General features: G+C 49.8%; 3 protein-coding genes and 2 long non-coding RNA genes across 6 annotated transcripts; 2 read left to right on the top strand and 3 right to left on the bottom strand.

The window, feature by feature from the left end:
* The first annotated feature begins 17,797 nt into the window (after window positions 1-17,797).
* NKX2-4 (NK2 homeobox 4) lies at window positions 17,798-18,906 on the top strand. The gene is made up of 3 exons (XM_057433159.1): window positions 17,798-18,170; window positions 18,278-18,741; window positions 18,775-18,906. Exons 1-3 carry the CDS (start codon window positions 17,798-17,800, stop codon window positions 18,904-18,906), a joined length of 969 nt encoding a protein of 322 aa, XP_057289142.1.
* A 3,007-nt stretch (window positions 18,907-21,913) lies between these two features.
* Window positions 21,914-71,736, bottom strand: XRN2 (5'-3' exoribonuclease 2). The gene is made up of 30 exons (XM_057433158.1): window positions 71,557-71,736; window positions 64,617-64,744; window positions 64,424-64,535; window positions 64,024-64,135; window positions 62,824-62,882; window positions 62,655-62,744; window positions 61,590-61,662; window positions 61,434-61,484; window positions 60,931-61,088; window positions 60,556-60,630; window positions 60,324-60,457; window positions 60,178-60,235; window positions 59,982-60,089; window positions 58,907-58,951; window positions 57,676-57,807; window positions 56,283-56,401; window positions 53,050-53,185; window positions 49,345-49,452; window positions 49,176-49,265; window positions 48,652-48,724; window positions 45,884-45,967; window positions 44,861-44,958; window positions 44,690-44,769; window positions 42,147-42,203; window positions 40,023-40,091; window positions 39,790-39,924; window positions 38,024-38,151; window positions 31,814-31,874; window positions 26,447-26,588; window positions 21,914-22,051 (listed from the first exon to the last, which is right to left on the bottom strand). The coding sequence occupies exons 1-30, from the start codon at window positions 71,734-71,736 to the stop codon at window positions 21,989-21,991; spliced, it is 2,958 nt and encodes a 985-aa protein (XP_057289141.1). The 3' UTR covers window positions 21,914-21,988.
* A 2,517-nt stretch (window positions 71,737-74,253) lies between these two features.
* On the top strand, window positions 74,254-79,339 carry LOC130611899 (uncharacterized). Of its 2 annotated transcripts, none has more exons than XR_008975345.1 (2): window positions 74,254-74,378; window positions 78,907-79,339. It is a non-coding gene; the product is annotated as an uncharacterized LOC130611899 (long non-coding RNA). The 2 variants fall into 2 exon arrangements; XR_008975346.1 differs by lacking the exon at window positions 74,254-74,378 and adding an exon at window positions 78,008-78,160.
* Window positions 76,713-116,946, bottom strand: KIZ (kizuna centrosomal protein). Its single transcript, XM_057433128.1, has 13 exons — window positions 116,862-116,946; window positions 115,531-115,687; window positions 112,179-112,271; window positions 107,654-107,963; window positions 105,037-105,280; window positions 100,797-100,919; window positions 99,742-99,885; window positions 98,355-98,490; window positions 95,963-96,125; window positions 94,974-95,039; window positions 86,349-86,445; window positions 78,704-78,747; window positions 76,713-76,952 (listed from the first exon to the last, which is right to left on the bottom strand). Exons 1-13 carry the CDS (start codon window positions 116,909-116,911, stop codon window positions 76,849-76,851), a joined length of 1,731 nt encoding a protein of 576 aa, XP_057289111.1. The 5' UTR covers window positions 116,912-116,946; the 3' UTR covers window positions 76,713-76,848.
* Window positions 116,947-130,067: 13,121 nt separating this feature from the next.
* On the bottom strand, window positions 130,068-130,839 carry LOC130611898 (uncharacterized). The gene is made up of 3 exons (XR_008975344.1): window positions 130,638-130,839; window positions 130,457-130,531; window positions 130,068-130,337 (listed from the first exon to the last, which is right to left on the bottom strand). It is a non-coding gene; the product is annotated as an uncharacterized LOC130611898 (long non-coding RNA).
* Window positions 130,840-142,647: the final 11,808 nt, after the last annotated feature.

Here is a 142,647-nt window from a genome sequence, read left to right on the forward strand (position 1 = left end):
GGTAACAACCCATTAACACAGCAGAGAGTGGGAATTCCATGTATGTTCCTCTAATGGTCACCACCAGGGACAGTGTCAGGCTGCGGGGACCTCCTCGCGTGACCCATGCAAACAGTAATGATGTTCCTAAATATTCAGCTCCCACTTTCTTCAGCTGGATTTTCAAGGCAAACATCAGCTTTCCCAGTTCCCATCTATAATTCATGGGCCATGAATTCAGGTAGCCATCCACCATATCACCAAATCAAATTAACCACGTCTTGAGGTTTGGAACCCAAGATTTCCTGCTCCAGCCCGCAGGATGCCTGCTTCTGTTTGGGTTGCCACTTAATCATTGCATAATATTTGTTTTGGCTTGGATGTGTGTAAGAAGAGATTTATACCATTCCATCTGGCTGCAGCATGTTAGTCATCAGAGGATAAAAGCCACCCTCAACTCCTCCATTGGCTGTGTTAGTGCAGCTCTGTCCTCCTTTATGAAGCTTTGGAAGCAAACAGGAGTGGAGCACCTACAAATACACACAACTAGATGGTTTTCCATGCTGTTTATCCACCTTACCAGACTTAAGCAAATAACACATACCACTTGAGTCTTCTCCTACCTCCTAAACTGCCTACACAGCTCTCAAAGAGGTAACTTGAAGTTATTTCAAACCTAGTTTTGTCTAGGCCCCTCCAAAAACAAGAGAGAAGATGTGGTGTGATAAGAGGGTTTCATCTGAATCTATTTGACTTCACCATCATTGTGAACTTCATTGAGGACTTCACCATCATTGTTAATATTGCTCTTAGGGGCGCCAGGATGAATAAGGGCCCCATCATCGTAGGTGTAGGACACTCAAAGCCAATTCAAAGACAGTGCCTGCCATCTCAGTCTAAAGAAGGGCTTGACTTGACATCCACTGGAATCAATGGAAAGACTCACATTGATTTCAGGAGACACTGAATCAGGTTCTCAAAGGAAGACGAGCCTCAAGAAGTGACTGATGGATTTAGGCTTCACATTTATTGGCATCTGGAGATGCAATAAGGAGTTCTGACAAGTCACAGACGCATAAAAAGTATCAACAATAAAACTCTACAAGATCATTTATAATCAAGTGTAAAGTAAGTGGAAACAGCAGCAGTTGCAGCATAAAGTACTTCCAGTGGCACTTGTTGCAGATCTGCTATTAACACATAGGGGTTGCAGAGGATAAGAGCAGAGACACACACACAACAGAGCTGGGTTTGCAAGGATCCAGTCACAGCAACAGCAACCCTGCGAGGGGAACAACAACCAGGGCACAGGGAATGTGCCTCCCTGGCAATTCCACGTGCTGCTCCTGACCGATGCCCTGCAGCCAGCTCCCAGAGTGACCTGCTACCAACGTCAGGATGCCAACTGGCACTTGTGTGGCAAGTCAGAGGCTCTTCCATAACCATCCTCACAGGTCCCTTCACTCAGTGTGACCTGGGGACAAGGGGCACATGCCCCTGCTTTTAGCAAAGGTGGTTTTCCCATGTACCCATCATTAGTGGATCTCAACCGTGGCTGTGACATGAGAGGGGACAGACACCCAAAGGCTGTTTGAAGGGACACCAACCGGCTCTCTTCTGACTGTGGCAGCACTTCCCAGCACTTGGAGGATGCTTTCCTTCACCACCACCATAGCATACCCACGACCGTGACGGACCTACCTGTAGGAGCCCTTTGGTACCCCTTGAAGGCACCACGTCATCCTCTCCTGTGGCCACAGAATCATGGGGTTTGCCATCAGGTCTGGAGCAGTGCCATTTTATCTTCTCCCCAGCACCTGCCAAGGTGGGTTTGCGGGCAGGCTCCTCCTGTGGGTATCTGCTGGCACCTCAGTTTTGGAGTGCTTTTGGATAGCATCTTCCTCCAGGCATGGGCTCTGCCTTCCACCAGAGATGCTCCTCAAATGGGGGGTTGAGCATAGGATGTGACTGCAGCCACCCAAGGGGCCAGGGTCCCTCCTTGTAGGTCACCAGCAGTCTCCTGCAAGACACGCACGTTAGCTCTCTATGAAGCAAGTCAACCTCCTCGCATGCCAGAGCGGCCCCAGCCTTTCCAAAACCACCCTGGGAGACACTGCACGTCTCCATGAGGCACAGACAGGCTCCCCTTCCTTTACTGTGTGATCTGGGGGGATTTATGGATTCGAGAGCCCAATGGATTCAAGGATTGCTGGGCTCCAGTGGTGGGCAATAATGACCACGCTCCTTTACCTCTACTCCTGGCAACACCATATGGATGGGGACTTGGCTTCTTCACCCACACCACTGGCTTGCACAATTGCATTGGCCGTTGCATGGCATGGATGCACCCCCAGTAAAGGGGGGGAAGTCTACTATCTGTGAGGTGAAGTAGAGAACCAACCAACCTCTAAACCGTAAGTGCAAAGAAGGAGTGGGGCAGGCACCCAGTACATTCTCCTGTGGGGCCAACCAACACCTTCCTCAGGGGCTTTGCACATCAGCTTTGGGGCAGGCATTGCACCTATGTGCAGATAGGAAAGCTCCTTGGGGAAAACCCCATTACCCTTGGTCTGCTCGCACAGGTCCCTCCAACCAGCACTTCATTTCCTGAGGGAGGAAAAAGAGTCCGTTTTAAATGTTATTTGAAAGCAGATACCATCAGAAGCCAACGCGCCGAGTAAGAGCGGAGCAGGAGACGCTGTTTTACTCACTGAGTGGCATTTTACACACAATGGTTTACATTTTAGATAATTCAGTGCAACAAAAGTCAGTCAATGACACCGTTTGCAGCCTTTGAGCAGAATGGATCTTAATTGCCAAAGAGACATTTTTCCTTCCTATCTCGGGATCTGTACTTCAGGATTTTTGTACTTTGAGCCTCGGGAAATTGCAGCTCTCTCCCGATTAAGTGCTTAATTGTGGTCAGCGCTTTCCAAAGGGTTTGCAGCCATTGGCTTCAGTTCCACTTCAGGCACGCACCGTTATCAACTTCTTTATCAACCTGCACAATTCCCCTGCATCAAATGCGTTCTGAAGCATCCTTGGTGGGCCTTGATGGCATCCTTGTTCAACAGGAACTCCTGTTCAACTCAGGAGCTCCTGAGAGCTGGGCAGCACTCACTAGCTTGGGCTCCAGCAGTTTCCTACCTTCCTTCGAGGCCCTTTCTCATCTGAAGGGGCAGAGCTGCCCTTCACCCTGGAACCACGGGCAGAATTGGCAGCCTGGAACGCTGCCTGCCCAGCAGCCACCACTGACCCCTTGCCTGCCCTCTGCACACAGAGCAGCAGCATCTGAATTGTAGAATGGCTTGGACTGGAAAGGACCTCGAGATCATCCAGTTCCAACCCCCTGCCACGGGCAGGGATATCCCAACTCTTTAACTGGATTTGCCAGGAAACCAAAGGAATTTAACCATGATTTCAAGCCAGGCTAACGCGTGATGTGCTGGACAGCAGCTGAAGCTCTAAGACCTTGCTCTGACTTGGGAACCGTGAGGGTTTAACCCATTTTACCCTCAATCTGAAGCAGGAGGCCAGTTGATAGCCAATTCTTCACTGTGTGGGAGCCTTTGCAGATTCCCAGACTCCAGCTGCCTGCTCCAAAAGGTCTGCATGGGCTCGGAGCACCCTTTGGACGGGGTGACCCTCACCTGAGACCCCATCCCAAGGCAAGCCATCACATTTTGTCAGGGATTTCAGTCCCAGACTCATGGAAGAAGTCAGCGCAGGGGGCACTGAGCTCAGTACAGAAATGTACCTGCCCCTTTGGCCAGGGTGCTGCTCCTAGGCCCCTGCAGTACACATGGTCCTGCTGTCACCAGCTTCACTGCAGCCAAGGATGACCCAGAGCTGCCCAAAGAGCAAAGCCTGGTTAGCACCCACCTTTCAGGCTGATACCCAAAACACCCTGCTGGACAATGACAGACTGGATTGCATCAATATCACCCCTACATTTTGGCACTGTGGGCGTCCACCTCCACGGAGGACAAACCACAGCCACTTACCAACCGGCACCCAAGGAAAACACCTGCTGGATGCTCAGCCAGCACTGCCACAGCGTCCCATTGAATAGAGCAGATCCTCTCACCAATGTGCACCAGCAGCTGCCAACAAGGACTCACGGCTTTATCCCCACCTCTTACAAGACCATGGGAAGGTGATGGTGAAGGGTCTGAATTTCCAGCTTCACAACACTCAGAAATGAAACATGATGAAGCCTCTTCTGGAAACCTGGCAATAGGTCTCCAGGGATCACCGTCACACTTCGAAACTCATGTATTGCACTTCAGTGGCCTACCAAGTGTAGATTGCTGTTGGGATGCAAACCTTGCAGGATTTCCATAGTGATGTGGTGAGTATCATACTGTCTGAAACATGCTGGACCTTAACAACAGAGAATCTCTCAGCACAGGTTAGAAATACTTCTGTTTGGGCACATGTGTTACAAATCATCCTGGAGTCTTACCTCCGGATCTTGGAGTAATCCCCTTGCAACCAAGAAATGGGAACGCTCCTCATCTCCCCCCAGGAACTCACAGGAGTTGGCAAGGAAATTGTTCAGGGTATTTACCCAGGAAAGCCAGTGGCTGCATCTGTTTCAAACACAGCAGGAAGCCTGAGAGCTTTTCGCTTCCAAGCATCGGGAAAGCCATCAACGAACAGGAGTGACACGATCAAGGGTCGCACGGCCAGAACTGAAACCCTCGTTTAGCCTCGGCCTCCAGTTTACACAAGCAATGGCTGCGAGTGTCAAAGCAAACCAAATACCACTGACACCTTCTGCTTGTTCAGAAGGGCTCCTCTAAGCCTCTGCAGCGTGCAGCTCACGCTGCAGCAATGCCCGAGGCAGCACCATGCAGGCAGGCACGCAGCGGTCGGGCACGCTCCATTGCGTGTGCATTTGCAAGAAGCTCTTGAAAGGTTTAAAGGCTTCTCTGCACTCTGGTTTTAAGGCAATGAGGCAAGCAGCAGCCTCAGCCAGGATCAGGTCTCATCCGGGCACCCTGTGGTGTCCTGAGGGGCTCAGACAGCTCCGAGAGGCTCCCCATAAATTAGGCATCAGGAGTGGTGTTAATGGGACCTCAGCTCCATGTTCGGCCATGGGGTCTTAAAGAGCCTCATCACTTCGTGAACACTTCATCATACTCGAGTTAATCATCACCTGCAAGGAAGACATGCCCCTCTTGATGGTTTAGTGTGAGGATGGTGCCTCTTGAGGGTTTAGTGTGCCTCTATGGTTTAGTGTGAGGTGTCCCTGCCCGTGGCAGAGGGGGTGGAACTGGATGATCTTAAGGCCTTTCCAACCCTAACTATTCTAGGACTCTATGATGCCGTGGCATAGGAATCACCCACAGCTCCCAAGGACTTCCCAGCAGGAGGAAAACCACAGCCTCCAGAAGGAGATGACATTGCGAGTGGTGCCACTGGCTGACGTTCAGACAATAGAGCTGCTACTGGTTAATACAGTAATATTCCCATTTCATTGTACATGAGAAAAGATAATTACTTCCAGGGTTTAAGAACTGAATGTGTTGATCCAAATGTAATCTCTGTATTTTAGCATTTATTACATTAGAAATACAAGTGTCAATGGGCTGTAGTAACCAAAGTTATCAGAAGGAAAAAAGAGGAGATGTGACGCTGAAATTGCAGCAGAGGGAAGAGCAGAAGCCAACAGGGGACCTGCAACTTCGGTTAATTACAAAGACATTACATCTGAAAAGTACTGTGGGACCCGAGAGCTTTTGTGGCTCCTAAGTGATGCTTTTGCTACACCCAGAACAAGTGGAGGCTGGGGCCATGCGACCAGACAGGAGACCTGAGGATCACATCCATTTCCTGATCACCCAAATCACAGATACAAAGACCTCCACTGCTCATCTCCCACAGCGAGCAAGGCCCATGTTTTACAGCCATTTAGTGACAGTGCAGCTGTACCCACCTACTCCCTTGTCATGAGTTGATACGGGAATCACAAACCATGCTCCTAGAGATGGAGGTCTGAGCAATGCTTCATTGACACGTCTCATGGGCTCAGAGACTGGAGATGCTTTTGTGTTCCCATTCCATATCTTTTCCTTCCAGTTGGCATCTTCTTCCATCTCTGCAAGCCCAGATGGGCTTGTTTGTCCCTCTTATCCCAAACCTCCTCTAATGAATTTGGCACACACGGAGTTTTCTTTACACCCCAGCCCAATTCAACGCCAAAGCGACACAGTCTGACCGCAGCCCCAGCAGAGCAAAGCCCACCTATAGTGAGCTCAGAAACAAAGCTTTGTCCTCCAAAGAGATCTCTCTTCTGAACTTGCTGCTAAAAGCATCGAGCACAAACTGGAAGCCTCCGTGTAAGCAGTAACAAGAGCGCGCTGCCAAGGATTGATTCAAATGGTTATGATTTGCTGTTGAACGAGCTATTGCCTTGATTTCCCAGCAAAGTTCAAGTTTGCAGCACTGATTAGTCCCGTGAACATGCCTGAAGCACCTACTGTTGTATGAATTTTTATTACCTTGCCAGCATCAGCGGCTGTTCAAAGTTGGGGCCTTCTTGCAATTGATGACAGCAAAATCAGGGAATAAAGAGAGGGGAGGGAGGGGACCTGTTTGTTAAGGTTTTTTCCGTTTCCTTTTCAATAAAATGTCAACTCCATTATATAGGTGTCAACTCCATTACTGTAATGCTCCTCCTGTAACCCCAGCAGGTAACTAGCTGCTAATAACACAAGTTCCTCCAAGGCAGCGCCGAGGGCACGCGTACCCGCTGTAGGCTTCCATCTGTTTAAGAAAACGCCCGTTTCTCCCTGGAGGCACAAATACCATTTTCATTATTTTGTTCTCATTGTCACCCAAGAAGAAAACCCTGCTCCTTATCCAAGGAGCCTGCGGCGGTCACGGACCAGCGCTTGTTATAGGGGAAGCCAGGAAATAAGAAAGCAACGCCTGGCACACCAATGGGGCCATGGAACACCCGCTTTAGAGAGCACCAATGATGGGAGAAACAGAGGAGGAGCTGCCCCAGGGCCCTGCTCCAGGTAGGAGATACCCCAATGCGCTGCCAAACCCTCTGAGGGCTGGTCTGGGGGGGCAAATGCCCCCCAAAACCAGCAAAATCTGAAAGCTTGGGCAACCCTAGAGGCAGGATGCAACATGGCCATCACCCCATCATCACAGTCACCAAGCCCCTTGAGAGGCTCGAGCAGGTCTGTGTGCTCCTGAGGTCAGGATGCGTTTGGGAAGAGAAGACGGGTGCGTGACAGCGGGGCCGGTGTGTGAGCACCGTTCCCCACAGCTCCCGTTATAAGAATTCCCATTTTAAGTAAGCAGGACCACGACGAGGAAGCTCCTCGCCCTCTCCCAGGCAGGAGCTGCCAGAAGCCTGGAGGAGCACGGCTCGCCTCCCACAATCCCAGCTCTGTTGGCTGCACACATCAATGCGGAGACAAAGATGAGCACACATTTAGAACAGAATAAAGAAACCCATTGCAGAGCAGGAGTTGTTTAGATAATTGATTTCCCTTGGACTTACAAGCACTAAATAACACCCAGCGCCCAGATAACCTTTTCCTTCAAATCTCTCTTCCAAAGGACTGGCCTTTGACAGAGGCGCCTCTCAGAGTGCAAATCCAGGCAGCTCGAAGGCAGCTCATAGGTAAGACCTTTCTGAAAGAACGCCGGGCTGATTCCTCAAGCAATTATTTTGCCTTGGTATCCTTTGCATAGAGAGAGCTCATTAACTGCTGCCAGGTTTTGCGGCTCCACGCTGGAAAATGAACTAGCACAAATGTCATAATTAATTAGCAGTTTAATGCTGGAATGAACATAGCAAAGGGGCTATAAATATTCAAGCTACGGGGAGCTCCGTGCCGGGAGGCGCTGACCGTGCAGGGATGCTACTGGGGATTTCCTATGGCAGGGACCACACAACGGGCCCCACATCCCCACCCCTTAGGGTAAGCTCAGCTGGAATCACAGAGGGATGGGGAATAAACTCTCATCTCCCATCTTTATGCTGTTGGATGTCTTCCTTCAAGGAGCCGGGCAGTGATTCCCACTGCTGGGACCACAGGCCCGGCCCTGGTGGGTCCCAGGGCTCAGGCTGGTTTGCACAGCCCCAAATCCCTGCTGCTTTCCAGAGAGGTCAAGGCTGGTCCTACCTTCCCCTCGATCCATCAGGACATTGTTCCTGTGTTTTCAGTGAGCACCATTGTGACAGTGGACATCCAACAGCTTCCCAGCCCCTCTCACAACAGAGCTCCCCCCTTGCATGGGGTAGATATGAAGACATAGCCCTGAAGCCTTCCCAAACCTCACCTGGGTACAATCCCACTCCACAGGGAGGAAAGGAGCTCCTCAGCACGTAGAGTTACTCACTTCCCCATGAACCAACGTGGGAGGCTTCAGACCCCAGTGAAACCCAGTCCCTTACACCAGATGTGCAAAGAGAACTAAAAACCATCCAGGGTGGCTCCTGGCAAGAGCCAAACCCAAGAATCGCCCTGAGAAGACACTCAGCCCCTTGAGCAGAGCCCTTGCAGGCACTGGGAGTGTACTCACCTACACCTGGAGCCCAGCAGCTCTGCATGGGACACCCCACACCCTGCTGTGGGCTCTGGACCAGCCCTCCTAAGCCCACGAGGTGCGATGGAGCAGCCCAGGCATGGTTCCTACCCTGGGACTCAGGCATGTTTTCCACCCCAAACAGTGCCAGGGCTCTGGAGCAGAGAAGGAAAAATGAGGAGGAGGAATCCTAGAGGTATCCATGGCTTCTTTAACACTCCCACAGCTCCGCTCCCCTCCCATCCACCTCCAGGAGGTCTTTGGGTAAAAAATACAGGTAAATGCAGCCACTGTGCCAGGCACCCATCTCCTGAGCACCCCAGGCAGTGATGCCACCGCTGCCTATGGAAGGCAATGCTCCTTTCAGCCTCATCTTTAATGCCACTATCACTTTACAGGCACTAACTCCATGGTGACAACCAGCACCCGTGACACTCACGGGTCAGAGCTGGTGCAGCACATACGGCAGCAAGGGAGGAAAACAAAGAGCTGGAGCAGTAACCCCAGGTACAGAGGGGAGGACGGCCTTGAGGAGGAGAAAGCACACAGCAGAGGCGAGGAGCCCTTCAGTGAGGTTTCCTCTTCTTTTAACCTAATGAAGTCTTTTATTAACACGATCTGGAAGAGGCCAGCGCTCCTTCAGTGTCTGCTGGGATGCTTTGTTCCAGTAGCCAGCTCCTCTTTCCTTCGCCTTTGCTGGTTTAACATGCCTGGCCTGTCAATGGCATCTTCCAGCACCCCAAAAACGTGACATCCCCAGGTTTGTTACCCCCAAAGTGCTGCCTCCTGCAGGGGAGAGCAGTGGAATAACAACCCTTACCTTCATCAGCCATTGGGGTAGCACACACTATGGAGCTCGGACAGTGAATGCTGCTCCTTGGGATGCGGCAGCCTATTCCAGAAGCTGGGAAGGCATCAGCAGAGCACTCACCCCACCTACAACCTTCCAGACCCCAAAGGTAATTTCCCTGTGCAACACCTTTGGATCCAGGCAAAAGTGGCTGCAGCAATGGGGATCTCTATGGAGGGCATTTGGGAGATGCCTTTCACCAGCACTTGCCCATCTGAGAGCAGAACCAGGCTCCTCCAGGTTCACATCACCCATAAAACCACTTCAACCACCTCCTCCTGACTCAGTCTTGAACCGGGCTCTTATTTCCAGCTATTGCTGCTCACTGTGTTGCTCTGCTCTTAGGATTTGGATCACCTCCACACAGGGATCCTCCTTTGGATCACCTCCACACCAGGCTGTCCCATAAACTTTCATATTCATCGAGAGCCACACGACACTAAACTACAGACTCACTGGATACATACATCAGATTTAAGGGCTCTCTGTGTGCCCTTTTCCAGCGCAGTGTGGTGCTGTAACAGAGATGCTGAGCCAGGCAGGGCAGCACAGCAGGGAACGTGGCTGCCCAGTGCTCAAACCAGAGCTGGATTTACCCCAGGGGGGTTATAAAGCTATTTCAGTGCCTGAAGATGCTGACGGGCACCCAACGAGATGAGCTGGTACCCAACTGCAGGGCGCAGGGATGCTCTGGGCGCATCAGAGAGGCCCGGCACCACAAAACAGCAGCCTGAAGCGCCCAAAGCCCTTGCAGAAACTCCCTCTGGCTTTCCCCTTGGGTTTATGGTCCTTCCTGAGGTCTGGAGCACCCTGCTCACATCATGAGCTGTCACACAGCCTGCACACCCCCGAGCAGGCACCGTGTGGCCTAAAGGCAACCCTCCCTCTGCACAAAGGGGCAGGGAAATGAAGGGATGAGGACACAGAGACCCCCTCTCCCAGCCAGAAGCCACCTTGCACCCCAGCACCAGCCACCCCTTCGCCTGCCAGCCCAGCTTTGCTCAGTCCCTGTGGCAGCATTTGGACCCAGGCTCAGCTCAGTGCCTCCTGGTTCCCAATAGCGGATGCTGTAAAGTCATCTTCCATGCGCTGGCTGCCCTCAGTGTAGTTCAATCAAAAGGAAAAGCTCAGCCACCATTTCTCCTTTAAAAAGCTGCTTTCTGGAGGCTCCCTTGTGCCCAGCTCGTTTCTTGGGAATATCTGGCCTTTTATTCTGCATCCTCCCATCCTAATCTCCGAGGTGGGATGAGCAAGAGGTGCTCCTCAGCTCCCCTAATTCAGACCAGATGAGGGAAGCCCACCAGGCAATGGGGAGGGAGATAAGCATCCTTAAAGCCCAGCTTCACAGCTGAGTACCATTTAACACCAGCACCCACACCTTTGATGAACGAAGATCCATGGACCAGCTTCCCTTGCTCCACATCACCGGGAAACAAAGCAGTTCCCCTCCATATCACAGGGAAACGAACCAATTCCCATCCACATCACTGGGAAATGGACCAATTCCTCCTCCCCAGCCTGTGCTGGGTCTTGGACCCACACCACCCATCAGACACGCTCCTACTCCACAGGGCTTGCACAGGAACTCTTCCTCCAGAAGGAAGGGCTCTGCTCAGGGCCCTGAGTAACTATGGTTACTTCTAATTGTGCAAGGAATATTGTTCTGACTTCCAGGATAATGGAGAGGATCCTTCAGGAAGTCTTTCTACCTTGCAATTTCCTCACTATATCTAAATCTAACCCAAAGAGTCACCTTGACCAGGCGCTGACACACGGCTGCCAACAAAAGAAATCAGGAGATGTCATCAAATGAATACGGAGGGCTTTCATCTTTTCCTTTAATTATTCTTTCCAAAGGAAACCCCATGTGTTGCTAAACACCCACCTGGGGTTTTGTATAGAGCCAACTCTGCATCTGGAGACTGCCCAGCTTGCTATCCAGGCTGGATGCAGGCAGCCTTTGACTCTTCCAGCCTCCTATACACTGAATACCGTGCACTGCTTGCAGCACGGGCTCCTGAACGTGCACAGGGACCGGTGCCAGAGGAGTTTGGGTGGAAGGGAAAGAGGCTCAAGCCATGAAGGCCTTGGGCAGAGGAGGACTCAGCAGCTCCAGCGAACACTGGTATGAGCTGGGGGTCAGTTCTGCAACACAGCCGTGATGGTAGAGCTGACAGAGGGCTCAGCTCAGCCCTGACCTGGGCACAGGAGACAATGGGTACAGGGAGGCAAAGTAACAATGTTCAGTGAGTGAAATACTCAGGTAATGGGTTTGGGGAGTCACCTCTAACAGAAGGAAGAAGCCCCGTGGGTTTGGGTAACCCCACATCAGCAGGAAGAGCCCTCCTGGATCCATCCCCATGGCACAGGAGCCTAACAGAGCCCTGGCATCCTGGGCGTGCATCTCATCAAGGAGCATGAAGACACTGGATGACCCTTTTGCCAGCGCCAAGCACAGCCCAGGTACAGCACGAAGAGGCAGGTCCCGTGTGAAAGGGCTCCTCTTCCCAAGCCAGAAGCAGTTATGAGCAATGTGAAATCCAAGAGGGACAGGGAACAACCCGAGCGGTACCTCAGGGGCCCAGAGCTCCCTGGTAGGGAAGTCCCTGAGCCCCACACCCCGCAGGGATGAGGAAACCCAGCCTCGTTATTCAGCCCTGCTAATTAAAGGGGGAGGGAAGCCGACATGGACCAAGAGGGCAGTGCATCAACAGAGCGAAGGGGGAAGCCGGCTGTGAGCTATGGAGCAGCACAAAGAAGGCAGCGGCAGCGCAGGAGAGGCTGGGATGCCAAATAAACATGGGCAGCCTGGTACCCGAGGGAAAGCTGGGGGAGGAGCCACTGGCACCTCAGTGGGCGACAGCTCACTGACCCACAGCACTGGAGCGTGCCCTATTGCACCAGGGATCAGGAAACGTTCAAACCAGCTCTTGGGTATTTCACTTGAGCAGGAGGACCAATGGTCCCCACAGCGGAGAGCCTGCAGGAGATGCTCTGCTCACACCACCACACTCCTCAGCACAACCTGAGGATGCAAAACACTTAACCTGCTCCAGTGGGAGATGTCCCTGCCCAGGGCAGGAGGGCAGAACAAGGGGAGCTTTAAGGGTCCTTCCAACCCAAACCAGTCTGTGGCTTACCTGGGACATCCATAGCTGGAAACATCCCCTTCCACAAGCAGGAGGAAAACTGGGTTGTGCTGCCACGGCTGCACCACCCAAACCCTGCAGCAGGCGGAGCAGGAATGGGGCAGACCCCGCAGCAGCCCGTGGTTAACACCTCACCCTCCCATGGGCCTTAATAAACTCTGCAGGTAGGAGTCAATCACAGCTCCCCATAAGAGCCCACATCTGTGGCTGCTCCTGGCAGGCCACCACCAATGGCAGGAAGCACAAGAACCGGGAGCTGGCAGCCGAGTTAGGGCCTGTTTGGGAGCAAAATGCACCAGGGAGAGCATTTTGTCATTGTTTCAATGAGAGAAAACCAGGAATGACTGCAGGTATCTCCTAACCCAGGCCCAAGGGACTGGGTTTGGTGATATCAGCACATTGATTCCATCCAGCACCAGAATTAATGGTGAAATCAATGTAACCTTCATTAAGGGGGCTGGCAACTGATCCCTGGCAGTGGCTGCACCCACTGCCAGCCTCCAGGGTGTTTCCAGAGGGGTCAGCATCTTCCACAGCGGCTGGGCAGAAAACCTGGGAGAGCTGTTAGGATTTTCAGCCACCCCCCCCATCAAATTAACAGCACGGTAAATGAGACAGGAAGGGTGCTCCTAAAAGGTGGTGGGAGCCACCCAGCACCCAGCTGCGGCTTAATGCACCCAAATACAGCATCCATGTGCCTGGGCATCAAGGGCAGAGGAGGGATGAAGCTGCGCGGACACAGCCAGGAATGGGACAGGCAGTGCCCCCAGCTGTCAGTGAGGATGAGGAGGCACAGACACCAGATGAGTGTGTCCTTGCCCTGCCAGGCTGCGCTATCCCGGGGGTGGGATTGGATGGGGTGGGTAGTTGATGGCTCAGGAGGTGATTTCAGCCCAGCGCACAGCATCAGTGGGGCAGAGCAGACACTGCCCACTGCGGGCACCAGGAAAAGGGTGAGAAAGGCTCCTTGGAAACAAAGCCCCAAGGGAAAAAATCCACCTGGCGAGCAGAGAAGGATCTGACGAGTCCAATATGTTTATAGCGGTCTTCTCCCAAAGAGTAGCGTAAGGAAAACCTGCAGTCACAAGGGAAAATACTGTGAATGTTTCTGCCTGATGGAAATCATAGTCAGGTAAAGAGAGGGAGATGAAGGGAACCTTAAAGGGGGTCGGTGTCAGGTACAGCAAGAATAACACACATATACCTCCCATAAGCCTGCCATTGAGTTTAGCATAAGGTACCCAGGCACAGGCACGAGCCCAGCACCCGCAGCAGGAACAGAGCTCGCTTTCACCGCATCAGTATCTTCCTTTTGCTGCGAACAGCCCATTTAGTGACACTTAAATCTGCTAAACTGGGGGTTATGTGGAAGTGATTTTAGAGAGCACTGGAAACCCCAGGTTCCTTTTTCCATCTAACAACGTCTTTAGAAAGCAATTCTTCAAGCCTCCGTTTCCAAGGCCCTTCTAATGTCTGCAAATTATTGGTAAGAGTGGAACGGAGGCAGGCTGCCATCAGCTGTGATCACAACGCCGTGCCCGGGCAACGAGCGGCCACCGCTGATGGTGCAGTAGAAACCATCGCTTTTAGGCAAGCTGCCACGGAAAGAAATTAGCATTTATACGATTATTGAGAACCACCGCAACCCCCAGGAATCAGCCTCTGCCTGGGTGTCAATTGTGTCCTGCCAAGGTCAGTATCTGCGCTGTAATAGGCACGGCCTCCAATAGCGGGAACGGCTTAGTGTGGAAATGAGCGCCGCACGGCCAAAGTGTGTCATTATTATCAGGAAGACAACGTGCTCTCTGAAATCACATCTGCACCGGGGCGGGGGGGCACCGAGCAGCTCGGGAAACAATGCCACAGGAGGAGAACCTCATAGTTTGGGAGGTGTTTTCCCGTCACCATCCACCCCATCGCTCCTGCGATGCCGCCCCTGGAAACCGGCTTTGGAAGCTGCTTTGCTTGCAGCTGTGGCTTGATATTCTCCGGGAACAGAGGGACGCGGTCCTTGTGTGGCACTTCCACTGCTTAAGTTGGAAGAGCCTACATGAGGGACGTGTTTCGGGGGGTACATTTCCTGTTCCAACAGGATTTTCCCTACCAGCAGCCCAGTCTAACGAAATGAAACATCTTCCCATGAGAAAAAACAGTCCCTGGAGCAGGGCTGGGACAAAGGGGAGCGATGGGCTTCTGCCAGGGGGAAACAGCAAAGGGAAGAACACTCCAACGGGACCAAACGTTCCATACTGACCCTGCCGAAAGCCTGCGTTTAGGGGGAGTTTCCGGCTTCGGAAACGGGGAAACCCTTCCCTGCGGTGCTGCGCTCCTGGTAACAGCCCCGCGGGGTTGATGTGGGCAGGATCCGGGGGGGCTCAGCGCAAACACCGAGGAATTTCGTTGGCTCCGTTTCCCTCGGCTCCCCCCCGCCCAGGCTGCGCTTCCCCTTCGGCTCTGCAAGGGGGTGCAGGGAGCAGCGGCCTCTGGCCCTGGGAGCCGGGCAGGGGGTGACCCGGGACGTCCGGAGCAGGCAGGGACCCACCATGGACCCCGAGAGCCCGTCCCAGCCCCATCATGGGTGAAACCTCCCTCGTCACCCCTCATCCCGCTCCTCCAGCGGCAGTTTGACCGCGGCTCTAGCGCTCGGGGTCATTTTCCTACCGGTGCACCCATCCTGGGCTGCTCTCCCACTGGTTACCCATCGCATTTCATTCCTCCTGCACAGCTCCCAAGTTAAATGTCCTGTGTGTAAGCGGAGTCCATCGCAGGAATCCTTATGGACCACCTCGGTGGTGCCAGATCCCAAACCCCAGGTCACCCCTGCCAGGCTCACGGGGCCAGTCCCGCTCATCCCTTCACCGTATCTCTGCCTGGCTTGTTACCAGAGCAGCACCGAGGCCCCACTGAGGTCCCAGTCTCCTCCCTGCCCCAGCGGCGTGCAGAGAATCATCCCCGGGGTACCGGGAGCAGCCTCTTCCCTCCGGACGGGAGCGGGACACGGCGCTCTGCCTCTCCCGGCCCAGCTCCATCCATCCACCTCCGGGGTCCCTGGTTTGCCAAGCTGCCGGTTAACCCTAGGGCTCCTTCCCTGCAGGGCTGACTCGGGTCCCCATCCCTCCTCCTGCCTGCCCGGGGGAGCTCCGACCTGATCCCCATCCACTGGAGTGATGCCACTGGCCCTGAACACGAAAAGGAGCCTTTAAGTCCGGCGAGGATGGAGCTTTCAGCAGCTCCTGACTCCTAGAAAGGAGGGGACACATGCCCAAGGGATGGGGAAAGGAAAAGGGAGGGAAAAAATCAAATCAAATCAAATGAAATGAAATAAAATCCAATGCAACCGTCAGCCTTTTGAGGAAGACACTGGAGCTGCGCTCAGATGATGCTCAGCAGCACACAGCACAGCACGGGTGTACCAACAGTGCCTGGAAACACCCGGGCAATGGGAACAGGCACCGGGGTCTCTGTTTGCAGCCCCTGTACCCCCGGCTGAGCAGACAGGGCTGTGTGTGAACCCCCGGGGGTCTCACTGATGGGTCACCTCCAGCCGCAGCGGCAGAGCACAGCCAGAGGGGCGGCAGGAGGCCCTCCCGATGACGGGCAGCCACGGAGGAAGGGGTTAAAATGCTCCTTTGAAGCAGGGAGGGAGAAACCAGGACAAAATCAGCTCAGGAATTCTGTGGGGAAACTGCAACTGGATAAAGGGCTGCAGGAAAACTGCCCGGGCGCTTCGGGCCGGAGCTGTAGTGCACGCTGAGGTCTGAACTTGTTCAAGTCACCCCGCACCGCGGACTTAGGGCTTAGGGAGGGGGAAACAAACTTTGAGAAACGGAATTGCTCCTTCTCGGGGCTTTTATCTCTCGTTTGAATTCCGTGGTCACCAAGAGCTCCAGGCGCTCTGCTCGGCGGCTCTGCCCGAAGGAACCGGGGAACGGACTGGGTTTGGAGACAGGACAAGAAGGGTCCGCTCCGGAGGTGCGGGACGTGACTGGCGCCCCACAGTGCGGCTCATCCCTTCCCGGAGCGGGGCCAGTCCCTCCCCGGGGTGCAGGGCAGCTCCGCTGGTCCCCATTCGTATGGATGGGTGCGGGTGGGCTGGCACCCACGGGGGGCACCTCGGGCCGACCCCGCGGCTCCCGCAGTGTGTGCGGGGTCGGCTCCGTGCTGCCGGTGCCGCACACACACGGCGCTGTGCATCCCGAGCGTGTCCTCCCGCGCACGGATGCGGGGAGCTCTGGCTGCCGCCCGCCCCGTCGGATCGCCCCAAGGGGGAACGGGCAGGAGCCGCTGGCAGCACCTATGCCCCCAGGGGCGGGTACCCCCATACCCCTTCCTCTCGGATTGCAAACGGCCGTCAAAGAGCCCCTGGGAGCGGCGGGGATGGGCAGGACCCGGCCCCGGCCACTGCCCCCCGACGGGCGCCGGGCCCTGCCGCGGGGGGGCTCCAGCGCCACAGCCCGGGGCACGGGGAGCGCAGGGGGAGCCCCGGCCGGGCGCGCGGGCAGCCCCGAGGGCGCGATTCGTTATCGCAAAACCAGCGAACAAACGAACAACGACCAAAGGAAAAGCCCAAACCCCAACCCCAAACCCCAACGGAAAACGAAGCACCAGCCCTAGACGGACCCCGGCGCTGCGCGGGTCCCCGCCCGGGCCCGCACCCCGGCGGGAGCGGCTTCGCGGGCGGCGGCGGCCCGGGGGCTCCGTCCCGCAGCCCGAGGGCCCGGGGCAATCGCGCTGCCTGCCCCGCAGCGGGGAACCGCCAGCGCTGTCCCCGGCTCCTGCCACCCGTCCGCGCCGTCGGGTCCGACTCCGCGCTGCAGCCGTCGCGCGGCTCCGGGGCTGGAGGCGCTGGATTCTGGGGGACACCCCCACGCCCCGGGGCTCTGTCTTGTCCCCGCCCGCTCCGCGCCCCACGGGGCCCCGCAGGTACTTACGGGCTCGGCCGCTGGGCCGCTCGCAGCCGCTCCGGCGCGGCCCGGGGGCGTCCGGGCTTAAGAGGCGTCCGGCGGGCGCAGGACAATGGCCGGGAGGAGGGGGCCGGGGCCGGGGCGGGCGGCGGGAGGCGGGGAGGGGACGGGGCCGCCGCCGCCGCTCTCCCCCGCCGGGCGCGCTCGCTCCGCCCCCCCGCGTCTGGCGTAAACCCGGCGCCGGGCTAAAAGAAACGGCGAGCTACCGGCGCCCGGGGCTGGTGGCCGCCGCGCCTCGCCCGTGCCGGCGGCAGCGCCCGGCCCGGCCCGGCCCATCCCGTCCAGTCCCGTCCCGCCCCGCCATGTCGCTGAGCCCCAAGCACACGACGCCCTTCTCGGTCACCGACATCCTCAGCCCGATGGAGGAGAGCTACAAGAAGTTCGGCGGCATGGACGGGGCGGGCGGGCTGGGCGCGCCCCTCGGGCCCTACCGCCAGCCGCCGGTACCCGCCGCCGCCGCTGTGCCGCAGCACGTCGTGACGGGCCCCACCGGGGCGGCCGCTTACCACATGCCTCACGGCGTCTCCCAGTTCCCGCACGGCGCCGTCGGGGGCTACTGCAACGGCGGGCTGGGCAACATGGGCGAGCTGCCCGCCTACCCCGAGGGGATGCGGAGCGGCGCGGCGGCGGGCGGCGGCTGGTACGGGGCCGGCGGCGACCCCCGGTACTCCAGCAGTAAGTGCGGGCGTGGGGCGGCGGAGCGGGGAGCGGGCGGGCGGGAGGGGGGGAGCCGCTGCCCTCGACGGGGCGGCCGCCGGCGCTGAGCCGCCCGTCCCGCTCAGTCTCCAGGTTCATGGGCCCGTCGGCGGGGATGAACGTGGCCGGGATGGGCGGCCTGAGCGGCATCGCCGAGGGCGCCAAGGCCATCGTGCCGCTGCACGCGGCCCCGCGGAGGAAGAGGAGGGTGCTCTTCTCGCAGGCGCAGGTCTACGAGCTGGAGCGGCGCTTCAAGCAGCAGAAGTACCTGTCCGCGCCCGAGCGGGAGCACTTGGCCAGCCTGATCCACCTCACCCCGACGCAGGTGAAGATCTGGTTCCAGAACCATCGCTACAAGATGAAGCGCCAGGCCAAGGACAAGGCGGCGGCCGCGCAGCAGCTGCACCCCGACGGCGGCCTCTGCCAGCAGCACTCCCCGCGCCGCGTCGCCGTGCCCGTGCTGGTGAAGGACGGCAAACCCTGCCCGCCGCCGGGCAGCGGCACCCCGGCCCCCGGGCAGCCCGCGCCCGCCCCCCCCGCCTCCGCGCCCGCCGCTCACCCGCACCCCGGCTCGCTGGGGCAGGCGGCAGACCTGGAGGAGCTGTCCCCCAGCCCGCCGGCGCTGCACGGCCCCCTGGCCCCTCTGGACTCGGCCGGCGTCGACTACAACGGCGGCATGGTCAGCCCCAACCTGCTCTACGGCAGGACGTGGTAATCCCTGGGTGTTCGTCCCTCCGCATCCCCCCGCCACCGCCCGCCGGGACCGGGCCCTCCCGGCGCTGCGGGGAGCCCCGACGGCGGCCCCGGGCCCGTCCCGCTCCTTCCCCGGCCTCGCTGCGCTGGTTTTTTTTTAAGACTCTCTGGGTTTTGGAGACCAGGGCCCGCAGAAGGGGGGGGGGGGGGGGAGCCCACGCGTGGGTCCGGTGCTGCGGGCGCGGGGCTGCGCCGTTACTTGCGGTGTGCGGGTGCGGACGCGTGTTTGTGCCTCCGTGTCCGGCCCGGTGTGCGCGGCCCGGGAGACCGGCCCCGACGGGGCGGCCGCTCGGCGGGGGAGGCCGGGGAGGAACCTGGGGATGGCGGGATCCCGCTCCCGGGGCAGCGGCAGCCCGAAGCGGGGCGCCCCCGGTGCGCGCACACCTGGACGGGGCCCGCGGACGCGAACAATAAATCCTGTGAAGCGCAGCGATCTCGGCAGAGCTCATTTGTGAGGGTGCCCCCCCCCCAACCCCCCCGCAGCGCGATTCCAATGGGATGCGAATGAAAGGGAACTGAGCGGTACCGGCGGGCAGGGAATTAACCCAAACCCGGGCGGGGCAGCGGCGGAGGGCGCCCGGCGGAGGACGGGGTTGGACGGGGTTTAACGGGGCACAGCGCTTTCACCGTTGTGGTACCGGTCATTGCTCGGCGAGGGAGCGCCCGGCAGGGACGGGGCCGCCGCGGCCGCGGCGCTTCGTGAGCTTCCGACGAGCTGCAGAGACTCCCAGACCCCGTTATTCCCTGGGCCGGGTCCCCCGGGCCGGAGGAGGAAAGGCGGGGAGCGTTGGGACGGCGCGGGCGGCGGGGTCGGTCCCCGCGCCCCTTCCCCCGGGAATGCGGGAGCGGCGCTCGGAAGTTTCCGGCTTTTTGGGGTTTATTTTTTCCTTTTATTTTATCTTTTCCCCCTTCTCCCCCCCCAGTCCCAATAAAAGGAAATCCCGCTCTCTCGAGCCGCTCTTTCCTGCCCGGCGCACGCACGGACGCGGTTTGGCCGCCCCGGACATCCCCAAACCCCGTTCTCCCTCCCCTCTCTCAGCCGTCAAAGGGGTTCTGTTCCTGGGGGCACCCGCTGACCCCCCGGCCTCGCATGGGCTCCCCAGGGGCGGCCGCGCTGCTCCCGGGACGCTTCTGGGGCAGAAAAAGGGGATTTCAGCCTCTGTGAGCCCACGGAGCCGCTCCCGGCCCCCGGGAGGGGAAGGGGAGATCCCCGCCGGTGCCCACCCGGGGCCGCTCCCTCGGGGGCCCCCCGCGATTCATCCCCTTCCCCGGCCGTGCTTGCCTGGAGCGTTTCTCCCTGCTGGTTCCCACGTAGGCGGCTTGAGGGGTGCATGTGGGAAGGGGATGGGTCTGGGGCCGGGCCAGGGGGTGAGTGAGGCCCCCTTCAACCCTCCTAAAACAAAGGGGATGGCCCAGGCTCGGCTCCAGCGTGGAAAACGTACGGATGTGCAGGCAGAGCAGGTTGAGGATGCCACCGGGATCCTGGCCACAAGGGCCAGCTCCAGTACCACACAGAGGCAGCCAGAGCAGGGATAGTGATGCTCCCCAGTCAGGGCCTGCATCCCACCCCCGTGCCACGGAGCAGAGGAACCACAGCATTGCTCCGAGCCTTGGGGTGGGCTCCACATCTTGCAGGGCTGAGGAGCCAGCTCGGAGGCTTGAAGCAGCCAAGGGGTGAAGAACTGTGTAAGGGACAACCCCTTCCCATAGCAACCCCCTAGACCCTTTATCCAGCTCCGTTTCCATACCCCCAAACCCAGGGAACAAGAGACACCCCCCCCCAGCCCCCAGGTCCTTCCTCCTCCCTCCAGTCCCATGCTCAACCATCATAGTTACATGAAAATCCGCATCTGCTGCTGGTTTTGTCTTGCTCAAAAAATAAAAATGACTTTTTTGAGTCCCAAACACCCTCCTGGCCAAGGGAGGCCATGGCCCAGGGCTGACGCTCCCAGGTCCGGGCAGGATGGAACTCTGCATTATAATGAAGAATTCTGCTCCACCCTCGGTCACTTGAAAATAAAGAACCCGGTTTCATCCTTTCTTCCTCCCAAGGTTACATAGATCCCATCTTTTTCCTCGTTGCTGGTGATTAACATCAGGAACCTCGAAGGACAGGGCTGGAAAACCACTCCAGAGCTGGGGAGCTGAGCGATTTCCATGGGACAAGTCCCAGCGTGGCACATGGGAAAGGTGGTACAGTGGCATTAATGCTGCTCAGCTAATCCCAGAGTTTGGGTTTGGGTTAGGGTTAATCAAAAGGTTTTAAATGCTGTTGGAATTATTTCCCAAGAAATGACTACAAAGACACTCAGGCAGGTCCAGAGCACAGATCCGCAGCCACGGTGGAGGGGTTGGAAATGAACCACTCGCTCCTGCTCCCCGTTTCTAAAGCCACTTTATAAAGCAAATAAAAATAAGCACTGATTTGGTACAGCCACACGGAACCCCTACAAAGAGGGCTAAAACCAAAGGGGAACGCGGGCCTGCGCAGCTCCTTTACCTCGCACCCCAACCCAGCCCAGTCCGCACGCCCTGCTGGGACAGAACAAAGTCAGAACCAGGCACCAGGTGTAAAAGTTGAAATGTTTTACTTCAAAGTCTCCCCACAAAAAAATCTCCTCTCTCTGTGAGACACTGGAGGAAGCATCCGAGGAGGAACAGCGGTGCCCAGGTGCCTGACCCCATCCCCTCTCTAGGTGCCCCGCACGACCCCGGGGCTGATTCCAGGCTCCCGTGTGTGCAGCCAAGGATGGCTGGAGCTGAGGGCAGCACAGCGGGATGGGGATAAGGAATTCCCACCTCCTCCAGCATCTCACAAGCAGAGCAAGTTCAGGGCGCTCGCACTCCGCAACCTGCTATTCCCAAGCGACACAGCTCCCACAAAGGAAAAATCATCATCAGTTGGGTACGAAATGTGCACATTTAAACAAGTTTAAAAACTACAGGGATGGTTTCATTGGGATTCTCTCCCCCCCCCCCCAAATAATAAAAGAACAGAACAAAAAGCCTGGACACTTTGTGATTAAAAAGGAAGTCGCCAGGAGCTAATTCCAGCCGTATCTTCCCGAGGGAGGCGGCAGCGGGTAGGGCCTCCCGGGGCCATAGGCCTGCAAGCAAACAAACAAAAGCAAGCATTTATTTTTTGGATTAACACGGTGGTAAACAAGGTCCATGGAGCATGGCCCACACAAGGGACACAATAAACCCTGCACGGGAAGGTGCCCAACGCTCCCGACGGCAGCGCTTCCCTGGGAAGACAAGCTTGGACTTCCCCGAGCACAGAAACCAGTACATTAAAGCCACATCTATGCACACACACATATATACAGACATATATATACACAGACATGTATCACCATGCATGCCCCTGGAAGGGCAGATCTGAAACGAAATTTTCCAATTAGGACAGAAAACGTGGCTTTGCTCCACGCACTCTTTATGCTTTACAGAGAGCAAGGACGCAAATGTCACGTTGCGAGTTACAGCATCGCTGAGATTCATGATTCCCACCATGAATACTTCGTCGAGGAAAAATGCCCCTCAAGTGCCACCTTCCTGTTCTAATGGTGAGCAGTGTGATGCTAAAGCAGAGCGGGTATTTTTACAAGTAAGTATTTTTAGGAAAAATAGAATTAAAACAGCTGTATTTGTTACAGAAGCAGCATTTTCCAGAACTCACTCATTCGAAACAATAGGTGAAAGATGCCGAAATCCCACCTTGGAAATCACTCCAGCATATCTGTGTATTTAAATTGAGGTGAGGCATTCTGTACACTGAATCCAGTGAAAAATTGCATCGAGTTCCTTTGAAACATTTATAATGGTTGCAAAACCTGATGCATTGCAGGAAGGGCATTCAATGGATACACTAACGGCAGCGATGGGGCTTTGTGTCCTCCCAGGAGTTTTTTGGTGTTTGGGGAAGAGGGGCTTCCTTTCATTCGTTCTAAAGGGAAATCCATCCTTACTCTCTCCAACGGGGGCTCGGGGATAAGCAGGGAAACTGGAGTGGTTTGCTTCAGCCTGCTCCGGACAGAAACCCATGTGGTGCACCCAAAAGCACTGTGTGGAATACGCTGCTTCTGCCATCAGGAAGGTTTTATCTTTGTTTTCAGGTCTAACTGTGAGCACTTTCAATAGGAAACAAGCTCCAAGCCCTTCCAGTTCCACACAACCCCAGCGCAGCAGTGCAATCCAGCCACACAAGGCCTTTATCTGGCCCTTCAGTTGCTGCTGCAGCCTAAAATCAAGATGTCAAACACCTGCATAACGCCATCAAGTTTATCTTTAGGTTCTGTGGAGGAGCTGGAGGCCTCCAGCAAACCCCCCCTTCACCACAGAGCAACCCATATCCATGGCAGTTGCATTAATTTCGTAAGCACTTTGTAGCAGCGCGTTTATTAACCTCTTCAGACCATGTTCTGTATGCTGTAAAAAAAGAATTCAGAGGTGAAAGGGACCAAAGATAATTATTTATGCTGCTACGTGTCACCACTTCCACTTGAATCCCTTTTCAAGGCTTTAAAGCTTTGAAACCTACAGGCAGCAATGCTAGATTCAATTATTGGGTTTGCACCCAAAACCCTTTAAGGGAGCTTCTAATTCTGCTGCAGCGCTGCCGGCCCGCGGGAAATAATGACATCTGACAGTTCATTTAAAACCAACATGGAAAAGGAGAGAAAAAAGGCAACAAAAAAATAAAGGAAATAAAAACCAGGTGGAAAACAGCAGAAATGCAAAGGGGAATTTAAGGAAGCGAATTTACTTGAGCCGAGAGATTTGTCCTTAACATTCATATTCACACACATGATGGTTCAAGCTGTGGTCCCTACCCAGATTCAAACTTCATTTCATGATCCAGCAGACGTGTCCCGTGCTCGTGACAAGTGAATTAGGCTTTGGACACGACTGCAGTATGTCCAAAAGGCTCCTATTTAATCATTCAGGTTGCAAATAGCCAGAAAACAGCAAGGGCTGAGGTTTTCCATCACTGGCAGGCTGCAGACATCCACAGTGCTCCGAGACCCTGTGGTTAGGAGGCTGCTTTCCCCTTTCCTAAGAGAGATGCCCTCCCCAAGCCCCTGCTGCAAACATCCTTGGGAGACAATTCCTGTTCTCCTTTGTGATTCCAGCTGTAGCTGTTAACACAAAGATTTAAGGTCGGGAATGAACTAGTTTGAGCACTGATTCCCTTTGCAAATATATCTACCTACGCTACCAGGATAAAGGGTAGAGCAGAGAACAGTGCAGCACACAGACTTTTTCAAGTGTCTATTTTCCAACCCTAATTAAATACCACCCAGGCTCCACCAGCATCAAAATCCTCTGCTGATTTTCCTCCATCATTACAGCAGCCCCTGTTATGGGTTAGTGCAATTATGCATTTTATTCCTCGAGTGTTTTGGGTAAACCAGTGTAGCACAAAATGAAAGGGTTTTGAATCATAGAATAGTTTGGGTTGAAAAGGACTTTCAAAGGTCATTGAAAACTGATCCCATCAATATGCCTCATCCAAATTAGAAATATACCTTAAAAAACCCCTCTGGGGACTAGCTGGGCAGCACAAAAAGGATTCAGTGTTTCCCCATTAAGCCTAATGTGATCGTAAGCCACACTGCCTAGTTTTGCTTATAACCAAAACCACCTCTGGAAGGATTTATGCTGCTAATGCCTCCCTGCTATCCCTGGAGCAAGCATGCACAGTGGTATACTGGCCTCTTTCCCCCCTGTTTCTTGCTGCAGCACCAACCTGACAACTGAAGGAGCCCTAGACAATCTGTACTCCAGCCTTAACGGCCTTTGCACTAAAAGCGCTCCAGGGTAGGAGCTGGGGGTAGAAGGGACCTCGCTGCTGCTGAAAGGGCTCAGCTGAACAGGAGGTTCTGAGCTGGGAGCGCTGGGCAGGCTGCTGGCTGCTGCAGAGCCTTTCAGCAGCCCCGAGTAATCCTGCACCCACAGACAATGCTGAGCCTCTGGGCTGCTGCTGCTGGGCTTGGGGCCTGACGAGCTCAACCACAGAGAGAAGGGCTCTGCAAAAACCTTCCCCAGCAAAGGCCAAAGGCTCTTCCCTCCCAGACTTGGTTTGACAGCGCTTGTTTTCACTGCAATAGCTGCCTTAAACCCCGCACACCGTAACAACGTCGCTGTGCAGAGGCGGCTGCGATACAGTGCTGAGACCCACAGCCAGAACAGAAAAGACCTACAGCAGACAAAGCAGCAGAGAAGTGGTAAAAACACAACAAGACTTCCACATGTGCCATATGACATCGGTATTTAAAGGAACTGCACCTGCAGGCTTTGCTGCCTAAGCAAAGGACACTGGGATCTTACCCAATGCACATACAGCAGCACAGAATTTATACCCACACGAATGTGACTGTAATGCTGCCACTGGCATGGAGAAACACCCCAGAAATCAAGCACCACGTTTGAGTGCGTGGTGCTGCACTTTGTAACACACATTTCTGTGTAGAAGGGAGATGGGCAGACTGGGAAGAAGAAAAACTGGGAGTGCAGACAAAAAAGTGACCTGGCTTGAGCTAAGATGGGAACCAGGTCCCATCAGAAGGCAAATTTCAAACAGTTTGTGCCTCAGTTTCCATTAAAAGGATTAGGAAACAGCGTTACCAAGCAGCTGAGTGCTCTTCCTCCTCTTTCCACATTACTGGCCAGTAACCTTCCCACCACCAAGTGGTAATTCTGACTTACACAAAGAGCAGCAGAACTTAACGTTTACTATAGATACCCGAGATTTATTTTAAACTAGCACACAGCACTGTAAATACTCACATTTCTAATACAAGAGTATATGCAGATTATGCTTTTACTGGGAACACACACAATCACACAGGCAGAATCATCTGCTGCTTTCAAGGAGCGTTTTCATTCTACGGCACTTTCATAAGCTGATGGCAAAGTCACCTGGAATTCTGGATGAGGTTCTCCTACCACGTTCCCTTGCTTTCATTTAACCAAAGCTATTTTCACATGTACTTTCACAGACATGCTTATTTCTCTGGCTACTAGTACCTAACATTTGCTTTTAAGTAGTTTTTCAGCTAAGAGAAAACCAATAAGCATTTGAGGAGGGAAATTAATGAAGTCAGAAGAATCTATATTTTAAACATACTGTGGAGAAACTTGGAGAATCCCCAGAATACTGTAGTGGATAGACTTCCTTACAGAAGAGGAAGACTCTGATTGAAATACTTGCCTTCCCATCATATTTTCTCAGGCTGTAAGAGGTATGTGACTTGCTTGGGTGTTTGTTCTACTTGCAATGAAAAGCACTGGTGCCCAGTGATGACATGAGCCTCTTGCAGGGATACATGTGGAAGCGCTGGACACAGCTGGGACGTTACCTGTGAGCTTTCACTGGCTCCTGGGCTAAAACCAGCTCGGGAATGGCCACCTCCACCCCAGTCACTCTCCGCAGCCACACACAATGGAAGCCTTACTCAGGAGGAGAACACCACATACAGAATGGGACAAAGCTTTCCTACCTGTCTGCCCCTGTCCATGCGATCTTCGGGTCTCTGTGGGTAGCCCATGGGTCCGCCCAGCCCCTGGTACTGGCTCGGCTGGAACTGGTTTTGGGATTGCAGCATGCGGTTCCAGGGGAGGAGAGGAGCAGCCCCAGCAGATCTGTGCAGAGAGGAAACACACCGTGTGAGCTGGGCTCCGGGAGAGTTCCGCACCGCAGACCCGGATTTCTACGGTCTCATACACTAAATGATTTGTCTCCGAGCTCAGCACTGTCACACCCAGCTATGCCTGCAGCGGTACTGCAGACAGCCAAGCTGCTGGGGATAGATCAGGGAGGGGGCACCTCTTCCAGGATTCTCCTACTGAAAGGCTACTCTTGCGCACTGCTTCCTCCATCCCAGTTTAAAAGCCACAGCCCCAGGTACCACCGCACGCAGCAAGTGCAACGTTACAGATTCCTTGGGAGGATTCAGTCCACCTTTTTATTTGCTGAGGGGCAAATTCAGCAGTTCACCCGCACCGCTCCCGAGCGGGGATTAAACCCCAGAGCTCCCCACGTTGGCTGACCGCAACACGCCATCCAGAGAGCAAACATGTGCGATCCAGGAGAATGAGGCTTTCTTTTCTAAACGTCCAGACTCCTTCTGGGAGTCCATTCTTTCTAGTTAATTGCAGGTTGCAAATGAATTCTTACTGCGAGTATTCTGAATCTAGGGTAGGGGCCTTGGCTGCTTTTTCCCATCCATTATTCTGCTCAATATGTCAGAAGGTCTGATCGGGAAGAAACCTTTTCAAGTTCTATTGATGCCGTTTTCAATTGACCACGGTGACCTAGCAACATAAGCACTAATTGGCATGGACTGACTGACATTTGGTGTACAGTTTATATGGGAACGCAAATTCAACATCCATTATAAGCTAGTTTGCCACCCTAGATTACTGACAGCAAGAAATGTTTTAATTGCCTTCAAGTACCTATTCTAACATTACAATTATGAAGCAACAGGTATAATACAGCAAATCATTGTTTGCTATAAAATATTTGGAAAAATGATATAGGCATGATATAGTCTTTAAAGCTGAGCGCGGGTAAGGGTACAACTCTTGTCAGAATTCATCTTTTGCAGCACAATCTGTTGTTGTAAAGGGAAAAAACACTGGATAGTGGAGCCAGTTAATCTCTCCTGACCCCTGCTTAAGAGGGAGTCATCTGAGCAGTGTGTGACCGGCGTGCCGGGAGGCAGGAATAGCAGAGAGCATGAGCACTGTGGTTTGTACCTACCTGCTGCTCCGCTGAACTGAGTTATTTCTCTGTGTGTCTGCAAAGAGCCTCTGCCTACATTTACTGCATTAAACAGGCAGGACTTCCACCCTGGAGGAGTCACCCCTACCCAGAGGCTGATCTGTTCTTTCATGCACACATGAGGTTGAGGGAGGAGGTTTGACTTTCCTGCCCAAGGGAGGGTTCACAGCTCCACAAACAGAACTCTGAGCAGCGGAGGAAGCGATGCTGGGAGAGGAAGGACTTGCAAACACACGTTTCATCAGCAGGAACAGAGGCAAAGTTGGAATCACAAGGCAGGTACAGATTAAACCGAATGAAAACAGGCATTTGGACCTGAAGCTTTCCGATTTTGGATGCAAATTGCTTTTGGTTTCATACTCAGCTGCTCCATTGGGTCCCATTAAGACCTGCCTGAACTTAAAGAAGGCAAAGGAAACTCCTACCATCTCGAGAAACAAAACAGCTCAATTCCTGCTTATAAAGTATGAGTCTTACCTGATAAACATGCAGCTGGTAAATGTGATGTGCAATACAAGCACTAAAACCCAACAGGCACAAAAGCCAAGTGGCAACACTGAACTGTGAGGTTTTATTTTTAGCTTCAGAGGCATGTCCAGAAACGCACGCTGAATCATTCATTAGGAGGGGCAGCACTGCGTCTGAAGTTAACAGCACATTAAACCTGCAGGGGCTAAACACTCGAACCCAGTGTTTTAACAATAATACGCTTTTTGAGTGAGCATTTTGAGCACTCGCTTCTTTTCCTCCCATTATTCCTAGAAAACAGCACACCTGAGGATGAGTACACTGCTCAGCCGCAAGGAAAACTACAGGGAATCACCCCTGTGGCTCCAGCTCTAGGACTCTTCCGTCTCTACAACGCTGCTAACGCGCTTGTGACAAACACCCTCAGCGGCTGATGGTCACAGGCCAACACATGCTACATGCCTGGCACGAGGCAGCTTGACACAGATTTCATTTGACATCAATACGTATTTGGCACAGAGTTTAACTTTCTATTAAAGCGCTGCTTAGTAAAAAATCGGGGTATTTAACAAGTGAAACACTTAAACACTAGTATCATTTTTATGTAGGGGCATTTTTTGCTTTGAGACCATGTGAGAGAGTGAAACTAGAGATTTTCAGTTAGAACCAGCAAATATTCCCTTCATCAGGGCCTGCAGGGACAGGCCAAGGGGAATGGCTTGAACCTGCCAGAACAGGGGAGACTGAGATGAGCTCTGAGGCAGAAGCTCTTCCCTGTGAGGGTGCTGAGGCACTGGCACAGGGTGCCCAGAGAAGCTGTGGCTGCCCCATCCCTGGCAGTGTTCAAGGCCAGGTTGGACACAGGGGCTTGGAGCAAGCTGCTCCAGTGGAAGGGGTCCATGCCCGTGGCAGGGGTTGGAACTGGGTGAGCTTAAAGGTCCCTTCCAGCCTAACCCAGGCTGGGGTTCAGTGATTCTAGTTCAGTGTGCAGCAGGTAAAATAAAATTGGTACTTCACCACTCTCACAGGGAAGAACTTCCTTGTATCTAACCTAAACCTCCCTGTTTCAGTTTGAACACATCACCCCTGGTCCTATCACTCCAGTCCCTGATGAAGAGTCCCTCTCCAGCATCCTTGTAGCCCCCTTCAGACACTGGAAGCTGTTCCGAGGTCTCCATGCAGCTCCTCTTCTCCCAGCTGAACAGACCCACCTTTCTCAGCCCATAATTGCACCGCTAAGTTTAAAAGTAAGAAAACTTATGCAGCAGATAAATCATCTGCATTGTGAAGAAGCAGCTTTACACTCCTGGGTTTCTTCTACCTGTGAAGCAATGGCTAGTTTGGCCCCAGCTGCAATGCTCCACCCCTGAAACAGCACAGAGGCTCAAAGCTCTCCTGGTAAAGACAGGGCTCCCTGCTTATCCCTTGCTTGATGTCACAAATCCGGCAGCCTCCTGCCAACCCACGTCACCTGAAAGGCTGGAGCAGGGGCTGGCCTCTCCCTCGGTTACCTTCTCCCCTGGAGCAGAACTGGTGGAGAACTGAAGTTCCTCGCTGCTCCTGGGCACCTGCAGCTGCAGCAGCAAGTGGGGACAGCCTTGAGGGTAGCCCTATGGGAAACCAGCAGCTCCCAGGGAATTAACTTGGAAGCTGAAAACCTCTCAGGGGCTTGGTTCAACAGGTTCAGCCGTTTCCCCTGCACCAAGACTGTCTGTCTTTAAACATATGCTTAAGTCTCTGTGCTTGTCTCTGTACGGCAACTAACTCAACATCAGCCCTAAGCATGTTTGATTTGAAGCTCAAATCAAATAGATGCTTAGGGCTGATGCTGAGTGAGTTAGGCTTGCTTCCGAAATCAAACATGTTTCCAAGAATGTGGCAAAATTACCCATCCCCAGCACCAAAACTGGCAACTTTGTGGTTCTCATAAACTACCGCGGGTGTAACAAAGCACAAACAGGGAGTTCTGCTGCTGTCACCGAAAGCTAGCACAGCTTTCTCCAAGCTTCTCCAAGGCATGCTTTCTGGGTGATGATGACACATCTTCAGTTTAAAGTCACCTCAGGGGACACCAGTTTCCTCCTCAGGTTTGGGAGCTGAACATCAAGGTCAGTACCACAGCACTACAAGGAGGCAAACACTGTCTGCAAAACTGCTCCAAAGGACTTGGGCGGTGCGTGGTCACCTCTGAAAGTATCCCCACAAGCCAAGCACAGTAACTTTATGATAGGATTCAGATGACAGGGACAGTCAATTACTGCAATTGTAATAAAAACGTGTGTTTTGAGTGAGAAACACACAATTTCTGGCAGCCATAAGTTCTTTATATGTGAATTGAGAACCTCTTCCACCCTGCAAAACCAAACAGCCTGTTACATGACAGCAGCACAGCCCTGTTAAAGTAATGGCAAGTTACAGACCTGCAGCAGTACTTCACATCACAATACTCTGCAAATTGGATTTAATTAAGGTGTGGGAATAGCAATTCCCATGGACAAAGTAACATTAAAGTTTGTAATGCGCGAGTCATTTATAATGCAATAGTCCACATTGATGTGGCACAGGGGAAGGGAGCCAGACGTGTTTCAATAGGGATCAAAATGGTTGCCATGGAAAGTGTGATTGTGGAGAGCTCAATAAATTCTCCCAAAGCTCATATTTTCTATGGTTAATACTTGCAAATAAACCCATGGAAAAAAAAAGAGTTGTGAAACTTCAAAGATTTCACATTCCCTCTCATTCCGCCACAAACATAAATAAATATCATTATTCATAGCTTCCACAGGTACTCTGGAGTTTATAAAGTCCATCTGACTTAAGGACATACAACCTATCAATGAAGGAACGCATGTAAAACATCCCTTATTATCAAACCATGTCACATTCCTTCTATTCGATGGCACTTATTGGGCTGCAGATTCCATAATCCTTCCCTGAGTCCCTTCTGCATTTAATTCAGTTCAGTCTTAAGTAGTTAAAGAAACTGTTTTCAGTGGCAACTAATAACTACTGACCTACAGTGACACTGCCCTACAATAGGCTTGTCAGGCCTGAAAAACTTGTACCAAAGAAGCTGATTAGGACTTCAAGAGGTTTGTAGCAAGAATCAATGGCTCGTCTGTACTAATGCTGCGGCTGCGGCACAGAAATGATAAAAGTGGAACACCATTAGTTATGCCTCATTAAGCTCCACAGCCCTCCTAAAAAGAAATTTGTTTAGCCTGTCCAAAATCTAATGCAGTTTTAAGCTCTCTGTGTTCAATTTCATAGTATCTCAAAAGCTTCAATAAGATAAAGGCCAAAGAACCAAGAACGGTACCAAAGCACCAACAGTAAAGTTAATTTTGAAGTCTGAGTTTTAATGGAAAGTGTTTCTGCCTTCTTTTTTTGCCATACAAAGTACTCGAGCCTTTTAAAGGATGAACAGCACACAGTGCAGTCACAAAACAGAAATAAACCATGGACATTCATTAACTAAAATAAAACCTGCTGTACAGCAGCATTGCAACAAATTAAACAACAAAGTTCAAAACAAAGATGGGAAAAAACCCTGGTGGAACCATGGACATTCTCCTGGCTGCATTTTACACAGCATCCATCCCTCCTGCCTTACCTTTGTGGTGTCTGCTGGAACAGGGGCGTAGGACCTCGCCAAGCCTCCTGGGGTCTAAGATCTAGAGGGTAAAACAAGGTGTTGAAAGAAACCAGAGTGAGTACACTTAAAGAACAGCGTTCCGCTTGCTCTTACATGTGGCTGAGAACTTGTGTCCTTGTGTGCACAAGTGGCAAGCTTTGTATTTATTAATAAAAGGCAACTTATTCTTTGGGTACGGCCAGTAAGCTTAATGCTAATAGAGGAATGAATTTTAACTGCTAGAACTGGCATTGGCTAATGCTTGTTCCTCCCACAGGTACCTTCTCTTGAAGGCTGACAATGAAAACCCATCCCTGTTACTATAACAAGTGAAGACTTCACTTGATACTTACATTTTTTATCGGTACAGTCATCACTCCACTATATGAGAAAATACAGCCCCATAGACACACATCATCACAGCACACCGTGCTTGTGAGCAACAAATACGTAATACTCAATATATGATTAGGCTAAGCTTTGCTATAAAGCAAAGTACCAGAGTATGTAAAAATGAACAGTTCCACTTTATCCACATTTAAATACATACACAGATTTAGGATGTATTTAAAGATAGTAACAAATGCTTACAAGTTAAGCAGGACAATGATAATGTCATAATAAAAATCTGTTACTGATCCCTTGGAGAATGTAATCAGACCGAAATAAACCCTTGGGGGTAAAATCTTGGCCAGAGACCTAACCCTGCAGTTGGAAGAAACTGCAGAGAAAAAGACCACCCACTTCTCAATTGTTTCTTGTGCCCAAAGTGACTCTTCACAAAGACACGGCCATAACAACACTGCTGTAACAGGACACGCAATTAAACACTTGTTGTTCCTCTAAACAAACTGCTCCGTAAACAGGATAAAAGACACAGCCCATCAATAGCTCCCGCTCAGCCCCAGCACTCAGAGCAGCTGTCAATCAAAAGCCTCCGTTTCAGTGACACCTTTGATTGTTTTCAATGGTGTTTAAGCGTGACCTAATTTCAACAGCTGGCTCCAGAAGCTGGCTAATGGACACGCTGCGGTGGGACAGTAACGCCCTGTTCAGCTGCCAATACCCCAGTCACTAAAGCTCTGCAGTGATTTGGGAGAAAAGGGGGAATAAAAGCCCCAGAGGGAAAAGCTGTGCCTCTCTCCTGACTCCGGCTGGATTGTCTGCAGGCTGCAATGGCCTGACCTGGGCAGAAACCTCTCACAGCAGCACTTGAGCAGAGCTAATCCAGCCCAGCAATGGATTGAGTCCAGAGGGATTTTACCTGTTTATTAAACATTAGATGTATATACACACAGCAACCAACAGATACACCTCTCTCAGCATATACCTCTTTGTGTGTATATATATATATGTGCATATACACATATAGTTACCAACTGATGCTTGTAATCAGGTATAATCAGTTATTTCCTACACATTACAACCAAACCAGTCTAACGCACTGCAAGGACTACAGATGGGTGTGTGGCACTTCTATACTGATCAGCCTGTGAGCTGTGAGGACTTTTACATGCATGAACAAGCTGTACTGACACGATGCTTTAGGGATGCTGTTTGCTTTTGAATACAAGAGGAGTGCAACAGGAGAAAGCCCCCGGCCCCTAACACTGTACTGAACCGCTCTGGGGGGGGAAAAAGTAATTCAGACACAAGATTAAACTAAAGCTTAAAATAAAGTATAAAGAATAAATATTAAAATAATTAATTAAAACATTTGGTTAAGCCCAAGCGTGTCACTTTTTTCAATCAGAAAATATCCTTAGATTACTTTATTTCTAGTAATTTTTAAGTCTCAGACACCAGCACTGCAGAAATACATGTAATACAGAAGAACTGAGTCCTACTAAGAATGTCTTCAGATGCACCCCCTCCATCTGCTGCATGGATAAATGCACCTGCATTTATTTATCTATTACCTGCACAGATATCCTGTGCTTTATTACTACTCCTACCACCTGCAATTCTTCACCTGTACCCTCAGGATGGGGGCTTGGGTTTGGCTCCATCACCACAACCAGACCTGCAGCTCTTCTGGGCCTGGCTCAGCTCTCCTTTTTCTTGCTGGAGACACAAACTGCCAGACAACAACCCTGTATTCCAGGGTAAGTAACAGCCACATCTCCCCCATCCTCCCACTCCTGAGCCAGAAAAAGCCCCCAGGCATCAGGGCAATCACAGACTAATACAGTTGCTCCCCCCCAGCCTTCCCTGGTCAAATCTCCACATTTTAATTGAGATTATTAATACGTTTTCTGTTCCACTTCCAGGGTCAAATGGTGCTCTAGTGAAACCCAGTGAGATGATGCTGGGCTTGCCCTGGTATAGGATTTCCCGTTCATACAGACCCTACTTAAGGGCTGGTTAAAACCGTGTGTCTTATTTAACCACTTTATTTCCACTGGAACGAGCAAGGCCTCAGCTCTCCTGCTGTAACCACGCATTTGGCAGCTCCAGGGAACAGTTTAACAAAGAGTTTAATAAAGTCATCATAAAAACATTTAAAGCCACCTCAATGCTATTATCTGTACGTCTCTGATGGAGAGCAATCTCTGAGGGAAAAAGCTTGGAGCAGGAATTGCACTTCAAAAGGGTACAAAATGGGAGCAGAAATGACAATGAATCTTTTCTCTTGTCCTCACGACCGAGGCATTTCCTAGAGCTATAAGGCCAAACAAACTGCCTTCTCCAGCAGCTCCTCAAGGAACAATTTATCTCATCAGCGTGGCAATCAAAGAGGAGATTCTGTGTTTACTGATTGCACTAATCAAAATCACTTTTCAAATGCTGCTAATTGACAAGTTTACTAACTGAGATGAAAGTCAGAAATCAGATATCCCGTGCTGCAGGGACGAAATCTGCCATTCACAGGGACTGCCACACTGCACTTGACTGCCCAACTTATCAGCACAGACAATTATTCATCAGCTGAAAATTGGCACATCCAAGTCAAATCAGAGCACACCAGTAAGGAACACCCACAGCAGGCTCTTGAGGAAGAGATGGCACTACGCCTGACCGCATTGCCCTTCAAGAGGCTAATTTTACTTCAGCATATGTATAAAAACATAACACAGAAAAAGCTGCTCTGTATCAAGGCTGCAAAATGCGAGAATTTTGACCACATCAGCTCTAGTTTGGAGGAATGTGGAGGTTCCAGGTGCTTCCCAATTCAGTCATGCCACAACAATATAGCTCTTCTCTCACAGTTATATGCTCCATCCCTGGAAGTGTTCAAGGCCAGGTTGGCCTTGGGTGACATGGTTTAGTGTGAGGAGTTCCTGCCCATGGCAGGGGGGTTGGAACTGGATGATCTTTAGGTCCTTTCCAACCCAAACCATTCTCTCTGATGAGTGTGACTGACACTAGAGATAACCTGCCCCATGAAGAAAACTCAGTATATGCCTTCCCAATCCTACTTTGATTTTCCAGTTGAAGGTATCTGTGCTTTGACAGAGACATTTCTGCTTGAACTGAAGGGGTGACTGCAAAAGGCAAGAGAGCTGTGCTGTCAGATCTAGGAAAGCCTTTTGGTACTCCTAGACAGAACACTGGGTGAAACTGGGCCATGTGCTCAACTCTGACCACACATTTCCATTGGAGCTAGCACTGTCCATGCAGACCGTTCTGTTCAACTCCTGCCTCCTTCTGCAGTGAGGTTCAGAGAGCTGCTGGCACTTTCTCATCTCCACAGGTTTGCTTGACTCTCAACCCACACAATCCATAATGTGTTATGGTGTTGGGGGTATGGTCCCATTAAAAAGCACCCTTCAGTGAACATCTGAAAGACTGGTTTCAGGAGAAATTTTGAGCTACAACCCTTGGAGGTATTCTTCTATTAAGGGCTTAAACAAGTCTGACTCTATACTGTAGAAGAGGAGTTAAGACACCTGTGGTTCACTTGGCACTGGTAGTCCTGGGTGGCTTGGGCTGGGTCCCGACCCACTGCCCAGGCAGCAGGATGCATTTCTGGAGCTCTTTCTAGGGAGCAAGCACACCCCTCACACCCTTTAACCTGCACCCATCCCACTGACTGGGACATCAACTGTCCTCATGCCTCTGTTAAACAATGAGGCACTGAAAGATGGTCTCCAAATACCAAGTCAGCTGTTGCTGTAATTACTTGTACAGACTTCATGGTGAAGTCAGTTTAAATCAGAAATTCATTAGAGCTTAAGACCAGCCTGCTGGGACAGCCTGGTTGGCAGAAGAGGAGGAGAAACAACAAAATTAACTGACAAAGAATTACATTTCCAGCATGCTGCACTGTGGTCCCCCATGCAAATACAGAGTGCCAGGAACCAGCTTCCAACTCTGGGATGAAGGGCCCTGGAGAGCAATGGCAGGAACACAACCCCTGCTTTGTGGAAAGCCTTTGCAGGATGACTGTGGCTGGAGGGACCAGCAGGTTGACTTGGCACCTCCTTTTACTGCAGGAGCAGAAAGGCACAAGATCAACATCTGCCTCCTGGGAAAAGCAGCATTAAGGAAAACAGCACAAGGAGGAGAGGGGAAGCCTTGCTTTCAGGTTTGCCAGGCACAACTGCAGAACAGCAACGGCAGAAGCCTGAGGCAGTTTGAGGGTGAGAAAGGGTAGGAGATAAAGGGAGGAAGGAGGAAGGGACGTGTTACAAAGTCACCAGGCACTTTTTCTGAGAGCAACAGATGCATTGGGCTTTCACCTCCAGCAGCAGATTTGAGCCTCCTCAGTTTGACAGAATGATGGCATTGGGACATATCTGCATGTGAAGTGCTTCCTACACAACACAAGCTGCTCATGTGTCATGAGGATGAGAGCTTTGTAAGTACCTAATAGGCAAGATTAGGCACATAAAGCAGAGACAACTGCTCTGAAATAAGCAGACTTCATAATAAGACTGGAGCTTCAGAAGACATGAACAGCAGTACAGGGACTGAAGGGCTCATGAATGCTTCCCCTCTCTTCCAAACCACACAGGCTCTCTCTTTTTGGAGATCAATACAGAACTGCGATGCCTGTCTGGTAGTTCTGCCTCCCCGTTCCCCACACTTTTCTCTTTAGAACACATTTCTTGTTTAACTTGTTTTCCTTTAGCGCAAGTTAATAGCTCCAGGGTCTCATATCCAATCCGTGCCTCCACTTAAACCAACCTGATTCCTCACACAAGAAAGCTTCTGCGCCCACTACTCAACTACCCTTTATCTACCTTGGGACTGAACAATACATTTAATTCAGAGTGGCCACTGATATTATTTATTCACTGTTTCATATGCAGCAAAAATCTAAGTATAAAAAGGCTGAGAGATTCACTATGCAGGAATCTGGTCTTCTATATGTGACAACACATTGGCGTTCAAACCTTACCTGTGTCTGCTGTTTAAACTTCAAACACATGCATAATTTAATATTGCAAGAATCCAGATGAACAGTGAGAAGGTCTTACTTTAAAGCGCTTTTTAGGCAGTTTAGCCAAGTCTCCTCCTGTTTCAAGCCACCACTACAGAAACACAGCTCCTGATCACAAGGAGATGGGACCCTTAACTAGTGCCCTTTGCACAAGCAATTCTTTCTTCACATTAGGTTATGATTAGGTAGGATTTATCTTACCACTTCCAGTGAGCCATTTGCTCATCAAGTCAGGAGCAGTGGCACCCCAGGTAAGACTGCCTCCTATCACCTCTTTGCCAGGAGCTGCAACACCTACCACAGGCAGGAGAAGCCAGTACAGGACTATGAATTAGCTATTCCGGCTGTTTGGCATCTCAGCACCAACCACAGCTCCTGTCAGTCCTACAATCTCTTCTCATCTGCCACTATGCCTTGGCCTTTTCTATTATTTTCTATGGCCAGCATCCTCCTCTTATTCTCTTCAGAAACAAAGACCAAGCTTTTACTAAGCTGATGGTCGTGATACTGAGATTCAGCCACATACAGAATACATTCAGATAACTGGGAACCCTTGGCAGACAATGGGCTATTTTTCCTATTGCATTTGAATACTGGGCCCAGTATTCAAAATGAGATCCCATTTCCAGGCACATAATTACATTTTAGTCCATCTCACCACAGCAATTCCATAAAGGAAGAGCAACACATGGCTGGTGAAGACAGACGCTTGACTCCACTTTTTATTTGTAATAGTGCAACAGACCAAAATGAAGGTGCAGTGTTTTCCAACCTGTGAGCTGTAGGAAGCAGAACCCACTTACTTGACAACAGCTTCGGAATCTGCTGCTGCCCGCTCAAAAGCGGTCTGGCGTAGGGGCTCCCATAAGCTCCAAGAGGTACCGCGTTGGCATACATTCCTGGCATCACTCTCTCCCTTGGCATCGTATGGCTATTACGGGTAAGAAACAGAGAGGAAAAAGAACAGGATGATTTATGAATGCCGTGCTCCAGCACAGCTGCTCCCCAGCCCATGGAACCCCCCAGCTCTCTCCAGTGTGCCAGTGGAGATGTGCACAAGCACGGCGCAGTGACTCGCGTACACACGAGGGTCCCAGGCACACCACAAAGGAAGCACATGCTCTGTGCTGGAGTTTCTACAGCCAGCCCCAGAGAGCAGAAATACACATATTTCCTGCAAACTGTGTGAGAGATCAGCAAAACAACTGCTGCCACATATCCTGAGAAGTGAGGGTTGGGAGATGTGGGACCTGCAAATGCTGGTGTGTCCATGTCTGCCAGGCCTCTGCTGTTCTTCCTGTGCAGAACTACATTCACGTGTAGACTTTGATGCTTGTGGTGTCTGTCACCTGGATAGCAATTCAATGGGACGTCACATGTGACCAGCTACACAGTTATAACATAGTTATTTCTGTAACTATGACATGGAAGAACAGAAGAAAAGAAACCTGGAGAGGGGCTTGGGACAAGGGCCTGTAGGGACAGGCCAAGGGGAATGGCTTGAACCTGCCAGAACAGGGGAGACTGAGATGAGCTCTTAGGCAGAAGCTCTTCCCTGTGAGGGTGCCGAGGCGCTGGCACAGGGTGCCCAGAGAAGCTGTGGCTGCCCCATCCCTGGCAGTGTTCAAGGCCAGGTTGGACACAGGGGCTTGGAGCAAGCTGCTCTAGTGGAAGGGGTCCCTGCCCGTGGCAGGGGTTGGAGCTGGAGGAGCTTTAACGTCCCTTCAACCCAAAACATTCCATGATTCTATGAAGATGGTTCACGAGTGCAGCACTGGAACAATTACACTTTCCAGTACACAGATGGAGAAAAGGGTGCTGCTTTTTCTTCTTCAAGCTCCTCTGAAGCCCTAAGATGAAGACAGTATTTTCTCTTCCTAAAGAGACACTCATATTCAGTTACTCACAGATTAATTTCATTTGCTTGTATAATATTCTCCTTTAAAACACTCTGTTTTCTGGCTGTATAAACATGTCTCTTTGCACTGCCCAGTAAGGAAAACAATTTTATGTGTAATACATAACCCCAGCTCGCTCTCTCATCCTGCACTCAGAAGCACTCTCATACCACACTGCAGCACTGGAGAAAGTTACTTGGATTTTTTGAGAACTAGTAAGAACTGACTGTGGAAATGCTTTGAGAAGTGGATTGTGTGGTGCAATGTGTGCTTGGAACAAGAGTTTTTAAAACTTCATTTTTAAAAGCATAAAAGACATTCCTGTCTTCATAACAGTCTTAATCATCACTTGTGAGCAATATTCTCATTGTACCTTCTGTACTTCAAGCCAGTATCCAGAAAACAAATTTGAAAGAGCCCCTAGGAAAGCTAGGGGAAAAAACCCTCAAACCCCAAACCAAGAAGAATGCAAGGCATTAGCACATCACTGTGATACACGGGTTTCATCAATATTGAATTATCACATGCCAAAGTTTCCAACATGGCACACCAGCAGCTAACCTTCAACAGTCCATCCCCACCCCCTTTGCTTCTCTTCTGCTCATTTAAAAAGCAGCCGAGGGGCACAGCCACCCCAGCAAGGCAGCCCATAGCCATGCCATCACCCTTACCCTAAAGCCCTGAACGCCGACGGGTCCAGATGCACTGGTTTTCTGTCTCGGTTGAAGCCCAGCTGCGGTCTCCAGGGCCTGCCATCGTTGTTGGTTTTTTCCCAGTCTCCTGGCTTCAGAACTGGAGCTGGTTTCCTTAAGAGGAAGAACAGATCCATAAATACTTCCCGGAGCAAACACTCGGACTACGAGATGGAAATGGGACTACGTGCAAACCGACAGCTGACACTTACTTTGCGCCCGGTAACACTGTAGCCTTGAAAACAAAGTTTTCATCAAACTGTGGATCTTTGAAGGAGATGCTGGAAGAAAATAACTGAGGATTAGGTTTACCTGACAACGAATCAAGATGGAAAAGTAACTGCTGCTTAGTTAACAGTGATGCACACAACAGAAGATTCAAGAACCCACAACTTAAATGGCAAAATTGCACGTGGATGTACCAACTATATTGGACTTGGATTACTTTGGACTCTCAATTCTTTTCCCCAGGGTGCCTTTTTCCTCCCCTGACTCAACAGCCAGTCCAAAAGGAAGTTTCAGGTCCAGAAAACAGTCCTATGCATGGTAATGAAATTATCTTCTGTGGACACTGAGCACGGATCCTCTAGTCGAAGCACTGATTGTACCTGAAGTTCAAAGGCTGCCACGGGACACAGAGGAAAGGTATCAGCTTCCATGCAGCCTAGTGAAGTGTACAAAACTGAGGAGAGGGATTTCCTGGGATGGGAAGGTTTTCTCCTGAAAGGCAGCTTTGCAGTTGCATGCATTTCCCATGGAGGGATATACACCTATTTTCAGTGACCCTCACAGGATATACACCTATTTTCAGTGATACCTCGCAGACCCTGCATTTTAAGCTATCTAGTATTAGACAAACTGAACAGTAATAGAGCAAAAAGGCACCAAAAGCCTGATTTCTGTTGGTACAATGCATTATACAGCAGCTTGGGTTTGCTCTAGGAAAATTCATCCACGCTCCTAGCAATTCCAATCTCCAATATCAAAGTCTCAGGTAGCTCCCACCAGGGACATGTGTGATGCACACAGCACCAACCTGCTCCCTGCTCTCTTACTATCTACCATTTGACGTAGAAGGATGCTTGGAATGCCAAAGAAGATAAAAGCAAAGAGCCAAGCAGAATAACTTTCCTCTTCCAGCTGGGTTTCAGCATAGAGAATGAATGATACTTGAAGGAAAGAGAATAATGGTCCCTTGGAAAACTCACCCAAATTTGCAAGATCTGAAGAGCAGAACCATGACTGCTCATACTATCTCTAAAGACAAGAAGAAAAATCCTTGCAATAGAGAAACAGACAGAAGCATAAACTAATCCAAGCATCCTGACAGCAGCAGATGGAAAGCCAAAACCCACCTTTAACTCATCATTCAAGGTAACTAAATCCCCATTTCGGGACATCCTTTCTACAACACCCTGACAAGCCACAACTTACCATTTCCTACTGCTTGTAGAAAGTTGTTTTAGTTGAATCAAGTTATGCCTCCGTGAAGGAAAAACTTGCACCGAGGGATCACAAGTGATTTTCAGTGTCTCAAGTACCTAACATGGCTCAAGAAGTGAGAGCTTCTAGGCTCAAGCCTCCCATCCCTGTCACACTGTGCCAAATGGAGTGAGAAGGACACATAGCACACTAAATCCACAGAAGTTTGCTGTCAAGTGCAAGAGTAATTAAAATCTTCTCTGACCACAAGAGATTTACCCTTGGAAAGTCTGCCTTGTTTTTATTCAGCATGAAGTTTCTTATTACCCTCCCAAACATCACACTCTGTCAAAGTTAGGGTTACTCCTTTACTTCTTAAAGGCATGAAGCATGTATTCTCAAGGATCCTCTGGGAATTACTATGAATAAAAGCGGATACAAAACCCAAGAGGCAAAACTCAAGAGCTGGAGGGCTTTTGATCAATACCAATCCTGTGTGAGGCTTGCTCGCATGAACGGTTGGGTTTTCTCATTTAAAAGGCTGGATACAGCCCATCAAGATCCGTAGGTGCTGCTCTTTGCTTGCCAAAGAGCCAGAAGTCCCAACAGAGAGTGAGCAGAAAAGCACCAGGAGGAGAGATGAGGTATTTCTGAAGGGATGAAGCATACGGGTTTGATGCACTGGGAAACAGCAGTACTGGACATCCCTGCAGGGCACACACTGTGCACTCTGCTCACCCACACAGTACCTTGGCCTCAATCCCCACAGAAAACCAGAAATCGTTAAAAGTAAAAGCCTCAGTTTTATGAAGAGACAGGCTCTGATGCACATTCAGCACCACAAAACACTGAATGAAATGAGTTTGATTGCTGTATTTTGCACATCCCTGCATTAAACCCCCGAGTTTCCTCACCTGACTGCAGAATTCAGGGTAAGATCACGCAGCATTGGAACAGGAGACTCAACTGTCCTGGGGAAGAGAAAAAACCTCTGTCAAACACCACGTAACATATTCCTTACCATTTGCTTCACATTCTCTGTTGCTACCACTCCTGTTCCTCTGCCAACTAAGACTGTGACACATCAAAGGGGTTTCAAAATTAACTTGCCTTTCTGCTGAATACTTCTATAGAACCATAGAATAGTTAGGATTGGAAAGGACCTTAAGATCATCCAGTTCCAACCCCCCTGCCATGGGCAGGGACACCTCACACTAAACCATCTCACCCAAGGCTTCGCCCAACCTGGCCTTGAACACTGCCAGAGATGGAGCATTCACAACCTCCCCGGGCAACCCATTCCAGTGCCTCAGCACCCTCACAGGAAAGAATTTCCTCCTTAGATCCAATCCAAACTTCCCCTGTTTAAGTTTTAACCCGTTACCCCTTGTCCTGTCACTACAGTCCCTAATGAAGAGTCCCTCCCCAGCATCCCTATAGGCCCCCTTCAGATACTGGAAGCTGCTCTGAGGTCTCCACGCAGCTTCTCTTCTCCAGGCTGAACAGCCCCAACTTCCTCAGCCTGTCTTCATACAGGAGGTGCTCCAGCCCCTGATCATCCTCGTGGCCTCCTCTGGACTTGTTCCAACAGTTCCATGTCCTTTTTATGTTGAGGACACCAGAACTGCACACAGTGCTCCAGGTGAGGTCTCACCAGAGCAGAGCAGAGGGGCAGGATCACCTCCTTCGCCCTGCTGGTCACGCTCCTTTGGATGCAGCCCAGGATACGGTTGCTTTCTGGGCTGCAAGCGCACACTGAAGCCGGCTCATGTTCATTTTCTCATCAACCAACACCCCCAAGTCCTTCTCCTTGGGCTGCTCTGAATCTCTTCTCTGCCCAACCTGTAGCTGTGCCTGGGATTGCTCCGACCCAGGTGTAGGACCTTGCACTTGGCATGGTTAAACTCCATGAGGTTGGCATCAGCCCACCTCGAAGGAGTGTCGAGGTCCCTCTGGATGGCATTCCTTCCCTCCAGCGTATCAACTGAACAAGCAGTGGAATTGCTAAATCCTTATTTCTTAATGCCATTACTTTTGCAGCTGATCTGTGTGGATTCTCTACTGTGTAATGCTGGGTTCACACCGTTCCCAGGGCCCAGCAGCCTGTTTACAAGCCTCAGTCCTACTCTGAACCTTGGAAACCTCCCTGTGCTGGTAGGGTCTGATTGTGACAAGTCAAGAGGTTCTATGAGGGCAGGAGAAGACCAGAGAGACAGACACATGCAGACAGCAGGAAGACACAAACCTGCTTTACCAGGAAGAAAAAGGCTTTGAAATAAGAATTTCATATATACAGATATATAAATAATTTTAGCAGCTGTTTTTCCACAGCACTTAAAGTCTTCTTTCTAACTGAGATTTCATAGGCTGACATACAGCTGCATAGAATCCCAGCCAGGTTTGTTGGAAGGGACCTTAAAGCTCCTCCAGCTCCAACCCCTGCCACGGGCAGGGACACCTACTACAGCAGCTTGCTCCAAGCCACATCCAACCTGGCTTGAACACTGCCGGGGATGGAGCATTCGTAACTTCCTTTTCTTCTGCATGCATAGCTATTTCTTCCAAGCCCAGCTCTGACTTGCTCATATTCCTTGCCAGCCATGCCCGGAACAGAGAAATGAGTATTAGTGTGACCTAGGATCCATTTGCTGTCCAACAGAATCAGAGTGTTTGTGCATTTAATGCAAATGAGTTACTGAACACCTGCCTGTGCCTCTAGGCGAGGTTAGATAAATGAATGCGTATCCTGCAGGGCAGAGATGACACTGATAACTTCCCAAACTAAATGCATTATCTAGAAAACAAAAAGTATTAGCATTTTTTGTATGTGTAGCTGCAGCAGTTCTGAATTTAGTGCTATGGCCTAAATGGAAACCAGAAAAGTATATCTAACACCTCTATCTGGATTTTTCTCTAATACAATTAAGATTAGCATATAAAAAGCAGAATTGTTGGGTTTTTTTAAACAGCATGCACTATTGGAAATTACATCAGACTGCATTAAATTAACACTCATACAAAGCAGAGAGGCCAAAACACCATGACCTTACCGAACGAGACCACTGATCACTGCTACTTGTATTATACAGGCCCTGTTCACCTATTAAAACATTACTAAATACATAGAAATCAGATGACAAACAAAGCAGATTCATCAGCAATTAAACATACACATCGGAACACTTTAAAGATTTCTGATGCTGCTTTCAAAGCCCAGCTCTGTGAACAGGATCACAGAATGAAGCTTTACTTGCTTGGGGTTTTATACATGCTGCTGATGAGACACACTACTATGAAACCTGGTGGGAAAAGAGTGTTTCCCCTCAGAATTAAACATGTTGCCTTGTCAGGAGTTTTGGGTTTCTTGCTGCGGGCACAAAGATATTTATTAAGTGCAGAGATAACTGAAGGTGATGTCCTTTAGCATCAAACTGCCCGTTCCAAAAGCCATACTCACTGGTCTGGAAGAACAGCATTTTCATTCAGTGTAAGCTTGCCCTGGATCCCATGGCACAGCTCTGGGGGAATGTCCACTGGCTATGGAAGAAATAATTCCTCAGCTGAAGCACTTTGGTAGCCTTCCAACCCTCACCACTTCCACAATCCCTTCAGGACAAGCACAGCCTACCTCTGTGTTTTTGGTCTTGTACTGTTCCACAATGAAGTCACAAAGCGGATGGTGTTTTCCAACAAAGAGAACATCACCACCAAGGCTGTTTCTTCTGTCTAGAGAGGATGAAGAGAAAGGGTAAGAGTTCTGAGCAAAGAGGGAGGGAAGGGGCACAGCAGACCAGCGCACCTACTGACATCTGCACTAAGGGAAAGCTTCACTGCGATTTAGGAGAAAGCTTTGAGCATTCATTCCTTCAGTGTGTCTCTGTCCACAACAGGATGCCTCCGGTCACAAGAGTAGTTGTCAGACAGTAGAACAATAGGAATCTTGTGCTCAATGGCAGGAATGCTGAACTTAGGATAATGTTGAAGATACAGAGAGGCTGGGTACAATAAGACCAAACACCCCAAAGACCCCCAAACAGTTTACAGGAACCCGCTATTATTTTTGTACAGTGGAGAAAGTAACACATAGTATTTGCCTACAGAAGCTGAACACAAAGCTTCCCATCCCATAACTGGACAGAGCCAGCCTGCTGGTCAGAACAGCCAGCACACCTACCAAGTGGTACCATCAACCCTAACCATGGAAACAGACTTTATGCTTTTGATTGCAACGTGTTCATCCAACAAGTACTGTGACCATGTACACTGATAGAAGCTTCCCATACAATTAAGCTTCCATCTAATTTTCAGCCTAAATCTTATGCAGATCTACTTGAGTAAAAAGAAAAATAAAAGTCACAAACCCAAACCCATCCAGGATCGTTCTAACTGATCCATGAAGAAGAGGCTCCACCCTGCTGCAATTCAATCCATCCAAACTTCTGCTATAGCTTGCTCATAGAAACATGGAATAGTTTAGGTTGGAAAGGGCCTTAAAGCTGATCAAGTTCCAACCCCCCTGCCACGGGCAGGGATACCTTCCACTAGAGCAGCTTGCTCCAAGCCCCGTCCTTGAACACTTCCAAATTCACACTTCATTCAGGGTGAAACCCAGCAGTCCTAATGAGCTGTAACAGAATGTCCCAGTTCTCACTTTCTTCAGGGGTGAGGTCAGGGTACACCTCTTCCAGGGCAGCTCTGAGGCGTCGCTCATCGACGAACGGCAATAACGCAACACCTGAAAACCAAAGCAGGGTTTTCTCACAGTTCTTGAGCAAAAAATAAGAGAGATCAGCAAGACCAGCATGGAAAGCTCCAATAGCATCTTCCCCTAAGGAAGAACAGCTGCATCAGCCACAGGAAAGAAACCCTACATTTACAGAGCTTGTTAAGAGAAAAACAGTTCAGTGGTAGTGGAGGCTGGAAAGGGAAGTTTGTCTCCAAGCACCCCTCGATCCTCCTCCTCCCTTCCTGAGTAGGCACTAGGAAGCAGCCACCTCTAGCCACACATGCCTCGTTCAGGAGCAAGAGGAGCTCAGCAGGACAGTCCCATGTGCTACAGATACTCCCCTCCCAGAGCTCAATGCTGCTTTATTCTAATTCATTAAGAGACTGCAATGGAATAAATCACTCCAAGTTCAGCAGTGAGGTGATGCAGATACCATCCATCAGGGACTATTCGTTTTACTCTGAGATAACATGAAGGCTCCCTTCAGGATACAAATCCCTCACTACACAGCACATCTCAGAGCCAACTCAATCACACTGGATGAGGCTGGAGAATTGCCTTCCCTGGTATGCTCCAGGATATGTTTTCTTCCGTAACAAAATCCAAGAAAGCACCAAGAAACTTAGTATGAAAATTCCTCAAAAATTCACTTCTGTCACCCTTATTATTGGATGGAATCTGAAGTAATTATTTTAGGTTTTATTTTATTTCCCTTACCATGAACACCTGGAACTTTTCCTGACCAGGATGACAAGCAAAGGCTTTCTACTCAACTGATAAGCATGAATGATAGCTTCATATCTGGGCACGTATCAAGCAGGCAGATCTCATGCTCCTGTCATCACTCTAAGGTGCAACACTCAGGCTTAAGATCCCCAACCTAAAACTTAGTCTGCCCGAAACACTTTTGCTTCAGAAGTTAGATCTTGACGTGGCTTTATTAAAGCAAATACTCTTTCCCTAGAGCTGAAGGAAAGGGAGCAACTTAAACTGTCAAAGTGTAATTACCCCAATTGCAAGTAACCCTCTCCTTGCAAAACCAGTTTGGAACAAACTATAAATAATATGTTAAATACATCAGAACTTTAAGTGAATCAGAATTATATTTAGCCCCCTGTAACCCAGTGAGAAGCAGAGCTTTCAGGCTGCTGCCGCCAGCCTCACCAACCCCTGCTTGTAAAGTATGAGGATAACCTTCACACAGGCTGACTACTGCTTTATCTCAGACAGCACCAGACCCCAGCTGGAACATAACTACTTGTGAAGGGAAACAGTGATAAACCTCTCCTGGAAAACAATTTATTTTCACCTTCACACCACGCTTGTTGTGGAATGACACCAAACCAGGAAGTGTTCATAACCCAGGAGACTGCAAAAGGATCAATGCTGAGCTTTCAGAAGCATGACCACATCTCTAAAATGAAGTTCTTCAAACATTTCATTAAGAGCATAAGGTGCTTTTAAACTGAGAGAGTCTGTTCTTCCAGCTTGGAAAATATCTGTTTCACAACTGCCTCTTAACCATGAGAATTCCAGATGTTAATCCAGACAAAGTTTATAATGCTATTCAGCATCCAGTGAATTAAAAGTAATGCCACAGGCTGCTGAAAGCATGTGGGAGCTACTTAAAGCATTACTGCTTTAGACTATAGGTTTGATAACTGGACAAAAGGACCAAGGAAAGCTGCCAGAATTACTGCAGGGGTAAGAAAGAGCTTCAAGTTACAGAGGGAAAACCTGCTATGCCACACATCTAGTAATGCCTGGGTATATTCTCTCTGATTACAGAACACTGTCCCAAGCCAGATACTGTGTGCCTGACTGTGGTCATCTCAAAACACAGGTGAGCTGCCATGGGGGTTCACAGAACCACTGGTGTCAGCAGGAACCTGTGGAGATCACCTAGTCCAACCCCTCTGCTCCAGCATGGCCATGAGCTGCTCAGGCTGCCAGAACTGGAGTATCTCCAAGGACAGAGACTCCACAACCTCTCTGGGAAACATGTTCCAGGGCCTCACCACCCTCAGGGTAAAAATGTGCTTTCTTATGCTCAGATGCCCAAATAATGATTTATACCTACAACTGAGCTGTTACACTCTTGGCTGAATAGTGTAACCACATATATTTCTGTATAATAATAATATAATACATAACAGTGTAACCAGCCACAAATATCTGTCAGACCTTTAAAATCAACATTCTCTAAAGAAAGCAGAAGCTGCATTAAAGCACTGCAACTGCTTTTTCATTCTTTGGATGCACCCAAATATTTCTATATTCCCCAAAGCATTTTGCACAAGGTAGTAATGAGGCACTGATTGAACAGGACAAGATCCATTCATTAAATGCAAAGGAGACAAAAGACAATTACACAGTAAGGCTGATAAAAATAGAAACACGATTAATCTAGCTCAGGACACACTGAGGAATCTGGAATGACTGCTGAATTACTAATAATCACTGCAATCCTAAATCACTTACTGAACCAGTATTTCTTCTTTTATACTAATTTCTCTTCCAAAATACACCTGCTGCAAAGTGCTTCTCCCCCACACCAAAGAACCCAAGTTCTCTCTGTGACTTGGTGCATCACTGTCTCACCAAGACAATTCTCCATCTTCTTCCTATTTTTGCATAGATTGAGACTAAGGTCAGTACAGTATAGCCCAAGACATAAAAAGTTGGAAATTCACCTTGCCAAGCGTATTTCTTCCCATTTAAATCAATAGCAAAGTCTTCAGGGTAGAAATCAATTATGCTTGATTCCTGTATTTGAGAAAATAAATGAGAAAATCATTACAGTCAATTATGGGATTGATTCAGAATGCTACGAGTGCTGCACTTCACACAGGGCGGGCAACCCACAGCTGAGGGGGATGCAAAGAGCCTTGACTAACAGAAGCATCTTTTATTAAAGGCCACTGAAACACAAAGTGTGATGGGACACTTCCACTACTCAAAGACTATCAAAACAAGAAATGGAACAGGATGGAATAATTGCAGATAGCTGGGTCAAGGTGTTAATCCTCACTAATTTTTCTCACTGAAACATCTGAATTCAGAGAATTCCTTTTAAGGATCTTTGAAGAACCTCTGCAATGTACCAAACCCTGCCTCCTGGTCTCCATTAGTTTTCTGCCTGAAGAAGCAGCAGCAAATCATGCTCACACGCTGCAAGACAATATAACGTACAGAGAGATACAACGAGGATTCTCACCGGATCTGTCATGAGCTTCCTCCACGTTGGTGGCAGAAAATTCCCACTCGCGGCTGGAAACACTCCCATAAGTTGTTCAAGGGGCTTGAACTGTTGGAACGAAATGAGCAGATGTAGGACACTTGTAATGAGCTGCTAAGTCATGAAGAAAGGAAGGAGGGTGTCCTACCGGCTTGGAGCCTTTCTCAAAATCCGAAGGCATGTCTGCAATACCCTCGAAGTCAGAAGCAAAGGGAGCATAGTGGAAAGGGTAATACCAGTTCCAAGAGGCACAGCCCTAGGACAGAGAAACACAACCAGGCAAATCAGAGAAGCACCAGATAAATCAATCAATCACAAAGCCCAGTAACTAAAGCTGACAACGTTTGCCCAGCATCAACCAGGAGAAAGAGGAGTCCCCAGGGTTAGAAAAGAAAGAGCTCTTGCCTTTAAGGGTACTCTGGACTTCAGGATGGGACTTAACTGTTCATAGCCAGGCTAGAGTGAGTGAGTTCACGGGACAGGGAGTGGAAACCTCGGGCACTTCCTCAGCAGCACAGAGCAGCAGATAGACTTCTATGCCAGAGTACTCTTGCTATGTGCTAGGTCTGAGTCACTAAGGGAGACAGCCAAAGAGACAGGACCTGGCACCAGAACGACACAGAAGACCTTACAGCAGCATCCTGACCTCAGCTTCAGGACACTGATGTACCTCATGCCTTTTTCCTCCCCCTCGAGATAAATCACACAAGCACATGCACAAAGTCCAGTACAACAAAGCATAAAAGTTCCTGCAAACAGTAGGAAATCATGGTTTGTCCACACAGGTACCCAGCCCCGGGGCTACACTCAGGAGTCTGTGACAACTGGTCATGATTTCAACTTGTGTTGAGTTGCCACCACGTCTGGAACAGGGAAATGATAGAGAAGGAATTTCCAGGTTCTCTGTAACTGTGTAAGCAGCAGGATCATGCCAGGCAGAGCCATTACAGCTCTCAACAGGAGCACACAAGCATTTATCTGGCAGCACATCGTCTGCAGTACTGTTTCCCAATGCAAAATTCCACTGCTAACTTGGGAATATGGGGACTGAGAGCCCTGCATGGTGCGCTCCACAAGGTGTGCAGATGTGAACAAGCTTTGCTGCAGGTTGAAAAGTACTCCGGCTTTGACTGTTACTCTTCTACTCAGTACCAGCACTAATATACACTCGGAGTAACATTTTGGTTTTCCCTTCTTATTCGTGTGTCTTGAGTACTGGGAACTCTAAAGTGCATCACTTCAAAGAGGCAAAATAATCCTCAAAAAGGAGAAAATAAACTCGCCACACACCAGAACACAATGCACTCTGGAAAAGAAACGTGGCTCTAGAAGGTTGAAGTCAAGTTTTCACCTCCTCAGCTATTTTTCTTAGCAGCACCACTTGAAACAAAAGCTACTATTTTGACTTCCAATTCTGAATAAGTAAATGTCAATGAGGCTCTTCCAGCGATTTTGGGTATAAAATTACAGAGCCTGTAATTATTAGATGCAATGCTTCAGATGGCTGCAGCGTGTTTCAACAGCCAGGTGGGTGCTTCCTTCCTTTCTTAATCTATTTTTTCATCTCCAAACAGGTGTCCCCACTGGTGAAACATGTTCTGCATTATTAGCTTTGATAAGATTAGAAGCAGCAATCATACAGATTCTGTCACAAATCTTATGGACGATGAGCAGAAGTTATTCGAAGCAATTCTTATTATAGTAAAAAGAAAAAACTCAAACCCTCAAGCAAACCTATTCTGACATTCCCCAACAGAAGTCCAACAGCTTCCTAACCTGACTTCCATATGGGCAGAAAGAGGTTTGACTGCTGCTCCATTCCAATACCACGAACAGCACGTCACACAGCTCTGTCACACAAGCACAAGCAGCAGCACCTGCAAGTACTTCATTGCTGCACTGGTTTAAGTCTGCAGTGTCATTTTGTAAGGCCTAGAGAAAGACTTCTGGAGTAATCTGAGCATGAAGCACACCAGCAAAAACAAAGCCCCAAACATCTGTGTGCTGTTACCGAGGTTTCCTTTGGGACACTTCTAAACCAGAAGATACTTTCTGTACAGCCACTCTTCCTTGAGGTCTTAGTGGTGCCCCTCAATTTCCCTGAGAGCACCGTGGTCCTGCCTGAAGCCCTTGGCAACCTCACCAGTTCATTTTCTCTGCAGCTGCTATCACCCACCCCTCCTACAAGCACCAGCCATGGCAGCCACAACAGCTACAGACTGAGATGGACCAGGAGTCACCTACATACACCTCAACACTAAACTGGTTTTAGAAGCTTAGCAAGTGAGTGCTGCCCAGGGACGTTCTCATATTGTTTTCAGTTTGGTGTAGGTCTGCCTATGCATTTAAAGCCACAGATCTCAGCAGTGCACGTGCAAATGCAGTTCTGGCTTGACAGCTGTTAAGAGCACACAATGATGTCTGCATAAGGCCATGGCTGCTGAGTGCAAAGCAATGAACACCCCTCCCCATGCACACTTCTCTGAACAGAACAAACTTTACATATTCAAGTAACTATAAATGTTTTGGTCACCTTCTAAATATTATCACACACTTCTCTGAATAAAACAAACTTAACTTTGTAATCTTCAAATGAGTATAAATACTTTGGTCACTTGTAAATGTTCCCTTGGTTTTGCCATATACCACATTCCTCCAAGCCCTTCAGTTTCCCTATAATCCAGACTGCCCTTTGCAGTGGGCTTGTCCATGACTGACACTTCTCCAGCAGACACTTACAGCTAAGCTGAAGATTGATTTCCACACTTTGGAGATATATAAGCACATATGGAGTTGTAGGAGTATATCCTGCCATGGCTTGCAGGAACACGGTTTGCTCTCAGCAGCCCTTGACTGTGAAGGATCATGGGAATTTCCACCTATAAAGGTGTCCAGGTGACATTTGTCCTTGGCAAAAGGAGCTGCTCAAGGATGTGGGGAGCTGAGCTCTCCACAGAGCAACTGCAACAGACCTGCAAACCTTAAACTCCATGATTTTCATCCACCATAACATGCAAGTCAGAGCCAAACTCAAGTAATAAATACAGTGGAAGCGAAGGGAACACACTCCCTTTGTGTTCCAAGGGGGAAAGGGAATTAAAAAACAAACACAAAAAACCCAGGAGTATGCATTAAAACAAACCAACTTTATGACTGCATAGTCTTTCAGCATGGCATGGCGATGTTAGCCTTGCTCCAAGTTGGACAAGCACAAGCTCCCTATAGAAAGGATGTGGTTTTATCAACAGGGCACTGCGTTCAAGCCACAAAGCCCTGCCCAGGCAGATGAACTCCCCCAGTTTGAGCACATTCTGTTCGCAGGTCACACACCGATATAACTTGCTCTGTCTTCAGGGCACGAAGCTGGTTATTAACCACTGATGCCACAACCCCAATATGTGTGTGTAATCTCCCACCAATCTGACATCTCAATTATCGAAAGATTTAAATCTGACAGAGATTACTTCAATCACAATGCACTTCATGGAACATCATTATAACCCAGGGAGGAGGCTGACAACTCTGGTCCTTTCAAATTCTTCCTGGCGTTTCACAGGCTTTGTCCTTTGTTCACTCATTCAATCATCTGCAATTTCACTATGCACGGCTATGTATGGCAAAGGAAAAATGTGCATCAGGCCTTAATAAACCAACAAGCAGCGGTACTGTATGTGAGAAACAAAAACTGCATTCACATCTGGAGTGCCAGATGGAACGGGCACCCACTTCTCTTACAGCCTCAAAAAGAGCGCTGCTTTTCAGACATGAGCAAGGGGCAGTGATTGTTTCCTGAAAAGAACAGGGAGCAGACACAAGAGCAACGTGAACTTTCTGAGAAGCAGTCTGCAGGTACCTGATAGTAGTATCTGAGGACCCAGCACAGCCCCTCCACGTAGGACTGTACAACCTTGCGCCGAAACTTCTCATCGGATGCATCAACATCGAATTTGTTCTTATAGTAGCGCTGCTTCCAACCAGTTTCCCACAACCTGCACAACACACACACAGATGTCAGTACCTGTCAGTATATGCACATTCACGTACCTGAATTGAAACAGAAGCCAAAGTCACTTGCACCTTCAATTCCCATCTTTAGACAATTTAAATGAAAGCACAAAACCTGATGCTCAACAGCAAGAGAATGAAATTCGATGGCTGGCATCACAGAAAATCCAGATGAAATTCCAAAGGTAGCATCCTGATAAACACGTCTTCAAAGTCCTTCTAAAGAGCAGGGATGATTTTCAAACCTGTGCCTGGTGCTGCTGGGATTCTTCACAACAGCATTGTTCCTACTCAGTAATTTCACCTTTCCCATCAGGAACACACTGCCAAACCTGCCATCTGAACTTGGTTCTTTAAACCACTACAAAGAGAACAAACTCTTACCCTTCTTTGTTTGGTTTAATCTACCCTAGGCCAAAATCTTTCTCTTACTGGAGTATCTTCTCACATCAAGCTCATTCCTCTATTCATAATGCTCCTCTCAAGCAGACAAGTGATAGCTTCCCTGCTACTCAAAGTTAAAAAGCAAGCAAATAAATAATAAGCAGCAGCTTGATTTCTATCCTCTACTGCTGTTCGGATGAGCTGTGAGTACCAGAGGAGTTACCTGCAACTCAGGAATCCCACCCTTGCTGACTCACATCACACAAGGTCCCTTTTACACACGGATTTTCAGTCTTTCTTGCCAGAGATGGATACTGGAGTTCAAGGAGCAATTTCGGGCACTACTGATCCATCCTTCCCACAGCTCCTTACTTCCCACAGCTCCCCCTTATGTCTGTCTACAGACAGGGGAATCGCTGCCTACAGCCTCAGAGCTTTGCTTTCTTGGACATTTTATCTGCTCACTGTATCTGCTGTGTTCCTGTAAATCAGCAGGAGACATGACACTTTTGAGAGAACAATTGTGCCCCAAGCAAGACACATCAATATGCACATAAACCTGCAAGCTGTTAGTCCAAACAGGCACGACTTAATCTTCCAGTTCAGCTCAGAGACTGCCATCTAAAAAGGCAGGTTAAGAAATGTAAAGATAAAGCTCTACTTTGGTTCACTCACGATACCATGCTTCAGAGCTGATCTCTCACAAAACTGTTTGGGGTGGTTTTGGGGATTTTTTGGTTTGTTTTACTTTGATGATGATAATAATAGCAATAATAATAATAATAATATTTAAACCTACTATTCACCATAGTGTATGCATTTTACACATCTCAAAGTTCACATGAATTCTGGTATTCAAGTGAACTAAAGCAAATTACAAATCTGATTTAGATACTGGCTACATCAGATAATCCCTTAATAATGATTTTTAATCAAATTTTATTCTCAACTATTCAAAACTTGGCATTATCACATCTGAAAGCCATTAAGCAAGATCCCTTTCCACAAAGGCTGTGACCACCTGAAATTACACATAGGACCTGAAGGACACAGGTAACCTGTGAGGTCACTTCAAACTTAGACTTCTCAGAATCTCAGCACTAAATAGAGCGAATGAAGCCTTTAAGACAGAGCAAAGATAGGTCTATGCTTTTTTAACACGATGCAGACCCTTTGGGGTTTGCAAAATGGATCTTCCCTTGTTTCTGATTCACATTAGCTGCCCAGTGCAGGGATACTTCTTAAAATCTGACCTGAGCTAATCAGAGACAATTCGAACTGGTGAGGAGGTGGAAAAACAACAAGATGTTCTCCAGATCATAGAAAGCAGGTGAGCAAGGACAGGGGACTTGGCTAAAGTACTGAAGGACAGAGTCAGGAACATCTGCAGTCTATGAGCATCTGCCCCAGGAGCTCTCTGGTAGTGAGGCACTTGTATAAATGCCAAACCCAATCTGGTCGTTGACTGTAACTATCTGATCTAGTTTTAAAGTCATTCTAGATACAAAATATATTTTAGCAAACAACTTCTTTGCCATCCAATATATTTATGCGGTTGCATTTGCTTGCTAAGAAGCATAAAATCATTTTTGACTCAGAAAAGCATCCGAATAAGTATTCTGAGCTACAAAAGTGCTTAAATAATCACAGACGAATGTAGCCCATACCCTCTTGCTTGACAACACCAAACCTGTCAAAACTACTGCTACTTGTAAATCACCACAGTTCATTCAACTAGTTGTTGTAAAACTGTTAAAGCTTTTTTCAGAAGTTCAGCTAAAATTCCAATGAAAAGCAACACTGAAATTTATCCTGGTTTTATGTACAAATTCTGCTTGCTTGATTAAAAAAACCAGAACTCAATTCATTCAGATCACCATGTACAGGAAAGGAAATAAGACTGAGAGCTTGAATACCTGCTGTTGGAAGATCTGATGGGCTAGATGTATCAAACATGTCACAACAACAGCGCCTGATACTCATGATCAGTACTTCACAATGAAGTAACACTTATTGTTTTCCCATGTCCACCTCCATCCCCTGCCTCTACAGAAAACACAGACCTACCGGTTACACTTAGCCTTTAACAAAAAATAAGGACTTTCACCCTTGACTTAATGGGTGATGGCTTGATTTAAACCTTTGATAAATGCAGCCTCACTGGTACCTCACTGTCAGTTAATTCTCATAAAATTCCTACCCTGTAATCATCTAGGGATCAGCTGTCCTAAGCCATTTAATGAACTCATCACAGACAAAACATCTCTGCTACAAATCAAAGATGGAGGAAAACATATTTTAACAGTCAAGCTAAATAATGCCGCACACGTGAATGTAACTGAATTTTATGGGTTAAATAGCTCAAAAATTCAACTGCGAAACAGTGGCATTCAGCTCACATAATCACAGCTGAGCAGTGCATGTCTAGTCAATCTAGCGCTTGGTCTCAAAGGGAGTAGTGGCTTGGAGGATGAAAACCCGCACGCATACTAATCTGGATACTTAGATTTAACAGCTAGAGCTTACCCATCTCCCTGGAATTCAGCGAATATTCTAACCCTCCACATTAATTACCTCTGGATAAAAAGATCATAGGAAAGCATCTGAAGGCACTGCTGCTCTGAGCTAAATGGCATTAATTACACTGCATCTATTTCAGCAATTTGCTAACAAAGTGCTACACAAAAATGGCTTCACCTGATATTATCCTCTGGCTCAGGTTCACTGTCACTATCTTCAGCTTTCCGCTTAATTCCTCCTGCCAGGGATGGGCTACTGTCAGGAGTCAGGCTGGTGTTTGGAGATGATGAAGTTGTCTAGGGTCAGAATTGTTACAGATAAATGGGGGGGGGGTAAGAGAGAGAGAAGGATTTATTGGGCATTTTAAAGTCAAGTTAAAATTAACAGCTTTGTGATAATCACACGCACCGTTTTAGCTCCCCAAAAACCCAAGGCAAAAGCTACACAGCCCTTAAGCTATTAAGCAGCAAAAGAACAGAACATATATTTGTATTTAAAGGCAGACATTGATATATATATACAGGCCAAAAAAAAAAAAATAAAAAAATCACTGTATGTGAGAAAGAAGATGCAATAAATTGCTAAAACAACTTCATTTTACAGCAACAGTGAAAAATTCATACTCAGACTACTGTAAAAATCTTGCTTGTGAGTCAAGAAAGGCAGAAATACCCTAAGTTTATTCTGCTCTGTTAAATAACTGATCTTTTAAACTCCTTTTAGATTTATCTATTTTAATATTACAGAGAAGAAACATCTCCCATGCCATAAAGGAACTGATTTGCTTAACACATGTGCCAAAGTTTCAAGATTTAAAGGGAAGAATAGCAGAAATTATACTTTGAAAAAGCATTTTTTATTTTTTGGATGTAAGAGACAGGACCCACATCTTTATGATGAAAAGGACCTTGAATTTGGTCACTGTTTGAAGATTTATGCCCAGAAAGAAAATATTTGTCATATTTATTATTTAAAATTAACAACCCAGACGTCTAACAGAGAATTCAACTTATTTCTGGCTTCCCCTCACTTTCTAATACCTTTTCAAAAACTTCATCCAATTTTTAGCTCTTCCCAGCAAAAAACCACACTTGGGCAAGTAAAAGAAGCTAACAAACACACCCTTATGCAAACCACAAGTTCAAGATACAGGTATCTATGTCTTTTTGTCCATACAAGTACCAAACCAGCATTAACATACCTCCAGCTCAGGTATTCAGCTTGTGTCTCTCTCAAACCTACTGAGAGAGTTCCTAAACCTCACTCCAAACAAGTGCCAAACAAGTCTGGGGAGAGGAGTTAGTGTATTTGACTCAGATGCCTTCACCTCACACTTGCTCTCCCGGAACTATGCAACAAGCAATATCATACCAAACGTTCAAATAAGGAACACAGCTTTATTCAAGCAGTCTCACAAAACTTGCTTATTAAAAGCCACTTTCTTGGAAAATACATTTTCTGGTGCCTGCTTTTCAAGAAGGCTCAATGGGTTAGGGGGAAGTGTGTCCAGAGCAGCACAGGATGTGATTACTGCCCCTCTGTGTGTAAATACCTTGGAACACGTACTTACAGAATTCTGTCTGTCATGCATCCTCATCTCAAAGGCAGCTTGTCTGGGGTTACTGATTGCCTGAGGACTGGATCGATTTCCCAGGGCTTGAGGGGAAAACTGTCCACCAGGAATAAAAGAAGGCTGATCCCTCTGAAAGATAAATACAGAGAGTATAGTGGAAAAGCTGTGTAATCTCCACAGTAGTGCCATGATACGCTCTCTCGGTTTTCAGATTAACATGTTACGTAAAACAAGCATTACTTACTCACTTCAGTTTCAGTTATGTGTAATAATCTCAACCAGTGAGACCCTTATATTCCTGTAATTTATTAAGCTCTTCTTAAAGACACCAATCAAACCCTGCATTTTGTGCCCGTGTTCTTTCTATGTGGGCTGAAAGACGGGTTTTGGGAAGCGAGACTTCATCTGTCGTACTGGGAGGACCGTATTCTTTGTAAGCAAAGTCAATAACCTCTTTCAGTCTAACAGGGATAGACAGATATATGTAATTGAAAAAACAAACACCAGATCTAGACAGTACTCACGGTGGGACCATCACATGCCCTGGAAGTTTTGGAAGCTACACTGACCTGAATGCCCTAACCAAGAGCAAAGCTATGTCAAAACGAACGTGCAAGAGCCCATTTTTAAAATACCAGAATATTTTGAGAGTAGAGGAAAACTCAACATCATTCCAATAGCATAATCTTAAATAATTAATCTTACACATGGGTCAGAAAGGGCAAACATGTTCCCACTACAGATAATGCTTCTTTACTACATTTGAGAGGTATTTGGCAACTTGCTTGCAGGCAGAACATGAGAGAAGTGCAGCTTGGGGTAAGCCTTCCTTGCTTCTTTAGAAGCATGCCTTCAATCAAGCAAACCCGTTTAATACAAGTTGGTATATGTATTTAAACCTAAACTCCACTGCCCTCAGCAGTACAACTGCTGAGAAGACTTGTGTCAATGCATGAAAAGCAATCCCTGTACAGTGACCATGCTGAAACATCACTACCTAATCACAGAAGTGCAGATTTGAAGGACACAACATACAGCTGTAATCAACATTCTCTCTCCTTTCCCTTTTAAGAAACCTTTAACATGCAGTTCCTTCTTTAAAATAGTTTACACACAGGGCAGAAATTGCCATGATCACAGCTGCAGTTTCAACCACCACATCTGCTGAAAGCTATCGGACACAGTTTAATTTGTGCTGGGTTTTGCATTGTGAAAGGAATTAACTTACCTTCATTCTTTTCCTTTTTTCTTTTTGTCGTCTTTTAAAGTTATCCTATAGAGAGAATACAGAGAAATAAACTCAGTCAATATATACATTTCTTGGAAAAGTATTTGATTTCATCCTAAACTGACCAGAAGGCTGTACGGCTTTTATGTAATGTCTTGAATAAGACAGGTCAATGCTTGTCTGTAAATCCAGTAGAAATGGGGTAGAACTTTCTATTTTGACAAACTATGGGGGAAATAGTAGCTGTGTATTCAACGCCCATCAATTTTGGTAATGGCTTATACCATTCACTAAGTTTAGCTATAGCCTTACTTCAAGGTGACAGCAGTGTCAAAGGACACAAGCTCCTTGCCTGCACTGGAACAGCCACCAATTAAAAAAAAGTAGGAGACATTAAACTCCTAGAAACAGGAAAAGAGCTGGTTCAGGGAAAGGGATTTCTCACTCCTGGGCCGTGGAAGCTGAAAACTTGAGTATCAAACTGGCATTTCCACTTCACGAGAGGTGCAGCTGGAGCAACTCTAACCCATTTTGCCAGCACTGGCATGGTATTTTTGACTGGAAATTAAATACAATTCTGCTCTTACATCCACAGGGTATTTTATCCCCTGTAGTGAAGGAATAAATTGGAATATGTCTGAAAAAAACTGCACAAACTGCAGAGACAAACTAAGAGACACATTTCAAATGGCAGGAGGCACACAAAGCAAGAATGTGCTGGGAATTCCAATTCAGCGTTTCACCCTGCTCACAGGCTCCTGGCCTGCACTTCCACAGGTTGCAGCACCTCAATTTACATAGCAGCTGTTCAAAAAGCTGCAGGCAGTAACAGAACTTTCATTTTGCTATTACTTGGGATGTCAATCAGAAAAAAAGGCCTTGCAGGGCAGGGAAAGAAAATCACCCACGAGCACACCATCGCCATTCTTCGAGTGTGCAGGAATGAACTAGAGATTAGAAGGAAAAAATTACAAAGCTTGGGGTTTTTTTTTGTGCTTGCTCTGTTAAAGGAGTGTCACAGTCTGACAGTGACACACGATTAAACCAAACACCAAGAATGTAACACAGAATTTACATCATCATCTTTCCTCTTCTTGAAAATACTATCTTCAACTTCTCCGACAGCCAACATGATCATCTGGACCCGCTGCAGGTTCACAAAACCACTTTCTGTGAGGTAGCCCTGCAAAGCAGAAAGGAATACAGCTGAAAAACAAGTCTCTTTTTGTAGCAAACACCAGAGGTTTTTAAAGAAAAGGCAAAAATCTTACCCCAGTTTTGTGGACCACATTTTTATATATGTTAACCAAGCGATCGATTGCTCCCTCCCTAAAACCAAACAACAGCATGAGATTCTTATCATGTAAAAGCACAGCAGGAATACTTGCAGGAAAAGAGGCGATACAGTCTCATCTACCTGATCTCCAAAGATGGCAGATGAGGAAGAAAGTCATTTCCCACAAAGAAGCACATAAAGACCCAGTCATCAACACTTCTTTCAAAATCAAAAGTGAAAGGCAGACTGGCCATAGTGAGCTCTCTTTCCAAATACTGCAATACACACAGAAGGAAAAGGACATTAGAAAACATTGTGTATAGGGTTCAAAATCCTATTTATAGAAAGCAGATACAGCAACTGTTCAACATACCTCTCGCAAAACACATAACCGGATGAAGATAAATTCCTGCTCAGCCATGGGAAGACTGTCTGCAAACTGATCATGCTAAAAGAGAAGGAAAGAGCTGCATTACATACAAGCCACCTTAACGTTTCTCAGCTCAGTTTTAAAGGCTGACTTTGAGGGGAGTCAATGCAGTTTCTCAAGCCAACCATGCACTGTGCTACTCTGCATCTCTGAAGTTACTGATCGTTTTCTCTCACCAGTGAAAAAACAACCACCAACCAACAGAAGACAAGCGAGGACATCAGGTTTGGCATGTTTGTGCTACAGAAGTACAATTTTTACTTGTCAAAAGTAAAGCTCGTAGATGAAAAGAATTTCTACAAATAGCAGAATCCTTACCTTGCCTTGTTTTTCCCTGGGCAAACCTTGGCAATCCTTAACCTCGTGGCCCATCTGGTTACAAAGAGCACAGGGCTTGGGTTTATTTGGTTTAAACTCTTCTCTAATTATAGTGAAGTTTGGTTCGTGTGTAGCTAAGCCAAGCATGATTAGATCAGCTGCCAACCAAAAGAGAAGAATTAAACACAATGAAAGATATATGTCATTAAGTTTTGTAAAAAAAGTTTAAAAGCAAAGTACATTCTACCTTAAGCAAGCGTGAACACACAGATGTGCTTACCCACAAACCACCCAGACAGTACAACCAAGGGAAAGTTAGCCCTTCAGCCACAGAGAGTACTAGACCTTTCCCCATATATTACGCAGAGCTTTCAAAAACTAATCCACACAAATACAAGTGAAAGCCTAAAAACTACAGCCCCCCTCAACCATAAAACAGAACAAAGCGGCTCAGTAGCTGCTAGCAGCTCAATAGGGCATACTGTTAGCAAAAGAGAACTCACCATCAGCCCCACACAGACAGTGATGAGTGTTTGGGTCGTGGTTTGGTTGAGCTATACAAAAGAAAATTACATTTAGTTAACCAAAGTCATGTAAAATAAATCATTACTGACTAACCTTAATTTAAAATAAAATGATCACATTTATTTGAATTTTACCTCTTTGTCTCCTAATGTAATCCATGATTTTATGTTCCCCTTCTCCAGGAGCACTGGCATCGGACAAAATGACCTGTGAAACATTTACATTAGGGGAACAATTTATGCTGCTACAGAAAGAAAAACCAATTTCTGTAGATCATATACCGAATGCTGAATCAGATTTATGAGTGCTGGAAACTCTAATCTGCAGTTTAAACTAAGGTATTATGATTCAAAATTAAATGATTTAAAAGGTTGGAACCAATGAATATGCCTTCATTTTTTTCTACTCATTCTAGGATGGAGCTGATATATCGACTCAAATACATTAACATATTTGAATGTTTCCTGACAAATAACCAGGGCAATCAAAATACACACTAGAGAACTAACAGATAAAGCAGACATATGCCAGCTTCCCCTTAGATCTTCTGAACTCCAGCACAGGCCGATACATTATCACATCATACACTTCCTTATACTGGTGCCCAGATGAGCAGTAGCCTTTATAACACTCATGTCTGATGGAGGGAATTAAGCAGAGTCAACTGCCTTCTAATGAGGCCACTTTAACAGTCAACAGATGGAAAACAACACACATCTGCATCTGAGAGGACTGACTGCTCTGCTCTTGTACAGAGCAAACATGGGGCTGCCAGACACAAAACTCAGTGGCAGTGGAGTTGTTGAGGAACAGGAGAGGATTTCAAAGCCCAGAAAGCTAGTATGTATTACTTTTGTTGCCTGCCATCTATTGTCATCCATCATTAGAATACAGGAGAAAACACAGCCCATCTGAGGCAGCAAGAGTTATAAAGGGAATGTGAAGAGAATACACAGACAATGTATCTTGACACTTTCCCCCAAAGAAGAAAAAGAACTTCATTATATAAACTCTGTTATATCAAACTGTGGCTTCTACTGTCAAATCTTCTCATTGCTCTTAAATGAAATCAAAACAAACGGTGCTGCTAGATTGTGTTATTACATGAAATGTGTCTCTGAAGTCCCTCTCCAATCATATCCCAACCCAGCCTAACAGATCACCTTCATTTTCCTGAAGTGTGAAGCTGTGAAACTTACTGTCAGATTCTTCCACCCCGGGTCACTGTTCAAGCGGTCAGCGATGTAATAGCGGAGGCATTTAGCAAGATTGTCCATAAATTCAGTTCCCTAAAAAGTGACAGAGGAAAATAACTGAAGCCTTCATTCAGCTCCTGGCAATTGCTGGGTGAAGTGCAAGATTACTTACTGGGGTGATACAGTTGCTGTCAAATCTCTCCTTCACTTCTTCTGGAGGAAGAAAGCCACCTAGAGCGATAAAAACATTTAACAGAGTTAAATCAATATGGACCACTGTAAATCCATATGGACCATTGTAAATTCATATGGAACAGTAAATATATTTTTGCATGATAAAATCCCCAATGGCTCCCCTGGTAACAATAAACACTGATTGAAAATTAGTTTGTTTAAAAAAGCAAACAAACAACAAAACTGAAACAGCTCTTACCACAGCTCTTGCATTATTTCCATCTCAAAATAAGGTGTTAGTACATTTACAAATGTTACCTTCAGAAAAGTGGTTTCATTACCTAGTCTGTCAGAAAGACTGAAAGAAATCTCAGAGCTTGCTAAATGAGATAAAACATTAGGAAATGATTATGTTCTTACATATTCTCCCCTGTGTTTCCACTATCTATTCACTTGGGCTCACAAACAGGGTTACACCAACTTCTCTCATCTCTGAGCTTCATAAAGGGTCTCCGTAGTCTTGAAATGCTACAGGAAGAAATGTTAGAAAGGTCTTTGCCCTCCCCCTCTAATCTCCTCTGAGGCTGCACAATGGTCCCCTCGCCTGGGCTACAGCATTCACTCCTCCTTCAGCCACCTGCACAGACTGCTCCAGCCCATGCTTTAGTTACACACACTCCTTCCACACACCTCTATCACCCTTACAAAGTCGTGCTGACTTTGTTGCCCGAGTTTAGAGCTTCCACTCACAAGTAACTGTAACTATCCTTGCTCATAGTTTTTTATTCCTGTGCTGTATTATTTCCATTTGATCCCTGCCTTTAAGCCTCAACCTTCCTCTCACCAAGCCCTATGAATGCATGCTTTCTTCCATGAGGATTTTGGTTAGCTTCCCACTATCACATTTGTCCTTGCTCTTATGTTCAATTTTTTTCTAAAGGATTTAAGAGTACTCAACACAAATCCACTTCAGGCAGAAGAAGGGAGAGAAGAAGAAAAAAGTGACATTAGCTTTAGCATGGTTTCTAACTTTGGAGAACACAGATCCATCCTTCTGTGTGGGCTTGCTATCCCCTCCTAGTAACGCAGACAAATACCCACTAATTAGAACATCCCCTTTCTAACCCTCACTGAAGTGCTCAGAACAAACAAGGTGACTCTCACTGAAAAACCTCAGATATGAGTGTCACAGCTGTACCTTTTGCCAGAATTTCTTGTCTTATTTTTTGCTTCTCTTCAGCAGCTTCCATGCCCTCCTTTGATGCTCTGAATCTTCTTGACCGCTGTTGATTCATTTTTGCACGTGGAGCCTATAAAAGGTATCATAATGCTTGAGTCAGTTATTGCATCTGGACAATTGCTTCCTCTCTGCTAGCTGATTCTGGTAGCCAGGACAAATCCCTTGAAACTGGCCAGTCTGTAATTATACAAGTCTTTAACACCACATCAGTAAAAACTGAAGCAGGAACAGGGATTTATCTTGCCCCTGTAGTTTTTCAGGTTAGAAAACTGTTTCCCAAAGTTCCTTAGAAGAGCAGCTGGCATCTATCCTAATTTCCCAACAGCCATTACTGGGAACTCAATATATCAATACTTACTACTCCATCTATAGCCATGTAGAGAAGTCTCCTTGGTCTTACAATGTTGAAGATCCTGTCGATATACTCAAAAATTGCAACCATCATTTCATCTTCATTTTTGGGTGCTGGCCTAGAACACAGAGCATCCAATGTAACATCTGAAATGATGCCAGTGAATCCTTTTTGTAAAGCAAAAAAAAAACTGCCTTACTTGTCTTCTGGGTGTGTACAAGGGTGAATTATACCATTCATATCCAAATAGAGGTTATCAAACTCCACCTCATTGGGGTTGGGTTTGCTTGTGTCAATGGGAATCTTGACGCCATTGCACTCCTTGGCCTGTGAATGAAGTTGGAACAAGTATTTCAGTACTTGATTAAAGAAGTGTCACAAGTAACCACAGATATATTAATATACAGACTAATAAAAGCTTATTTTTTTAGGGCAAAAGAAAAAAAGATAGCAACAAGCTACCCACATAATGAAGGGGCCTACAAGGATGTTGGAGAGGGACTCTTCATCAGGGATTGTAGCAATAGGACAGGGGGTGACATGTTTAAACTGAAACAGGGGAAGTTCAGGTTAGATCTAAGGCAGGAGTTCTTCCCTGTGAGGGTGCTGAGGCGCTGGCACAGGGTGCCCAGAGAAGCTGTGGCTGCCCCATCCCTGGCAGTGTTCAAGGCCAGGTTGGACACAGGGGCTTGGAGCAAGCTGCTCTAGTGGAAGGGGTCCCTGCCCGTGGCAGGAGTTGGGACTGGATGAGCTCTAAGGTCTCTTCCAACACAAACCAGCCTGGGATTCTATAATGTACGATCACACTATTAAAATAGCGCTTTCCTTCTCCTTGATCCTTTTTAAAGATGTTTATAAACCAGCACAACTAGAAGATATTATGATGTGCTATGGCAGAGCTGGTTTATTTCCATCTATCAGCATGTACTAGAAACAAGAAGTTTCTATATCCCAGATTATTCGAGAAAGCAATTCCTTCTACGGCCAGGACCATACCGACTCCCCCGGAATTTAGCAAAGGGACCTCAAAGTTGATGCTGTGATGCTAGAACTTTAACACTGTAACCAAGCCGAAACAAAATCTCTCTACTTCAAACACTCTGTTCCCCAGACTGACACATCAAAACAAACTTGCATCTCTGCCCTCTCTCACTATAACCGGGTATTTCAGTCACACACACAGATCTGAGGGAGGCAGGGCAGTAAAGCGAATCATGATTACATGATGAGCTGCACAAAGTACATTAGCACATCCTGGTCAGCAAAGGAGGATGAGATTTAACTAGAAAGAAGACTTTCCCCACGTTCCTCTACACAAAGGAAGGAGATTCTTTCAGACCCCACCAGCCAATCTCCACTTCAGGTATGCATGTCTTACACTTCCTCGTAACTATCAAATGCACCGAGATGCTCAAACCCCCAAACTCTTCAAATCCTGACTTTGAGTTTGTCTGTGGATGTATCTGAAATGCTAAATAAAATCCAGTCCACAACTTCCACTTCAAAACCAAGTAAACTTTTGGCTTTAAAGCTTCGCTTCCTCTACATCAGTGCTTTGTCTGCTCCCAGGCTGCTGCCTAATGAACATGAAGCTCAGGCCACACAGCAGATGGGAAACGTTATCCCAACTTCCGACTGCCCCGAAGCCCCTACAGCCACCTACATTACTGTACTACTCCAACATTCTTGAACTCTTACAAGCAGCTATACAAGGTGAACCCAGAAGTACAAAGGAAACAAATCCCAGCTGAACTGGAAGTAATAAATAATCCCACACTGTTTTGCGTATGCTGTAACATCAATGACAACTATCTGAGTGAAGAGAACAGGCTTTCCAACCAGCCCCAGAGCAGAGCTGCGGTTGGCACTGTAATACCTGCATAAAAACCCTCATCCCCTTCTCCCAGGCTGTTTGAAACACTGGTGAGTGCTTCAGAGCAGCTCCTCCACAAGACGGACTAGCACCCATGTCCAATTCTGCTTCCTCCCCATGCCTTTGGGGTTTGTTGTTGGTTTTGGCTGGGATTGTTAGTTTTGGTTTTGTCAAGAGGAAGTTAGCAACACCCTCACAGCCACTGTGAGCAATCCAGGTTCTCCCTTCCAAAGCAACACCACCAGCTGAACACATGAACCACTGAATTAAACACCGACAGCATGAGTGTTGGAAGAGACACGAGCTGAGCAAGGAAAAGCCAAATCATTTTCAGAGAAACTGCAGCTGGAAAGGGCTATGAAAGATCACGGAGCTGGAATGAAGTGTAATCTAACAGCCTGGCATAAAGTGAAATTAGAAAAATGGATGTTGTTGTTACATAAAGGCTGTGATCACATACAGCATGAGACAGGAGGGGAAAATGTGACACCGCTGGTTCTCTCCTTCACGTGGAACTTAGCAGCAGCTGATGAACCAACATCAAGCACTGCCCTGAACTTTTCTTTGCAGACCTGCTGCCCGCTGGTCACTCAGTGAGTTTCCCACATCTCTGGTGCGCAGAGCTCAAACTATCAGATGCAAGAGGGGTAAAATCCCAAACCCAACACTTGCAGATCATACCATCAACTTCCTTACAATTTTCCTTCTCAGAGTAGCAACAGCAGTAGCTGAACTTATCCCAGTGTTAAAAGGCAAATATTAATAAAATTTAAAACCCCTATTGCAAAGTAAGCCTGTATTTGATATTTACACTTTTCACAGTTATAGCTGTACCGAACCCTTTCAGGGCAATTGTGTAAATTCCTTTTTAAATAGCTGAGCACTAAATGCCTCTATTTCACTTTAAAGCAGGTGAAACTTCTGCCAGTTCACATCTTTCTGACACTACTCATCCATTCTTCACCAAGGCCAGGTTGGACACAGGGGCTTGGAGCAAGTTGCTCTAGTGGAAGGGGTCCCTGCCCGTGGCAGGGGTTGGAAATGGATGAGCTTAAAGGTCCCTTCCAGCCCAACCCAGGCTGTGACTCTATGATCCAAACTAATCCTGTTGGCCATTGTTGGCTTCCTCTTCCTTCACTGAACTTCCCAGAACACACATAAATCACTGCCAGGTGCACACACTGTATCGCACCTGGTAGTTCTATTAAAGTTACTGTGGGCAACCAAGAACTACAGTTTAGAAGAGCGTTCATTCTGGCTTACATCAGATACGGGGACAAGAACTTTCCCTTGTGTTCTACTCAATCTTTCCCCAAACCTCTTGCCAGTGACCTGTGACCCAGACAATATCAAAAGCTTATGACTATGTGATATGGAAAATAAAACTGCCCCGTCACAGACCTTATTGTCAGCCTTGAAGGTAAAGCAAAATAAACATGTTCTCTTTTAGATGGCTTCGAAAGCCATTCAGTCTTCATCTGCATACCACTATGTCAGCAACTTCACCATTACATCCTCATAAACCTATCAGATTGTTAATATAACAGCCTTGTAAAAGGTTTAAGTATCTGGGAGTGATATCTCTTGTGATATAACTAAACTGTTCACTTTTAATCTACAGCCTCTTTTGAAACCATTGAAAATAGATCTTCAGATATGATACTTTAGTTGCAGCTTTATTAATTCGTACGAATTTGATTAAGAATATTCTCTCCTGGATTTTGTATTATCTTCAAGATCTTCCTCTTGTTCTTCCTGCTCAGCTTAAGAAGAAGATTAATCAGATTTAAGAAAAAGAAAGAATCTAGCAAGGTAAGAGAACAAGGATCAACTTTTTAATATTTCAAAGAGACAAGCTGCGGGGAGATACAAAATTTCTGATTAGAGAGATTTACAGCAATCCTAAAACACACACGGAGCTGATTACATTGTGAGAGACGTTTAAATTCATCTCCAGCAAGACAAACCACAGCCTCTCACCACTGTCCCAGCCTGCTCTCGGAGTTATGCCTAGATTTGAGTATAAAAATATTAATGAATATGATTTATCCATGCGCTGTCCTTACTGTAACTGCAACGTGCTCCTAGGTTGGAACAAAGCAACGTGGATGAGGACATCAGGATCTGACACTTCAGTTAGATAAATCTAACATGGCCCAGTGGAATTTGTCCTAGCTTTCCATGTCTTTTAATAAAGAACATTTGCTGTTACAAGTTCAATTATTAAAGACAAAGAAAGGGACATCCAATCACTAACTCAGTAAAACCAAGGCTACACAAACCTTTATTTTACCTAAATGAGAGCTGCTTCCAGTACATAACGATTAATCTAAATGTTTACAAACACACTGACAAAAAAGTCTTCTGCTCTTAGAGAAAACTACTTAATGGATACAGATTGTCAACATATTTGCTGTTTAAACTGTCTGATTTTAAACAGACAGATCTTAAAAGTATTATCCAGAAACAGCTGGACAAGCTTTTAAGACAAAAAAATGTGAAACGCTCATTCTTAATACACACAAACCTCTAAATCAATTTGCTTTAGATTGTCAAAACTCTATCTGCATCCCTTTGATCAGAACTGCTTCAAAACATCCCAGCTAGCACGAGTTGAAGACAGCAGACAGGATACACACACACATGTTCAGGTGTTCCTGCTCTAAAGCTGAGAGGAAGCAAATGCCATGTCAGCAGTCACAGACTATAAACAAGCTCTACTTTGTAAACCCCCAAACCACCTTTTACTGTAACACTTCCCCCAGGCAAATCCTCAAATCTTAGCTATCCACTGGGGTAAAAACTCACAGCTTGCAGCTACAGGTAAAATAAATGTCATACGCGGTGCACTGATTAACCCAAATCTATGATTCTGTTTCACTGCCTGAATCTGACACACAAAACTACCTCGGCTGCAACAAGAACCGAACACTAAAACTGCTCTGTCTGCCATTCATGCATGTGGGAATCTTGCTGAAGGCAGGTGCAGTCACGAAAAGCCAGTGCCATTATGTAATTCAATCACTTTGCTCTTTTCCCCTTGTCTTCACACATTTCTATCTCCTTCACAGCACAGCGTGTCCCAGACGCGAGGCACGTCCTCCCCGGAGGAATAGGAGGAAGCAACAAGGCAGCAGCTGCAGCACACGCTCAGGGTCCTGACCCTCCCAAAGCACTATGCGGAAGATGAGCAGGGCACAGCTCCTACACCCTGACAAAAGGTGATACAAGCTATCTGGAAAAGCCTACAGGAAAAGCAGTTGGGAAGCACGAACTCCAAGAGTTTGTCTTCTCCAGAAAACTGGCTAAGTTAGACCTAAGGAGAACAACTTCTCATGTTTACTTCACTGTAAGGCTACCACAGTGCAGCTCCTTGAACCTGATGCAAGCCTGTGCTGTGACTGAAGGGAGACACTCCCCTGTCACCTTCCATCCTCTCTGTCACCTTCCAGCTCGGGCCGTGCCCCTTAGGATGGCACAAGCATTCCTGCAGCCATGCGTACAAAGGAACCAGACTGCTGAGAACCTGCCTAGCAAAAATGTGCAAGCAAACATATTTCAGCTGTGCTCCTTCCTAGGAAGGGCTCTTCAGACACTCCCTCCCCCCCAGACCTGGGTGCTGGTGCAAGGGAGAGGATACAGATAACCATCAGCTTAAGCAGTGACCACCCAGCTTAAAGCAATCAGCAGGAGTAGGCTGCTCCTACTGAGAGCTGCAGGTCAGGGAGCGCGCCTGTGGAGTCCAGCAGCCAGGCTGGCACTAACCCTTTGGAAAGCACCTCCTGCTGCTGTGGAAAGCCACATTTTGGAGGATGCCTCTGGAAAAATCAGCTCCCTGTTTGGGCAGGAGATATTTGTCCTGTACTAGAAAATACCAGCAATGAGACAAATGATAATAGAAGCTGCTGGAGGTTAATGCATGCGACTGCAGACTTGTGTGAAGTCTTGGACGCAAGCGTGATATCCTGTGTTGGTGGATGTATCAAAAGCCATATAAAGATTAGAGTGAAGTAGGAAGCTGCAGAAATGCAGGGACAGGCCAAGGGGAATGGCTTGAACCTGCCCGAGGGGAGACTGAGATGAGCTCTGAGGCAGAAGCTCTTCCCTGGGAGGGTGCTGAGGCGCTGGCACAGGGTGCCCAGAGAAGCTGTGGCTGCCCCATCCCTGGCAGTGTTCAAGGCCAGGTTGGACTCAGGGGCTTGGAGCAAGCTGCTCCAGTGGAAGGGGTCCCTGCCTGTGGGAGGGGCTGGGGCTGGATGAACTTTCAGGTCCCTTCAACCCAAACCAGGCTGGGGTTCTGAGATAGGATATGACAGAAAACCCTGACAAAACCAGTACGCTTTGACAGTGACACAGCTGTGAAACATTCAGACGCATCACTCTCACACACAGCCGGCTTCACGTTAGATTTCAACAGGTCCTAAAGCTCGCTTTGGCTTGCGATTTACCAGGAAGTTGGTGAAAAGCAGACACTGAGATGAACACACACCAAAACAACAGAAACGGCAACAGCCGTCCCCACTGCTCCCAGCTCACGGCAACTTTTACCAAACACTTCCACAAAACCTCATTTCTGACCCAAAACAACACAAAGACACCCGGGAAGAGCTCGCGCTTCAACAGACCGCTTGAAGAGTGGGGAAAGGAGAAGAAACCCGGTTCCCTGCTCCCAACCCCGCTCCCCGCTCTCAGACCCCGCTCCCCGCTCTCAGACCCCGCTCCCCGCTCCCAGACCCCGCTCCCTGCTCCCAACCCCGCTCCCTGCTCCCGGACCCTGCTCCCAACCCCGCTCCCTGCTCTCAGACCCCATTCCCTGCTCCCAACCCCGCTCCCTGCTCCCGGACCCCGCTCCCAGACCCCGCTCCCCGCTCCCAGGCCCGCTCCCTGCTCTCAGACCCCGCTCCCTGCTCCCAGACCCCATTCCCTGCTCCCGGACCCCGCTCCCAGACCCCGCTCCCTGCTCCCGGACCCCGCTCCCTGCTCCCAGACCCCGCTCCCCAGCCACGGAACCGTTCTGGAACGCGCGGGAGCGTTAACGTCCCGGCACCGGCCGCTTGCACCGACACTAAAGGCACCCACAGAGAAACAAACAAAACCTCTTGGGAAGGCCTCGGGAGCGCCCGGGGCAGCCGGGCTGGGGCCGGATGCGGCTCGGCCCTGAACTGAGGGCAGCGCTGCCCGGACCGGCCTGAGCCCCACCCCCCCCCGCCTGCTCCCGACCCTCGGCGTTCCCGGGGCCGCGTCCCGGCCCCGAGCCCTGCCGCACCTTCTCCTCCACGCAGCTGACGATGATGGAGGGGTACTTGCGGCTCAGCCAGCGGAAGAACGCCGGCACCCCCATGGCGGCCGGGACCCACCGCGGCCCTCGGCAACGGCGGGAGCGCTTCCGGGGGCGTAGGGCGGCGCGGAGCACGACGGGAGCGCGCGGCAGCGGCGCCGCCGCCATTTTAGAGGCGGGGCTGAGGTTGTCATGGCGGCGGGAGGGAAGGGAGGGTAGCATGGGGAGAACAGGTGGGGTTGTGGGGTGCGTTGGGGTTAGCTCTGCCTGAGGGACACGTTGGGGTTAGCTCTGCCTGAGGGACACGTTGGGGTTAGCCCTGCCATAGGGACACGTTGGGGTTAGCCCTGCCATAGGGACACGTTGGGGTTAGCCCTGCCATAGGGACACGTTGGGGTTAGCCCTGCCATAGGGACACGTTGGGGTTAGCCCTGCCCCAGGGACACGTTGGGGTTAGCCCTGCCCCAGGGACACGTTGGGGTTAGCCCTGCCATAGGGACACGTCGGGGTTAGCTCTGCCTGAGGGACGCGTTGGGGTTAGCCCTGCCCCAGGGACACGTTGGGGTTAGCCCTGCCCCAGGGACGCGTTGGGGTTAGCCCTGCCCCAGGGACACGTTGGGGTTAGCCCTGCCATAGGAACACGTTGGGGTTAGCCCTGCCCCAGGGACGCGTTGGGGTTAGCCCTGCCCACGTTGGGGTTAGCCCTGCCCCAGGGACACGTTGGGGTTAGCCCTGCCATAGGAACACGTTGGGGTTAGCCCTGCCCCAGGGACGCGTTGGGGTTAGCCCTGCCCCAGGGACACGTTGGGGTTAGCCCTGCCATAGGGACACGTTGGGGTTAGCCCTGCCATAGGGACACGTTGGGGTTAGCCCTGCCATAGGGACACGTTGGGGTTAGCTCTGCCATAGGGACACGTTGGGATTAGCCCTGCCATAGGGACACGTCGGGGTTAGCTCTGCCATAGGGACACGTCGGGGTTAGCTCTGCCTGAGGGACACGTTGGGGTTAGCCCTGCCTGAGGGACGCGTTGGGGTTAGCCCTGCCTGAGGGACACGTTGGGGTTAGCCCTGTCTGAAGGACACGTTGGGGTTAGCCCTGCCATAGGGACACGTTGGGGTTAGCCCTGCCATAGGGACACGTTGGGGTTAGCCCTGCCCCAGGGACACGTTGGGGTTAGCCCTGCCATAGGAACACGTCGGGGTTAGCCCTGCCTGAAGGACACGTTGGGGTTAGCCCTGCCATAGGGACACGTCGGGGTTAGCCCTGCCATAGGAACACGTCGGGGTTAGCCCTGCCATAGGAACACGTCGGGGTTAGCCCTGCCATAGGAACACGTCGGGGTTAGCCCTGCCCCAGGGACACGTCGGGGTTAGCCCTGCCTGAGGGGCCGAGGCGGCGGCTTGGCCCGGGCGGGTGTGGATGCTCCTGGGCACAGAGGCGCCAGGCAGGAGGGGAGCGCCCGGGAGCAGGCTGGTGCCTGAGCCCTGCGCTCGGATGAGGCTGGTTCTGTGCGGATCCTGACAACCCTTCCCCTCACGTTTAACTGAACACCCGCACAGACTTTGCGGTGGGGGGGTTTGGGTCCAAAGGGGCTGAAGGGACTGCAGGGACTGCGGGCGCGGCAGCTCCGTCAGAGCGCTCTGGGCCGCTGCCCCTTACAGCGCGGGGCTCGGTCCCTCCGCGCTGAGCACCTCGGGCAGGGGGCTCTGGACGAGGCCGTTTCCCCTCGGGGCTGTTTGGAGCGGGTTAAAGGGCTCTCGGGAGCTGACGGGAGGGTGGAAGCGCAGCAGGACCCCAGGGGACGTGGCCAGAGGCGGCTGGAGTGATTTGTGACAGTCACAAGCAGCACCCCGAGGAGCCCCGTCCCGCCGCTCCGCCCGTTCCATAAGCAAATACCAGTAAGTAAGTTGGCCGTTCGCGACGTTGAAATGGAATTAAACCTGCCTGTGTTAAAGGGGATTAAAAGGAGGGAGATCGTGCGCTCCGCCACGTCCTGCCGCTGCGCAGCGGCTCCGCGAGGAGGGCAGGGCCGGGGGCGAGGACACGGGGAAGCAGCTTGGGAGCCATTAACAAAAATGACAGTCTCAGCAGTGCTTATGGAGTCACTGCTGCTGCTGGGCGGGGGGGAGAGGGACCTTGGTACCTGGCTAATGCGCTATCGACCAAATTAACCCAATAGTGTAGCGCTCATTATTCTTAGCCTCGCTTGGCTGTTGCTAAGCCATTTTCTGTTGTCACTCCTCTTAATAAAATCTGTGACTTGAATAAATTTCCCCAGCAACTTTGTATTGGCACCACATCTGCGGTATCAGCTAAAGATTGGCCTTTATCTGTTCCTTACAAAACGCACCCTGATTGAAGTTCCCTATTGTAATGCTTCGCCTCCTGGAATTTCGTGTGGAGTAAGGCAGATTAGCATTAACATTTTGTTTGTATTGATGGGCAATCAGTTGTTCTTCTGATAATGCTCAAGAAAACAGAAGACAGAGGCGCTGGCAAACGCAAATGAAATGTGATCATCTTATCTCATAATTACTTGGGTAAACAAGCGCTGGAAAATGAAGACTGCAACAAACACCTCGCAAAGTCAATCAATGTTTCGTTAAAAACCCCAAAACAAGAACGGAACAGGAGCGGACCCCTTGCAAATATCCTGACCCAAACTTCGTTGTGAGCAGGTGCAGAGGGGAAGGAGCCGCAGCTTGGCTTCACAGCTGCGTGGATGTGACACCCGAGTAAGGGACGTGGCACTGAGTGCCTGCACGCAGCGGGAACACGGGGAGGCTTTTCCCGGCAGGATTTCCCGTAGGTGAGTGGCGTGCTGATGTCAATCTGTGGAGGCTCTATTGATTCCAGCCCCCCTGTCCATCACCATCACCTGCGGGCTGCCAGGCTGACAGCTGTGAAGGAGCAGAGGGAAGTTGACTGGCAGAATGTTTTGCATCTAATGAGGCTGTGCACAATACGAGCATCATAAATAATGCTCTGGAGGAACTCGGCTATCGCTTGAACACCGACACAGAGATAGGGCCTTCACAGAAGCTCCCAGAGCCATCTGTCAGCTGTCAGGAGCTGCGTGCCTCTGCCTGAGCTGGACTGAGGGAATGGGAAGCGCCACAGACTGGTGATGGGTGCCTGCTATCACATGGAGATATAAAGCGGGCTGACATCAAGAACCCGGGATCACTCAGGAAGGGCTTAAAACTACAAAGTGCTGTGGATTTGATGCAGTGCTACTGACCGGCGTGGGCTGCCGGCACTCCTTCCAGGTGAACCTTGGTCTGGCAGTCACTGCAAAGTCACGTAGAGCAGTCTGTCTGTGCCATGGGGCACTGGTGAGCTTGCGTTCAGCGGATGGCTGGGGCCCGCAGGAATGAATTACTGCAGCTTAGGGGTGATCTGGAGAACGCAGCAAGGAGCCATGACCCAGGCACCAGCCCGCAGGTGGTGGGTTCAGACTCTGGCTCTGGTACGGGGCTCCTGGGTGATGCTGAGCCCACAGTACATGAAGAAAAACAAGCCTCCAGCACCCTGCTAGGGGAAGCCTCTCAACCTACCTGGTAGCCCACTAGGAGCAGCAGCATGACAAGGCGCTAGCCCTTCTCCTGGTCCTGTTGCCATCTCATGATGGAATTCGTTCTCAAGTGTGACAATTTGCAGGACAGTCCTGTAACCAAGTGCTGACCAAGGCTGGCCATCACAATGAAATGTTGGGAGCTGGGCCATCCACTTGGCACATGGGAATTGTTGCTTTGGGAGGCAGGAGACCTCCCGTGCTCCCGATGGGCTGCCTTCTCTCCTCCTCCTCTCCATGCATCTCCCATCCCTTAACCAATGTGCCCATCACACAGGACATGGGGAGCTGGGGTAAAACTGGGAAAGGCAGAGGGAAATGTGCTGGTGTTCTGGCTGAGGCCTTAGCAGCAGCCAGGGAAGCATCACAGGAGCCATCACAAAATAGCCTGTGGTTGAACAGGCACAGAAACCCCGGCACAGTGGGGGAGGACATGAAAGGCTCCGGTGGAGTCCAGCTGTCCCACATGGCATCGGCCCTGTCCTACGCTCACCCAGCTCCATCCCTCGGGCAGCTCACTTTCCAGTTGCTGGAACACTCGACACTGCACCCCTGCCTGAGAGCCAGGGGACCCAGCGAGCCCGCAGCCAGCTGTGCTCAGGGTTTTCACTTTCCAGCCTTCCCGAGCCTTTGTTTCACATTCTGGAGCTACACACTCTTCTTATTAAACTGAATATTGTTACCATTTAAGAACTGCTTTTGATGGCCGGGGTGCAGAGGTTGGTGCCTGTGTGCAGAGATGCAGCACTGCTGTAATTGGGGTCCTGCTTTGTGCTTTTGAACTTCCCATAATTATGAACAGATTTCTTTCTTTTTTTTTAATATGTCCTCTGGTTTCTCCCTTCGAAAGAAAATCTCATGTTTAATGAACTTAATTTTAGATAAAAGGAATTAAAGGAGGGAAATTAAAAATGCATGAAGCTCCCAGAGCCATCCCTTTCCTGTGATGTCCATGCAGCAGTGCCAGCATGGATTGTACAAAGCAAGCACAAGCAGAAAAGCACTGGGGCTCACCACATGTAAATGCTGGTGTTCCAAAATGTGCTGAATTCAAAATGTACATTTTATGCTTTTCTTCTTCTTGATCTCTTGCAGAAGATAAAGATCAAACATGCCAGCCCGCCCTGCGCAGCATATGTATGCATACCCAGAATGCTTGCTGGCCTTTTGCAAACCACATCTAGCTCTGCAGGCAAAATTGTAGAGCTCACACAGGCATTGGAAGAGGATGGTCTCATGTTCATGTGCAACAAGACCAGTGGCCAGGCCAGAGGAAGAAGTGCCTGCATGGAAACAAGACTCACTTGGTCATTAAATAACCGCTCTAAATTCCATGGGACCCAGCTTCCTGCCTGAGAGGAGGTTGTTTATAGAGCCCCAGCCCACTGAGGTGCTCGTTCTCATCCTCAGACAAGCATTATGCTGGTGTCTCACAGCAGGTGGACATCTCTGACATCCTCATTTCTTCCCCCAGACCAACAGAGCAGAGAAAGGCTCAGTCCCACGGGGCAGGAGTGCTGCGAGATCAGGGAAACAGCACTAAAGAGAAAACACACAGAGGAGTCCGGGTGTAGAACCAAGGAATCTTTATTCTGTATGTACATTTTCTGTGACTGCAGTGGGGAGCTGCACATCAGACAGCGGCATGCTCCATATGTACAAGATGATTCTGCTTATTTCTTCCCCAAAGTGAGCAGGGGGGGTCTTAATCATAGAAGTCATCAAACTCATCTGCCTCCGTGCTGTGGGCTTGGGGGCGCAGAGCAGCCTCAAGCTCAGAGCTGCTCTCATCAGATTCGCCCCAGAACGCTGAGGGTGGGGAGAAAAAAAAACCAAGTTATCAAATCTTTTCCTGTTTATGTCATTTGTATCACAGACATGAGCACTTTGCAGCTCTCCCCAGGCAGCTGCACAGCACAGCTTAGAGAAGGGACGTTCTGAAGGGCACGAGGTTGAGGCGGTTTCTGATACAGCGTGATGTGGGTACATCGTGTCGCCAGAAGGGAGCTGCTGTGGCCAGACAGCGGCTCATTCAGAGGCCCCACTTCATTGTCCCTCAAGGTACCTTGAGAGAACATTTCCACTCCAAGCAATTTACTTGCCCAGCTGCTGCCTCAATTACAGCTTTGTCCATTATGTGCCACTTTCTGCCCTACTTGACCCCACAGTGAAGTCACAGTCGGACCATGACATCACAGAGTTGGCATCAAAACGGCAATGACATCACGAGTGACATCACCACTTTGGGACAGGATCAAATACAGGCAAGATCTGGGTTCAGGGAACTGCCTGGCTCCAACAAGCACCTCTGGGAATTAGCAAACAACTTCACTGAAATGAAACACAATCACACTGAAATGCGGCATGGCCAAGAGCTTCCTCGAGATGTAAATTCATTTGCTCTGTGGATAAAAATCAAGTGAAAAGCACGTGGGGAAGCACAAGCCAAGGCCACATTGGCTCGCAGCACTGTGCTGTCTGCCTGCTCCCAACTGCTTTCGTGGGGCTGCTGTTTGTGCAAGGTCAATGTGATAGACATGATGCCCCAAATGTGGCACAGGGCAGCAGGAGGGAGGGAAGCTGTCACACCTCACACAGACATGTCAGCTCATGTTTGACTGAGGCGCTGTTAATGCCTTCAGTGCTTCTGATGGCACAAGCTCTATAAACACCTTATCTCCAAGTGCAGCAGCTGCATCTTTCATCCTGTATCCCCGGCCCCCCAGCCAGCAGGTCTGCGCTCCGCCGGGAACATCAGAGGTGTGCCCTGGGCTCACTCCTGCGCTGAGCACTGGGGAAGGGGCTCAGCGTGCTGAAAGGCTCTAACACCACGGAACTCCCCAGCAGAGAAGGTCTGGGGGTGAGAGAGGCTTTCAGATGGCACCAAAGCACCATCGCGTACGGCACCCTTAAAGCAGCTCAGACACCACAGCTCCAAGTCCCTGTTCCGTACCAGTCAGGACTGCATAGTGCTGAAAGCTGCCAGCACCAGCTTCACTGACAGGGCTCCATCAGAGGTGACTTCAGCCACCAGTGGTCCTTACAGCGGTTAAAGAGAAAACTGAAATGCAGTGGGAATGAAAACACATGAGATCCAGCCACCAATTTAATAGAGAGGCCACTTGTGTGTGGACACAAATTATTCCAGATGCAGGCTCCTTTGTGCACCCACCTGCTGCAGCCCTGCAGCCAGTCACACTGCTGCCCACCCCTTCTGCAACCCCTGGTTTCAAAGGGAACATCAATAAAACATCAGGTTTTTCCTTCCCAGTTTTGCTTCTACACCTACTTGCTGTTCACTGCTGTTTAAACCCTGCAGCAAAGGTCATAACTGCTTCCAGACTCCATGCAGTACAAAACACGTCCTCTCTGGTCCAGGATTTGTCACTGTCAACTATTTGCGGACTCCTGCGTTGAAACAGGGAAATTCCACACTGTCCCACCTCCTTACACCCATGTTCTATACAGTCCCACAGCGCCGTTCTTGGGAGATTTTCTACAATGTAAAACCCACTCAGAAAGACCTGTCGATTTTAAGTAGTGTAACATCCGTTTCTTACCTTTGGATTTTATAGTAGCTACCATTCCCTTCCTGGTTTCAGCTCTGTAAAAGAGAAAGAGATTTCAAATCATCAGCACAAGGTCACAATGGTAAAATAAAATAAAAACTCCAAACAACTGTAAAATGGTTTAAAAAGTACCAGTGAGCACTTTTTAATAACTATCTTTACAAAGGTTTCCTCACCTCTCTGTCTTTTAAAAGGTGGAGAAATTAACATGCAGCAGAGCCCCTGGTCCAGATGTTCAGGCAGCGTGAGCTGGAGTCATCCCCTGGTGCCGGCGCGGGTTTACACCAGCAGCGAGTTAAGGCTACAAAGGCTCAGAGCCCTGTCGATCTCTTGCAGCCTTTCAGATAATTCAAAGTAAGTAAAGAAAACCCCCAAACAAAAATAAAAGCACCCCCCACTGATGCTCACTGAACTTCCTTATTCCCTTCCTGCCAGCGTGCTCCTCCAGCCCAACGCCTGGGTTCCCATAGCATCATCCCGTCCCTATGTAAATGTGCGCTCTCCCCGCTGCCTTTGATCTACCTTGATGTATATGCAGTTGCGATTCTGTTCTGTTAAATGCCTGCTCTTGTGCCTAGAGCATCACAGGCCCTTTTGAATCCCTCAAACAAGCTGGAATCATTTTGATCTTTTGTGTGTGGCGTGCGTATTGTGTTGGTGCTGTGAAATAATCACACAGGGCAATGATGTAGGAGAATTAACTGTTATATTAACAATCCTGCAAGAAGCTCAGAAATAAAGCTTCAGCTGATTTTGATAAAGGGAGATCAAATGGGCGATATTTGTGGCATTACAGGCCCAACTAGTGAAATATAAGCAAGTGTCAAGCTGCAGTTTGAAGCCGTTGCCACAGTCAAACCAGGACTCAATCAGCTGTCAAAAAAATCTAATGCAATTTGCTGCATTTCAGTTAAAGAAATGGCAATGATACAGAACGGCTTCAAGTGGGGACTTCAGATATTCTTACTACTGTTGTGGAGGCATTTGTGAAGGAGATACGGAAAAGAAAGCAGAGGTGATTCACTGCTTGTCTTGTACCACTAGATTCACAAGGATTTGGGACTGCAGTTGGAAAGCTGAACTTAAAGTGGGGGGGAGTTTCATTACATTACAGCTACCTGTGTTACACAAACTTGGCCTTTTAAATCGAAGGGGGCTCATACTCCTTTCTGCAAGCTATGAATGCAGCAGATACACAAAACTTCCTCTGCAGATACACAACAATTCACAGAAATAGATATTAAACACAGCCAAGCTTCGACCAAGATACCAAAGTGAGGCTTAGCAACTAGCAACAAGTATCAGCACTAGTAGAATAGCAACAGTGACATAACTAATTATTAACTTGCTATTCAAGTAAAAAACATTATCCTGTTTACCTGATGTCCTGTTAGCACACCATCCAAACACCTGTCCCTTCCATTCCGAGTCAAACCCTGCACTGTGTTACGCTTCAAATTCTTCAAATACCTTTACTCAGTGGTATTTCCAGCACATATTTGAAGTCAGAGCCTTTGGGCCGAGTCCTGCAGTACACTGAACACCCTGAACTCCTGCTCACTTTAGTGGTTTCCTGCCCCTCAGCATTTCCCAGGAGATGCTCCGTGCACCCCAGGCTAAGCCCATAAAAATATGCTCAAGAGGCTGCAGCTCTGGTGGCTACAGTTTTCCCCCGGGTGTAGAGTGAGAAACCCCTTGTGTTGCTGAGCTGCCAATGGAGAGGTGGCTCCTGTGCCAGGCTGCACATGAACATTTCAGCTTTGGGTAGCTCGGTAACACAGGATCCAGCAGCAACCGCTCCCACTGCTGCATCTCCCCTGGCTCAAGGGAAAGCACGGCAGGGTTCATGTTCAACCACACCAGGGGGTCCCCGGAGGCGATTTCTTTGCTCCCCTTCTCTCTTTGGTTCAAACCCAGATTAAACACAAGAGCGTTGGTCGTTTCAGCCCAGAGCCTCTGCTGTGCCCAGGACACCACTCATGGCATGGAACCACCAGTGGAGGACTGCCTGTGTCCCGGGCAGCTTGGTCCTTCCACACACGGCTCAAAGCACGGTGAGGTGCTCCAGGTCTGGCCAAAGGCCAGAGGTCTGATGGAGAAGTTGCGATGGACAAGAACCACTGTGGCTGTAGGGAAATCTGGAAACCTTTCCTATTCCACCCCAGCTTCCCATGAGGAGAAAGGTCAATGCTGAGAGGAGAGGAAGGAAGATGGACGTTTGTATTCTACCCAAACCCATGCATTCAGTGGGATTCATCCTCCTGGGGCTAATCTACTGGGTGTAGAATGGGGTTCACCCCCAGAACAGCACAGAGCTGTAGTGCTGCACCAGGAGCTGGGCGCTGGTGTGACACAGCAGCCCATAAAGAGAGATGGGAACACGGTGTCAGCAAAGGCCTGGAACAAGGCTGTCAGCACAGAGAAACACCCAGGGAGGTATGGAAAATGGAGCCAGGACATCAGAAATGCCAGATTGGAAATCCCAGCTCTGCCAAGCCAAGCCTGGAAAATGCTGCAAGAGAGCTTTGTAACAGGGAATACGTTCTTGAACTACATCTGAAGCGTTAGTCAAGGCTGGTAAGACGCAAGGAGACCTCTACCTTGCAAAGCATTTGTATTCAGCAATCGGCAAACTCAATCATGGAGTTATCATGTGGGATCCTGAGCACACAATAACCACACAGACCTCCATGGAGAAATTTAGGAGTATAAATGAAGTAAGGCCAGTTGCAGTGCCTCCACTAATCCCCCATCGTGACCCTTCCATATCCATTTACACATTCGCTTCTTCCCTAAAATAATTCCAAACTGAATCCAGGCTCTAACAAAGAAAAAACCCCAAATCAGTTTAACTTCAAAGGGCCTTTTAATCTCTCCTTTACTCTGATGAAACAGGCTTTTTGTATTGAAGATGCTGCAACAATAAGAAATGAAAAAGCTCCGAGGAAATATTTCTCCCTCTGTAAAGAAAATTAATATTAAGAGGAAGAAGCCAGACCAACAATAGGCAAGTTAATAGAGGTGCCTTGCTGGCAATAGCAGAAATGCTTCCTTTAGCTGAGTACCTTTTTGCTAAAGCACCTGTTGAACCGCACGTTTTGGTGTCAAGTGAAAAAAAGCCACCTCAGTGCCAAGGAGAAAAATACAAGAAATAAAAGAGACAAAGAAAACACCGTGGGGAAAACCCAACCAAGGCAACCCAACGCACCCTGCCCCAGGGAAAAACCACCACCGAAACACCAGGCCTTGGCAGAAACCCAACCAAACACAGAGCTCAGCTGCCTCGGGGGCACCAGTGCTCCTGTTGGGGCTGGATGCCTTCATCCTGCGCTCACACATCTGGGATGCAAACCCAGCTGAGCATTTCTTCTTCTCAAGGTGGTGTTTATCAGCCCTCGGCGAGGTAAGAGATGAAGCTTCTCCCCAGCAGCACGTGAGGGTGAGGAGCTGCAGGTCCAGCTCCAAAAGGCATTTTCTGGTCTGCTCAGTGGCAGTGCCTCCGATGCGACACTGACCGGGGTGCTCACACACCATCCTCCTGCTCCAGCCCAACAGCTCTGCCGTTTCTTGCTCAGCATTTACTAGAAGTTGAGCATTGCAGAAGTGTTCCCCACACTGGAAATTCAGTATAAACTAGAATAATCTACTGCTCACACCAGAATTAAAGTAGCAATACTGAGGTTAAGTAATTACACTGCAAGTAAGATGACTTTTAGGCTACAAAGATCTGTATGGAGCTACACTTAAGATCATTCTCTGTTCAGATATGCTACACTGAGGAAAAAACCAACCTATTCTCACCTAGAGGAACCTCTAACACAAAGACTGAATCACAGCACCGGGATGAAACTGTTGGAAGAGCCCAGGGCATTACCACGGAAATAAACACTATGTTGTCTGTAAAACAGGGCCAGTGCATTTACATGGATAACCATTCCCATAAACCATTCCCCACCATATTCACAGAGCATCACCACTTCCACGCTGCTGCTCCTGCAACAGCTGGATGTTAAGATTTAGGTAACAAAGCTTAAGGAAACAGCTGTACCATCAGGAAAAACGTGCTTGAATTTACAGTCGCTTCTCACAGAAGCGATTCGGCAGCTGGAAGTACAACGGGATGGGGCTGGTTTGAGGGGCAGCCCGGGAACACACCGCGCCACCTCCCCCGGGTTTCCTGGTAAAGCTCCTGACCACTCCCAGCTCCAAACCTTGGGAATCTCTCGCCAAAGCAGCCGGGCAGGGCCAGCGCCGGCTCGGAGGGGGGATGCGCAGAGCCGGAGTGCCCCCCGATGGCCACAGCCGCGGCGGCACAGGGAGCAGCGGCACGGCCCGTGCTCAGCATCGCCCCCGAGAGTAATTAAGAGGATGAATTATGATGTGCCAACTTTTATTTGCATGTCATTACGTCTGTGTTTGGTGACGGCGGCCCTCAGAGACCAGCCCGGATTACTGCCACAGGGCACATTAATCAAAAACCACTTCACACCGCGGCTGTGTCCTGGCGCATGACGGCGGTTCCGTGGGTCGCGCTCGATAATGCACCTTTAATCTCCAGATCAGTCCGAAAGGAGACGGCGCAAACAAGGCAGAGCAACACGGACTGCTCCCATCAAAACCTCCACGCTACCCAGAAAACCAGTGACCTCCTCTGGCTGCAGCCAGCGCTCCGGCCACGGGATGCCACACACAGCGCCTGCCGCCCAGACAGGCCGCCTGACTTCTGATACCCTGTCCCCCAAGGAACTGCATAATTTATCACGCTCTTTGGTGGTGCAAAACACAAACTCTGCAAACCAAAGCGGCACCTTTGTGCGGGAAAATATTCCCTTCGTAATGTAAATGAAGGCAGGAAAAAGTAGTTTTGTCGCTAAACGTGGGGCAGGACAGTATTTGCGGGAGAAGAGGAAGCTCTGGCATGCACCTCCGAACAAAAGGGAACAAGTGGTCTTTACTCGGAGAGCAGCTTCCTATTAAGACTCACTCCTTCGTACATTATGCCTTTCATCCCCACTCAACCACAAAATGATTTTGCTGTAGGAAATACAATGGCAGAAAAAGATTTACATTGAAAGAATCTTTAATAATAAACTGTTGCAGATCTGCCTACTTCCCCGTGATTTATAATACAATAAACATCGGATTCTATTAAGTCTCATGCACTGAAGACACGCACTGAAAAACCGAATATGAAAGCCCTCAATTCTTCCCTTCTCCAGCCCCATAATAGTGAAATGAGCATGTATAAATGTGCTAAGAGTATCTCTTTGCATCTTTTATAGCTTGTGTGTATCAATCTGTAAAGCTTATTAAGAAAGTCATTGCTATGCAAAGCAGCACCCAATCTCTTTCTCTTGCTTTTCAACAGAGCGCAGTGTTTAGCCAATAGGACCGGTCCCCGGCCCCTCATTCAGCATTCATAACATGCAACATTTGCACAATGTATCTCTCAAAGGCTGCTGAATAGAAAGCCTTAATACTCATGTAAACAACTGCAAACCAATTACTTAATGAATCAGGCCCACACATAATGAGGTGCCAGACAAAGAGCTATAAATGCATTTTTGCGCCCGAGCCTCTGCTTTAAAGTAAAATCCCTCAGCTGTAGTTTGGGCTTAACTGGCACATTATAATTATTGTCTGGGGGACATCAGAGGAAGCCATTTCTCCTCGCTGGGTCCGGCGGGGTCTCCCCCGAGGTCACTCATCAGCTCAGTGACAAAACGGAGCAAAGAAGAGTTTCTGGCAGCTCCGCGGCGGTGCTGCGCGGCGACGGCCACTCTCAAGTAGTGGGTTTCGAGACCACTTGTCAAAGCAATAAAGCCCAGAAGTGACTGCACTAAGTGGAGCGCTTAAATGCGAGTGCCGCAGAAACCTCCCGGTGCGGCAGGCGGCCGCCCTGCCCGGTCCTCCGCGTCCCCACACCACTTCCACCGCTTCCCTCCCCGCAGAGTGGGTGCCAAGATTCCCCAAAGGAAGGGCTGCAGCTGAACTTCCCTCTGGAAGGCTGCAGTGCTGGTGATTCATTTGGAAAAGCCAACTGGAAGAGATTTATTTCCTTAAAGCAGCATCGCCGTGTATCAGCGCGTGAGGAGTGCTGCTTCTCACACTGCACGGTGTGAAATGATAGGGCAGAAATGTTTTAGAACCTAGCACAAGTAAGAATCTGAAACAGTAAAAACATTTACTCCATCTGAACAGCATCCGAGACGCAGGAGTCACCAAGTGCATCATTAGTGAGCAGTGCAGCAGCCGCAGGGACAAAGCTGGGAGACTTTCTCCTTTTAATACAGAAACAGTTCATTTTAAATTCAACAGATTTTATTGAGGGATTCTGGCAGAAAGCTCCTCAGGGCCTGATCCTTCTCTTCCCGATGTCCCTCTTTAGTCACTTAGTGAATGACTAACGTTCAGCATTTAAAAACTCATCTATAGGAGCAGCCCCGCGTTTCACAGTTGCATCGTTTGGAACATCATGTTCAAACAAAGCTCAAGGAAACTCCAAAAATGAAGGAAAAAAAAAGAAAAAGAAAAAGGAAAAAGAAAAAAAAAAGAAAAAAAAAAGACAGTTTGGGTACAGGGCTGTAAGAACGGATCCCACACAAGAGCAGGAATGCCATTCATCAACACAGTGTTCCAGCTTGTGTTTACTGCGCTTGGGGAGTGACAGAAATCCTGTGATTTCCACACAACTGCACAACAACACTTAACAAAACTGAACTGACCTCGTTGATACCAGCATTAAAAACAAGCTACCGAAAGGAATGTACAAACAGGAGCTCAAATTTCATCAGAAAGCTTTCAAGACTCTTCCCCAGTGCTGGTAGTGGCAGTTTCAGACCAGGAGCCACGCAGCAGCAGCACTCATCAGGCTGTTTTAACACGAGCAGATAAGCATCTAAAGCTCAGCCAGTATCTCACGAGCTGCCTGTGTTCTATCACATTTTCTGCTGCTTCTTGACCACTAATTTGATTGCTGCTGTTTGATTCCTGTTACATGCCAACGAAGAACATAAGGAACATGCAACAGAACTGCCCAGAGACCCAAGGGAACGGCTGCATTTTAACACACACACAGAAACCAGCTTCCAACAAAAACCAAGGGAGAGAAAAAGAACAAACTGTGCCCTTTAGGTACATTCGAGGCCAGTAATTAAACACACTCGGTTTGAAAGCAAGAAAATAATACAACTAAGCCAGCATTAAATGTAACACCCCAAACCCACGGGAAGCGTTATCCAGTTACAGCGAGCTCACATCTCGGATCCACGGAGGAGAAACCCACCACTTTATTTCCTGAAGACTTTCTGTTCTCTGTCTGCCCCTCTCCTGACAACTCCCATTGTCTAGCCCCCGAGCAGCCCTGCTGAAAGCAGCTGGACTGGCTCGTTTGTGGTTCACTGAGATGTCAATTGAGTCGGAGAATGGGAAAACAACAGCTGCAAAACAAGCCTTGGCTTTGGCACAAATATTTGCGGAGGTGCATCCAAGTTGAAGATGTGTCAGTAAATAAACATAAATACAACCTTAACCCGGGCTCAAGTGAAGAAATCGAGTAACCAGAGCCTCAGCCCTTCGCTGTCGGCGTTTCTCATTGTGAGAAGCATTTAAATGCTACAGGATTTCACAACTTTACCTTGACAAGGGAGGACTCGGGCTCGACGAGAGACTGGTTTCCGACTGCGTTTCGTGGCTCTCTCTTGCTTTGGAACCGTTACCACCAACACCCCAACCTGTTGGATAAAGAACAGCAAACCTGAGTGCTCAGCTAAGGCTGGCTGGGCCGTAGGGCAGCCTGCAGCCCCCGCAGCAACACTCCCGCTTCCCAGCGGATTCATGGAACGGTTTGACAACAAAACCCAGGGGAGGGCACGCGCCACACAGCTCAATACCTGCCTCAAGGCTGTTTGCTCTTGAGTGGAAATTAGTTAAACCCACAGGAAGCAAGACCCCCTCATTAATTCCCTGATGATTCCTTGTGAACAGTGACGTTTTTAGACGTTTTACCTCATTCTGGAAGAAAGAGCAACCACAGATTCTCTACAGAGCTGAATGGCAACTTTCTGCAAAACTGAAAGGATTTCTGGGCTTTTTTTACTCTTTTTAATCCCCGAGTTCTCATCAGTTCAGTTAACCAGGAGGCGAGGCCGTTTTCATTCTCCTTCCCCTTAAACACGGACTATTTGGGATAGTTACAGTTCTTGGCTGTAATTTAATTCTGCAATGTAGACTGACTAGATCGGTATTTTCAACCGTTCTCTTGAATCAGAGCTGGGTTTGGGAGATGCAAACCTTGGGGGTTTTCTGACTTACACAGCCAAACCCCCAACTATTCCACAATCTTTTATCCACGCTTCCCTTTCTTTCCTTCCCCTCCGCTCTGTATCTCATTCTGTAGAGACTGATTTAAAAAGAAGAGGGAAATGAATTCATTCACTGGGATTGTACAATTGCTCATCTTTGTGCTCGTTTCCAAAGGACACGATGCTCAAGCACAAATCCCGCTTTAAAAGGCTACTTTGCATGTATATATCTACAGCCCTGAAATTACAAACAAGCCCCGATTGTCACCAACTTTGCTCCATCCCAGCAGCATTCAGTATTTCTGTGCATCTTGGACACTGCTTTTCACTGGTGAGGAGCCGCTGCAGCGGGTCTCACTGCTCTGCGCTTGGATGTCAGCAGCACCAATCCTGCTCACGCTCGGGTGCTTCCAACAGAGGGGTGCAGCACGTCAGAGCGGTGCAGGGGGTGGCAGAGCTCAGGTACTGGTGCTGCACTGGCAGCAATGTGCTGCCTGGGGGACAAAGTCCGGCTGCTTCCCAGGAATGCGTGGGGAAAAAAGGAATCAAGGACAGGAGGGAAACAATGAGAAAAGGGGGAAAAGGGAACCACCCCCATCCTTCCCCACGATGGACACATGTAGAGGAGCAAAGACCTGTGGGGATCATGGAGGGTGTCCTCGGTGCAAGACTGAGCAAAGCAGGTTCGCGCTGAGAAACCACTGCCCACAGGGGAATGGATATTCACACTTGCTTGTACATTGCTTGGGGGAAGTGAAAAAGCCAATTTAACCTCATCAAGTCAGAGCTCCCAGAACGTGCTTTTCACTCCAGCACTAGAGCTTCACACAGGTGTCTTTTTCAGGGCTCCACATGCACAGGTTCAAACTACGAGACACAACGTGGCCGAGATGATGTGCTTGCTTCTTGCCTGGGGATGGAGCAGACTCTGTCTCAGGAGGCTTCCCGCTGCCTCAAGAGTCCTTGCACAAAGCCCAGCTAAGAGAACACCACAGTCACAGGCTCTGCAAACATTCAAACTCCAGTTAGGTGTGTCCTGTCCTCAGCCAGGGCTGCAGCGTGTGCATGGTTTGATCCTCGCGTGGAGGAGCGGTGAAGCAAACGGCCTCTGCACAGAGCATCAGCTCCAGCCACCCTTCCCATGGGCAGAGGGACACATCCACCTCATTACAGCCTGTTAACGGGCTGAATGCTTTTCCTCCTTCTCAATAACAGAGAGCTGGCAAGGCGCAGAGGGTGGCCTCAGAGGGTGTTAGTGCACTGGTTAAGAAGGCTGCATCCGACCTGTGCCTCTCAAATCCTTCCCCTTGCTCCAGTCTGGGCCTGGGAACCCCACCGTGGTCAGGGACCCGATACCCAGCCTGCTGCCAATGGGATCCCCTGCAGCAGGCACAAGCTCTGGGAAGTGCTACAGCGTGTGCATGAGTAACTTCCTTCACAACATCCAACTAACACAAGCTACTTGTTCTTCACCTGTAAGACCCTTCAGAGCCCAGCTTTGCCCTACCTGTCAATTGGGATGCATTGCTGGGCTACCAATCCCCCCTCCTGCCTTAGTTACACCAGACTGCCTTGCCGATCAGTCCGGTTGTTCCCCTTGAGCATCTCTGCACTGCCTTCCATCCTATGCACCCTACAGAAATGGAAGATCTTTCTGGGAACTCCTAAGCCCACCAGCTCACGTCCCTGCAAAGCCTGCAGGGCTCTGGCACCCAAAGTGTATGACAGCACATAGGCAGTGTGCAGCATCCACTGCTCTGTGTGCTGAGCAATAGCCTGGCTCTTACCCCCTCTTTCCCCACTCATCCACTTCATCCCTGTGCCTCCAACATGCCCACATCAAGGGATAGCCTCGGTTACAGACAGGCAGCACTGACAACAAAACCAGCAGCAACAAACCAGTGTCAGAACATGCAAGTGACTGGTGCAACGTGCATGGCAATGAAGAGGAGATACAAGAAATCCTCTGCTAGGAGAGAAAACTCTTAGGCACTTTGCTCCTGATAAAGCTGCATCAAACCATAAAACCCTTATGTAGAGCAGTATTTCTTCCATAAAGCTGACTCCTGTGCTTAAGGTTAAATGCAACTCGGTTAAAAAGACGTTTTTGTTCTCTGGTGTGGGGGTTTCTGTTGTTTCTTTCACCAGAAGATTCTAAGTTGCCCCCGCTGCAGTCTGGGGCCTGAGCATGCAGCGGAACACCACAGGCCTGGCGAGAAACACGTACCAAGTAACAAGGGGAAAAAGGGAAAAGAGGAAAGAGACGGGTTTCGAGCACATCAGCAGCGAGCAGATGAAACCCCTGGATATAAGGGATTGCAGCACTACTGAACTCGCTCTGCAGGGAGCAGTGGCACAGGAAGCAGAAGCGCAGGCGAGAGGAGGGCTGTGACAGCGCTGCTGGAGAGCAGTGGCTCCTGATGCCATCTCCTGATGCCTCCTGGGTGTACACAGCCTCCCTAAAAGCACCTCTCCCTGCCTGTCTGAAGTCACCGAGTTCTTGCTACACCAGATAAAGGCAGATGCCATCTGCTTGATGTTCTATGTGGGGTTTGGAAGGAGCAGCCTCACCACACCACCAGCTCTGTGCTCCGGAGGCACCCCAGAAGCAACGTGGGTGCATGGGGTGAAGCTGTTTAAATGGCCAGCCCAGACTGCACAGAGCCGACTGTGAGCAAGCTTGATAAAACTCAGCCTTCAAACCCAAGCTGGGATGTTAATAAAGGAAAGTTCTTAATCCCACTGTTCGAGCGATGCTGCAGCAGAAGGGGAGCTGGTGTGGCCCAGGTGACACTGCTGTCCTCATGCCTTCTTCCCCTCAGAACCAGCAGGGGATCTGCAATACCACTATTCATTACAAATTAATTCAAGATACTCTGCCTTTTTCACCTCTGAATTAAACATGTGGGGCCAGAGCAGCTCTCACAAGTCTGTGCTGAACAAAACGGGTGCAGGTTTCTTCATTAGGCAACAATTCCAGGAAAACCCACTGTCACTGCACAATGCAGCACTATTATTTTGTTCTGCTGAGCAGTCAAAGTGATCCTTAACTAGAACACACTGTACCAGCACAGTGTTTTCTCCATGTGCTCTCCCTATGGCCTAGGCTGCAGCACTGATCACTTCATAGCCAAACACCTCAGCAGCTAAAGAAGTAAGGAGATTGTCTGCAAACACAGAGGTAAGAAAGCTCTTGGCCTTGTACTTGCAATGTTTATGTCTTGCTGCTGGTGCTACCTCTCACAGAGGAAGAAGCCCACACTTTCAACATCAAACCCAGCATTAAAGCCCTTCACTGCTCAGTCCCAGCACAGAGGAGTCACCTGCAGACACCAACACCAAATCATCTTAGTACAAGCAGTGCCTGCCTCTGTCTGCCTGGGAATGGGAAAGGTGATCCACAAGGCTGCTGGGTTTTGAAATGCAGGCTGGGAAAACACAAACACACCGTGTTCATGTGCAGCCCCTACAACTTGTGAATAAATCCAAACTCTTCAACCCAAGCCACAAAGCATGTAAGCAAGCTGTAGGATAGTAGATGCTGCTCTACCATGAGAGGAACAAGAGCACTTTGTATCCCACTCAAAAGACATAAGGAGCTATCATCCTTTATTTCCAATTAAAACAATCATCAATAATCCCCACATGCAAACGGAAGTAGCTAGAGAGCAAAAGAGCTTTCAGAGACTCAACCCAGCCACGTACCTGTACTTTCCTCCCTTACGCAAGTGAGAGCCTGCACCAAAAGGAACTTTGCTTTCTCCCAATGCTTTTATCACCAATAAAATAGTGGCTTGGGTATTTCGGCTGTCACCAGACTTCAAAGTCTGATGTTTGAATGGAATGTTATCAGACCAGCTGAGCCCACCGGCTGTGAGCTGTACAGTTACCTTGGCAATAGTTACTGCAGCCTGGCAGGCCTGGGCTATAGGTCCTGTACCAAAACGGGAGAGTAACAGCAGTTCCTGCCTGGAGGAACTTTATCTGAACAAGCTCCTCCACCACGGTAACACCAATTACTGCACTTGCTGATCACCTACAAGGAGCTATGTGGGATTAAAGTGGGCTGTCAGCTGCACTGCCGCTGCCAGCACACAAAGAGCCACCACGGATGCCTCTGCCCTGGGACCAGAGGTAACAGTGCCGGCTCTACAGCAGCTCCTGTACTCACCGATCTCCCCTGCAACAAAGCAGAACACTTGTGAACAGAGAGAAGATAAAGGCAGCTGCAAACCTGACAGAAGGAAGTGTTCTTTGGAGAGCAAAGGGATGAGAAAAGCCTCCAAACTAAAACCTGGCAGAGCACTGCAGCAGCCGGTGCCCAGAAGTAGCTCAAATACCAACAAGGATCTCCCCACTTCCTTTCAATGGAAAAAAAGGATAAATAACAATCCCTGTAATACTATAGCAATATAAGCTGCTGTCCTCTCAAGAGCAGACACCCGGGTGACCAGCAGACTTGAGAAATCCCAATGGAGCAAGCCATCCACTGAGAATATCTCTAGGATCACAGAATCAACCAGGCTGGAAAAGCCCTTCCAGCTCATCCAGTCCAACCCCTGCCCAGCACTGCCAAGGGCACCACTGCCCCATGGCACTGAGGCTTCACCTCCACGCTATGTGAACCCTTGCAGGGACGGTGCCTGCAGCCCTGCCCTGGGCAGCCTGTTCCAATGCCTGAGCACCCTCTGGGGCAGGAATTGTTCCTCAGCTCCATCTAAACCTGCCCTGGTGCAGCTTGAGGCCATTTCCTCTTGTCCCATCCCTTGTTCCTTGGGAGCAGAGCCCAGCCCCTCCTGGCTCCATCCTCCTGTCAGGCACTTGTAGGGAGCCATCAGGTCCCCCCTGAGCCTTCTCCAGACTAAACAAGAAGCTGCTGCCTCTTTTTAAAGATTGAAGAAGGATTTTCACCTGGAATTCCTAACTGCAAAAAGACCCTGAGGCCTTTCAGGAACTTAAGCAGTGTAAAGTATCAGCTCCTGGAGTATGCAATCCAAACTAACTTCAGCAGAAGGTACAACCTCCTGCTCCCAGTCCTTGCTCCAGATCCCAAGGGGGTACTGTCAGACCGCAGCAGCGATTCATCGCACACACAGGAACTTTGCCCCTGGCAGCAGTTGTGAATGGGCTGGTATCAAAGTGAAAAGTTGGGTCAACGTGTGAGCACCTTCATTAGCACACTCCAAGTGGAACCTTGGGAACCTTTTAACTTCAAGCTCAAAGCAGGACCTCACCGGGAAGGCCGGTGGGCGTGGGGAAAGCCTTGGCAGCATTATTGCCTCATTAAAGGTGACCTAAAAGGGAAAGCAGAATTGGATTTGTGCTCTTTCATGTTCCCTTATGATACAAAAAGAAGGGCTAATTTTCCTTTTACTTCTTAAGAGGGTTCTTCCTCCTTATTTCTACCTTAGAGATTTTCTACCTGGAAGGTGATATTCAAGATGTTGTGGAAGCGAAGCCTGATGAGTGGAGCAGTAACACCTTTTTTATTCAAATGCTTTACAGCTTTAACATCTGTTTGAATTAAAGACATAAACGAAGGGGAGAGAGAATCTGGTTTTGTTAAAGACTTAAACGTGCCCTTTCAATAAAGTCAGCAGTTTCCTACTCGTAAAAAGTCATCCAACAAAAGAAGTCATCCAACAAAAAGAATAATGGATTTTATCCTCTCTTTTTAATCTCACAGTATTTGCCTACCTCAGGAACGGCAGAAAAAGCCAAGCAATTTCTTCTACATGCCTTCCCATGATCAAAACCAAGGCATCCAGGAAGGAAATGAGAACGAGTCCCCATCTCCTCCTCTATCCTCATGTAACCTGGTACAGAATGAGGATGCTATTAACTGTCAGCTCCTCTCTGGGTGAGGGCATGCACAGGATATAATCCCATTACAGTCAGTTATCAGGACGTGGCCTTCCTCAAACCATTTACAGACTACTCAATTAAATTAACATCTTGGTTCTTTTTGCCTGTAACACAAGCAAAAGAACCCAAAATTACAGCAGCGTTCAGAAAGTGCCACTACAGAAGGCTGCTTGGAGGCACATCCAGCCAGCTCTCACATGAAGTCCATCAAAACCCCAAAGCCACAGGGTTTCCAGTGCTTCAAACCAACACTTGCTGCCCTCAGAGAATGCAGCAAGTACTGAAAGAACACCCCAAATTTCTATCCCTTAACTGAGAAAGGGTTGTGCAGCCAAATTATCGTGTATGGAATGGACATTAAATATTGGCTGATCTAAAATCACAAAGCCAAATCCTCACACGTCTTCTGAGCCCAAAAGACGATGCGCAGCGATGCTGCCTCTATTTCAGGCACTGAACAATTCCAGAGTTCCAGGGCCACAGTCTACAGCAAGTAATGATGAGAAAAAGGAGGCAAGCGACAGGCTGGAAGGGTGAGGAGCCAGGAGAGGATGAGAAGATCACGGGCTGAAGATGAATCACAGCTGAAAGGAGCAACTTTGCTTTCAAGTGAGCTGGGAAAAGCTTTATTCCCAGAGCCAGTGGACTGCAGCTACAGGAACTGCTGCACCAACACAGGAGATAAAGCAGCTCAGAGAGAGCTGTTTTAAACTGGTTTTGGTGAAGACTGCCATAGAGAACTCTAACAGCCTGGTACAGAAACGGCAGCTATAACCAGTACTGCTCAGCTGTAGCATTCAGCGTGAGGAGAAGCAAACCAAAAGCACTGGCAGCTCCAGAGATCCAAACTCCTGAGTTCTCCTGAAAAAATCATAGTACCAGCGATCCATTAGGCAGAGGGAGTCACCATTCCCAACACTGCTCTTGCTGACACTCTCTGCAGTTTAAACCCCAAGCCTCTTAAACTACAAACAAAATGGAACCAATCCCAAGATTTGCAACATTTTAGATTCATTTTCAAATGAAAAGTGGGGGTTGTTTCATGAAGAGAGATTCAAGTGGCTTTAATTCCACTGAACATCAATGCAATCCATGTTTTAAAATACATGGCCATGTGTGACCGCAGGACGGGTTAAGAAGCAGGGAAATGGGAACATTTTACTGTCTGGAAAAACCTACAGTCTGATTGAGCTAACAGAGGGATATTACTGCTGCAGGATAATTCAGGAATACAAACAGCACATTTTTATATTTTAGGTGCAAATTAGGCTCAAAAGGCAGCAGAGGAAAACCTCTCCAAGGGGAATGAGCTGCTCTCTACAGACAGGCTGCTCTCAAGCCATGCAGGAGCAGAGAAGCAGCGATGAGTGCTGCATGAGCAGCTGCCCTCGCACCTCTCTGGTGAGCACACACCTGCATCCATCCCTGTTTCGCCAAACATCAACATTGATAAGGAAGCAGCCACCACTGGACAAAAATCAGGCAAGAGCAAATTGAGACTCAGCGCCAAGAGCCCTGCTCTGAAAACTGACGTGCTACTGACAACCCGGCCCCAAAAGCGGGGACACCAGGGTCCGCAGCAAGGCTCATACACTGCTGCGGGCGGATCTGAACCACACTTGGTAAAACCTTATTGCTAAAACCACAGTGTTATCAGGCAGCCTTTGCAGCAGCTTCCCGGCTAGCGGGGCTTTCCCTGCGCTTATTCTAATGATACACATTCAATTACTCCAGAAAAGAAAAGAATCAAATCAGAAACATCTGTAGTTTGCCATATAATTACTGGATCTTCCCCACGGAGACTGACCTTTATAACACTGATATCGGGACCTGAAAGGCTAAATGACAGGACATTCGTGTGGTTTAAATGCAGAACATGATTACAAGGAATTAAACAGGTGCTGGTGATTGTGCGTCTTGGTGTACATTAACATAAGCGGAGTTTATGATCATACGTTTAATCTTTGCGCTCAGTATGTAGTAGCTGAATTTACTCACTATTAGCAGCCCCAAAGCACTGAAATGCCAATGTCTGGATGATCTAGTAGAGTTGAATACGGGGTTTGAGGTTAATATGCAGCCGTTGCTTTTACCTGTAATAGGAATCTTTTCGACCGCGCTTTCTTCCTTGCTCTCATCTTCACACCAGCTTGGGACTTCTGGATGTGAACACACCATAATGAAAGGCATTTCAAAGTGGCAGTGATCAGACTGGTTTGGTTGCTTTTAAGCCCTACTCCCTTTAATTTCTCACTTTTGTTATCTCTTGTTTATTGATCTAAACTATCCATTACCGCCCTTAAAAGAGGCGCCTACTGTGAACTTTGCTGGCATGTGCGGCGGTGCTGCCTCTCTGTAGCTTCCAGGGAAAAGGACAAGCTACCCAAATGTCGCAAATAATTTAAGACCCGATGGGATTTAGGAAACAAACAACCCGCAGTAACGCCGCGGCCTCGTGCGGCAGCAGCACCGTTTATCACACCCGCCCTGGAAGAGGAGCTTAAATCAAAGCCTCTGTCTCCTCCGCGGATAAAAGTCGCGTGAATTTAGGAGGCCTGAAGCTGTTTACATTTGCTGTGCAAAGAGCACTGCAGCCTAATTGCCTGTCTCTTCTGGACTTTGATGTAAGGGATGCTCCGAGAGCAGCCCAAGCAAGCCGCCCTTGCTGCACCAGGCTAATATATTACTTCCTTATCTAAAGAAATTAACTGGGTTTTCACAAGCGTGTTCACCTCAGAGCCAGCATCACACTCAGCAGGAGCCCTTTGAGTTTTGAGAATTTGGCTGTGGCCTGGCTTTACAGTAAAAAGCAATGAATATACCCCAGCACTGGTAAACGAAGGTGGTTTTTAGATACATGCACACCTATAGATCTGTTCTATTAACAGCCACAAGGCTTGCAGACAAAATAGCCACGATGGGCATTGCTCGTTTTAAGTAACAAAAAATGATACATTTAGGAAAATCCCCTTACGAGTATACATTAACTCACCAATCACTACAATAGAGCTGACTTGGATAGAAACACCGGGGGAAGGACAACAGCTCTGCGCACACAGCCGGCCCTTTGCACACTTGTTACCTTGTCCTCCCATGCCGGTGAGCCCGGGAGCGTGTTCTGCCTCCTCTGTCTCCCTGGCACCGTTTGGGGTGGCTGACGAGGTGCTGCACGAGGGTTCATGACTGTGAGGAGATGACCTGTCCCCGCTGTCTCCTGGAAGGGCCTCTCTCGACCCGAGCAGAGCCTGCAGCATTAGAAATAAAAACAGCCACAGCACTATTATCCTTGGTCTGCAGCGGTTTCCGACATACATTTAAGCTAATCTGTACTTCACGCTGTAATCTGTTTCCAGGGTGGTTTTGTTAGAGGGTAAATTACCTCCGAGTTAAATCGGCGCTAGCTCAGGAACTGCAATTCTGCTTGAAGTAACACCGACTCTGAATTGTTCCTTTAATCACTAGGCTTTCTGCAGACTCCACTCCTGCCTCCCACAATCAGGGTAAGCAAATGGAAGGGCGCATCAAATATACTACAAGAAATGAGAGGAAATCTCTCCCTTTCAGCACACAGCAATAAGGCAGGTTAACCACAGCATTAGCAACACCTGCAGCTTAAAACAACACCGGGACCAATGAACCCGAGGGCAGAGAGCCCAAGGCACAGCCTCAGCCCGGCCCAGTTCCCATGTCAATCCCTGTTATTCCCACAGGCTGGTACAGTTTGTTCTCTCCTGGCAGTGTACACAGCCCTCTGCAGTGGCACTACTCAGACCTCCATACCTAAGCCTATTACTGACATGAGAAATTCAAGTTGGAAGCCAGTACCTTCACAGGGAGTAGAGCTGGCCATAAACGTGGCCGACTTAAAAGCAGGCTTAAAATAAAGGAAGCACTTCCCAGGTTATATCCTCCACCCGTGTGAAGTGCTGCGTGTGGCTTTACACAGCTCCTGAGAGCAGGGGAAATCACCTTCCTGGCAGCTTAGTTTACACGTACTGACCTGAGAGCACAGAACAGCTTCAAGCCAAAGCATTCTGGACTCATGGGAGACTTTTATTCTCCTGCATCTGCCCCCTCCTCATAAATCCATATTTACTCAGGAGCCAAGAATGGCAACCTTTAGCCAAGATTTTCCTTTCTATTGAACTTGTATATGGGAAGTGTTCTGGTGTGAACAAGGAGCTAAGAGGCAAGGCAATAGAAGGCAGACATAATTTAGTGATGAGAGACAAGGAGGAGCCTTAACCTGCCCGAGGGAGACTGAGCTGAGCTCTTAGGCAGAAGCTCTTCCCTGTGAGGGTGCTGAGGCGCTGGCACAGGGTGCCCAGAGAAGCTGTGGCTGCCCCATCCCTGGCAGTGTTCAAGGCCAGGTTGGACACAGGGGCTTGGAGCAAGCTGCTCCAGTGGAAGGGATCCCTGCCTGTGGCAGGGGCTGGAGCTGGAGGAGCTTTGAGGACCCTTCCCAACCATTCCATGATTCTATTCTATGCAAGCTGCTTGGAAATGAGGTGTTCCAAAGTAGAAGACAGATCCTGGCATTACATTTAATTGACTGGATACACTTAATAGGCAATCTAAATGTTAAATGCATGTGGTCCACAGTAACACGTAGCAGTAAACAGATTATTGCTGCACATATTCACCCATAAAGCTCGTGTTACTGAGCTTTGACTCTGTAAAAGTTTTGACATGCAATTATAAATGGATGTATTTGTTTCCGTCGCCAGCGCAGTGCTACATTCCTCGCTCATCTCTTCTACTTGACTGACTGTTTTAAGGACAGAATACAAATGACTTATCCACATAGAGAAAGAGAAGTTACCCTGCTATAATTGAGGTGTACAAATGACTAAAATAGTCTATCTTCATTATTTGATTCAAATGCTATTAAAACTAGAATATAGCAAAGCAGTTCCAGCTGCTCTGTAATTTCTCATTAAATATTAGAGGGAGAGTATTTTTGACTTTGGGTTTGAAAGAGCTGGTTTATAACCTTCTGCGTTAATGTTTAAAAATACATGAGCAGGCTGCTATTTGTAAAGCTCTCTGCGTATTCAGGCTACCAAACATAACTCTCTTTAAAAGAAATAAATAGTAAAATACATCATGCATGATAAAAAGCTGCTAAGCCCCAGAGAAAGACAGATGATAGAAGCCTCATGATGGATTCACAGCACAGCGAACGTGTGGGCTTGTTTAAATAACTGCTTTGAAGGGTGGAAAACAGGCACCCTCCTGGACACTGTTTTCTTTGTGGGGTGCAGAGCTGTACATATTTGCCTTGAGACAACTGAAGAACCTGCATTCTCTCCTTGACCATCTCCAAGGCTGATCAATGAGCACAGCCTGCTTGTCCTTCCCCTCAAAGCCCCCTCTCTAGATTGCATTAGCAGCACAGGGCCCACCTCGCCGTAGCAGTGCAAATCAGTCTCTGGGTGTCATTGATTCAGGTAGCACTGGGTGCAAGTCCCAACCTGGCCATCCTGTGCCAGCAGGCGTTCGAACATCTCCGACACTTCCTGCGGGAGCTGGACGTGGTGCTTCCTCAGGAAGAGGGCATGCTGGCTCAGGCAGGTCCGCAGCACGTCCGTGTCCCAGCTCTGCTCCGGCCTGAGGAACAAACGCAAGCACTGTCAGTCGGACACCCCTGTACACCAGACTCACACAGGCACCACGGTGGTCAACCTGCAGCAGGAAAAGCCTTTGTGCATTTTGCCCTTAATCCCCACTTTCTCTTTCAAAAACGTTGCAAGTGGAAGACAGAAGTCGGTTGTGACTTCCACAGACGTGGGAGGGTGGGCAGGGACCACCATCACCATCTCTGACCCCAGGCCCGTTCTGAAACTCAGGATCAGGAGACATTAAACCCTTCCTGCAGCCCCCAGTCCCAGCTTGGGCAGGCCTCACTCACTCCATGAGCTGCTCTGCTCACACCTTCTTGTCTTTTCTATATGAATAATCCTTTCATTGTTTTTGAGCAAAAGTGCCCTTTCCTTCAACGCACAAACTACAAACACTGCCATCCTGTCTGCCAAAGATGTTTGTTTCTCCAGTTGCTCCAATGAAGTTTGACAAACAGAAGAGTGAATTCCAATTAACTCCACGAGTGTTTGTCCCCAAGAAACCATTCAGGAGATACAACAAGGTATTAGTGCTCGCAGGCATATCAGCCTCGAAAGGAGAACCAGGTATAGCTAAATAGACCATTCTTCAGCGCTCACAAGTGCCCCGATCCTGCTAACACTTGAGCATTGCTGAGCCTCGAACAGGGAGGAAGGTCTAGACAGAAGCTAAGTAAGAAAGAATGGAAATTGTTTTCATTACTGCATTAAAGAGACCTTAAAAAAAAATAAATCAATTTTCACTTGTCCTTGTGGCAAATGCACAGGAAAGCAAAAGCCCACTTTGAATAACGGAGGTTATTGTTTTTAAAGGCTATATGCATCTTCTGCTTCACAGGAAAATAATCTGCTTCTCAAAATGACATTCCCCATGCTCACGTGCCCGAGCCTCGCGCTAAGATCATGCAAATTACTGGCTGAGAGGTCTCTGAAGTTAATGAGTTTCCCTCCGTGCCGCAGCAGCCTGGGGCGGGGGATGCTGCCGGTGGGGTGAGACGGGGGACCCGGCCCGAGCGCTGCCTGGAGCGGTGAGATTCACCAGCACAGAAGGGAAGGGAAAACAAACACATCTGGTTAAGGTCCTCGTTTGGAGCCGCACAAACATCAGCACTCAGACATCTTCACGTCCCAGTGCGATCGAGGCCTGGCCCCGGGCCCGCTTTCCCTGCCCCAGAGCAGACCTGGGAGGAAAGGAAAGAACATTCATCGCCCTCGCGGGCACGTTTTGTGGCTGAGATACCTGCTTTGCTCTTCACCCTCTGCTCTGCCTTGAGCCCGGAGCGTGTTCTCGGTTAGGAGGCAGCTCTGTAAGGAAGCCCGAAGCTGATGAAGGACGACAGCTTCGCATGCTTCAAGGTCTCCGTCTTCCAGCCTGGTGGCCCCGCTACAAAACGAAGCGGGTATTACAGGCAATGGCTATGTAAAGCCCAGACAGCAGCCTGGCTTTGGGGGCAGAATGTGCAACACCCCTCCTGGCTAACGGGCCAGCCCAGAGGGACAAACATCCGTGCCCACGCTCTCTGCAACAGGGAGGTCAAACCCAGCCCTTAGGAAACACCAGGTTCAATCTCACACCTCTGCTTCTGGCAGGGAGAGAGGAACCTGCACGGGTCCACTTGGTGCAACCACTTAATCCCAGTGTATGGAGCCTGACCTATAGCTTTAAATAAAAGTACAAAGCCATTCCCAATTGCTGGAATGAGGAGCCCGTGCTGCAGAGGGACGGTGAGGGCTCTCTGAGCCCAGGGTTTGGCGATACTCATTGCTCTTTTACCTTGAAGAAATGATTTGTCTGATTATTGCTGCCTACCTCAGTAAATCACACCAGCACGAGTAGCTAAGGGGTGCTCTCATTCTTGGAAATCAGTATTTGCTTCACCAAAGGGGTGTGTGGAGCAAGGCTGCAGAAAGTGCTACGTTTGGGAAAGAACATTTGTTGCAGTAATTTGCCTAAGTGCCTCTAAGTGCCATATTTCAGCTCCCTGGTGACAGTGACGCGGCGGGAGGGGAGGGAGGCTTCTTAGCAATGTTTGTTTGCAGGAGCCTGGGTGCTCTTTGCACCGGCCATTTGTCACAGCAGACCTGGCTCGAGCCTCAACAGGCTCCTGCAACGCTGCTGGGTAACGGCCCCTCACCGCCCCAACGCGGGTACAAGTGTGTGCAGCCCACACCAAACCTACCCCAGGCCTCAGGCTGCACGTACAGCAGCGAGCAGGAACGCAGGGAGGGGGTGAGGTGTGAGGAGGCACTGCCTGCCCCCCGGCCCTGCCTGCTCTGGGGGGAAGCAGCATTAACCTGAGCAGCTCCAGCGTCACCATGTGCTTGCCCTGGTACAGCGCCCGGCGCCGGGTGCTCGTCCTCACCACGTCTTCTATCTGCTCCAGTGCACGGGAGAGGGCTGCCAGCATCCCACGGGAGCTGCGGAGGGACAGCAAACAGGGCTTGAAGTGACCTGTGGTGGACAGGTACTTAAATGCATTCCCATCACACCAGCTGGAAAACACACCCTCATTTTAGCTTTTCAAAGCAAAACAACAGCACAAACCACGCTGCTTCTTGAGCTCTGTAAGGAAGGAGGGAAAAAAAGGCAAGCACATGAGCAAATAAAGCATCCAAAAACCAGCCAGGGCCTGAGACACTGCATTGAAATCACCCCCGCGCCGAGTGGCTTAATTCCTTCACCACCATTGCAACAAATCTGGTGACCACCTACAGGTATGGGGACATAGCTGGGACCTCAGAGGGGTTCTGATGAAGCTGCACCTCTATAATGATGCAAATGAGGACTTAAGACGTTGAAACAATGGAGGAGGCTAATCCTTGCACAGAGGTGTAAATGGCTATTCAGGTCCAGGCCGGCTGCCCGCTTTGTTGGGGTCTTTCCAGGCCAGGTCTCCACCAGCAATGCCCCAGCTGGGCCTGGCCTCAAGGAAGATTTGCTTTCTTTCTTCCCCACCATGTGGAAGCTGACATGTTTATACAGCTAACCCTGCCGTACAGCCCTCCAGCGACAAGCTCCCTGCACCAAAACTCGGCTCATTTCAGTCTTGGTAAGCTGTACCCAAAGTTGCGTTTCCCTGTGGGGCAACAGCGAACAATGAAGTGGGGGCTGTGGCGCATTTAGCCGAGTTTCCTAGACATTTAATAAGCAAAACAATGCCAGGGAGATCACATATGCAGTTAAACAGCGCTTTTTCTTTCCCCCGCTCTCACAAGCCCTGTGTTTCAGCGGCCGGCTTGTTTCCCATTGTTTTCCTCCCACTGGGTGGTCCTTCCAGGGTGCCACTCGAGAGGGATACAATAATAAAAAGGGAAGGGGAAGGAAGGGACACCAACATAAAGCAAAACAAAATGTATGACAATCTGCAGCAGGCTACGGATCAGAGGTCAGCAAACAAGAGGTCCTTCTCTTTTACAGGTTGCTTCCTGGAAACAGTCTGATTAAGCTGACAGCTTGAATTATGTGTTACATTTTGTAATGCACAATCCATCTGTGCTAAGTCCTCTTCAATGCAGCTGAAGCAGCACAGGCATAAGCTCTGCCTTTTTCCACCCCCTCAGCACAGGCCTTAAAATAGTCATCATCTTTTCCTGCACTAAGTCTCAGAGACCCTCCTTCCCCAGCACCTCCTGCTCCTCGGGTTTAAGCCCTTAAAGAAAGGGCTGGCTGCTGCAAGGAATGGTGAGAGGAGACCGAGCCTTTCCCCTCCAGCTCAAACCAGCAACAAGCAGCCGAGGGCAGGAGCTATGGGGTGGCTTCATGGAGTGGGAGCAGCTCCGGTGCCTCCATGGGGCTGGCTCAAGCCGGGCAAAGCCCCTGCTCACAGCATGCTCCTGGGCTGAAAAGCGGACAGGAAACACAGAGCCCAGGCTGTGGTGGGGGTCCGAGAAGGCAGGGTGAGTCTGAAGTGCACGTGGTCAGCCTCGGGTCAACGCAGCCACCCAGCAGTGCTCTGAAACACTGCAGTGGGTTGGCAAACACCAGTGTTTTTAATAACTAAGGTGGCAGAACTGCAGCACCCTCCTGTGAGCTGCAACCAAGGCCACACCTCAGGCTAAACACCCTCGCACAGCAGCATCACCTTGATCTGGTTAATAGCTCAATGATGCTACCACAACGACTGTTCTTCTAGCTGGAGAAGGCACTTTGAAACTAGGCTGAACTCGCCCAGAGGTGAAATACGACCTGCAAATACTTACTGGGGGGGAACCCCAAAACTTGATAGAAAAAGAAAGAGAATGGTGCCTCTGCAGTGAAGTAGGAAAGGCATTTTCTCCAAAAATGCAACTTGTGACTCCCTGACAGGAACAATGGCTTTGGTTTGCCTCTTGAGTAAGCTGCAGCCTCTAACCACAAGAGCTCTTTCCAGCTCCATCACCTGCACTGATTTCCAACCATACACCAGAAGTGCACGAATGGCCCCAAAAGAACAGGAGAGGGAACTGTGCCTCACGTGAATGCCCCAGCAGCCGCCCTGCTGCAGTGGGAGAGTTCAAGCTACAGGTATTTCACTTCCAGATGGCAAAAGTGCAGAGGTCTGCATAAGTTCAGCATATTTCTTCAGCCAGCAGAGGAATTTAAGATGAAAACCCACAGGGACTGAAGGGTCACAGCAAGACCTGTGAGATGATTCACTTTGTGAAGCTGTGCTGTGATGAATTCAGACCAAGAAAAGTTGCATCCCCATAGTTGGTGTAATTCATGGAATTGAAATCCTGGTACTAACAACCTGGAAACTTCTCCCCAAGGTTTTCAGCTCCTGAAGCATTCTGCAGGCCTCCAGTGCACACACTGGATTTCATGGGCATCAGGAAGATGGATTTGGAAAGCCCACCTGGTGATGAGCATCAGGGGAAGGCTCTTCCCCTCCAGGAGACCTTCCCTACCTGCCACCTCTGAAAGCTTTCCTGTGGTTTCATTTTCAGGTAAAACGCATCACAATCTGTATCCTTCCTGCAGGAGCAGCTCACGGCAGCGATCCCGCTTCCACGGCCTTGAGAAACAGAGGCGTTCAGCTCGGCATAATGCAGAGCAAACCTCCCCGTTCTGGTTTCAGTCGTGCTCTGGAGATAATGCGAGCAGCAAAACCTTTTGTGTAATGTACCTGGGCCTCGAGAGCATTGCACAGTGCTTCCATCGCCCATGGAGCGCGGGAGGGAACAAAAGGTTAACCTGCCACCGCTCCAGCAGCGACTTCCCTGCGAGCTGCTCTGGTTAACAGGTGGTTACAGCAGAGACACTGGATAAAAGCTATTTAGATGTAAATTAGATGATGTTCCCACAGCAAGCAACAGCCTGATGCAAATGGGACATGATAAAGTTACACAAGTGTATATCGATGGCTGCGAGTTTCTGCTCAACCTATTAAAATACAAGCTAATACTGAAATCAGCACCTAAAGACTCCTGACCAGGAGCACAGGAAAAACAGATGCATTCAGCTGCAACCAACCAAAGAGGAAACAAACCAAAGCCTAACTAGCAACAGACTGCACCTCATTCTTCAGGGGTAAAAACACTGCTTGCTTCTGTACATGGTCTCTCCTCCCCCCACAGCCACCACCTAACCACCCTCTACCTAGCTAACCGCTCCAGCTAGGGCTCTTCTGCACATGAACAGTGCTGGCACAAGGCAGGGAGCCCCAGAGGGAGCAGCACCTGCTGGAAGACAGCACAGTCCTGCAGAAAAGGCTTCATTCAACATTTCTGTTGTGACTGGAGGCAGGAAAATGCTGCTGTTGAGGAGGCAGAAGGGTGTTGAGGAGGCAGAGGACAAGGAAACAGAAGTGGGCTGCTGAAGGAGAGCAGGCACAAAGGCAGCAGCAGTCAGAGGTCATGAAACCGTGTGGTCAGGCGGGAGCAGGATGGCCGGGGTGAAGGGATGTGGACATGAAGCACTGCAGCAGGAGCCGGTGGCAAGCAGACTTTCAGAAGAACTAAGACAGGAGACAGAAGCAGGAGGGATGCTCCTGTAGCAACGCAGCAGGACAAGGTGGGCACCCAGGAAGGGACAGCAGCAGTTGGCATGGGGCTGTTTGCACACAGTGAGGGAGCAAAGCCAGCCCTTCCCCGTGACCTGAGCAAGCCCGGTGGACCAGCCCACAGTGGGTACTGCCCCAGCAGGACAAGGATGTGCTTCCCTGCCCTACAAGGGTGCTGCAAAGCCAAAAGCCCAGCTGTGACTGACACTACAGCCAGTACCCTGGTAGTGAAGTTGTTGGCAACAAACCCCCTCCACTTGGCAGGGTAACAGAGGACAAGCCATGTGTCCACACGGCACTTCCCTCATTCCTTCTCTTGTTCTCAACCTATTTCCAAACAGAATGCTCAAGAAATTTAACCAACTGGTAATTTTAGTTCACACAAAATATACTGGATAGTAAACTAAGCACTATTATAGATAAATATTAAGTACTATTATACATATATATATATATATACACACTGAATCAATAGGTAAGAAGTTTGCCCAGGCATCAGCCTCCAGGGCACAGGCTAACAAGTACCAGCAGAGCGAAAACACACAAGGACATACCTGCCTGGTGCTGAGCTGCCCAAGGGCAGCTCCTCCTGCTCCACGTGAGGGTTTGGTGCATGCACTGGGGAGTCTTCTGCAGTGTGGGCATCCCTGCCCTGCTCCCAGTCTGCCACTGGTGAGGCCAATCCCTGCGGCACGCTCGGCATCACCTCCTCGGTGCTGGCAGGACCTGGCAGCACAGTGCTGATGCCCCAGCTCAGCTCCTTAGGAGTCCACCGGTTACCCAGGCCTGGCTTCGGTCCTGTAAAATTAGTAACAATCATAAGTTATTCCCAAAACGTTAGCAGGACCAAGGAACGCATCGTAGCACAGGGAATAAACTAACATCGCTCCACTGCTTGTTCACCTTTTCCACTCCGCACGTGAGAGCGAGCGAGCATCCCTCTGCTCTCCCTGAACTCCGGCTTTCCCTGCCCGAGCCCCGTGTCCTTTCACGCTCCTCTCGCAAGGGGGAGTCCAGGGAGGCTCCAGCCCTTGGAGTCTGCAGCTCCCGGCCGGTGGGGCACAGCTCACACACCGTCAGCGGTGGGGCAGGCACTGCTCACGCACCGTCAGCGGTGGGAAGAGCAGGACTTCACTAAACTGTCCCTGCAGAACCAGGCACAGAGGCACTGGAAAAGCTTTTCTTAGCGGAAAAAGCACACTTGGAGAGGCTGCTGCCACGGACATCCTTAAACCCTGCAGAAGAAACTCATGCCTGGAGGCGTTCAGACTGCACGTTAACGTTAACTGCCTTCTCTAAAAGGGTATGGGACTGAATCAGGCTTTGAAGACAACACACACACACTACTGATCTTTCTATCGAGGGCCAGAAGTTAATGGCTCAGCTATTGCTGTAACCAATTGGAATCCTTACGGGAATTCCCAGTTTTCCATAAATTCACCATGGGTTTGAATTACCCAGCACTCAAACACCTGCTGATGCTACAGCACCCAGCCGTTCTGCCCATCTCCGTCCTGCAGTGCCACTGGAACCGAATCACTCAAGCTTATGCCAAAGAGTGGCTGGTGCCAGGGTGGGCTCTCAGCCTGGTTCCCGAATTTGTGAGGCAAATATGGGCAACAGAATTGTCACTCCTGCGCCTGCTGGGAAAGGAGGATGGAGAGGAACAGGGGCGCTTCTGCAGCTCGGAGAGGGAAGAAAGGGGCCATTTTGTTTCATTAACCTGGAGGAAAACAGGGTTTGCTCCTCCCTACAAGTGCTGGCGCTGTGAGCGGTGCCAGGGAGCAGCAGGAGAGGCTGACGAGCCTGGGATGGCACAGCCAAGCATCTTGATGAGCTCCCACTGCTGCAGAGGGGAAGGCCAAGCTCAGGAGAGCTGGAACAAGCCAGTCCCTCTGCACATTCCAACCGGGAGCGCGTTGGCCTGCGTGCTTTGCAGCGGCAGCCCAAGGGGATTAACGTGCTGTTTGACAAAAAGCCTGCTCTGATTCTGAACCCAACTGCACAGGTTCTCTGAGGGCACAGATACGGCATCCCGCAAATTCAATGGGTATTTCTCTCCCAGACACAATGCTGGCCACCTCAGCCTTCCCCACAGGGAGGAACCGGCAGAGCCCAGGCCTGGCGTAAGCTGGACTGGTCTCCTTCAGCGCCAGCAAGGACAGGCTTCCATTACAACAGGGGAGTGCCAAATGCATCAGATGAAAGAACATGAGAGGCAAATAAATTCATCACAGAAAGAAAAAGGAATGGAAAAAAACAAACCTCAAGAAAGAGGATGCCAGAAAGACCCCAAGAACAGAAGAGCATCTGGTGGGGATGCCAGCTTTCCTCTACAAAGAGGCTCACAGTCATTACTGGAGAGCATCATTAGGGTTGCCACCAGTTTCCATTATAAATAGCTCCATTTTAGCAACTGTTAGGGGGCTTGGAAAAGTAGCTTAAATTGAAAATTGCTACGTTAACTGGCAAGGCAGCAGAGAGTATTCCTGCAAGGTCTTAAAAGAGGAATAAACTGTTACTTAGCAAAAAGCCTTGGTCACTGTGACTTCAAAGACAAGTCCAGCAGCTTACTTCAGAGGAACTGACCAAGCAAGTAAAATGGGAGAACACATTTTGCCGAGACAGGGGAAGAAAAAGGAATGAGCAGTTGGAGCACGGCCTTTGAGGGCAGCACACCTCATCCCAGAGCAAGAGCATCTCAGCTGGGAGCATCACTGCCTTTCGCTGGAAAACCCAGCGCAAAGCACAGAACCACCAGCAAGCAGGAGTGAATCCAGCCACAGATGGGAAAATCAACCTGGAACAGAAGGGACATGCTCTTCCAGTGAAACAGGAGCACATTAAACCTCTTAACATGAGGATCAGACTAAGGACAACCGTGGGCACAGCAGTGAGTAAGTCTTGACTTTTTAATAGCGAAAGTGAGTAGGACCAGCCTCCAGTGAGCCCCTGCCTGTCCAGATGAGCAGCCTGGGAGGAAATGGAGTCAAAAGGAAGAAGAAAACAGAGAGAAAGATTGTCACCGCGCTTCAAGCCCAGCACTGGAGAGGCGAAGGACAAACCAGCAGTCGTGGGCACTGCTGTAGTTGGGTGCTGAGCAGAGGCGGACAGGAACGCATCCTGCTCTACCTGGGATGCTTCCCTGTGGCTGTTCCTCCTCAGGGCTACCTGGTTTGCTATCAGAAGCTGAAGAGATGAGCTCCTCAGAGTCTTCCTCACCGGCAGCCACATCCCCAGGTCTCGCTGCTCTCTCCACTGATGCTTCCCTCTCTAAATCAGTACTTCTGCTCTCCAGACCAAGTCCTTCAAGTGATGGCTCAGGCGCTGAGCAGCTCTCTGTGGGCTGAGGGGGGTTCTGCTGGGTGCCCAAACCCCTGCCAGCGGAGATGCCTGATGTGTGGCGGCTCATAAAGCCTGTAGCTGGGTGATGGAGCCATCTTGGCACGGTTGTCCTGGTGCCGATTCCTGCCCACGGCACCTGAAAAACACAGGCGGGAGATAGCTTAAGGAAACAAACAGGCAGCACACTGCAAATGGACCTTCTAGAGCATGGCACGTTGGTTTCTGAACAGAAACGTGTCACCAAATGCAAGTACTTTCTATAGTGTTATTACTATACAAACACTTGGCACACATTTCTCACACCCTAGTGAGGAAACAACGGCCTGGACCTCAACTGAAGCTCTGTGAGGCAAAACAACCGGCAGCAAAAGCACACTGCACCTCAACCTGACTGTAGGGACTGAAGAACGTGAAGGACTCAGTCTACATGGTAACTTGGTTTTGCAAGCAGGCAAACCTTTAAGATCAGGTTCCTGCAAAGGCTTTTCAGACCCCGACCAAAGCAAGAAGCTGCCCACTGAAGCCATGAGAACGTGTTGAAGTGATGACTCAAGAGGAAGAGCTGTGCTCTGTGTATGACTGAGCAGATGCTGGCAGCCTGGGGTTTAGGTACTGCAGCATCCCAAAGCCAAGACACGACCATTAGGACCCTGCTGCAGTGACCAGGGCACAGCTGCCCCTCTGGAGCCACCCACAGCAGCAGCTCTGAGCAGCCACCTCCTGCTGCTCTTCTCGTGGTCTTCTGTAAAGGCAATGGGATGAGGAAAGGTCCCCAGAGAGTCTGAGGCATACATCTGCCATCGCTGGCTTGTCTCTATATCCAGCTTTGCTCACAGCATGTCGACAAAGCAGATAAAAACAAGGCAAGAATCACTGCATTGTCTTCCTTCTGCTCTTTCCTGTTAAATCACACCAAAGAGGAAGAACAACTACTCAGCTAACACCACGGAGATGAAATCTCCTTTTCCACGAGGCAACTTTGGCACCAAGCAGAAACATTTTGAATGGCCCTTTCCTCCAAGAACTGTTGAACTTGCATAAAAACAGTTCCAACAGTGAAAGCACTCTGCTTCAGATCCCAGTGGTTTAATACTTGCCTCTTTTCCTTTGTAAACCTACTCAATCAGAACAATTTAGAAGGAGTGGCTGCCGCCAGCACTACTACTAAAAGGTCACCACCAGTTTATGCAAAGCCAAAATTAGCTACCGTAATTCCATTGTTCATACTAAGCAGGGCTTACTGTTCAGCCCCAAATCACAGCAGGAGAATTTACAGTCACCTCCACACCTCTCTCCTCTCTTTCATTGCCTGACCTCTTCCTACCATATAAAGTCAGCTGCCAAGCCCAGCTTAAAGGAAACAAAGGCATCTTGTCTAGTCTGTGACCAAGTTTCATTAAAAAAGCTCAAATTCTACATAACAAGCAGCAGAACAAAAAGCCATGAAGTTATTCTAAGGAGTAAAGGTTTGCTACTCAGATTAAGTTCACAGCTTATTCCACCACCGCCGCTCTCGGGTTCCTCCTAATTACTTTTCAGGTGTTGGATTTGCTGCTTTAAAATGACTCTAGTGAGTACTTTATGGATTTAGCAGCTCCTGGATGTAGCGTTCCAAAACAAATGCAATGCAGACAGGTACAAGTGCTTTGCAGAGCCACAGCAGACACATCTCTAACAAGCTCCTCTTTGATTGCAGAGAAAAATCATCTCTTTACCACCTTTGCTTTCTCAAAGCAGAAGTGTGGCAGATGACGCTGGTTCACGTTCTGCTTTTGCCACCCAAAACAACAGTAGGAGTGTGTAGACTTGCCCAGAATAGTCAACAAAACGACTGAACTTCATGTCACTCGAGCCAGGAATTAAACACAGTCTCTGCACAAAGCACACTCAACGATCCTCTCTTTGGTGGTGGAGAACAGGCTCCCTGCTTCTCCCTCCCATCACAAATACAGTCTTATTTATCATCATCAAAGTGGTTTTGAAGAGAACAAAGGTAAGAAGAAAAGTCCTTTCCATTAGGACTTGCACCGCCACCCTCGGGCATCTATCGGAGCTGCTGGTGCCCCACATCCAACAGTGAGGCTCTGTCGAGGTGCACAAGCCCAAAACGTGCACAAGACCTCAAGGAAGTGCTCTGAAGATGAAGACTCCATGGCCCAGAGGTTTCCAAAGCCCACATTACACAGCTCGGCAGCTCAGGAGGACCTCTGCTGCACAGGGCATCTCCTCCAACTTGCAGCCCTGGATTGCTGTCACACTTGGCTTCGGAAGGCCAGTGCTCAAGCCCTCTCCATGGAGAGTCGTGGTTTTCCAGACCAACACTGTTTGGATAGATGAATTCTGAGCATAAAATCTGGGAGTCCTAAAGGCAGCACATCCCATGGCTCATGGAAGGAGCAGATACTCACACTAGTGGTTTCGGGCCACTGGGATACCGACCATCTCTGGAAGGATGCTTCTGTGGCTGCCCTCCTTAGTCTCCAAGGCACATCACTGACCAGGTTATCACACAGTCACTGCCATCCTGACCAGCCTGAAGGCAACCACTGCAGGTAAATTAAAACCAGCTCCAAGCTGTGATGATTTGCATCCTGCGTACACCACCAGTAACTGCGCTGGCAATGACTGACCCATTGCCACAGCACTGAGAACACTTGTGTTCTGGACATCATAAGCAGGTTTTAAGTGGGGGGGAAGGTGGTGGGAAATGGGCACAATTAGTCCAAGAAAAAATGGAGTTAGATCTAAGAGACACAGCCCATAGACAAGGCAGAAGGGTGCACAATTCGGTTGCAGCTACCTCTGTATTTAAGGAGGGCGATCAGAAGGAGAAAGGAGGGGGCAGGGGATGAAAGAGTCCACAATCACATTGTTAATTCAACTAACTAGTGAAATCAAGCAAGTAGCTCAACATAAAGTGACAAATTCGGGTATGCATCAAGTTCTTACACTGCCCCCAACCCACCAACTGTTGTTAAACACCCAAGTTCCATGGCGAGCCTTTGATGTTCCAGTATCTGTGCAAAGTTTTCCATAGGTCAGAAATCACATCTCCTTCACTGACAGCTTTTAATTGAAGAATCCAGCATTCAACAACAAACTCACCTTTTCACACACGTCTGAATTAAACTCGTGATTCAGAGGCTGCTTCTATAGGTCAAGGTTGCTCGGGTTCATTGCTTTGTATATTGCAGTTTAAAGAAGGCTCTAAATTCAAGGTTTTTAACTTTTTAATCTACAGGGAAAACTTCCTATAAACTCAGATTAATGACTGCTAATGCACTGAAGAAAGGAAACCAAAAACCTGCCTCCTACTATAAAAACAAAATAGTGTGGCCTCTGTTTCTTTTCTGATAAGAGTCTTAAATACCAAACATTTAACTGCATAATAACATTTACTGGCAGCCAGGCAGCCTGCTTAGCAGATACATAAAGCAGGTAAAAGGAGAAAAAGTTAATTTCTTGGCTGAATGATTCCATCGGTAGCTATAGGGCAAACTAGAAAGTCTTTTAGTAAAGTAGCAGTTGATTCTTCTATCAATCTGCAGCACACATACTCTTCCAAGGAATGCATTAAATATGAAAATCATATCCCGTTATCATCTGTTCCCAGCTTTCAGCCCAGTAAGCTTTTCTTAATGAATGCTGTAGCCTAAGGGACAAGCATGCTGTTGGCTTTGCTGAATAATGGAGTGATGCTGCCGCTTTTGCTTATTCCAATATCGACTGGCTGAGGGGGTTTCACACATAGTCACAAGTGACTACTCTTGCCAGCATGCTCCAAGTTATTACAAGATGTTTTTAGACATTTCATCTAAAAGAGCTTTACTGCTTTTAGTGAAGAAAACAGCTATGGTCTTGAACTGTATCATTTATATGGAGATAGGAGGAGGGATTAGAAGCCTGCATTACCGCAGATATATAGCGGAATACATTTAAGTATTCCTTGTCAGTCTTTTTGTCTGTTCCTCAGATAGGCAATCTCCTTCTGCTGCTTCTGAGGAAAGGTCAAAACGCACAAAATTAGAAAGACGCCCTGCGAATCGACTGCTGCATTTTTAACCATCATTCATTAAGAACATTCCCTCCTCGGTCAGACCGTTTTCACGCTGTTTGGCACAAAACCCCACACGAAGATGGATACAAGCACTTAGAGCTCCCCCCTCTCTAATTCCAGTTCTCTGGTTGAACTAATTTGCACTTTTTGCCCAGGTTCTTCTGCTTCACCCGGGCGCTAAACAATGCTCCACACTGCACACGCTGCAGCACAACTGCCCAGCACAGCCGTGCCTGCTCCTCGCGCAGCAGCGCATCAGTGTCACAGAACACATTACCCCCTCCTTCCCATTACCTGCTCCATGCAGTCCCATTCCTCATCACCTCCTGCTGCCAAGTCAGCCCCTCCAAGCGCTAACACGCGTTTGATTTCTCTTCTGTACGATGCCTAAATGTGAACAAATGCATTACATAAAATTGAAGGCCAAACCCAAAAACCCCAAAGCACCACAAATCAAAATGTTACTTTGCAAGCTGTGTCTCTAAATGCCGTGCCCCGGCAGCAGTTTTCACTTGGGCTATGTGTAAGAAGCCAGAAACCCCATTTTCCCCTCCTCTTCCTGCTCCCCAGCACAACTGATGCTGCCTGTACACAATCTTCTGCAGGTTTTTAACACACATTTATTCATCCACGTAATTTAGAATCCTACAAAATAGGAATAACTTGTTGACTCCAATTTATTTCATCCCAACAAGCATGTGCAATGCCAGATGATTCCTGCTGTATCCAGACAACGACTCTGCTGCCTCGGGATGAAGGGAACTTTAGAATTTGGTTTTGGTTTACATGCATCAGCTTACAACTCACTGACGGAAAAATACATGGCAGATGTTAGAGAGCAACCCAGCAGGAAAGGCAACTTGCTGTGGTGTTGCACAACCAACCACACACACCGTCCCCACCTCCACTCCACTGTTTAATTGACCAGACGTAACGTGCTCATTGTGGGACTACTGCTTAAAAGCCAAGCACAGGCAGCACCTATAATTAATCCTGTTTGTTAATAATCGTAAACCCCAATAACAAGTTACATCGGCCCTGAATAAAAGCACTTCAGGACCTACTCTGCACCAGGTAATATGCATGAAAATACGGCTTGGAAACAATTAACTTCACCAGCCCTGCTCTCCACTCCAGTGGCGCGTTCAGTGACTCCGCTATTGCCCAGGTAACAGAAACTGCTCAGAAAGCTGTAAACATGAGTTGAGGAAACAGAACCTAACCACATCCTAAAGATGCTCAGAACAAACTCCCATGTAACTGCAGGACTGTCCCTGAAAGCTGACGTGGATTTACTTGTACTCGACACAAGTGACACAAACACGGGGGGAAAAGTGAGTATTTCAGGAACAACAGAAGTTCTGTCAGCTACAGCCACATAATGAAACATGCACAGTCATGAAAGCACTCCTAAAGGGCATTCTCCCTCAAGGAAAAGAGAAAACAGTGATCATGTCCTCCTGTGTACTTCCAGAATGGATTCAACCATTACAGGCTCCATAATTCCCATGCAATCCATGACAAGCGGCTCTTCAGAACCATGACACAGAGGCTACGTAACCTGGGCTTTGTGAACAGCTCAGAACGAGGAGTCTAACCTGGCAAAACTAAAATGGATGGCACAGGAACATCAAAATGGAAGCAGTGAATGGAACCCTGCACCCAGATCAACCCGTGGCACAACCACGGCTCAGCTGGTACATTACAACCTATCACTACTCAAACTGGGGTGTGGTAGGGCTGCTTGGGAAAAAGATCATCCATAAAAGGAGGAGTAAACCTGCATCAGAGCACCCCTGTCCTGCTTGGCTTTGAGGGAAAAGAGAAAAGAAAAGGGGGGAAACCACACAGCCCTCCAGGAACTGCCTCTCATCAACCGGTAACCAAGGAAAAGGGGCTCTGTGAGCATCACCAGATCCACCAGGCATTGCTGGGCTCTAGCTGTGCCAGGCACTTGTTAATGTGGGTGTACAGCCATGGGGTGCCCACCAGGCCACTGGTTTGTCAGCGTGGGAAGGAACTGCTGCCCCCAGAGATCTGCTTCTTTCCTCACTTCCAAAGGCAGGGGATGAGCCAACAACCCTCACTGAAGCCAAGGGCAGCACCTCCCACGTGGCAGCTGGCCCTGCAAACCTACCAGCATTTATGAGGGAGCCTTAGTCAACAGCTAACATCAACCCCAAAAAGTTTGGGGTGGGTTTGTTTGTTTTAGCCACAGTACAAATTGTATGAGGCTTGTTGTCACATTATAGTGATGTGACAAGCAGTTTCTGAGGATTCAAAAGGGACCACATGCTGCACTAACACCCTTAGTTAAAAGCACTGATGATTTTTAGAGAGGAACAAGGCTCACACCTCAGGTTGTACATTTAGCTACTGAAAAAATGGAACTTTTCTAATGTAAGAACTGCACACAAAGGGTTTCTTGCCCTTTACAGTGATGCAGTTAGTGAAAGCCAAACCAGAGCACAGGAAAAAACACACCACATAAAATAAAGCACTTTGTTGCTTCTACATCCCTAGTCAGACTAAGTTCCAATAACACTTCCTGGTGTGCTGTTTCCAGAGCATATTAAGATAAAAACTTCAAAAACTACTATAAAGTAAGGTTTGCTCATTTGATTTCTAACTTCTACATCACTTCACACTTTTTCCCCGTCCGATCCCCCTGGTTTTACACTGCAGCCTAATTCTTTCCTCCTCTTCAACACATCCTTCTACAAGATCACAGTCTACGTTTTACCATTTCGGATCAAGCTGTGCCTGTCCCGGAAGAGAAGAGAGGGAGGAGAACGGCTCACCCTGAGCACACTGCTCCCCTCCCAATTCAAACAGCATCCCAGAGAAACAAACCCAATCCCAGCAGAGCTCTAGAGAGCCACACAAAGTAGGGGCTGTGTCAGTACCACATCACAGGGGCCTAAAATCCCGCAGCCGATTTGTTTCCTTCCCTCCTCTCTTCTGGCAAGTTAGAACAGGGGAATGGCCAAGGGACAGACATAGCCCCTGCTGAACCCTCCTGAAGGTGCTGCTGTTCCTTGCCAGCAGGTGTAAGCACATTTCCCTCCCAAATCTTGCCTCCCAAAAAACTCCAAGTATCAGTGGCATCAGTGATAAGCAGGGCCAGGACTGACTATGGGTACTCAGGGTGTTCACACCAGCTACATTAGAAATATGTCCTGAAACAACTGCCACAACATGTATTTGATATTTGTGAGTAATAAAAGCTTTACTACAGTTAAACTTACAGCTTTATAACAAAGCCTTTATGAAACTATTACAACTCAAGTCTTTTTGTCCTAACCTAGACAACCCTGATTTATTATCGCTAAGGCTCCAAACACGTTTCCACATCTTTCTGATCTCTGTTCTCCCTTGCTTCCAAAGAGGCTCACTTAGAAGACTGCACAGAGCTCTGTGAAGCATTGCTGACGACCTCTGCAGTTACAGCAGGCTCTGCAGCAGCACATATCAGCAGTTTGGGCTCATTTCAATTCCACAACATTACCCCTTTAAGCACTCCAGAACAAACAATGAGGTATCACTAACATCTGCAGCCTCGATGTGTATAATGCTCAGACAAAACCTATTTAGCCACCCTGTAACAGCAGTAAACACTAGCACATTAGGTCTTATAGAAAGTTACTTCCATCTTCTGAGTCATCTCCAAGCTTGAAGCTTTCATTTGAGCCTCAAACTGGTCAAACTCCTCCAGCAGGGTCTGGTTCCGCAGACGAGCTCTTTCCTGGCGCTCCTGTACTTCTTTCAAGTAGTTTTTCAGCTTCATGTATTTTAGTTTCATTCTACAGAGGAAAAATAAACTGTACTTGCGTATGAAAATAACCCAAAGACAGCTATTACAGCCCCTTTTCCCCAGACACACATGAACTAACTCTTCTGTGGGAGCTGCCCCCCATAAAACAACAGACACAATTTTCTCACAACCATCCAAAGCCTCATACAACTGACAGGATGCCTGCTACGTAACTTCAGCTTTGGACAGGGGGCCTGGTGTTCAAACAGGTAAAGTATATTCATTAACTCTTGCAAATTTGTTCTAAATGGACTACGGTTCAGTCACTTATTTCATGAAATCCAAATGAAAGCTGCATTTAGAAGAATGTGCTCTGGAAGCCCAACTGTAACATCAGGGCTAAGTTTACGCAACTGCTTCAAGCTGATCTAAATCCCACCAAAGGGATCTCTCACTCCCAGCTTTTCTTTTCTGTGCCAATGCTATCTGCCATGCGGCCAGGTCAGGCCAGGAGTCATCCAGCTGAAAATCCACCTAAACCAGCTCTCATCCACCCAAAACACACATCCACTTCCAGCCAGACCTACTTCCTTACCTGCTTACAGGGCAGCCACACAAGGGGCCTGGCCAGTACTGCACCTAGCCCTCAGTCCCTCGAGCCAAGATGGAAAGGTTGCCTCAAGAACTTTACAAAACCCATTTGAGGAGAGGAATGGAACAGTGGCTGAGGCACTTTCCAGCCCTCTTTTGTTGCTGTGCGTTTTGGTCTGTGGTTTATATCCCTTTGGTTTATAGTTTAGGATTTGGTGGGGTTTGGTACAGACTGTATATACAATTTACATTAACAGATAATGCAGAAAATCCAAGGAGCAGGAGCAGACCCTAGAATATCTGCTAGGATTTCCTGAGGCTTTCAGACCATAGGATCCCAGGACTCTGTAGCACAAACTATGCTACAGTGATTCTATAGAAGTTGCACAAAACCAATTTCTTGTTGGTTACTACCAACATAATAATATTTTAGCATTAACAGAATAAGGCAGTTCTGTTATTGCTGAAGTTATCTCATTAATAACTTAGAGACAAGAACCTTACATTATACTTAACATATGAATTTAAGCTGGTTATAAAACAACCCTTCAAGATTACATTCTGAAGGCATTCCACAATACCCAAGTTTTTCTAAGTAAAATAACCTATAAGAAGCTTTTGAATAGGCTTACAGGCATGCATCCGACCTCCTGTATTCTATCAGGTTTCTTTGTAATTCCATTCTTTTGGCTTCACTGGAAGAAAACAAACAACATACAGTAAGAGAAAACTGTTTCACAACTTACATTTGACAAAAGCAGGAAACAAAGCATTGTACAGAGCACAACACCTCCCAGAACACGGCACGGGAAGGCATCAGCATGTTAAAATAGGGTTCTGAGAAGTCCCAACTCTTTCCCAGCTTACAGACCCAATGTGCTACCCAAGTGCTCTATCTAACAGTTTGCACTTAAAATCAAGCACCCGTTTCATATCTGTGCATTAAAGCCAAGTACATCTACTAGCACAACCTGCCAGAACCCACAGGAGGGGAACAGGCAGAAGTAACCACCCCAGGTATCTACGGTTGAGAAAATGCCATGTGCCATCTGTATCTGCCCAAAGCAACACAAGGCCCGTGGGGATGATCAGGCTGCTGGAGGACAAACTCCATAGGCTTCCATAGCCAATCTATTCCAAAGAGCATCTATTGTGAGGAGGAGGAGTAAAGCTGAGACTAGTCAGTAATTACAAACTGCACCTGAAGATGAGCAACTATGCCATGAGTGGTTTATGGGTTTTACTTTAATGTGGTTTAAATTTCATGTTTCTACATTAAAACAATCAATTGCTAAGACAGAAGCTTCCAGAAGATTCACATCACAAACCCTGCAGCAACCAAAGCAGTGCCCCAAGCTGCTAATTGAAACATAAGATCAAATTCTTATTAGCCTAAGGACCTGCACACTGAGGCACACACAGCTACCTCCTCCTGGCTGCCCGGCACAGAGGGAAGCAGGAGAAGAGACCCTTTCTGCTGCTTCCCCCGAGATCAAGGCATCCATTTTAGCCATCTGATCCTGCCACTGGCTGAAACAAGATTAGGGTTTCGTGTCATGTATGCAATTTAAAAGCCACGCTTCATCTGGGATCTCATCCTTTCAATTTCCTTTTACATGACAGACAGCCAAGTAAAAGCAGATTTCAAGATCTTGTTTTTACACTTCTAGAAGTAATTTTCCTGACTCTGAAGAACACCGATATCCTGATGGGTACAAAAGCCCATGGACATGAACAGCCATTGGCTCCAGTCCTGTTTCTCATTCTCCGATACCGGGGTAGCACATCCCATCCTTCAGCTCCTGAAAGTTTCCTTTCTGCCAGCGTGGGCTTTCAGCATCCCATTCACTAGGCTGTTACAGCTATTTAGACAGCGCATGAACATACAAGCAAGGTCTCCTCAAGGCAAAGCAATACAAAACCAGCACCAGATAAAAGCCTCTCAGCATCACCGGTACGGATGCCTGGGATGGTGAGTGCACAGCTCGTGCTGTTCTGCAGCACAGCTCTGCCCCAGCACTGCAGCAGAGCAACCAAGACTTGGCTTGTGGATTTGCCTGCCCAGGTCCTGGCAAGGTTCTGTGTGTCAGGGACTGAAGAGAAGCCTGAAGCAGAACAGGGATTGCTCCAGTCACTCTGCTGCACCGCCTCCTTTTTTACATGAGGAATCCCCAAAGCTCCCTGCCCCACTATGTCAGCTCTTCACACACTTGCACTAAAACCCCACAAACAGTTGCTCATCAACCTTTTTCCTCAGATGAGCACAAATAACATACCTCCAAAGGTTTTAAGGATCCAGGTGGCTCGTTTTCAAACAGCCCCGAATCTCCAGTCTACAGAGAAAGAGCATTAGGTTGGGATTTGGGAGCAAAATTCACCTCCCTGCTCAGCCACAAGCTCTCTCTAATCTCTGGCATTCCACCAGGCATCCATCTGCAGCAATATTTGATCCCTCACCTCCCATTTACACCAGCAGAGTGAAGATGCCTCGGTATTTTCCAAGACACCAGGCCTTCGTCTCTTTGTGCTTCAGCCCTGCATCCATAATGCAGGAATAACGGTACTCCTGTCATGACACCCTGTTGAGATAAGTGCACAGAAAATTGTGCAGCACTTGGGCACAATGCAATCCTCCCACAGCAGTAAGAAACACTCTCTTCATGGTTGTTTTTCTCCACCAATCTGACATTAAATCAACTGTTGAGCACCGAGCTGCATCCACCAGAGCCTGCTCAAGACACTGGGCCCCTGGGTTAGAAGGGGCCCGTTTAACACCTTCATCTACATAGAACTGACCCCAGCAGGTATGTCTGAAGCTAATAATCCTCCCTGGTTTACATCCTCCGTCCAGGACATCTCAGTATTTGTACAGTTTACAGCAAATCACCCTTAGCCTGAAGCATCTGGCCTCCCTGTCTGAAAAGCAAAGCTGATTGCAAAGTTAGTCACAGTGTTAAGTACAGCACTTAGTTACCTAATTCATTTACTCCATTACTCACACACTCAAACCCTGCCTTTCTCACCAGCAATCACCAAAGATTAAGTGCTGAGTAATCACAACATGGTCAGGGCTGTATAAAACACAGGGTAAACTGTCCACCCCATTTCCTTTATTATCTTTGACACCTCAAACCTAATCCGTTATCATTCGGCACACAAGAGACACCCCTGACCTGCACAGAGACCTATGCACGCAGTAGCTTTATATTTAGATTGGATAAAGGACCAGTATTAAGAAATAAAACTGACCAATGGAGTCCAATATGTGCAAAACCCCCATAGGTGTACCTTAAATCACAAGCTTCAAGGCAGCCCGTGCTGACTATCAGAAGCATGCATCAGGTAGCTAATTTCTCAAGCACTTCAGAACTAAGATACTTAGCTCTTAAGAACTAAGAAGAAGAGATTTTAAGAAGAGACATATGAGAAGAGGTGGAAGAGCAATTCTCATGAGGACTCCCTTCAAGTTCACCAACAGCCAAGCAGCAGCTTCCCCACCACATTCGACCTCCTGCTCAAGCACAGCTGTGAACAGGAGCAGGATGCAGCCCAGGGTGGAACAGCTACTGAGTACTTCAGGTCTTGGAACAGCAGACTTGGAGTCAGATCAGTGCAGAATGCCGAAGCTGAAGCACCGCAGTGATTTACTAAGGATTTCCTATTCCACACTTTAAAAACTTGTTTAGATAAAAGGTCACTTCTGGAGAGGCAACTGCCTCTGCAGCACCATCCCAGAGGTGACAGCAGCACGCAGCTGGTGTCTGGCATCAGAAGGACTCCTGTTTGTCAGCACCACCAAGTACAAATAACTCCCAAACCTTTCGGTGCAACGGAACTGGGCAGAGGAGCTGATATCTGAAGCGTGCTACGTGCCCAGAGGTTTCAGAGGAGCTGAAGAGGGACAGCCCATTTGTGCAGCACCAGCTCAGCCCTAGCTCAGACAACGGAGAAGCTACGAAAGAGGTGACCAAACGTCACACAGACCAAGCTCTCGGGAGCACAAGACACCTCTCCTCCTAACATGAGTGATATGTGCACACAAAGACAGAGCTTAAAGCAGCTCCTGATCTAGAACATGCAGATTTTAACCTCCCCTCTCCATTTTCTAATGCCACAATTTAGGCAGTGTCTTCCCTACCAAGGGACACAGCTTTCCATGCAATTCCTAGACAATAAAGGCTGTTCAGCCTGGAAAAGAAAAGCTGCGTGGAGACCCGATAGCAGCTTCCAGTATGTGAAGGGGGCCTATAGGGATGCTGGGGAGGGACTCTTCATTAGGGACTGTAGTGACAGGACAAGGGGTAACGGGTTAAAACTGAAACAGGGGAAGTTTAGATTGGATATAAGAAGGAAATTCTTTCCTGTGAGGGTGCTGAGGCACTGGAATGGGTTGGCCAGGGAGGTTGTGAATGCTCCATCCCTGGCAGTGTTCAAGGCCAGGTTGGATGAAGCCTTGGGTGAGATGGTTTAGTATGAGGTGTCCCTGCCCATGGTAGGGGGGTTGGAACTGCGTGATCTTAAGGTCCTTTCCAGCCCTAACTATTCTATGATTCTATAACAAAACACACTTTGGATAGCCTTACTCTGTCTTTTAAACAGCAAGTTACGCCAGTTTGCCTGTGGTGTTCCAGACCAGAACAGGGTACCAGTGAAGATACACATAGCAGCTTGGCAGAAGCACTCATCTACCCACATGGTTCCCTTCTTGTGGCCACAGCATTGTTATTTCTGCTAACACTGCACACCTGAGACCCAGAAACCAAAGTGTTCTGTCCTGGACAGAAAATAGGCACTGCTTAAACAACCAGCTCCCTGTCAGCAGCGATCCTGAGAGGCTTCCTTGGGCAGGCACAAAGTGCTGACTGACCCCAACTACTGCGGTTAATACAGCGAGTAACAGGCCAGGAGCATCACTAATGGTGTGCAGCTCCTGAGGAGCCGCTGGTGACTGAGATCCCCCAGGCCACGGCCCCTTTGCACCCACTGGCTTCTTCCCTGAAGCCACATCCCCCAAAGCACCTGTAAATGGAAACACCCAAAATAACAGCTATTAAGGATTGAAACGTCACCGATAAGGGAGGCATCTGTGCGCGTCCATTCACCTGGCCTGCACTGAGACACCAGCACTGACGGTCTTTGCCTGTTGGTTAAAGTAACAAGTGACAAAGTGACTATTGCCAGGAGTGCTCCGGGAGCACACCAGCCTGGCAGTGAGAGCTCTGCACCACCACATTCATGGCCCCACAGAATCAGCCAGGTCGGAAAAACCCTTTAAGCTCAGTCCAACTGCCCCCTAGCACTGCCAAGGCCACCACTAACCCATGGCACTGAGGCCTTGTCTCCACGGGGTGTGAACCCTTGCAGGGACGGTGACTGCAGCCCTGCCCTGGGCAGCCTGTTCCAATGCCTGAGCACCCTCTGGGGCAGGAATTGTTCCTCAGCTCCATCTAAACCTGACCCCAGCACCCCAGCGCAGCACTGTGCCCCCGGAGCAGCAGAGAACACAGCGGTCAGGCGCTGCGGGTGCCCTGGCTGCCCCTGCTCCCAACACCAACCAGCGCAGGGACCGTGCTGAAGCAGCAGAGCACAGACGGGCCCTGCCCGCGTCACCGCGGGGGACCAGGGGCAGCCCCGCCCGGTAACACCCCCGAGACCCGAGCACCCCGTTCCCCTCCTCCCGCAGGATCAGCGGTACCCGGACCCCCGGGAGGGCCCGGACAGCAGCGCGTCCCCTCGGGACGGGCAGAGGGAGCTGGGGGAGCCCGCGGGGCCGCGCGCCCCTCACGGCCCTTCCCCGGAGCGGCGGGCGAGGCCCAGCGGGGGCCCTGGAGGGCGGAGCGCAACGCAAGGGCCGCTCGGTGCCTCACCTGCGGAAGAGGCGCTGCACGGGGGAGCCGAGCTCCGGGCTGCAGGGGGAGCCGGGCAGGGGGGAGCCGGGCCCCGGGCTGCGGGAGCCGCCGCCATAAAGGACGCCGGTGCCGCTCATGCCGCGCTGTTGACGGCGGTGCCCGAGGCCCCGCTCCCGCCGTGCACCGCTGCCGGCCCGCCCCGGAAGCCCCGCCCCGCCCCGCGTTGCCATGGGCACCGGGCCGCTCCCGCCGCGGCCTGCCCCGGGCTCCCACCGGAGCATCCCAAGCCCGCGGTGTGGGCCGGGCGCTGCCGTCCGCGGAGCCGGTAAACCCGCGTTCTTCCTGCAGCTGGGGGGCGATGGCTTTAAACGCGTTCATTTCGGTGTCGCGGCCGGTGGAACGGCTGCGGGGCCCTGCGGGCGGCTGGTGCTGGGAGCAGAGCCCAGGTGGGCCGATGGGTGATCCCCGTGCCGGGGAAAGGGAAACGGGGCCTTTGAGAGGCGCTGGGACATCAGTGCCCGTGATAACGGGGAGCTGCGGCAGTTACAGCGACAGGGACCCCCGTTAGCCGCTGCTTTTGGTGCAGAGGGCTGACCGATGTACAGGGGCGTGTGCAAGGGGGGATAAGGGAATTCTGCCTCTTCAACAGAAAGCACTGTTTGCAAATACCTGTCAAGCATGCCATGCAGTACCAGGACTATAGGCTATTGATAAGGGGGAGAAACAGACTGGTAAGGGGGAGAAACAGACTGATAAGGGGGAGAAACAGACTGGTAAGGGGGAGGAAGAGTTACTTAGTTCCAGTGAAGACCAGCTTTGTGGTCTGGACTTTGACCAGACTCCTAAAGAGCACGCATGAGGGCTAGAGGTGAAAAGATCAGGCTTGAGGAAGACTCATTTACTTCATCGTGAGCCCCTCGCCCATGACCAGGGGGAGCGCTGCGCAGGCACAAAGGACCTTCTAGCTCATTATACTACGAAGCAGGGATAGAACATGAATATGTATAGGCTTATTGTGCAACCTCATGAATATATGTGACTTTAGAGAATAAATGTAGAGGGAAACAACACTGAGGTACGCATGCCTTTGGAGGAGCGATCCCCCGTGCGTCTCAGCGCTGAATAAAAGCGTACCTACTTTACAGCTTTAACCAGTTGTGGAGTCTGTCTGCGCATCACTTTCACCAAGCTGACTGCACACTGTGGCTTTCAGGACAAAACCGAACCAGAAAGTGCAAGCGGCCTTTTTCCATTGCACAGAGATCGAGCATCCCAGTGAGATCCCGACCCCGGCTCCCCTGAGGTCCCACGTCTCCAGCGGGCAGAGCTCGTCCGTGTCCTCGCACCAGGATCCACGGAAGGAGCCACACCACGGGGTCAGCCCTGGCCAGCCCCTGCTGGTAAAGAAACAGGAAATAAAGGTGCTTTTGTTTCATCTCAAGGTAAAAAACTTGGATCCCTTTGAGAGCCGGTTGCCAAATCAGTGAGTAAATTCCAGCGCTCCAAGAGCACCTTCAGACGCCACCAGTGGTTGGCTTTGAGGAGAGACACCGCATCAATAGGAAAAATTGCACAGAGCTGGGAAATGCTTAAGCATGATTAGAGCAGCAATCAGGGCACAATTAGTACAGTATCATCATAATTACTCTTCATTAGAACTTCTGTGCAACAACAGTGTCAGTTGTGGTTGGGAGGGAGCAGCAGAGGCTCCGGAGCTTCCAGGCTGCCATGGGCCAGGCTCCTCATATCCCTGTTCCAGTGGTTTTCAATATCCTCAAACTGAGATAAACCAAATTTACATCACGCAATCCCAGCCTGGTTTGGGCTGAAGGGACCTCAAAGCTCCTCCAGCTCCAACCCCTGCCACGGGCAGGGACCCCTTCCACTGGAGCAGCTTGCTCCAAGCCCCTGTGTCCAACCTGCCCTTGAACACTGCCAGGGATGGGGCAGCTGCAGCTTCTCTGGGCACCCTGTGCCAGCGCCTCAGCACCCTCACAGGGAAGAGCTTCTGCCTAAGAGCTCAGCTCAGTCTCCCCTCGGGCAGGTTAAAGCCATTCCCCTTGGCCTGTCCCTCCATCCCTTGTCCCAAGCTCCTCTCCAGGTTTCCTGCAGCCCCTTCAGGCACTGGAGCTGCTCTCAGGTCTCCCCTTCAGGAGCCTTCTCTTCTCCAGGCTGCCCCAGCCCAGCTCTGAGGTGACACAGCTGTGCTTCAGAGACCCCAAATTAGCTTCTGTCACTTGATGAACCACAGCTGCTGCCCAGTTTACCCTGCACATATCCATGATGAATAAATGGCTCAATGAGGTTTGGGAGGCTCCAGCTCACAGGAGAGCTTCCCTACTCCAGGGAAAGGCTTTGCTGGTCCAGGAGCCTTTTCTTGTCAAGTTCATATAAACTCTCCCCTAATTAAAGACACACTGTGTGTTCTCAGCCTTGTGTTCACTAAAAGTGAGGCTGTGCTGCAGAGACCTCCATTGCATCACGAGGTCACATCTTCACAAGAGCCAGCAGGTGAAACCTGGGTCTGAGCTTGCTGAAATTCCTAAAGGTGGGCATATTTCCCCCAGATCCTGACTTTGCAACCCAGGACCACCACAGCTTTGGCCTCTCAGCTGCAGATCCCTCAGACCTCCTCAAGAGTTACTTGTAGGACTAAGGCTTCTCTGGAGCCTTTGTATCAGAGTGATGCTCCTGCTCGGCCACGGGGACAGATAAATGGAAATAAAAAGGTTTTCCTGGTTGCTTCATAGTTGCATTACTTTTATTTCCTGCACACGGTCACTCGTACCAGCTCTCATTGGGAATACCTGCGTCAAAATAACCACTCACCCCTTTGACACCGAGGTGAGACCCAAAGCTGTTACTTCAGGATGCTCAGTATGAGTTCAGGTGAGCCACGAGAGCTGCTCTGTCGGGCTGACACCTATTTCAAACGTGTTGCTGACTGCCAGAGCACAGGAGTGCCCAGAGCTGCGCGGCTCTGACCAAGAAAACGCTTCCCTATGCTACCAATCTGGCCCTTTTCAAAGCAGGCAAAGCACCTGGCTCGCCGCAGCCGGCACTGGTGACACGCCAGGTTTGGGTCTGCAAGGTTAAACCTCAGGGGCTTGCTGAGATAATACCAAACTTTCCCATCTGAAATGACAACCTGCATTAAGGCACCAGAAAACCTCATTCCCAAACTCCCATTTCCAGGTTTCAGCCGAAAGGGCTCAGCCTCCACCCTCCAGCCCCAGAACCACGCTGTTTATGCCTCCCGGGCTGTCCTGTCCCTGGCAGTTGTTGGCTCTTCCCTATGGACCATGGTGCAATGGATGTGAGGGGCCGGGGTCTCACCAGTAACCTCCTGACCGGCATCCTGGCAACAGCTCCCCAGCCCTGGGAGCTGAGGAGGAGGAGGAGCAGTGCTGGGTTTGTGCTCTCCCGTCAGCACTTGATGACTCTTTTAGAGTGTTTTAATTTCACTTGAAAGTAATCTGATAGGAGCTGTAAAAGTGCCAAAGAAATCTTTCTCCTTCTGCCTTATAAAGACACTTTGAAATGATGCGGTTTCCCCCAGTCGCTGCCAAATTAAAGCATCCCCCGATTCAAAGGCCTGGGTTGATGTGCACTCATCTCAGCAGCTTTACAGCTGCCTGCTTTCCTCTGGAGGCATCACATCATGCATGAAGGTGCAGAACTGGCCTCACTCTGGCTGCAGGGCACTCACCTGCAGGAGAACAGGGGGATGAGAGAGAAGAAAGTGAAGAGGAAATGATCTTTGTAGGGGGAAAAAGGGGCTGAGGGCTGGGTGCCTCCAGAGCCCGCCTGCCTCGCTCTGTGCCACCCCGTGTGCCCACGCTCCAGGATGTGGCCCGGCTGCAGGTCCATGGTGGTTTGCAGGCACCTTCCTTCCTGTGAGTGCCCAGAGGGTTCTGTGGTGCTGGGAAGGGGCTGGTCAGTGCTCCGAGGCATGGCTGCACATAGGACACTGGAGGAACACGCCTGCACTGATGCATTTCAGCTACTGGGATACATTTCTGCTGTTGGGCTCTGCCCCAAGATCCCTGCTGCAGTTTGCCTGCCCTGCTTGTCTCTTGGCTGGTCTGTGCTTTTGCTTCCCAGGTGCTACAGATGATCCATGGATATCAGCTTTGGCCTCCCCCTCTCCGCTGTAACCAGCCCTTGGCATCTATCAGAGCTCACTGCCATGGGGCGCAGGGGTTTTCCTGAGTGATGGATCCTCCCGCAGCACGTACCTGCTGCAGACTGACTGCCACAGCCCCGGATCCAATCCTATAGGATGGACAGGTTGCTCCTTGGGCTTGGCAAGAAGGGAAGCTCTTTATATGAGGCAGAACTTGTCGATGTCCTCTCGCAGGGTGTCTTGGGACAAAGCCTCCCCCCCTCACACTGCTGCTGGGTGACGATGATGTTTCAGTGATGAGCTGTTACAGATTGAGGGCCCTCTGATTTCCCCCTAACTGGGTTTCACTTAACTGAGACACACAAGTGCTGCTTGAGAAGGTCTGGGTTAGGATAAACCAAATCACGACTTCAAAAGCATCGAAGAGAAATGCCTGATGGAAACCCAGAGGAGAGAGTGGCTGCAAGCCCCAACGCCTGCAGCAGGCACATGGCTGAGACACGGAGAGAGCCTGAACGTTTCCCTGCCACCAGTTTGCTGCCAAACACAGGAGGGGCTGGTGAGTGGTGGTTTCTTGGGAAAAGGATTTGCCTGGGATGCACCGGATTTCCCTCTCTGCACTCGTGACTTCGGGCAGTGACCATGCACTCAGCTTGCCCACATGTCAGGGCAGGACCAAACACAGCCTGTGCTCCCAAATTAGATTCCTGGTATCTGTGTAAAAGACATACCAAAGAATTTCCATAATGCCCATACAAGTCTTCCTGTTCATGACTCAAGTCCCGAATGAAGAGCACTAATAATACATCAGTAATCAAAGAGCAAATAACAGCAGCCAACGTATCTCAGCAGAGCAGTTGTGAGGCTCCATTTCCGACTGTCAGTGTCGGTGCATGAAAACAGGAATTAACATGTTTAAATCTTCATAAATTTAAAGGGAATAGAAGGCTTTTATTAAACGTTACAGCTCCCTGAAGCCTGCTATTACACGTTCTGAGGCACAGATAGACAGCACACTGGCTGATGGAGGAGGGCTCTGCTGTCGGCAGGACAGGTGAAGTGCTGACACCGGAGCTGATGGTAATGGCTGATTGAATAAGAACCTTAAGAGCAAGACTACAGCATTTAAAACTATATAATGTTTATTAAGAACACAAGGGCCTTATCCAAAGCCTATTGACATAATTGAACAGTCCCCGGTAATGTCATTGTCAGTGAAGTTTGAATTAATCCCGAAGAATTTAGATATCAGCACATGCCATATGAGTGCTTTTTGAGCCTCCTGCACGGCACAGGAAGCTCCAAGACCAGAAGGGATCAGCTGTGACCTGGCTTTTCCATGGCCAAGGGTCTGGAGGGGAAGTATGATTTCAGGTCTCTGCTTTCCCAGTAATCCAGAGTCACTCCTGTTTCTACAGTGTAGACACGAGGAATTAACCAGTCTCCATTCAAGCATCTGTGGTTGCCTGAAGAGGAAAGAGGAGGTTGATGCTGTTGATTTTCCTTGTCCCTGGAGAAACAAGACCTGAGTTTAGGTTTTCTGAGATGAGAAACAAGAGGCTGGATTAGAACTGGACCACTCCCAGCAGACCAAAAGTCAAAAGGCTCTACTCCTCTCTGAGACCATCCCAAACCTTACACCTTGGAGTGCCCTGTACCACTACAGCTTCAGTTGAAACCATGGGATGGAGGATGTCCATCACGGGGCTCAGATCTGCCCCTGCCAGACTCAAGGTGCATGGCCGTGTGCTCGTGGCACACTGCTGAGCCTGTGGAAGCAGAGCTGGGATTTCACATCCCAACATTTTCCTGGCCACAAACGCTCTGGTCCTTCACACCAAGTCAAGATCCTGCCATGTTTCTGGCAGGATCCTCTTCCTGGACAACAGCAGCTTCAGAACCAGGAAAAACCAGTGTTATCCCCAGCTCCCCATCCACTGTCCGTTTCCCACCTCCTGTGATCCAAACACTGCTGCTGCTGTAAAGGACAGAGATCAATGGATCAGGCTGTTTCATCAGCATTTTAACAACTGTGTGGATTAATCTCTTGTGCCGACTGAAATACCAAAACCCTTTCCCTTCTACAAGTCATGGAAAATTAAAGGGGAAATATAAAATAACTGGGGAATTCCTCCAACTGAACTAGATAGTGTTTTCCTCTTAGCACTGCGCTTTGCAGCGGCCTGGTTTGAAGTCACTCTCTGTGCTGACAAGGACAAGGCATTTAGACAAGGTAAAAGCCTGTGGGATCCAAAGCCTGGCTCAAAGACAGGGATCCCCCAGCCCATTGTCTGCTTTGATTAATGAAGCCTTTTGCATAGTGAGATAAAGCGATGTTTCCCGAGCAGGGGATGCTGCTGCGCAGAGCAATATCAGGAGATGAATAATATTCGATACGATAATGACATCAGAAGCTAATCTGTGCATTACGGGATTCTGCTCCAAACCGCCTCGAATGATATTTGTTTATTTCCTAATTGTCAGCCACTCTGATGCACTCATCGCCAGGTTCAACAAGTGCTCCACGACACAAGGGCTGAGACAAAGAGAAGCTCCAGGCTGGTTCGGAGCGGACGCTGCTCCAAAGTGGTGGTGCTGCTCTTCAGGCTGACACACAGAGCCTCTTGGGAAGCCCTTGCTACCAAACCCCCAAATATTTAAACCCTGTTAAAGACATCTGCCGGTTATCAGTGACCTTAAAACAAAAGGCAGAGAGCAAGGGAAGCGGCAGCACACATAGAAAATAGATGTGCTCCCTGAGCTGGAACCATGTGTGACCCTGCACTCATTTCTGGTCACTGTTTAGTCACTGCCTCTGTTTTATTTTCCCTCCTGCCCGAGGTCTGGAGCCCGTCTGGTGCTGGAGAAGCCAGTTTGTGCTTCAGCAAGTGCATTCTGCAGGGCCAGGCCGCATTTCACGTGGGGTAATAACTATCTGCTGCTCCTCCGAATGCTTTGGCTCTTTGAAATCCAGCTCCAAGTGGACGCGGTGTTTCCCATGTCCTCTCCCAAACCACCACGCTGCTTTTCTGTGATTTATTAAGCTTTCCCCCCTCTGTCCTGTGCAGGAGATTGTCCTGGTGATGCATGAAAGGATCCACACCTGCAACTGTTCATTCATTTAAAAGCAGAAGACGATTCAATTAATTACACTGCGCTGCTCAGAGTGCAGCACCGCTGGGCCCTGCCTCTGCACTTCCTTTAGTGCGTGCAGCAGCAAATAACCACACCAGGAAAAGGGACCTGAAGCAGAAGCTGGCAAAAAAAAAAAATAAAAGGATTGGGAAGAGACGGAAAATATAAAATATTCCAATGGTGCATTTAGATGGTGCTCGAAAATTCCGCCTGGATAAGAAAGACCCGTGTCAGCAGGTGGGACTGGTGACCAGTGAAGGTCCGCGCTGGCTTAGTGCAGAACACGGGGATGTTTGTGGGGGCAGGAACCACCCAGGACACCTCCAGCTCCAGGAGGGTCAGAGCCTGGGAGGGACCTGAGCATCTGAGCGCGGCCCTCGGCCTTTGCTGACCCCACAGCATCGCTGCTACAGCCGGAGCCACCCGAGGTGTCGGGTACCGAGAGCAGGGTCTTGCCCCCGGCGCAGCACAGACCACTGCAGCCACCCAGGGAACTTATGACCGAGCAAAGCCTTTATTCTTGCGCAGTTAATACACGCCGCTCGCCTGGTTTTCATTCCCCCCACCTTATCCCCCCCGCCCTGTATTCGAGATCACACAGCCGGTATCCCGCGGCCAGGGTGAAATCCGGGATCGTTGCACCGAGCCCCGCCGCCACCCGGGAGAAGGAAAAACGAAGGGGAAAAAGACGGAAAAGATGAAGGACAACCTCCCCCACCACCCAGCTCCGAGCAGCCGGAGGGGGCAGCGGCATCCTTCGGCCCCTGCGGTGTCCGCGGCCGTTCCCGGAGCCCGGCGGCCGCTCCCGCCCCGTCGGAGCAGACTCAGGTGGGTGCCGCTCGCTTCGCCTCCCTCCCGCGCCCGCCGCCGTCCGGTCTTTTCCGTTTTCCCCCTTCGTTTCCCGCGGGCGGTTTCGTTCCGGTGGATTTATCCTTGCGGCAGCGCGGCCCGGCTGCAGCCGGCACAAGGGACGCTCGGTCCCGTGCTGAACCCGGTATCTGATGATGAAGGGGGACACGGCGGACACGCTGGGCCATGGGGACCGCTCCGTCCGGTCACCGGCTGCCCTGGGCCGGGCTTTCCTCCTCCCCATCACCCCTGGTCCCCCTTCCCTTACCGGGGCTACGGCGCGGCGAGGTGCCTTCAGCGGGGACCGTAACGCGGGCACCGGCCCCGGGCTGCTCTCGGCTGCCTGCAAAGACCGGAGGGGGGGGAATTAGTGCTGGGGTACCCCCCAGCTCCTGACGTACTCCCCCCTTTCCCTCTCCGGTGTCAGCCCGGCGGCGTTTAGGCCGGACCCGGGGTGTAAATGACAATCCTATCGGGAGTCAATTCGCTTCCCGAAGCCTTCCTTTCTCCTCCCAGACACTGTTATTTCAGAAATAGGATCGTTTGATTTCATATTGCACTAAATAACACCCAGCCGCCTCAAATTGCCAGCTTCTTAAAAGCCACCCATCGGAATAAATTGCAGAGCCGCTCTTTGGGCTCTGGCTCCTTCCCCCCCCCCCCCCCCCCATTTTCCCTCCTCCTCCTCCTTCGCAGAACGGTATTTCGGGAACAAGCCGATGCCGCCGGACAAGCACCGGCTCCTTTCGCAGGCGCCTCAGCCGCTAACCCCGATCTGAGCGGGGTTTGCCCGTGGCAGTCTCCCCTTTCCCACACCCCCCCCGCCTTTCACCTCCTTTTTATCCCTTCCCCCCTTAATATTTCCCCCTTTTCCCCTGTTTTCCTCTGTTTTCCCGGTCTTTCCGCGGGCTCCATCACCCGCACCAACGTCCCCGCGGGTCTCTAATTAGATTTGCGGGGTAAACGGTATCACCCGAGGGCTCTGCGGTGGGGGGGCGGTGCTGGTGTTTGTGTCCGTGTCCCCGGGATTGAAGGCAAATAAATCCCCTTTCCCCCTGCTCCCCCCCCCAGACACCAACCAAGCGGGTTCCCAGCGCCGGCCCGCGGAGCTGCTCTTTAGCTGCTGGGCGCGGAGCTTTGCTCCTCTTTTCTCATGCTAATGGAGCGCATTCAGCGCCGCGCCGAGGGGCGATTTGTAGCGGAACAAATCCCCTTGTTTGCCGCCGCGTGATTAATTGATAGCGTTTGGGGGGGTCCGGGGAGGGCCGCAGCATCAGTTGGCTGCCGGGGGCTCGCAGGGGTCGAGGGACGGACCGGTCGCATTATTCCTCCTATTTGTTTCCCCTTATTAGAAAACCTGATGAAAGAATAAGGGCCGGAGCCTGTTTTAAACAGCGACCGACCAGAGCAAGCACCACCCCGCTTACAGGAAGGGCCCGAGCTGGGGCCTTGGTTCCATATGGGAAAAGAGCTCTTCTTAACAAGGATTAATTAAATCCTTCATTTCACCTGGGACCACACCACGGACTTGACGCCAAGCCCCCCAATGGACCGAACAAATTGCCTTTAATTTACCGTTAATTACGGACAGAACCGGGCAGGTCCAAAACCCTCCCCAGGACCCCGGCAGGATGAGGGGTCCCCTGGTCCCAGTCCCACCAACACCCACCCGGGCTCAGGGTGGCCTCTGTGGTCTCCTGCTCTCACCCAATGCAGTGCGGGCGGCCTTGGGCCCCTCCATCCCTCCTGGTGAATAAGAAGGAAAAGGGAAAGAAGAAAAGGAAGAAGGAGGACAAGAAAAGGAAGAAAAAAATACAAAGAAGAAAAAAAAGGAAAAGAAAAAGAAGTAAAAGAAAAGGAAAAAAAGAAAAAGAAAAAAAAGAAAGAATAAAAGGAGCAAAGGACAGAAAAAGAGAAAAAAAAATAAAAATGAGAAAAAAATGAGAGAAAAAGAGAAAATAGACAAAAAGAGAAAGGAAAAAAAAAAGATTAAAAATAGAAAGAAAGAAAGAGACTAAAGAAAGATAAAGAGAAAAAAAAATGAAGGGGAAAAGACAAGCAAAGAGAAAACAAGGAAACGAAGAAGGAGAAGGAAAAGAATGAAAAGAAAATAAAGAAAAGCAGGGCAGCAGCAGCCGCGTGTGGAGCTATTCGGCTCTTTCCCGTCCCCCTCCCCGTGCCCCCACTACGTTAAAACCTGTGCCCGTGCCCCTGGGGACAGTGCTGTGAGCGGGACCTTCACTGAACCAACCCTGTCCTTTGCTCCCCACAAACGGCCTTTTCCTCCCCCAGATATTTCCTTTTCAGAAGGGGGGAGAGGGGGAAGAAACAACCCCCAAACTGAAGAACAACAGGAAAAAAAGAAGGGGATGTGGGGGGAGAAAAGAAAGAAACTGTTCTCCTTTCTTCCCCGGCGCAGGGTAATTGATAGGCTCTATCAGAGGTCAGGATTTGCATGAGAATGAAGAGCAGTAAATTAATTTGATATTCCATGCACATCTCCAATTATTGCCGCAGACCTTTGTCTCGGCGGCTGGCAGAGAGGAGGTTCAGCTGCTCTTCAACCAAACAACATCTGTGCAGTTCATAATTTGATAAACAGCTCATACAAATAGTTTGTGAATTATCTGCCAAGCCAACAACGGCTCAGCCCCCAGCCCTTGGCACGGGCTGCATCGCTCCGAGCTCCTTCCAGGGACCGGGGTGCCCCGGCAGACATCTTCCCTCCTTGTCTCTTCCATCGAACCGGCCGCGAACAACAACCCCCCCTCAGGAGCAGTCTGCAAGGTGAGCAATCAGTAATCAATGGAAACCCCTGCCCGTCCTGCAGCGAGGGGCGGGGGCCTCCCGGGGGTGCCCACACAAACAAGGGCCCGACAGCTCCCATGCTTGGAGGGTCTCAGCATCATCCCATTCCCAGCTGCAGGGCTGCTTCCCACCCTACAGAGCAGTTGGAAAGGGGACAGGCTTTCTGGGAGCCCTGGGGGTTCCCTGCCCCAGTCTCCAATGGGGAATGGCTGAAGGAAGCCCCCTGAAATCCATATTCCAGCCCGAGGAATTCAGTCCTGCAAAGCTGAGGTGGCTCCTTCATCCACCCTGGCATGGAGGTAGAGGTCTGGCTCCGTGTTGGCCAACCACCGACAGGTACAAGATACACGATGTATCTTCTGGTGCACCCCATGGTGACAAATCGAGTCGCTGGGATTGTGCTGACATCCTGATTTATCTTTAAACGCACATCTACTGCACACCAAGAGCAAGGACTGCAGGGTGGTACCCAAACACCCTCCACGGCGCGATGGGGATGGTAACCTTGTAAAGACATGGAGGCAGCTGTGGAGCTGCATGGCCAATGAAGGTGAATGGAGGGGCTAATTGGGACCAGCGTAAGGCAATCTGCACAGGGGGTCCTGCCCCGTACCGTGTCCTTACAACCACCCCAGGGACGGTGCCTGCAGCCCTGCCCTGGGCAGCCTGTTCCAATGCCTGAGCACCCTCTGGGGCAGGAATTGTTCCTCAGCTCCATCTAAACCTGCCCTGGGGCACCTTGAGGCCGTTTCCTCTTGTCCCATCCCTTGTTCCTTGGGAGCAGAGCCCAGCCCCTCCTGGCTCCATCCTCCTGTCAGGCAGCTGTAGGGAGCCATCAGGTCCCCCCTGAGCCTTCTCTTCTCCCCACTGAACCCCCCAGGTCCCTCAGCCCTTCCCCATCCCATTTGTGCTCCAGACCCTTCCCACCCTAGCTCCTTTCCCATGAGCATTTTCCAGCCGCTCTTCCCCAAGCCTGGAGCGTTCCTGGGGTTCCTGTGGCCCAAGTGCAGGCCCCAGCACTGAGCCTTGTTAAACCCCATCCCATCGGCCTCGTCCCCTCCATGCAGCCTGTGCAGAGCCCTCTGCAGAGCCTCCTGCCCCCAGCACACCAGCACTGCCACCCGCCGTGGCGCTGCCTGTGGGCCCACTTGATCTCCTCCAGCAGATACAGACATTAAACAACACTGGCCCTGGCAGCGAGCCTGGGGACATCACTCATGACTGGTGCTAACTGGATTTAACTCCATTCACCACCATTCTGTGGGCTCGGCCACCCAGAGGGGTCTTACCCAGCGAGCAGTGCACCCGTCCAAGCCACGAGCAGCCAGTTTCTCCAGGAGAATGCCATAGGAGATGGTGTCAAAGGCTCCACTAAGGTAGCTCTCTGGATCCTCTTACCAGCTCTTATTGTAGATGGGTGTCACATTTGGTAACCTCAGCTGGGAGCTCCCAGGTGAGCCAGCACTGCTGATAGATGATGTGGCTCGAGGAGCACTTACACCAGCTCCCTCAGCATCCCATCCGGCCCCATAGACTGGTGTTGTCCCAGTGGGGTGGCAGGTCACTGACCATTTCTCTTGGATTATGGGTCCTCGTTCTCCTCCTGTCCCTATCTTTCAGCTCAGGGGCTGAGCACCCAGAGAACAACTGGTCTTACTGTTAAAGATGGATGCAAAGAAGGGAGCAGTAAGAAATACTTTGGGCTTTTCCTCATCTTTCCCACGCACACAATAAGGGATGAAGATTCTCCTTAGCCCTTCTTTTGTTGCCAATGTGTTTATAGAACTAGGTTTTATTGTCTTTGATGGCAGTAGCCACATTAAGTTCTAGTTGGGCTTTGGCCCTTCTCATTTCCACCCTGCACTCATTCTCCACCCACGCAGCACTCCTGTTGTGCCAATCATCCACCATCCTTCCATGATGGCAACTCTGTCCTGGTTTTCCTGCTGCACGATGCTTCCAGGTCCTGTTTGCTGCCCGTGTGTTGGTGCAGATGCAACAGCCGGGCTGCGGAACCTGCCGCCTTGGTGGTTTGCAGCTTGTGCTCCAGGATTCCCACACAGGGACACAGATTCCAAAGCTCTCCTCAGAGCTACACGTCCTTCCATTTGCCAGGCAAGTAACGACCTCGTCCGTTCAGGTGCCAAACCCGGAGGGGTGGCTGAGGCTCCATAAACCGCTGCAGGCTCATCCCAGCATAAACAAAGCTCGAGACTCGATGTGACACTCACCGGTTGTGTGGGACGGGGAATGGTGAATTCCTGGTACCTCACCTGGGGAGAGGGATCCTTGCACCGTGGTGCATCGGGATTGAGTGGTGACAGGCTCAATCCCTGCTGCTGCGAGCCCGCAATGGGCAGGGTGCCACCCCTCCACATCAGTGCATTCACAGCACCAGAGCAAACCAGAGCTCGCCAGGGTGAACTGGCCCTTTGAACGCCCAAACCTGCAGCCCCAGGACTGCTCCGAGCCGGGGGGTTGCTCCTCAATGGATGCTTTTTTCCTCCTTTCCAGGCTCAGATGCAGATCAGGGCACTGAGGTCTCCAGAGCCCGAGGCTGCTCTGAGCAGAGACCGTTTTGTGCCAGCTCTAATTAAAACCCTCAGATTTTATTGTCATAGAATCAGAACGCCAGCCTGGTTTGTGTTGAAGGGACCTTAAAGCTCCTCCAGCTCCAACCCCTGCCACGGGCAGGGACCCCTTCCACTGGAGCAGCTTGCTCCAAGCGCCTGTGTCCAGCCTGGCCTTGAACACTGCCAGGGATGGGGCAGCCACAGCTTCTCTGGGCAGCTCCTTGGGAAGCTTTGGGCTGCTTTAAGATATTCAAATGCCCCTTCACAGCCCCCAGACCTGATGCTCTATGTCTGAAGGAGGGAACTGGACCCAGCTGCTCTCTGCACCCCAGCAAGGGGCATCCCCCAGCTCCTCAGAGCTCCTCATGGCACAGGCAGGGGTTAAGGCACCCGTGGGCCTGGCACGGAGGGTTTTAACTTCAGGAAGACACAACACTGGTTCCTGGGAGCAGGGACACTGCAGACCCGGCGTCCTCACCACTGTCAGGTCACCCTTCAGCCCCTCTGGTCCTCGATGTAAGCACAGCGAGAGGATTTCCACACCACCACTTGCCAAGCGGCGCGAGGCAACGTCCTTAATGCTTGCAGAGCTTTGGGCGCATGCAGAAATCCTGCCTTATCCCAGCCAGGCCACAATCCCCATGGACATCCCAGCACTGCCACCCAGGCCGGAGCTGTGGTGCCACGGACAAACCAACCCTGCGGCATCAGGGGTGATGCAGCCCGGCACCGGGAGACAGAGGATGCAGGGACGCACAACTGCCCCCCTGCTCCTCCAGACCCCCCAAAAAGGCACCAGTGTGGTGCCAGCCCCTGCACATCTGCCCTGTTTAAGACAATCGAGCAGAAACCAGCTTTACTCCATTGGTCAAATGCATTCTGCTCGTACCACATCTAATTCCAATGGGACATACTTCTATGAAAAACCAGCTGTAGGATGTAGATGCAAAATAAACAGCAACCAGGCAGCTTCAGGTGAAGCTGGCTGGTTCTTTTGTGGGTTTCTTGGTGGTGCTGGTGTTTTGTTTTTAATGCAGTGCTCTTACTGGGGAAGCTGGGATAAGATGCTGCAGGGACACATGGTGGGATAAGGTACTGTAGGGACACGCTGCCTCCCACTCACACAACTCCATCTGCACCAGGTTATAGAATCACAGAATCACAGAGTGGTTTGTGTTGAAGGGGCCTTAAAGCTCTTCCAGCTCCAGCCCCTCCCACGGGCAGGGACCCCTTCCACTGGAGCAGCTTGCTCCAAGCCCCTGTGTCCAACCTGGCCTTGAACACTGCCAGGGATGGGGCAGCCACAGCTTCTCTGGGCACCCTGTGCCAGCGCCTCAGCACCCTCACAGGGAAGAGCTTCTGCCTAAGAGCTCAGCTCAGTCTCCCCTCGGGCAGGTTCAAGCCATTCCCCTTGGCCTGTCCATACAGGCCCTGATCATAGGGCTATAGTGGTAGCACCAGAGAACCAAATCAGTGTAAGGTCACTGTGGGCTCATCCTGGTTTGAGCCTCACCCCGAGCAGGCAAACACCCAGCAGCTCTCCTGCACAGCCTGGGGTTCACTCCAAGCTATTTCCCCTGAGCAGAGGCAAACTGAAGCCTTATCCCCAGTGTCCAACCTCTTCCTGCTCCTGGTCCCCAGAGCCCTCCTGCACGCACACTCCTATTGCACGCCATGTGCCATCGCGCACCCATCCGTGTTACCACCCCCGGGTGCCATTGCACACCCACCCATGGCACACCAGCACCACGTGCCATCACCACTATGGGTTGTTACTGACCAGCAGCAAGGGGCAGCGCGGGTCGGTGCCGATGGGCACGCTGCTGCTCTCACAGCACGGATCGAGTCGTGGTGCTGCTCTTCATTGAGCCACGCAAGTGCCTGCAGTGAGAGACTGGAGCTGCAGTCGTGCCCCCTGATTTATCTCTGACATCCTTGTGCCTACACGCGTGTGCCCCCCCAGCCACCCGACAATGCATTAACCCGATGAGAACCCGAACCCCGGGCAAACGTCTGCAAGAGGAAAACGCATTTGGTGGGTGGGAAGTTCCTGGAGGTTTAGAGGCAGGGAAGGGAGCAGCTGCAGAGGATGGGGGGGGGGGTTTGCTCCCGCTCCCCCCCTTTGCAAATAAATCAGGAGCTCGCAGCGCCTGAATAAGCCATGGCCGTGGCAGCGGCACCGCGCCGCGCTGACTGCAAATGGGGCGCGCTCTCAGACACCTCCATAAAACAGCCTCTCCCCCAGCTGATTGCGGAGCTCATGCATAGGAAATGCCGGCGCGGCGCGCAGTATTTACAGACTGACAGGCTAATGGACACTTTCCCCGAGAGCCGTTAGAGAGGAGCAGTAAATGGGCCCGTGCTGATGCGGGGCAGCGGGCCCGGTCAGGGATCAAGACACACAGCACCATATCGGATAACACATAATTGGCAGGTCACATCCAAATGAGTGTAGTCATGCATCATCCGGAAGGCTTTTGCTGCTTATAAAGACACTTGTAAACAATTCAGCCGCTGAACATGGCAATAATATGTTGATCCGGCATGTAATGAGGTGTTCCTGGAATCAATAAACTAGTCATGAAGAGCAGGGAGCAAGGTCAGCGCCTGCCTTTTTGATGACCTTTCCTGGCTGGTAAGGACATCATATACTCTGAAGAGGACTTTTCTCATATTGCAGAAGGCGCCGAGTGTCAGAACTTCCATTCGCAGCAAGCAAATGAACAGCCGGGCTCTGCATGCTAATGAAGTCCAGGCTATTTTCCACCTTTTCATCTGCACATTATGCTCTTGACTTTGGAGAAGGTGGGAATTAGGTTGGACCTTCGTGTCAGACTGCCTGATGGCTCCGCTCCGGAAAACTGGTAATTGAAGCTGATGACTGATGCGGAGGAGGCCTGAATTTGGAAATAAACAGTTTCAAGCACTGCATGTCATTTCTAGAGAGACTGCTGAGTGAATGGAAATGAGCTCTGTTCCGCCAATCTAATGCAGTTTCTCAGCAGGAAAAACACCGTCTTTGAGACAAGAAGGCCAGTCATTAAGATTTCCATGCGCTGGCGCTAATGCAAGGAATAGCACCTGCCTTCCCAAGCAGCACTTAGGGAAATGCCGCCCTGCAGACGGGGATGGGTTTGATCTCCAGGCCCCCCAGCACCGCTCCTCGGGAGCAGGCAGAGCCTGGCACCATGAGCTGGGTCATGGCACCGGGCTGGAAACTGGGGACACCGAAAGCCTGGGTGTGGAGCAGCCATAACTAAACCCAACACTGCATCCGCACCGTTGGATTGCTCCTCCCAGGCACACTCTGCAGGAAGCCTCAGCCTCGCCCTGCACTGCTGCTCACTGGGGTGGCCCTAATGCACATCAGCCCGGCCACCAGTCCCGGGGGGAGGAAAATGGAGCTTCTAGACCAGGCACTTAGAGCACAACCTTTAAGACTCGGCTATGAACGCTCTGCTGGGAAATAACAAGTGTCACAAGCCCCTTCAAAGCCTTATTGGTGGTGGGCACCTGAGCAGAGAGGTCGTTTGCTGGGGTGGAGGCAGCAGCATCACAAAGGGCTGCAGGGCTCCAGCGCTGCTCTTGGGACATCAATGATTCGGAACCTGAGGTGTGCGAGCAACGACAGGCATAGGATCATAGAACCCCAGCCTGGTTTGGGTTGAAGGGACCTCAAAGCTCCTCCAGCTCCAACCCCTGCCACGGGCAGGGACCCCTTCCACTGGAGCAGCTTGCTCCAAGCCCCTGTGTCCAACCTGGCCTTGAACACTGCCAGGGATGGGGCAGCCACAGCTTCTCTGGGCACCCTGTGCCAGCGCCTCAGCACCCTCACAGGGAAGAGCTTCTGCCTAAGAGCTCAGCTCAGTCTCCCCTCGGGAAGGTTCAAGCCATTCCCCCTGGCCTGGCCCTACATCCCTTGTCCCAAGCCCCTCTCCAGATCTGCCTGAGTCTCTGTAAGCAGCAGCTTGGCTTTTGCTGACAGAGCAAGAGTGTTTTGGGTGTTGTGATGAAAACTGGAGGCTCTGCCCTATGTTTTGGCTGTTGAGAAGCTTCAGTGCACATTGTTCCATTCAACACCACTGCAACGCCTATCCAGAACGGGTGATGCACACCATGGCAAATAAAATAAGGACATTCGTGCTTTATGTTCTGGGTGGTTTTGCACCTCCAGCACTGCCCCAGCAGCAAGCACGGAGCCTGCTGCTAACACATCCCCCTTTGTGTGTGCCCTCAAATGCAGGCAGGACGGGGACCCGCCGGCTCCGTGCTCTTCCAGCAGCACCGTGCCCAGGGGTAGCCACTGGTGGTGTGAGGGGGGGAGCTGCAGGCAGGGGCTCCCCAGCACCCCGTCACCCCGTGCACCCCGTACCCGCTCCGCAGCACCGCCGCCATCCCCTCGCAGCGGCTGCAGCTCGGAGCGGGTCTGTTTGTGTGGTAGTTTGCGGCCCTTCAACATGAAAGGCTGGAGAAGGATGCGAGTTATTATTATGAAAATGAGCCAAGCAACAGACAAAAATATTCCGGAGATGTAATCTGCCGTCCCTACAATGCACTCGGGAGAAGAGCACTTGGCAGACAGAAGAGTCGTCCTCAGATACATTGCCTTTTGTTAAATTGCTTTTGCTCTGACAATGCCTTTTAAAACCACATGCAATCTTAATTTAAAATCCCTAAAGGTAGAGGGGCCCGGTGCTGGGCTCCGGTTTGGGATTTGTCCAAAGCAATTCCACTGCCTTAATACCCCCATTCCTCATTCTAAGCGCGCAGGAAGGTGGGAAAGCTGCGTTCTGCCTGCAAGGAGCCGTGGGCCTGATCCAGACCCACTCAAAATCAATTGCGCGGAGCGTTATTGCTGTGGAGCAGCGGGGCCGTCTGCCTCCGCGCGTGTGTCCGCACCTCTGCCACGCTCTGCGGCTGAGGAAGGGCTCTGCTCCGTCCCCAGCCCTGCGGCGGCAAGCAGGGGTAAATGCAGAATCCGGGCTGTTCTTTGTCCGTCGTTCCAGGGAACGGTTCAAGGTAAGTGACTGCCGAGCGCAGCAGGGCTGGGAAACGCGGCATTTCTATTGCCCAGGGACTGAGCAGTGGGGAAAAACCCCAACCAAAATAAACACCCAGCTCTTTCCCATCCTTGGGCCTTTCTCTGCTTTTGCCATAGCCCGAGAGCACAACCACGAACCAAGGACCATGGGCTCGGGTGCAGGAGCCAGCTCTGCACCCCTGACCTCAGAGCCCCATGAAACAACCCCAGAGCCTCATGAAAACCCACAGGGGCCCGGTAGGAGCCACTTTCATCCCCAGCCTCCAGTGGCAGCACCACGGGCATGGCTGGTGATGAAGGGCAGGCGTCCACCAGGGCAGGGCCGCACCATCACCGGGCTCACCCCATCCATCAGCGCTCCTCCCCGCTTCATTAACAACCCCTTCCCTATGCTAATTCCATGGGGGAAGCGAGGCGGGCTGTGTCTGTTCCCTCGCAGCAGAGCGGGCTGCTGACACAAATCAGCCATTAGCGATTCACAGTGAGGGGCCTCCGCTAATTGTGCAGAATGTAATTAGTGATTATGTAATATCTGAGCTCTTGCAACTGTCATTAATGTCCACTAGTCACCAGAGATAGTTCTTACTGAATTAGAGAATGATTACTGCACGGGAAATCTACTTAATCCTAAATATGCTAATTAACACGGCGCACTTTCGGCGCGGTTAAAAGCACCGGTAACCTCCGCAAAGGTGGCAGAGCACCAGGATCCGAGCCCGGCAACGGATTTGCCTTCCAAAGGTAAATGTGCCCGATTAAACGGTTCAGCAAGCGCTGGGCACAGCCATTGATCAGCGCAGCACAGGCGCGTGATGGGGTGAGGTGCCACCGCATGGCGGAGATGCTCCTGCAGCATCCTGCTCTCCTGTGGCATCCCATGGCATCCCACAGCATCCTGCTCCTCCCAGGGCATCCCACACCCCACTCGTCCCATGGCATCCTGCTCCTCACCCTCAGAGCCATATGTAAAAGAGCTTTCTGAACACTCTCCCTCCACGATTAAACGCCCCGTTCCTTGGGTCATAAACCATAACATCGCTCCGGGCAGATACAGGAGCTTCCCTCAATAAATTCCTACTTAAATCTTCATCTTCAGATTTATTTGTGTAAACCAGACTCCACACATTAAATGCTGCTAAATGAATGGAATAAATAGAGCAATTGTACGGGTTTGAAAGGTCCCTTTCGACTGCCCGAGGGCTTAATGTATTCTGGTTTTCTGCTTAAAGCCAAAGCCCTGGCTGCCATGGACCGCAGGATAACGGCATTTTGTGATTTATGGAGATGCTTCCTGCTTGTATATTTTATATAAATAATACTCCTGCGTGGATCCCTGCACTCATTCATAATCAAAAGCTGCACAGGCTGTAAAAAGAGTTTGCGTAGTAACATATTCAGCTTACAAACCCGGGATAACGAATGTATCAGACGCAGAATAAGTTACTGCAGCAGCATTCCAACAGGGAAATTAGCGGCTCCTCGCAACCCCTGGCGCGCCTTCATCAGCAGCCTGGCACAGCAACAGGAGCGCTGGGTTTGTGTCACCTATTCCATTAAAGCACGTTACAGCCCCGTGACACCGGCCTTGGGTCACTGACATTCCCGGACGCGGAGCCAGCGTGGGTCAGACCCAGCTGGGGATGCTTTGGGGCGATGCGGGATGCCCGGAGCGTTGGGCCAGGGTAAAGCTGTGCCGTGAGCAGCCCGGTTCCGCGGGTTACAAACACGCCGGACATTGACATTCCCTCCCCACCAGCGGCTGCAGGGAGGAGCAGCCTGAGCAGGCTCCGGGGGCATGGCTGGCAGCCTCATAATGCAGAGACTTAACAGTCCCGAGGCGCTGACTCCTGACGGGAGCTGCTCCAGGGCCTGGCGTTGAAAGCAGACATCCCCGGCGCCGCCGTGAGGATTTACACCGGAGGCCTGAGCCCGAGGCTGACTCGCGGGATTATTTGCAATCACCTTGATCAAGAGCACGGGCCTGAACCGGGCAGACCCTGCCTGCCCCGGAAGGTTTGGGGCTCAGCTCCATGGGTT

This window comes from Pezoporus wallicus, unplaced genomic scaffold (genome assembly GCF_028554395.1).
Source record: "Pezoporus wallicus isolate ANWC-B61680 ecotype Strahan unplaced genomic scaffold, APGP_CSIRO_Pwel_v1 contig_5416, whole genome shotgun sequence".
NCBI classification, from domain to species: Eukaryota; Metazoa; Chordata; class Aves; order Psittaciformes; family Psittacidae; genus Pezoporus; species Pezoporus wallicus.

Coding starts and splice junctions, on each gene's coding strand:
- NKX2-4 (XM_057433159.1), top strand. CDS start 17,798: ATGTCGCTGAGCCCCAAGCACACGACGCCCTTCTCGGTCACCGACATC. Junction 18,171..18,277: donor CGACCCCCGGTACTCCAGCA/GTAAGTGCGGGC, acceptor CGTCCCGCTCAG/TCTCCAGGTTCATGGGCCCG. Junction 18,742..18,774: donor CCCCCCCCGCCTCCGCGCCC/GCCGCTCACCCG, acceptor TCGCTGGGGCAG/GCGGCAGACCTGGAGGAGCT.
- XRN2 (XM_057433158.1), bottom strand. CDS start 71,736: ATGGCGGCGGCGCCGCTGCCGCGCGCTCCCGTCGTGCTCCGCGCCGCC. Junction 60,631..60,930: donor CCAGGGAAAAACAAGGCAAG/GTAAGGATTCTG, acceptor CTTCTCTTTTAG/CATGATCAGTTTGCAGACAG. Junction 42,204..44,689: donor AATGCTGTTCTTCCAGACCA/GTGAGTATGGCT, acceptor TCTCTTCCCCAG/GACAGTTGAGTCTCCTGTTC.
- KIZ (XM_057433128.1), bottom strand. CDS start 116,911: ATGGAATTACAAAGAAACCTGATAGAATACAGGAGGTCGGATGCATGC. Junction 99,886..100,796: donor GTGACGCTGGAGCTGCTCAG/GTTAATGCTGCT, acceptor TTCGTTTTGTAG/CGGGGCCACCAGGCTGGAAG. Junction 76,953..78,703: donor AGCTACTATAAAATCCAAAG/GTAAGAAACGGA, acceptor CCCCACCCTCAG/CGTTCTGGGGCGAATCTGAT.